We start from the raw sequence: 144179 nt of genomic DNA on the forward strand, positions 1-144179 counted from the left end.
TTGGGGGCTATTGTGCAGTTTTCTCACCAAGTAGATAGGGCTCATTCTTACTTTTTTGTTCACCGCTGGTTAGGAAATACTTCTTGGATGCAGTGTTTGGGAGAGAAGGTGGGAAACAGATGGGGTCACAAGAAAGGGGGAAAATGAAGCATGGGTTGGTGTTGTGTGTGCACGTAGAACAGAGGTCTGCTCTGCAGACAGGAGAGATGACTTGAGGAGAATCGTGGAAACACGATTTCTATGCTGCTTCTGAAGCATATTGAATAAAGGACAGTAAAGCCGTGCAGCCTCTGAAATATCATAGCAGAATAGTCTCAGATAGTTGCCCTCTCACAGCTGCACCATCAAAGGAATTACATTTAAATGTTTTGTTTGGACTCTTCCCCCTTCCCCCTCCCTTCCCAAATCCCCGAGCACTCACTCCCACACACACGGAATATATAAACCATGCAGCAAGAGTATAAGGGTCCTGTCGCGTGAGCTTTGCAATTGCAAAGAAAGAAGGTAAGAAGCTTTCGCTGTACTCCAAGTCACTTTCGTTGCAAAACTGAACGAAACTGTTTACTCGTTGACTTAACCAACTTTTTCCAGAAAGGCTTGGGCGTCCTGTGAAGCAGCGGTGCTTTGTTTGTAGAGGTCTGTTTGCTTTACCAGGCTGCCTGCAGCACGGGGAAAATGGAAGCAAAGGAGACCCCTTGTTAGACCCCGCTGGCTAAGATTGCAGTACAGCATATATCCTTGTTCTATTTTTTGTGGAGTCATCCACTTCCACCTCTTCTGGCTTTTAGCTCCGTTGCTGTTTGTGTTCTGTTAAAGAGGGTATCTTGTGTGGCCTGAGAACGACAATCGGTGGTGTGAGAATGCAGAGTGCAGAAGCGGGGAGCGCTTTGCAACATTAGGACAGAAATTACAAGACCTACCGGGTATTTCTAGTAAAAGAGAATTACGCGCGATACGTGACAGCTATTCAAGGAGAAGATGCTGGTTGCTGGAGAGGTCCTTGGGGAAGAAAGTAAATCCAGACTTACAGCCCCTTCTCCTTTGCCTGCAGTATCTCAATTAACATGCTTGCCTGCGTTGCTGCTAGTTTGCAAGTGATATGATGTGGCACGCCTGCTAGGTTAGTATATTGCCTAGCAGGGTGTAGCGTGCCTTTATTAATGTCAGATTCCTCACATTTTGGAAGGTGATCATTTTTTTTCATCACCATGGATATGTAGGACTGTGGTCAACTGTAGAATTGGCTCAAATTGTAGGTATTGTCAAGGATTTGAGTGCATTCACATATAAAACCCTTGGAGTAAGGTGGTGGCTTATATATGAGTCAGCCAGACCATTATCAGGGCTTGGCTGTGGATTAGTCCATCTCATCAGCTGAGTGGTTTATATTGATAAACAACTCAGACCTATTTTCTATTCTTTCCCATTTTGCCTGCAGAAGACAAGTGAGCTTCAAAAGGCAAAATTTACTGTGCCTAAAGAAAACAACAGCTCCTTAGTTCAGTAGTATTAATATTGCTTAAATACCTGATTTCTCCTCTTCCATGGGGTAAAGGCAGAATCGTACCAACCAGGGCCAAATAATGAGAACAGGCGTGCTTCCCCTCATCATTTACACGTACATGGCTGGAATAGCTCCATACAAGATTAGTCTGGAGTAAAGGTTCGTTCACTCTGCAGACAAAAATAATTGTTCTCAGAATAAGTCACTTATATTCTGGGACAGAGCCTAGATTCTTCTACAAAAAAGGCATTTTTGCTGTTGCTGCAATAGCAACAGCCACAAATAGATCTATCCAGAACCAGTTGCACCAGCCAAGCCTTCTTCTCTTGATTGGTGGGCAGAATGTGGGTGAAATGATAAGGAGCGCATGGGAAATTGAAAATAAAAATGATGCATTATTCCATAATTCAGAGACTTCACTTTCTGCATATGTGCCCTTTGTGCTGTCGTCTTTTCAGGGGAAAAATATTCTCATTTTCTTAAAATGCTGGTGGTCACTCAACCATGGTGAATGTTCTTGAATCTTAAGATTTATGATCACAATCCTGTTATCTGCAGTGTCAGGATGATTATCCCAGCAGTCCTATGGGATCAACCTAAAAATTGTTGGATAAGAAAATTATTTGTCAGGAATTACAGCAAGAAGATGATTTGTTCTGAATTTGAAACAGACATAGTTATTTGCAGCTGCTCTGGCTGTCCCCCCCATGTTTCCCATGCTGTCCAGACAAGATGAGATACAGGTTCTTGTTTCTTCTGTCAGCATGTGTAGGCTGACTGGAAGAAACTGTTTATATTCTCACTTATTTCTTTATTTTACAGCTGTGAGTATGCAGTAACCGCACCATATGTTAAATACAATTGAAATATATTTTATCTTCTGTGTCCAAGGATTTAATCTCTTGTGTTGGGGTGGGTATATTTAAAGGAGCAGACATAAAATACCAAGAGGTTTCTTGTGTGTAGAAATCTGAAGGAAAGTGTCTCTTCACCATCAGAAGCTTACCACTGCCTGAGTTCTGATCTCTTTAACCAAACAAAAGACAAGCCCAGTGACAACTACGCTACCCATTTCTTAAAGCCTCTGTCAACTTCTGCAACACTTTCTGAGCAAACAGAAACTGGCCTGCAGACCGGTGGAGTATGAAAGATCATGAAGTTTCCCTGGCAATAGGAGGATCACTTTTATACTTTTTAAAATAATTTCATTAAGATTCCTTCTCTAAACACCCTCTCCCCTCAACTATGCCTAGACCTCATACTAGAAAATGAATTCAGCACTCATACAAATTTGACCAGGTAGCTAGTTCAATGGACTTTGGGGGCTGAAAGATACTCACATATAAATGTTTTATAGATAACTTGTCTGATATAAGATCTGCTGCAGTACATGGAAACCTCCCACTGACTTCAAATGGCTCCTAGATTAGGTGTTTGGGAAGTCCACAAACACTGCCTGTGATAGAGAAGTAATTCAAGTTGTATTGCATCAGGTTTTCTGCATCTATCTGATTTCTTATTCTAGGCTACCGCAGTGTGTAAATTGTGCTGGGCTTCTTTTCTTGTGGACTTGCTGAATATGCTTTCTGAACACAGGGCCTTCACCAGGCACCCAGCTGGCCCGTCTGAGTGGTCATATTTGAATTCTTGCATCTATGGTTGTAATTCGATTGTCTTTAGCATCTTCCATGAACAGCCAGGGGCAAGATTAGGGTGTCTGTGAGGCATCTCACAGCAATTATCAAAAGACTTTTGGAAAGTTCTGTGAGATCTCTGGGAACTTGCTCCTTCATCCTTTGCAGTAATATTGTATTGTCAAAGAAATGCAGCAGAGCAGACTCATTTTCTGTTCATGTTGCACAACCACTTAGGACTGTGTTGTGCTGAAGGTCACAGCCACTTGAAAATTGTTTACAAAAGTCACAGTCCAACAGACTTTAAAATCTGTTAGTTGCTCTTGCATTCTTACACTCTTTACTGATCCTTCTAATCTGGCTCTAATTTATAACCACATCTGTTTTGTGGAGTGGGGTGGAAGAGTCAAATTCAACAGCTGAAACAAGGTCTACGAAATGCCCAACATCATTTAAGACCGGAGGAGATCTCAAGACGATGCCCTTGCCCAAGGTAGGATCAGCTTCACCCATCACATTGCCAGACCTCTTCCTAACCCCAGATGCATCACTGAGGTTCTGAAACCTCTCCAGGGAATCATTTCCAGTGCTTCAGTATCTTTACTATTAAGAAAACTCTTCTTAAAGATGCTCTCCTTTCATGTGGTACATTAAACCAATTACTTCTTCAATCCACCATGGGCACGGAACACTGGAAAACGCAGTAAGACCCTTACTGTGTGGGAGTTGTACTGAGACCACCAACTCATCTAACAGATGTGTCAGACAGACAACTTTGCACGTTAAGTCTGCAACCTATTTATTAACCTGCTTCTGGTGCTTTGCCCCTTGGAATATCTGTGCAGTAAATATTATACAAGGAATTGTTTTTCTTCTTTAGCCAGAGCTATGGTTCAGGTTCTTGCAAGTGTAGCAGTTCAAGAGTATTAAAGTTGGCAATGCTGCTATGATTTAACATCCATTTGTGATGCACCAGCCCCTCCCTGGGGCATCTTATCTTTTTTATGGGACAGCTTCCCTCACCCTGACCAAATGAGAAAGTGTTAAATGATGCTTAAACCAGCTTTGGGCCAATTACATGTGGCCTCTCTTCTCCAGCTTGCGTGAGAAATTTTCAAGCCTGGGAGATCTGATGCAGTTTTGTGTGAAGACTGGTGCCGCTTTGTTAATGGCAAGTGATTTGGGGGCTGTCGTGCTAAGATCCTGGCCCTTGTAAAGGGGAAAATACTCAAAAGATGGATGAAGTTATGTATGAGCAGTTTAACTCCTGCTGAAAGGGAGGACCTTGTTTTATCCTACTCTTTCCCATCTCCTTTTATCTCCAGCCAACTACATGGTCCTGCTACTTATTTTGTACCATCTCTTGTAGCTGTCAGACCCCTTTGTAAGCCAAATAACTGGTAGATCAGCCAGTTGCTTTAGCTCAGTGAAGATCACAGAAAGAGCCGGAGCCGGTGCAAAAATGGAGAAGGACCAGGAGACTGAGAGAGTGCACTGGAGATGCACCGAAGATCTTCAGGTCAGGTGGATCTGCGCCCGAAGGCAGAAGTTCTGTTACGGCAAAAGCAAATTTAACAGCTTGTCATGGTGAGGGAAAATCTTGTTCTTCTTCCTTCTGCTTCCAGCTGTGCTTTCCCTTCCTCTCCCTTGGGCCAGCTTTGGCACACATTGAATCAACTCGTTAAGCAGGCAGAAAACCACACGGGGAATAAAAAAAGTCTCTGCATCTCAAAGAGATCTGAATCAATGCAGCAAAGGGTCAATGTGAGGGAGGCGTGGGGAGAAAGGGGGAGGTTGTACCCTCAGTCCGTGCAAGTTAAAGGTGCTGCGGTATGGACAAACTGCAAGAGTCAATCCCTAGGATGAATGGATGAGTGAAATCAAGAGAGTATCCATCATCACTTGCCTCTGACCAAAGATGGAAGGAAGCTGGTTAAGAACATGAAGATAGCACGTAGCCAGTATCCTCTCTCTGCTGGATGCTAGAAAAGAAGGTAAGGACAGAAATATATTCTGAGATTTCTCTGGTACGCTCTCCTAGCTTCCAGTTATCTGTGGCTTAAAGGCTTCCTGAGTTAGAGATCATGCTTTTGTGTTTCATGGCCCTTGGCATACTTTCCTCCTGCAAATGTATTTAATCATGTCTTTGAATCCATGAAAACTTTGGCATGGTAATTTGAGATCCTTGGATGAAAAGAACCATAGTAATATAAAAACCGATCTAGCAGAAAACACCAGAATTCCTCCAGTACGCTGAAAATTTTGTGTAAACAACAGTTTCAAGTGTTTTTCCTGAATCATGTATCTGTATCTTGAAACAAAGCCAAAAAAGGTAAAAATATTCAGATATTGGTAAAATCTGTATACCTTTTGCAAACCCATTCCTTCTTTTATCTCTTCTTCCCCTGAAATAATGAGAATCTCATTATATTTACACCACCCCTACCTACGCATGCTAAGGGGTTTTGCCCCCATTAACAATGACTCTGTTTCTCTTCCTGCCTTGAATACTTGCAACGATGGAAATTTAGGAGTCGTGGCTGCTGCCAGAGGTCTACGCACGGTGGTGTGGTGCTGCTCAGGGCATGTCCCACTGGCGTAGCTCTGAAATGTCAGAACAACCCCGCAGCCACCTACACCTGGACTCCCAGTGCCTACCAATGCGGGGGAAAGACAGCTGATTTTATCAACATCAGGAAACATTTTAGCAACTTCCCTAGCCTAGACGGGGCCCCCAGAGCCAAGACATCTCAGTGTGGCCTGCTCAGCAGGTAGGTTGCTGCTGAGGAGCTTTCACTGTAGGCTTCCACTTTCCCACTCACACCTTCAAGATGGAAAATCTTCTGTGTTACTCTGTGGATAGCACTGCAGTGATTGGCACCATTTTGCAGACACTTGGCTGTCAATTTTCTTTTTGCCTCCTCTCTTCAGAAGAGTAAACACCTGGGTAATAGCCAGGTGAATTTACTAGCTGTGTGACAGCCCTGGTCTTTGGAACATGGGGGAAGCTGGCTTCAGATAAGCGACTTCTGCCTTATTTTCCTTGAATAAAACAGAATAATTTAGGTCAGCAGGGACTTAAGAAATCCATTAGGTCAAACCTCCTCCCCACTCAAAAGACAGATAGCTTCAACATTAGATCAGGTTGCTCAGGGCCTCGTCCGGTTTAGTTTTGTGTATCTACCCATGGATGGAGATATCACCATCTCTCTGGCCTCATGTTTAACCACTCTCATCGTGAAGTACTTTTTTCTTAATACATATTGGAATTTCATTGATGCAGCTTGGATCTATTGCCTCTCATCCTCTTGCTCGGCACCTGTGAGAGCAGTCGGGCTTCATGTTCTCTATAATCCTCATTAGATTTTGGCAACAGGTGATTCAGCCCTTTCCAATCACTGAAAAGAGGGCAGAGCTGTATGGCAGAAATCCTCCAGTCCCATCCGTCCCCTCTTTCCTTTTCGGGATTCTTTTCATTGAATAGTGACTTTGCTTGGGACTGTGGGGTGGTGTTCCCTGCACTTCTTTCCCTTTTTTTTGGCTCCCACTGACATCATGGTTTTTCTGGTGATCTATACTCCACCTGACTTCTTATTTAGCCCCCGTTACAGTGGTATGGAAACACTGTTATGACTTTATCATCACCTGCAGGGACACTGTTTCAGGTCTTTACTTCATGGCCAGAGCCCCTGTGTTGGGTAAGAGGCATGAGACCTCCACAATGCACGCCAGTGCAAGAGAGATTCTTATGGCAGCTGGGTATATGTTGAAGGCTCCCGGCCATTTTTTCAGTGGTTCCAGATCTCTGTTGAATGGCTGAGCTTGAGGCCAGGATTGAGGGCACAGATAGATCAGCTCTGGTGAACTCTGCTGGCATGGCACAAGAAGCTCCCGCTCCCCGCTTGTCTGCTTGTTGTGCAGAAGGTCATGGCACTTCCAGCAAAATTTGTGTGCCGACTTTCCAACCAACCTCCTGCAAAACCTGCTGCCTCAGTTCCCACCCTGTCCTTGGCAGTTTATGTGTGAAGGCACTGGGCTGTGACCCAGGACACCTCTTCCCCCTGCCTGCTCTCCAGCAGCTCTGCTGCTTGCCAGGAGCGGCTGGAGCGGGCAGCGGGGAGCAGCAGCACTTTTCAGATCTGCTGGAGCTTGTCTGCTGAAGTGGGTTTATCCGAAATCCTTCCAAGAATCCTCTCTAAAGCATTAAGATGGAGATGGATTGCTTCTCTCCTGCAAGAAAGGAAAGCAAAGTCTTGCACCAGAGACAGCAGGTTGGAGTGGAAGGCATTCGTTTCAAGTCAGGACTTGGTCCCTGCAGGCGAATGAGCAGCAGAGCTCTGCTGAGTGAGAACTCCTTGGCGTGATTTGCATTGCTCTTTTCCATATGTTCAGTAAAACCAGAGCAAACCTGTCCATGGGTGCTCCTTACTTTGGTTTAGTTTCTCACCAGATTAAAGCAAACCGATAGGAGTCTGGTTTTAATACGGTGCGGGAGCATCCATCCCTCCGCTTGCTCCGGGGTTTGTATTAATTTAATGAATTGGTTTAAATTAACATCTAGTTGAATGGGTGCAACTCTTTCATGTAGATGAGGCCTGAGGTTACTAGGTAAACAAGAGATGAGGTGAGAGGACCTTTAAATTCTTCACAGCCCAACAGAAACCTGTATGAAAGAACTGAGATATATTTTTGTCTTTATTCTCCTACCTTTTAAAAGAAACCATAAAATGGCTGGAACAACTCTTAGCAGAAAGACAGGTCCAGGGAGTGGGTGGAGAAGAATGCCAGGAGGTTACGGGTGCAACTTTTGGAGCTCATACCCAGCAGCGCCTCATCCCAAAGCCGGGGGAGCTGCCAGCAAGCTACACATGTGCAGCACATGAATGGGTGAGAAGAGGAAATGCAGGGGAAGGCTGCAGGGCTAAATCCCAATCCCATTTAAAGTCGGTGGCAAAGCTCCACCGACTAAGGTTGGCCCTTGTCCCTGAATTCATTTGTTCTGAGGGTTTGCTTGTGCAATTGTTAATCTGTGCTGATGAGCGATAATTGCTACAGGAAGGGAAAAGTGAAGAGGCGGCAGCAGCGGCAGCACAAGAGCCGTGGAATCTGTCCTGGCCCTGCCTGGACTCGGCATTTCACTGCATGGTTTCATTCTGTGCATTGCTGGAGGGGAGCATCCTCCTTGTGCCAATGCCACATCAAAGTGCAGCGTGTGGTGCAAGATTTCAGCATCCCAGGGTAGCAGACAGTAACAGCCTGAGCTGCCTGTGAAATGAACTGGGATATGGGACTGCAGCTGGACAAAGGCTCACATTCCTTTTGAAGATGTTTGGAGAAATGTAAAATCTAACCAGTCATACAGAGTGATTCAGGAAACTCTTACTGTACAGGGAAAACGCACGTGACAGTCATACATGGGTTTTACATACCGGTGCTCCCCGAGACGGTGGTTAACATCAACCCCAATTACAGACGGGGAATCTGAAGCACGGAAGAGAAAACACTTGCCCGATGTCTCACAGGAGGTTAGAGGCATGGCAGGGAGTGCTTCCCTTGTTGCACTTCTGCCTTGTACTTTATCTATAAAACAAAAATTACCTTCTGCTTTAGGCAATAAATATCTAACTAATACAGATGCTTCTTTTTAATACCACAATATAAATAAAAAAGAATTTTAACTTGCACCACAGACCAAGTTTTTTCTTCTCTGCCAGGTGTAAACAACGTGGTTCTGGGGTAGCTGGAGCACTGGGTTTTTTCCTTCCTGTTCATGTTGCAGTGGGGCATTTATAATGAGCCTTCCTAATACATCTGTTTTCAGGAATCCAATCATCTGGGAAGCATTTCAGGTAACATTTAAAGATAGTTAAAGAAACTGAAGATGAAGCATCAGTTGTCCATAGCCCTGTTAAATAATATCAGGATATAAGGGATCTTTTTTTTTTTAGAACTCTCTTGAGCTCTAGCCAGTACTGCAATTGAAATTCTCTCCTTAAAAAAGGAAATCAAGCAAGGCTGGTTATGAACACTCTGGGGAGGTTAATACTGTCTCATTTTGCTGGTCTCAGTGGCTTATATCCTTAATTTAAAGGAGATATAAATCTCATGTTTGTAAAGGAACAAACATCTCCTGTGGTCATGTTACGCTGATCCTCCTTGGTTTCTTGCCTGTTGTTCTGAAGCACCTAATGCTTACCGCTCTCAGGGGATGATCCACGAGACAAATTCAGCATGGCTCTTCAGTCTGCCTGTCAACATCCATGCCAAGGCAAGGTGATGTCCACATCAACTGAACCGACTACCTGGTGGGTCTGCAGACAGGAGATCCTATCTCACGCACCTACCTTCTCCAGCTTTATGAGCTGTTCTTCTTTCAGGCAAGCCCTGTGTTATTTCTATCAACAAATAATCATTCAGTATTTAGACAGGGCTTGAAAGACAGGTGTTTTGCACTTCAGTGAATATTTTCCCAATTTTATTGGCAAATGTCAGCAATTTTTTGTCAGCAGAGTCAAAATAGTCAAAGCCTCTCAGTGTCTCCATTGTTTGACATAAGACTATCCTTCCTTTCCTGTTACGTCTCCTGAGCTCTTAATCAGTCATCCAAGAAAGTGTTGAATCCATCAGTCTTCCGTCTGACCTACCCAAACTACAAACCCTTTCTTTCAGTTTTCCCTCTGTCTTGTGTAACATGAATTATAACTCAAATAGGATACAGTTAAGGCATTTGCAAAAATGATACCGAAGACCAGTGGTTGCAGAAATGCCCCTCTCTCGATTCAGTCCAGAGAGCCTCCTAACTTGACTTATAACTAAGTTGCCTTTCTGCAGCACCTCTTCCTGTGATCCACAATGCCCTGTAAAGGTGTTTATTTCAGAGTTTCCTCAATCATATATTAGTCCCTATAGCTAGGCGATACGAAGCCTGAATTAGCTAATTAAAATTAAGGCACAGACTAGTGACAGTGGTGGCTACCCCTGACAGTAGCTTACCAAGATATGTGCTAAATCCCTTGGAGTCTCTAAATGAAAATATGGTGTCTTTCTCTTGCATTTCTGTGACAACAGCTACATGAAATCCTGTGTCCCGTGTTATTCAGGAGATTAAACTTGGTGATTTTGGTAGCCTCAGGTCTCTGAAAGGCAGTAGAAGTCTTAAATGCAAGGTCCTCTTTCTCCCATCCTAGCATTTCATCCCCATAGGTATAAATTATGCCACTAATTTCCACCCCCCTTTCTTCCCTTTCCCATAGTAACATTTATATTACATAAATTGCAAGGGAAAATTAGTGGAAGCTTTGCAAAAGGACCTGAAAATTTAGTGTTAATGGTTATTTCTTTGGTTTGAGGCACTGAATTCAACAGTCCACTATGGAAGAAGTGTAAGTGAGTCTCCAAGGCAGGCAGTCCAATTTCTTCTACAGAAAGAAAAGCCCTGCAAAGTTTCTCATTACCTAGAGTTTGCTTCTCAGCAGGCTTTGGGCATAGCACTGAGACCCCACCAACGTTTGATGGGGAGCACAACCTCTCTGGCACTGGTTCTGTGCGCTCTCCCCAGTGTAAGTCAGAGTGATGCCTCATCCATCACTGCTGACTCTGTTTTCAAGGCTGTTTCCCAAAGTTTCTAACTACATGACTTGCTCTTTGGCCCAGGTGAAGGATGTGGGTGTAATAGGAGCTCAGCTGTCATTATCACTGGTCAGCTGTAGTCTGGTAGTGATGTTCCTCCTGGATGAGATGAAGAGATTATCCTGTATCAATCACCTCTAACTCTACCAGTTAGCTGGGTTTCCCTGTTGAGGATCCTTCTCCATCTTCAGCTGTGGTGGGCCAGTGGCATAACCTCCATGGCCTGGGAGGCAGCACAGGACAACAGCAGCTGTTTTCCACTCTCAAACCTCCGTCCCATATGTGGAATAGCTGGTGAGCTCACATCTCTTACGAATGCCTGAGACCGCATAACTTCTAATCTTGGATATCTGGTGCATTTTCTTCTGCATATCTTCCCTTCCTCCCTCCAGCCAGCCAGACTTAACATCTGGAGCTGGGTTGGGAAGACTACCAAAGGCTTAAGATTGCTCTAAACCAGACAAGTTACTGGTGCTTCCCCTTTTGTCTGAAAAAGATCCCATCTACTGTTTGCTGCAAATAGTAGGTAGCTACTTTTGGTCTCTAATGTGATTCTTCATCCAGCTTTTATTTCCAAACTGGAATGAAAATATCAGCATTGCTTTGATTTGCACCAATAATATTAGAAAGCAGCAAAAAGACTGCGCAGAACTTCTGCAATTGTTTGTGTTTTCAGACTTCTGGTTCTTCAGAGTAAACACCCAGAAGAAGTTTTTCTCATGTTCTCTCTCCCTCTCATTTCAAGCACTGAAAACGTAATTAATATATAATTAATAATATAAAAGACATAATTAAACTCTAACTCCTTATTAAACCTACAAGCTTCTGGTTTGCTCAGAAGAGATCTGCCCAGTAAAGCAAATGTACCTACACAGTATGTAGCGCACAGACTGGCAATTACACATTATGCCGAAGTGTATGTGAGTTTAAAAACATAAGTCTTTAAGGTAAGATGAATTACTTGAAATCTTTACAGTCTGTTCTTTCCTTTTTTGCTTCTTGCAGTGGTTATACACAGAATAAACATCTGCTAGATCAAGAGATTAAGACGAATGTTGAATGAGGGTTCAAGACTCCACCTATGAGTCTCTAGATTAAGTCCAGCCCAGGTGATTGAAGTCTTAATGCACACTTGAAAATGTCAAATACCCTCATCTCTTATTATTTGCAGCAGGGATCACACGTCACCTCACAGAGCTGTGATCTGTCATTTTTGCCTGCTTCCAATAAAGCTTAGTGATTTTGGTCTGGTTGATGAGGAGGCAAAGTGCACTGGACAAAAAGCCCAGTTACTTAGTGCCAGTTCGACCCTTGGGGCTGGCTGCCTTGGGAAAGGGCATAAGAAGATGGAAACTGGGTTAGGTTCCTACTGCCATAACAAGGTATGACTGCGTGGGATATCTGCTCTACTCTAATGTGGTCTCTCACTGTCCCATAATACTTCAGACTCCCAGGCTTGGTGTTTCCTGGCTTCCATCAATGAGTATGCTGCAGTTGGTTTATTTGGTTTATTTATTACTTGCTAATAAGTAAGGATTTAGAAGAATGGAACAAAGATCTGTTTATGATATTAGTGGGTAAAACGAAAGGGTGGGGCAGCAGGGGTATTTTTGAGGACAGAAAAATGAGACTGAATGGGCTTCCAACAGACGTGGAGAGTGGGACATGGAGGAAGGTGACAGTCCTTTGGAAAACTGCAAGCTGGAGAAACAGTGTGGTGCTGGCTGCAGCTGCTGGGTGTGCTTGCAGAGGTTGCCAGCCTTTTAAAAAATGGGAAAATGGTGGCGGTCTCCCTTTGGCCAAGCGTTTCTTCTTCTCTGGAAAGAGAATCGTCATTTATCAATACCGGGGAAAAGACCAAGGAGCCCGCCCTGTCACTGCTGTCCAGCCTGGTGACTCCAGCAGAGGACAGCCATGCCATCATACCTCAGCAGCATGCACTGCCTTCCAAATATCCCTTCCCTCTGTCACTATCAGACCTGCTACAGCAAAACTCCTGCTCAACATTCTCACTGCTCCCCTCTCATCCCAGTTCCTGCAGGTCAGCTTCTGAGGCAACATCCTTTTTTTTTCCTGCATGAATCTAGCAGTAGTAAGGATGGAGCCAGAGGTGGATGCAGAGAAATTCAAATCTAATGAACACTTCCACAGAATACTGAAACACTCTTTCCTCATTGTTTGACTGCCTTTCACTCCCACCTCCTCCTGCTTTTGTGCAACAGGAACTTTTTCACCAAAGGCACTGACCAAAATAAGCACTTTTCTTAGACACCTTGTTTTAAATCCTGTTATCCCAACCTGACTTGGGTTCTTCTTGCTCTTAGAGTATGTAATGCAGTAAAGTTGATCCATTCAGTTACTGAGGTATTCCTTTTATTATATACAATAGAACAATCCCGCAGTGATTTCAACGATTCCTAGTTATAAGCAAAAAAACCCCAACCCAAGAGCTCTGGATGCCAAGGTGTGCTTAGCTTCCATTTGTTTTCCAATGTGTTGTTTCCCTCTTTGGGCACCTCTTTCAAACCTTAGCTAATTCATCAAAGGGTCATCTGCCTCTGTGCGGTCAAATATTTCAGTGGACAGTGTTGTCTTCAGTCAAATGACAGCTCATTTTCAAGGTCCTCTGCAATAGTTGGAAAATACAAATCAAAATGTGAGGACCTATAGCTCCTGTGGTATCTTGCTTTGCATTGAAGTCAGAGTGTTTTTGCAGCTTCTATTCCTTTGCACACTTTATCTTTCTTACTTAGTTACAGCCAAGGGGCAAAATCAACACAATGCCCAGGTACATGCAAAGGAAGCTTATGTGATTATAGATAAAGGTTATGATCCATCTCTGGATGGATCCATCTGGATGGTTGAAGATCCTCCTTCACACAGCAGTATGCAATGCATTTGTATACTAATGGCTCTCTGTCATTTAGTAACACCATTATAAAATAATTTTTCTGTACTTTTTCATTCACCCTAGACTATTTTTCTGGCATCAGTCATTCCCTGTTGTCTTCTAACCCCCCTGTGCTCACTGCCTAAACAAAGAGAAGAGACCAAGTCTTCCATAGTGTTTCAGAGTCAGGGTTAAACCCATAACAGAGTGTATAGTATAAGTCTTTGCTACCTGGTTTGTCCTAGGAGGTGGAAATGTTCCTTTCCTTGGTAACATCTATGTTGCTAAATAAACCAGGAGGAGGTGGTATTTTCTGGCCCAAAGAAAAGTGGCACAGCCTGGCTACGTATAGTATGTCTATGGTGCTGTGGTCTTCTCCAGGCCCATGTGGTGGCCTTGTAGGCCTAAGACATCATACTTTAAGGTTCAAAGTGTCCAAAGCATTGCAATGGCTGTGCTGTATCCCATCGAGATGGTGTTTTCATAATACGAAACTGAGGGTGTGTATGTTTGGTGAGCCCTGGCGTGCAGCACGAGGAAGGGCCAGACATCCTTCAGGAAGCAAAGCTTGTTGCGATGATGCTGGAGGACCATGAAGGGAGCCAGAGCTAGCTCTGGATTGTCCATACTGCCTTTTAGGAATGCCTGCTATCCCCCAAGCCATGCCAGGCATTCCTTGGGAAGGTACTTCTGGGCACAGGCCACAGCAATACAAGGAAAGGCACTGCCAGTTTAGCAGGGTGCACAGTTACTAGTCCAGAGCTTGAGTTTGATTCAGCTCTGCAATTAAAGAGCCGATATATATTCAGTATATATATCCTTACAACAGTCAGGCAGACTGTTCATGTGGGCTGATGCACCAGTTATTTTTTGTGTTGTGGCTTTGGGTTTTCATCACGTGTAATATTTTTGTTAGTGGCACAGAATGACCCAGAGCATGTAGTGAAACTGCTCGTCTCAGGTATTATGACTTTTCTGTGGCCAGTATGTGTTGAAAGAGAGGTTTGATGGGGGATTTTTTCAGGGTTGCTAAATATCTCCAGCCGCTCTAAAAATTGCTGGAGTTGTGGGGAATGGCAGTTCTGAGGATTGGGTCTGAAGAAATTATTGTTAAGCATTCTGCTGTGCAAGGGAAGAAAAAGGGAGGGGATGGGAAAAGTGAGATAAGGTTTGTCATTTAAACCTAAAAACAGAATAGCCTCACCTTGTATCTTTAAATCTGCATCAATTATAATGCCTTGTTCACTTGCAAATTTCACTTTAAGATAAAGAATCATGCCTGGTTTGTTTGCCATTCCTACAGCCAAAGACAAGCTTCACTTACTCCCCTTTTATTTGCAATGACTAAGACCGAAAGAGCTAAATTACATTTCCTCCCCCCTATGGAAACCTGATGAACCAGTGTGAACCTGCACCTGAGAACCCCCAGGAACACGGAGGATTTGGCCACACAGATCGGACAGTTGGATGCTTAATTGCATTCTGGGCACAAAGCCTACTTGAATGTGCGTCTTTTATTAAGTGCGTGGGAGGCCAGCACAAAAATTAGACCCCATTAAGGTGCCAGAAGGAGGAGATGGTGCAAAGGCTTTGCAGTGCCTGTCTCCTCTGCGCTGGAGAGCATCAAGCTGCCCATGCCAGAAGCCCTCTGAAAAACGCACCCTGAGGGTCAACCCGGAACTCACAAGCAAGGTGCAAGGATTTGCTGGGGGGGCTGGTAGAGACTTGAATGAATAGTTATTTATGGATCTGAGAAATAGGGTTGGTGCCAGGAGAAGAAGCAGAACCAGAGCTAAGGGAAAGAGAACATGAAAGGACATGAGGGGAGCAGCAGAGCATGGGCAGAGCAGCAGGAACAGCTGAGGTGTGCTGGGAGCCTGCAAGGGAGATACTTTGATAAAGGGTCCAGACAGAGATGGGGGTGAAAACAGGATTTTGGTCAAGACAGGGAAGTGGTGAAGAACAAGGACCAGCTGGCGTAATGGGATGAGTCCAGGAAGTGAGAATTTTGTTAGATAAAAGGGTCATGATTTTTTGTTTGTTAAAAGATTAAATTAGTGGTGTGGCATTCACTCCAGATCTGTGTTTGAACTTTCCCAGGCTTTGCAAAGTAGGTGATTTGGAGCCTTTTTCTGGATGGGGGCCTCTTTACTATGCTGTGCATCTTTGCATGAATTGCTATGGATGATGAAATCATCCTTGCAGAGGGAGTAAGATCTGGGCCTCGCTCGGAAGTAAAGTAGCCACTTACGTCTTCCCCCCTCCTACCATCTTGGCCATTTAGTGAAGATGCATCGTAGTGCTGGCACACAAACGCTTGCAGCTTGCATCAGTCATGAAAAAGCACAGTGCGTTATAAAAGCAACATTTTAATATTTTGAGTATCAAGACCTTTTCAAGCACCTCCTCATTATATTTTGCAGTTGCAACCCAACTGAAGCACAATAAGCTGGTATAGTTAGTGTCCAATATATCTTACGGTGTTCACTTAGGATTTGTAACTCGGGTCTGTCCTTGCACTCTAAATCAGAACATGAGTGAAATGCATTGAATGATCCCATTAATATAAATAGCACTGAAGTTAAAAGCAGGGCTCCGTGAAAGGACTTTTGATACACTGGCTACTGTCGCCCTCGAGTCAGCAGGTGGCATTATAGAACAATCAGAAATCACCAAACCTTCGCCGCTTCCCGCTCGCAGCCCCAGACCTGAGCCTACAGGGGAATGAGCATGAAACCCGCCTGTTCAAAACACATGAAAACGCACAATGAGCAGTTGCCAATTAGGGCCGGGGCTATTGTCTGCTAAAGGTCAAGTGTTGGCCTTGCTCAAATCTTTCAACACCAGCTCCAGCGAGATTGGAATTCAATATATTTTACACAGCTGAAAACTTGCTTGGTCCTACGCAGGCTAGAGCCAGCCTTTCCTATCCCTTTCCCCCGTATTCCCCAGGCCGGCAATACGTGCTGGGAAACCTCGGGGAGGGAGGAACCTGGCTTTTTAATCTGCTACCACCTCCCTCCCTGTAGGTATTGTGGAAGAATTGAGTTGTTGGCAGGGCAGTAGAAAAGGAGGTGGTTTGGCAACATGGGCAAGGGGAGGGTGTTTGGGACTGGGTTTGTTTTACCGTCTCCCAAGAGATTTTCTTTATAACTCTGGTGGTACATGTTTTTACAGCTTACTACTTTTAGTATCTGTCACTTGAAAAGAATAGATGGTCTAGATACAGGGGAAAAAACCAAGTGCAAGCAGCAACACGTAACCAACAAAAAGAAAACTTTCCCATGAAATACCCTAGTGATACAGATGTTGCAGGGTGCTTAACGAATTGCAGGTTAGGGAAAGACTCAGACCTTCCGGCTAGCTTCTGGATCCAGAGGCTGCAGATGAGAGCCTTCAAGCTTCCTCGAGTCTGATGCCAGATAATCCATCAGTCTCGTGACCATGCCAAGACACTGTACCTTCCAGCAGCTGCAGCTGGCAAGGATCTCTTCCCAGACTCCGAACCAGAAATTAGAAGTCCGTGTTTATCTCTAGTCCCCACGTGTATTGCCTGGTGGGGTTCTTGGTGATGCAAGGGTTTGGACTTGCACAAAGGCAGAGGTGAATCCCCTCCCGCAGTTCCCAGTGTATGATGAGCTACTGATGTTGCTCCTTTTGCCCCTCCGTTTGGGGCCGGTGTTTATTAAATCGGCTGGTGACTTTGCTTCCCAGACCACTGTAATTAGTGACTGCAGTGTCCCTAAGGGCTCTGGGCTACAGTGTCCCCTTGGGAGTGCAAGTTCAACTTTTAAACCCCTGCACAAGGGCTGACCTTTGTTTCCACCAGTGGCACAATTAGGATGAGCTCAGGGTGGTCCCAGAGAGGACCTCAACCTCCCTTTAATTGCTGGTGACAACAGCCACAGGCTGGCATTGGGCATTGCCCACATAGTTCTGTAGTCACCAATGTGCTATGTGACATTGTCAGGATGTTTTCCCATGGGCATTGGCATGGAGCCGGGCCACAGCCCCAGTTACTAGTTAAACCCACGGTTGTAACGTGCTAATCCCTGAGTTTGAACAACCTGTGCTCTGCATGTGTGTGTGGTCTTGAAAACTTACCAGTCTACTTGCAAAAAAAAAAAAATTATTTATCATATTTGCCCATTTGTTGCCATGGTGATGAAGGAGTGTGGGACAAAAGAAAGACATTCCGGTTGCCCCGGGCCTGTGAACAAGCAGAATCGGAGGGAGTTGGTGAGAATGTGCTGTTAATTGTAACCAGAAACACAGTAGTCAGCCACCATCACTGCAAAGTGTTCTTCAAACCTCCTTTCATGTCCTGCCATAGCAAAATGACATCCTCTAAAAGCTGGGTGACAAAGAACACTGAGAGCTGGACTTCTACTGTACCAGGTGAGACTTGGCCTTAAGCAAACTGAAAATCTAGCCTTGCTCCCTCAAGGTATTCGTTTTCCTAACTTTATCGATAACGTGGCATGAGCAGATCTTGAACGAAATGTTATCTCAGCGCTGCCAGGACTTGCAGGGAAGCTGGAGGCGGAAGGCAGAGCTGCTAACTCCTGGAGATAACAGGTGGAATGCAATCCTCGCCGCTTTTGTCTGCCATAACTTTTCGTTAAAGCTCTCAAATGCTGCTGGACCCTTTGCCGTCCCAGCCTGCAGACCTTGCTAGATAGAGCACCTTCTTGCCAGCCTGGACAAATGCAGGCAAAAGAAATCTGAGGCATTTCACAACTTCCAGGTTCTGACAGCACTGAAAAAATGCGTAAAACCCCTATAAAACCCATTCTACCATGCATTTGTGGTGATAAGGAGGCACATTGCTGCTTCCTGGGTATGGAATATGGGCTCAGAAATTAATTGTAATTGTTGATTCTCATTCTGCACATGCACAATGTTTGGCATGAAAAGCGTCTGCATCTTCTGTAAATCCCTCTTCAATTATGTGGAAGTGATGAGTTTAATTTAAACCATGGCTGCTCCTAGCTAGCTTAAAAATAAAAGAACATAAAAATAGAACCACCCAAATCAGTCATAGTATCTTGGCCCTGTTTATGTTACATACACATTTTTATATTTGCTGCACTACAGATGGAAATCTGAAGCCCATTGTCAGAGCTACATAGTCTGTAAGGTTTCAAGAGGCTGTTGGATCCACGTGTACCTGGCTCTTCTGAAAAATTATTTTCTCTGTCTCAACCTATATTCTTCCATTTCTAAGTACCCAGAAGATGATGTAACCTCCAGATCAAGTCCATAACCATGAAAAAGCCAGTACACTTGGTTCATGGCTGTAACGATGCCTAGGCACAGTATGTTTAGAGGCAGTACTACATAGCTCTTGCGAGGTAAAATGGATTTTTCAAGAAGTGAAAGGGCAGCGGGTTAAAAATGTGCCCAAATTAAATGCGGTCTTATTGACGTAGTTTTAAATACAAAGCTGGTCAATATAAACATCACAGGATCTGGCTTCTAGTCATCAGAGATGGAAAAAAACTTATCAGATAAAGCTCTGCAAGGGCAGAATATAGTCCCTCCTAACAGAGGACTGGCTCTCATCTTTCATTGTTCTTTCTTCCATTAACTTGATCTTTGATCTCAGTTCCTGTTAGAAATAACTGTAAACAGTGATGATGTTCTAGGCCATTAACCAGATGTACAACATAGCAAGATCCCTGCCACTAACAGACCATCTGAAAAAAAGACACATACAGGAGTTATGCTTAAGAATAATACTAACATTTTTCAGGAAAGAAGACACAGCATTTTCATTTCCTGCAGGATCCGTCTGTCACAACCAAAGCAAATCAGGCTGCTGGAAATGTGGTTCACAACAGGCCTTTCAGAATCATCAGGCCCAGGCATCCACAGCCAAGCTAACATTTTATTTTAACAAGTGTTCAGCTCACCTACATGAACAATTTGGTACCCATTCCACCAGCAAGTTCTTGAAAGAAAAGGTACTTGAATAAAAGATGTTCCAGAAATGCACCTTATAACAGAATGTTGTCATGATTTTAGTTTAGCTTCGATCTACGCAGGGTTTGAACCCGTAAAGCTTCCAGCCCCATACAGGTGATATGCTGGGTAGCTCCCAGACCATTGCTAGTGCTGTGGAAAGACCGCATTCTTCCCAGAAAAGAGCGGGCTGAGCCCAGGCTGATGGTGTTCAGATAAAACTGCAAAGTGCATCTTTTAATTCATAAAGTCTTCTGCTGATCTAACTGATAAATAAACTCATATAGCCAGTATTCTTCACTGAGGAAGGAACATCAGAAAAAAGCCAACAGTTTTACTTCAAGCTTTTACAGTTTAGTAATTTTGTACAGCATGATAGGCAATATGTAAAGGCAAGATGTGTGGAACCATCAGGTTACAGACTTAAATTGTATTAAATATCCATTATTTATAGGCTTTTGCTAAAGCATTATTTAGTCCCATTCACAATCCCGAGCATTTAAAAGTTGAGTGTAAAGCCTATCACTGGAAAAATGATGCAGAGAAGATGATCTGCTTCAGATGTACTCCTAAGTACTGCTAGAGAGTTTTTATGAATAACAGACCGTAGCACTTCCTATTGTTTTATTTTTGTCCTGTTTTAGAGACTTCAGAGTGATGTCATAACAGGGGGAAACTTGTCATGGACACACATTAAAGCCTGAACACAAGGAGAAGACAGATTTGGATGCATAGATGGGTAATTCAATAAGGGGAGAAAATGCTGAATTAAAGACATTTTTAGAGTTACTCATATGCACGTCTCAGAAATTCTACCTCTGTTCAGAGAGGCACATGCTGAACTGCAATCAAATTACTATGTCCAGCTCTGCAATTTCAATCATTCATCCCATTTATAGGGGTCTTTTTGTCTTGAATTAGGTAAAATGTGAGCCCAACAGGAAATTAAGCAACCAAGCAAAATCAGGAAATTCACTCAAGTGGCTTAGCCAGTGGAATGCCACTCCTATCTTCAAACTAAAACTCCAAAGAGAAGAGGTTGAACTGCAGTCAGATTTATTTTCAAAGTGGCTAATGTGCTTTTAATTTGTACAAGGTTGGTAACCAGGAAAAAAAAACAGGCGGAGCCTTACATTGCTGTTGTGAAGTTTGCTTTTAATTTTTTTCATGTAAGGCCTTAGCATACATACATACATATATATAATTAGTTTAAAGATGCACCACTTGTAAAAAAATTAGAACAGCTATCTTGATGATGAAGTTAGAGACGCTCATTATAAATGAAGTACCTGTTGGCTTTACATTAAACATTAAAAATGAACTGAAACAAAAAACATACACTCAAAGATTGCACTTCTTCCTCAAAAAACATATTTGATGATAGCTCTCGGGGCAGAGGAGAGGGAAATTCTTTGAGCTGTTTACAGTGGCCCCTCTGCATTTGGGATCTGCAGATCTGTATGTGGAATATTTTAACTGATTTTTCTGGGATGCCAGCTACAATTTTTGATTCACAGAAAACATGCCCCCCCCAAATCCTCAAAGCAATTTCTTGCTTGAAGATGACCATTATTATTTACCGACCCAAAGTACCTAGGAACTCCAGTGATGGCCCAGGTCCCTGTTATGCTGGGCACTGCACCAACGCAGAATAAGTTGAGAGCCCTTGCCTGAAGAATTGCCAAAGGAAGGATGAGGCAAGAGGAGAGAAGCAGGCAGCCACCAGAGTTAAGGAAAAAGCGTATGTGTGTAGTGATCAGCCTGGTTAGCATCATCTTCAGCACATCACTTGCAGGCTTTGTCAAGCTTCCGTAGATCTCGGAGCAAAGTCAGAGCTTACGAGGGGATATGAGAAGAGATAACGGTATAACCTTGCAGATACCTAGAGGGAGTTTCTCCAAAGCCTGAAGACTGGCTCAGGAGAAAGCCAAGAGGTGTCCATCAGTAGCTTAATAAGAAGACAGAGGTTCCATGGCTGATCTTTATTATGGATTCTGGTGGCCCTCATTGTGTTAGATACACTGCAGTTTGAAATCACATACCTTTTTTTGAATTGTGACTGTAAATATGCATTGCCGCTTACTTAGCAATGGACTGCGCTTGGCGTTGATTTAAACTAAACCATGAGATGCTTCATTAGCTTCGAGAAGAAATCATGGAGCCTCTGTGGGTGCTAGGTTTGGGGCTGGAGGGTCTCACTGGTTCTTCCTGAACCCAGTAACTGCGTCATAGTCTTCCTGCTCAGTTCATTCTTTCTGGGAGTAAGGCTTTGTGCACAGCCTTCAAAATACTTGTAACAATCCCAGTTTGGTATTAAAATAACAGCTATAATAAAATCTCCTGTCTTTAGCCAATAGTTTCAGAGATGAGGGAGAAATTATTGCTCCCCTACTTTCCTTTTCCCAACACATAGCCAGCACTGTGTGTCATCTGTGCCTGTCCATGCGTAGCTGTATATGCTGTAATACACTTAAAACCAGTTGAGCAACTTCCAGCTGAATTTGGTAAATGTTTAGAGGCCTTTTGGGGGTTGCACACAACTTATGGAAGTAGCCAAATGAATAGAAGACACTCTACAAGTGCTCCCACTGAAGACAAAGCCACTTAATCAGCTCCTGCAGTCTTAGACAACAGAGAATACAGAAAAAATCCCAAACTTGTGAGGCTTTCACCTACCCCAACTGCAGAAAAAGAATCAGTCAGGACTTGCATCTTAGTCATTCAGCCTTGAAACACATCCAAAAGACACCAGGTTTCATTGAAACAGATTTTTTAAATTTATTACCTCAAATATTATTTCCTCCTTTCTTCAGAGGTATCCTAGATGTCTCACAGCTCGAAACACAGAACAGTTTAAGTGGGTGCTTTGAAGTGATGAGGAAACCCCTCTTTCCACAGGACTGATGGATGTCTCTTGCTCCCTTGCACGGGGTTGATTGGGGGTCAGGAAGACACTTCCCTCCCAGTCAGGGGAGCAGGGACATGAAGGTTCATTTGTCTTTTTTTATCCCCTTCCTCTACAGCCAACGGCCCGGTTGACCTCCTGAATCATTTGGGCCATCGTAAAAGCCTCAGGCAACGGCGATCACTCTTGTTTTCTGCTTGTGAAACACAGGTTAGTCTCCTGAGAACTAAAATGCTTTCGTTTAATTGAAACCATTGGGTTTAATATATGAGTATCTTTGCTAAATGTAAAGGCCTGAGGTGAGCAGAGGTCACACTAGGTGATCTTATGGTGCAGTTCATAGTGTCCGGGGGGCTCGAGGGGCAGAAGCTGCCTTTGCTTTAGTAAAAGGTAGACAGAGGTGGAATAGGCTATGAAGGGCTTTGAATGGAAAGACAAGGAGTGTGTGTTTGACAGAAAATAAAGCCAGTGGAGAGTTAGAAGGAGAAGGCTAGTGTGGCTAAAGGACGTTGCAGCAGCAGTTTGAATGGATATGAGTGAGATCAGATTGTGTTAGTCAAGGAGAAAAGTGAGAGAAAATTAAAAGTTCTATTTGAGTCACAATGGGCTCGATCAGTCAGTTTTGTATCTGGGAAGGGATTTCTAAGAGACAGGCTGTAATTTTAGTTTGAGCAGAGGAGGCAGGTCTGGGAGCATGAGTAGAAACATGGCATTTGAATTGCCTCCTGATGGGGAAATTATCTAGAAATATAAGATGTAAAAGAAAACCCTGCAATACATGAGTATACTTGATGATTATTATGCACAAATCTATGTGAAGAATTCATATTTAAAATCTTGGGTACATATCACTCTGCTCAGCTGAAATGCAAATGAAAATTAATCCTTAAATCCCTGTTTTGATTTGATGATTAAAATAGTTCCTTCTTTATCTAACCGCAGTCAATTTAGGAATGAGACTGTTGTGGTTTAGCCCCAGTCGGCAACCAAGCACGACACAGCCACTTGCTCACCCTCCCCCCTGCTGGGATGGGAGAGAGAATTGGAAGAGTAAAAGTAAGAAAACTCGTGGGTTGAGATAAGAACACTTTAATAATTGAAATATTATAATACTACTACTACTAATAATAATAATAGTAGTAGTAGTAGTAGTAGTAGTAGTAGTACTAATGAAAACAACAAGAGAGAGAAACAAAACCCAGAAAAACCAAGTGATGCAATTGCTCACCACCCACCAGCCGATGCCCAGCCAGTCCCCGAGCAGCGATCGCTGTCCCCCGCCCAAATCCCCCAGTTTCTATACTGAGCATGGCGCCGTATGGTATGGAAGAGCCCTTGGGCTAGTTTGGGTCAGTGTCCTGGCTGTGCCCCCTCCCAGCTTCTTTTGCACCTGGTAGAGCATGGGAAGCTGAAAAGTCCTTGACTAGAGTAAGCACTACTTAGCAACAACTAAAACATCAGTGTATTATCAACATTTTTCTCATACTAAATCCAAAACACAGCACTATGCCAGCTACTAGGAAGAAAATTAACTCTATTCCAGCTGAAACCAGGACAGAGACAAAGTGAAATACAGACATTACTGGTTTGCAACCACTTTGTTTTCCAGTAAAGTTTCACGTTTAAAAGATCTTTGTTTCCTGGAAACTGGTAAAATATATTAAGGCCTGACACAACGCCACGGCCCACTGCACATCTTCCACCACTTCTCAGCAGACTTTGAGACAGAATAAAAGAAAATAGTACCTATGCAGGTATAAACAATTCTTACCCTAAGAAAGTATTTATCCAGTGTGTTTTCACAGGAAAATTAATTTGTTTCTTGCTCCCTCAGATTTCTGGGTAAGTAGTAACAGAAAAGTACAGAACAGTGCTAACTACTATCTCCTTAAAACAAAAAAACCCAAACCAAAATGAAACAAACCCAACCGAAAACAAAACCAAAAAAATCCCCAACTCATAAAAAATGAGAAGCAGATGAAATGGCTCATACGGAAATTCTGTATTAAGGATGGTGAAACATAACAAGTGTGATACGTTGTGCAGAGCATGCTTTAAGTAACAGTGCTTATTAATCAAATTTATTTGTTAGGGATCTGTCTTCCCTATGGCTTGTATTGGAAATCACTAGAGGGGTTTGCAAGAGTTCTGTAAGCCCTGTCCTGGCAGAAAAAATGGGAACCTGAGAACTCAAGAAGCCCCCCTGGCTGCACCAGGATGCAGGTAACTGATGCGCCTCTGCTGTCCCTGGCTTTTTTCAGGGAGAGACAAGTTGGGGAAAAGTTCCTGGCTGAGAAAAGGCTCACTCAGGAGGTGAATAAGCCATTTGGTAAAGCAGGCAAGTGCAGGGAAGGCCTAGGAAGGAAGTGCTGCATATTGCAAAAAGAACAAGGCACTTGCAAACTTATGTAGGAAGGACTAGAAACTTGAGTAGGCAGAAGATGCTTTGGCTGAACTCTTAGCAATTTGGAGTTCTCATGAGTGGGACTGTTCCTGGGGGACTGCAGTGAAAAGCAGGACAATGCTGTACTGGCTCAGCACTCGGAGCTTGATTTGCCCTTTTTGAAATCCTGTGGCTAATTCATACCCTGAAAAACAAAGTATATCCTGGCCAGATGGCTCAGTTTAAGAAGAAGCAGGCAACTGTGTAGCTGGAATAGCAGGTAATGGAGGTGAAAGGCTGGGTGTAGGAAAAGTCGGCTGTGTACAGGGGGCATGGGATGGAGTCACCCTTCCATGAAATCCAATAAAACCTGATCTGGTCATGATTAACTCAACATTTTCAAAATCCTTTTAAGGCTTCACAAAGAACATAATGTTTAGCCAACTTGTAGTGGTATACGAGAGACCTCTGACTCTAATATCCCAGGATGTCAGCCCTCTACTTGTTTCAGATTTTGATGCTGAACACTGCTTGGCTTCTCAATTCCAGCTTATTTATTTAGCATTCCTATTGCTTTATCTCATTTATAACAAGCCCTTGAATGTAAATAAGGAAAAGTACACTATACAGAAAACTCATCCGTTTGAGCAGTCTGAGCGAGGTTTACATTAAAACCACCGATACACGCAGTTAGTGGCAGAACTTCCTCTTCTGCCCAGAACCTGTACGCTCAGCTGTGAAACTGCTAAACAGAGAGAATGGAGAAGTGTGAAAAGCATCTTTGATGAGGCTCAGCCATGCTCAAACGTCCCCTCAAAACACGCAGGGTATCACAAGACCCCCAATACCTAAGCAGTGTCTCCTGTACCTGCTTTACATCAGACTCCAAAGTCAGTCCAGTTTATTTCCTCACGTCCTTGTGTGGGGACTCCCTGGGCTGGGAGATGGAATCCACATTGCCCCCTTGCTCCTGAGGGCGACTGCAAAGTGATCCCGAGGGAAACAGGATCAGTGAAGGATTTTATTGGATCTGCAATCTTTCTGACAGGCCTTCATAAATTTGTCTTCTAAAACAGAGGCCCCTTTTCCATCATACATATTTTATGGGGAAACAAATGAATGATTGCTACAAGAAGAGAAATACCATTATTTGGGGTAAATTTACCTGAGACTTGCTATCCCAACTATCCTAACTCACTTACTTGTCTTGCTTCTATAACTCATGGTAAGAAGACCACTGTATGTAGTAAACACACTATCTTCTGGCTTACTAATGCTGTGCTAAGTAAAAAGTGATCAGTGTACACAGCAAAACACCTTTCAACCAGTTTGAAATAGTGTTGGAAATGCTCACCTGAACCTTATGAGCAGCTGTGCATGTTACAGAGTGTCTGAACTATTTTTGCACTTCATTTCTTTAACTACATCAAATAGCTGCTGGGCTCCTGATCTACAAACAGGATGAAAATAACAACAAAAAAAGAACTGAGTTGCATCGTCTCCTCTGTTTCCCTTCTTGATCTTAGGTGGTAATTTGCCTAAATTGGCAACAGCATAGTAGCAACACACACGTAGCATTAATGTCTATCTGTTGTTTCTGTGTGAGAGGCAAAGCCAGCGTGTCACTCACACCTACCTACCATGTTCTGACTAAGGAGGGGAAAACATCCCCTTTCTTGAATAACTGGATCTAGGAGCTAGGTGTTGAGATGGGATGGAAGAGGAACTGCTATTCCTTTATGGAAAACAGGTGTCAAGATGGGCCAAACTGAACATACCCATATATGAAGTGAAGACTTCTATATGCTTACTCCAGCAGTTTAGGTGTATAAAATAATCCCCAGAAGGGTACCTTAGAGCAATCATGTCATGCACCAGTTCCCTTAGGTGAAAACTTCCTCCTGAGGTTCATTCTGATTGCACCTATTTCAGCCTGTGCTTTATTGTAAAGACAGCTTTGTGTCTCTCTTTTTTTTTTTCTCTCTCTCTTTTTTTAAATTTAGAAACCTGTCTACATTCATGTCTCACTGTTTTGTTGGAAACAGATGGTCCTTCCTGGAGACACACAGTTGAGTGAACAGACACCGACCACTTTAACATGTGGTAGCATGTTTGTAATTAGATATTTAAAGTGCTAGACAATTACTATTGAACCTTGTCATGAGGGAAATTTAGGTCTGTGTTTACCAAGATCTGCATTATAAACTGGATCCCTGCCAGAGCTTTACTCTTGGGTATAAAATAAAAGACAGCTACGGTTGAATACTGAATGACCTTGATTAAAGCCACCACCTGCCCTGTCTCAGATATGATGGCTCACTCCTATCTCCCACCCCAGTCCCTTAGTTTTTGTTGACCTTTGTATGTGATTTGCCCATGTGATAAATTTTGGGATGCAACCAGCTGATCATAGGAGGTACCACCTCTGTAACATCACTAGTTTAGGGCTCCCACCTGTTTTTGGACTACAGACAGTTGAAGGCAGCTCCACCCCAACAGGAGAGCCTCAGCCATCGTCGCAATGGGAAAAAAGGTGATAAAGTTGGAGAAAAGAATGGAAAGTGATAAAAGAAATCAGGGGAGAAATCACAGGGCAGCATTACAGAAGAAGAGAAAGAAGAATTAAGAGTTATCTAATCCATAAGGTAATTTAATTACTGCAAGTTTTTAGCCTAGTTGGAAATATCCAGCCGGTGGAAGTTGAGAGCAGAAGCACTGGCTGCGGGGGGAGTGCGGCCGTAGCTGCTTTCACAGGCCTCCCCCATCGCTGCAGCCATGGCTGGAAGTAAACAGTTGCAATCGAGAGGCACTTCAGTTTCAGAAACACAAAGTTCCCTCTGGTTTTGCCTTATTTGCAGCAGAAACAGTGCAGGAGGCTGGAGGAAAGTCTTGTGGCTTAACTGAGAGAAACATTAATGTTTCAAAACTATGAAAATGCTTGAACTTGTGGGTGAAGGAAAACCAGTTTTACATCAAAATCTCACGCCTGAGCTGCTAAACTCCAGTGGAATACTTAAAATGCTTGTGAAAGATAACATTATATTATGACTTCATATTTTTTAAAAAAAGAAATTGTTAACTCTAAGTTTGAATAAGGATTTAGCAATGAAATGCTTCAGGGATAACTTCTTTTCGGTGGGGAATTCTGGTACAAAACTGATTACAGGATGGAGCCAAATCCCTGCCAAAGATATGGGTAGGACCATGAAAGCAGATGAACTACAATTTCCCATGCACCAGAATTCACAATAAGGCCAGGAGCAAAATGAGCACAACCAGAAAGTATTTCAAGAGCCAGGACTGAACTATGGGAGAAAGCTGTGTACTTTTCTCTGCGTACCTTTAATCACTTGCAAGATCTTTCTAAAGAGAGGTAGGCGTTGATCTTACAGAGAACTAGTATGTTAATTTAAATATTCATTGTATAATTTGGGAAGGGTACCTTGGAAAACTATTTGAAAAGATTTCGGCCTAAGGTTTATCAAACCAAAATAAACATGCAAAATTTTCAAGAAACTGAGTACTGTAGGGGTTGTATAGGGAATAAAAGATGAGAGGACAGCGATGAAGAACAAGCAGCAAAACGCAGTAATGCTGTTTGAAGTAAAGTTGGGTTTAAGTTATTGGTCTCTTAAGGTTAAAATTTGAAAGCCTGGAAAATAAGCAAGCTGAAGTAAGGATGTCTCAGGAACAGAGTTTTGATTTGGACTCCTCACTGCAACATTGGTGTCTATTGCAGCATTGTCTTGTAATTCAGCAAAATCTTACAGAATAAGGTAAAGTCAGCCGAAAAACTTCTGGGTCAAAGGAAAGGTGAGGGAGTGAAATACAGCTCTGTGTGCAAACACTGAAGAACAGGTTGCAGAAGGTTGAAAAAACAGATACTCGTTAAAGGGATGAGAAGAGCTTGCTAATAGTCACCACTAATAAAAAATACCTGTACCTCAGTAACTTTAGGCCTGCAGGCAACAGTAAATCAGGCTTTGGTTTCTCATGATGTTAAGGATTATGCATCCACATCAAGCAGTCTCTGCCCTGACAAGTGTACAATCTAATTGTTGTCCAAACACATCCCACTTCCTCACTACGACTGACTCATAACTGCTTTTGAAAAACTCCCATAGGAACATTTCTTGCAGAGTAAGAAGCAGATGTCGGTTGTTTCTTTTTTTTTTTTTTTTTCCCCCCTGGCCTCCATTTTGAGGGACAAAAGAAGATGGCACCAGTTCGGGCGCACGCGGGGCCCGTGCGGGAGATGGAGCTGAGGTGTTGCCAGCAGGTTGCCGGGGCAGCTGCCAGCTGAGGGAAGCACGGAGGAGCAGGCAAGCAGAGGGCACTGTAAGCACACCGTTACCCAGCGCACAGCGGCACGTCTGCGGAGGCAGCTGGGAAGAACCAGCTCCCGGGAAGGTAACTTAAGCAGCCGGCGCTGGGTAGGGCAAGCCACGGCGACGGCTGCCGGGGGAAACCCCGGGGGCCGCTCCCGCTCCCTCTGGGACTGCCACAGCCCCGGGTGCCCGCACCTCGGCCGTTCTGTGGAGAGGCGCTGCCAGGCCGGGGGCAACCGGCCGGGCCAGGCCTTGGCGGGGGTGTCCCGCAGGCTGACCAGGCCCCAACCCCAGCGGGCAGCCTTCACTGGCAGGCTGGGGCCCCGCTCGGGGCGAGGGGCAGCCCCCACACCGGCCCGGGCCCGGGCCCCAGCCCCGCCCCGGAGGAGGCGGCGGAGGCGGAGCCGCCGGTGATTCCCGCCCTCCTGAGGTGCCCCCCCCCTCCCGGCGGCAGTGCGCACGCGCAGCCCGCCCGCCGCCGCGCCCCGCCCGCTGCGCCACGCGCGCGCCCGCCTTCCTCTTGCGGCTCCATCCGGGGACGCGATGACGTAATCGCTCCGCCAGGCGAGAAGCGCGGCTTCCCCCCCTCCCCACACCGCCCCCCATCCCCACGCGCGAGCCCCTCCGCGCGCTCCCGGCTAACCAATGAGCGCAGGGCGCCGCGCCGCCGCAATGCCTCCTGGGGGCTGTAGTCCCGCGCCTCCTCCCCGCCCCGCCCGGCACCACCGCTACGCCGCCCTGCCGGGAACGGGCCCGCCCTCCGCCGCCTGTGGGCCGGGCCAGCGCGCCGCGCCGCCCTATGACGGAGCGGGTCAAAGTTCGGCGAGCGGGCGGGCCAGCCAATGGGAGCAGGCGGGCGCCGGGAGGGGGCGGAGCCGGCTGTGTTTTGTTCCATCGCCGTGGAGCAGCCTGGCCCACAGGCGCAGGGCAGGCGGCCCGGGCGGGCGCAGGTACCGGTGGCCGGCGCCGCGCTGCGGTGGGGCGAGGCGGGGCGGGGGAGGCCGCGGGGGCAGCGCCCGCCGGCCGAGGGCGATCGCGGCCGGCAGGTAACGGCCGTTGAGGCGGCTCGGAGGTAGTGCCGGGCGGAGGAGAGGCGGCCGGGCCCGGACCCCTTCGCAGAGCCCGGGCGGCTGTGGGGACCGGGCAGCTCTCGGCGGGCGGGCGAGCGCCGGCCCGGGGCGGGGGGACCCCGCGGGGTGGGGGTGTCACCCCGAGGCTGTCTTTCCCTGCGGCGGCAGCCTGCTGCTGCCCCGGAGCTGTGGGCTGCTCCGCTCCGTAATCATAGAGAGAGACAGATAAATAGGGGTGGCTATTATACGTGCTATTATTGGCGTTCAGGCTGGGGGCCGCGCTCCTTCATCGCCGCTGGAGGTAAAGGTTAGCTCCCTTCGCCCTGCCGGTAGCTGGAGACTCCGTGTAGAAGCGAAACGGCGGCTGCCCGCAGCCCTGGCAGACGCAAAAAAAAAAAAAAAAAAAACCCCAAACCACCCAGAAAAACCAACCCAACCCCCCAAAAAACAACTGGTTAGCATGAATAGTTGCCGCTGGGGATGGGGCTGGGCTGGCTGCGCGGCGGTGCTGGGTCTCGCAGGGCGCAGCGGGGCTGCTGCAGGCGAGGGCTCCGGCGTGCCTGGCCGTGCCGGGGGGAGGCCGGGCGGTCGGTCCCCGGCCCCCGCGGGGCCCGGCTGGGCGCCGGCATTCCTTTGTGCCGCTGCCCCGCAGGACGCTGGTCTGCGGGCACATACCCCGGCGTTTTTGAGGCGATTCCCCCCGCTGTTGCTCAAGGGTAGAGTTACGCCAGGGTAGGTGCGCGTTCTTCCACAATAGCTGCCTTCCAGAACGATTCCTGGGTGAAAACGGTGATTGTTTTCTTCCCCCCACTCCCCTCAGCCATAAGAAAGTTGATTTCTAATTTATGGCTCGTCAGTGTAACGACCCGTTGGGCTAAAAAGTCCGAGGTGGACGAGTGAATAGGCTCTTTGTGTTATTCCGGCTTTTCTAAGGGTAGTAACATGGCTTTGTTCTGATTATTTGGCTTATTAAATGTCGTCTTGCCCACGCGAGGGTTAATGGAGATGTGTTCTTGAAATTTGGGGTTCTCTTTAAGGAGGTCGCTTTAGGTCTGGGGAGACGGAGAGGCTGGCCATTGTAGATGATCCTCTGGTTTAGCCTTGCGTCAGTCCTATCTGTACTCTTCTGGTAGAGATCTGAAAGTTAAGGTGTTTTCTCCTCAGGTAAATGATCTAGCCATCGTAACCGTTGAGAAAACAGCCGTTACAGAAATAGCGCTTTGTAGTAGCACTGCAACTTTTCGGGTTGCGGGGTTGAGAGTGGCTTGGCGAGTGAGAGCAGATAAGGCACTGGCTTTTAGTGTGCATGCCGAGTTCTAGGCCTCGGGATGAGTTGAACCAGCTGGTCAAATCTATTTTCTGGTTCACTGTGCTTACATTAAAATTAGCTCCTGAGAACAGTTATTACAGCCTTTACTGTTACATTGCCTCCCATTCATATGCCTGACTGCTAGAAAATATTTTCGTCAAAGCCATTTTTGGCAAGAATCCGTAAGTCTGTGTATCTTGTGGCAAGCTGAAATGTTTCTGGATGTGTTTTAATTGTGAATAGTCTGTTTGCTTCGAGTCGGGCTTATGAAATCTGGAGTACAACGTTTGCTGAATAGCAAAAACTTTCCTAATGAAGCATGTGACTTGGTCTGGTTTTATTGGAGATGCAGTGTATGTGATGAAGCCCAGATAGCTTGTATCTTTACAGTTATTGTGCTTCTGAAAATGCCTGGAAGAATTTTTGTACTCGGAGGCAGGAGATCTGTACGTTTTGGGAGCTAAAACATCTATTCCAAGTAGTTCCACGTAAGCTGGTGGAACTCATAACCAGAAAATGGGTTTACTACTCATGTATTTTGAATTTCTGGGAAATCCTACTCATTAAAATATGTCTCTTGTTTTTAATAATCCCTACTTTTTTGTCAGTAACAAGATTCTACTCTTCATCATATGGAAGTACATGCTGCCTGTTGGACATAGACTTAAAATTCTGATCTGCAAGATCATCCCCCTAATGATACCCTTGCAGGATGTTCCATGCTGCGGTAATCTGGCTGGCCTCTAGCGGCCTTTACCTGCCAGTGTGTAACCCATAGTTATTGTCTCTAACTTGAGCATTAAAGATGATTAAATAATTGTAAAGGGATATTTTAAATTTGGTGTAGTTAAACTTCCTTACTTCTTGAAAAGTTGTTTTTCCTGCAGGCTACTGTGATTCAGAAGAATGAGGAGACTGAAAGAAGAAATATTATTTGTATTTGTAACCATTGTGTTAAGCTTTGGAAGTTTAGTATATGGCATAAAACTAAATTTGTGAAAATACCCTGGGCAAATAAACTGAAAGCTTAACGTTACTATGATGGCAGCAATTTATCGCACGGATTGCTTTATTTTAGAAAGGCATGAAGGATTTATTCTTTCCTATAGGAATTCCTTGAGAGTCTGGTAGCCATTACTGTAGCTCCCCTTTTGAGTTCCTTCTCCTATTCCCTTCCCTGTTCTTTCTCCCCCTTCCTCTGTTGCCTCCCCCCAATCTACATTCCTTTGTGTTAGCAGTGATGATGGCAGTTCTAGTCACCTCCTGTGGTTTGATAGATTATTCCCTTTAGAAACGTGGTGTACTTAAAACTTTCCAAACATGATTCTTTCCTTGCTCCTATACTTTTTTTTTGAGGCTGGTTTTGAGTTTTGTTCTAAGAATTGGTCCTTTCAGGTTCTGCTTTGAGTTTTCTTAAATAGTAATAAGAAGTCTCGTTAAACCTTTAGTGGAAAATATTAGTATTTATATTGTGATTTACATTTCTTTTTGTGTATTTTGGAGGTCATAATATAAGCAGAAATTTTTCCTTTTGGCAACAGTGAATTTCCCTCTCCCCTGCAAGCCCACAAGTTTTCTGCTTCTTTTAGCTTGCTTTAAACTTCCATTTTTCTTTCTATAAAATAAACTGGTTGGACTATTTTTAGATGACTACATTCTTGAGATCTGATATTCATGTAAGAATGGTCTTGCAGGTAAATGTTCATAGAACCTTGTCTTTAGTCTTACACCATCTACATATAAACTTAAATTTTGAAAGATATTATAGTTGAACATGCAAGAGATTCCTGTCCGTTATGGAAGTAGCTGTAACTTTTATTCTAGCTACTGTAAGTAACATAAGCTTACTGGGGGGAGTAAACTACACACAGAAACCTGTGAAGGGCTTTATGAGCACTCCTGAAGGAAGGGTTAATGAGCAGAAGGTAGCCCTGTTCATTAATTCTAGGGAAGAAATGCATGGCTAGGAAAACAGCTACTTGAACTCGGTGTACTGTAGTGGCTGATATTTTCTTAGTGGGTAAGTTGTTTTAATCTGTTGACTGTGTATACCTAAGAGGTAGCCATTTCTCTTGACAACTTGTTTTTTGGTATGTCATGAAGTTTGTGTGGTTACAAGATCTTAGCTGACAGTGAAGTATTGCAATCCAGTGATGAAAGAGAGTCTGTATATAAAAAAAAAAAGTGTGCTTTGTTGGTTTCTCTTAACTGTAAACACTCTACTAGGGGATTGAGACAGTCATATTTTCAGAAAATGGTTTTCTTTCAAGATTTTCTGTCCCCCTCAAAAGGAGGCCTGTAAAAAAAAAAAGCATATTTTTAACTCCTTTCTAGACTGTTTTACAAATTTTTCTATGATGATCCAACTAGGTCTTGCAGTACTGTCGAGTATAGAAAAACCTGAAATCAAGGTAACTGTCAACTCTAATATTGCTGTTTCTACATTTTGTGTTGTTATGGCTTTTCTGCTCAGTCAGTTTGGGAAACAATGTTATCAACAAGCTGGCAAGAAACTCCTCAGCTAACTTCTAATGTTTTGTAGTGGGCAGAAATAACTTCTGAAGGCTGTGTTACTGCTAATTTTTAGGTTGAGGGAAGTAGGCAGGGTTGTTACTAAATGCATTATCTGGGTTACGGCTCTCAATTTACTGATTGGTATTTTTTTAAGCAAGCAGTTGAATATCATGCTTTAGAAAATATGAAATGTTTCAATTGAGAGACATACTGAGTTATAAAACCAAAACTGATATAACTGACTTTCCGCTGTTTGAACTTGATTATATTTTAGTGAAACACAGGCCATCACTTAAGTTTTGCTTGTTGGGTGTTAATGGTAAGATCAAGGGTTCTGACTACCTGATGTTAGTATCGTTGCTCTAAATTTGGTATGACAGCCTTGGTTTAAGTTCCTGTGAAAATGAAACTCGAGTATAGTTAAGTACAGGGAAGAATATTTTCAATGATATATCAAATTGCGGGTCTAGAGCTCTGGACATGCTCACAGTGCCTGTGATGGCAATTGCTGTTCAATGTGTGTAAGTCTGTCTGTATAGATAGAGCTGAGAGTGTGAAATCAGACCATATTTTGCCTAGAGCTGTCATTAGAAGTGTCATTTGCAAAACTGACTCGGTATACTAAGACCTACATGTGATTGTGGGAAAAGCATTTGAGATGGAAGAAAGCTGTTTCTGCATTTGCTGAGCTTTAAAATCGGAACCCAGGTGGTACAGGAAATAGTTGAAGAAGTAACTGCAGCACCACTGTCTATACCTCTGCTTTTGTGCTTTAGACTGAGAACTGTGATGCTGGAAGACAGGATCTGAATTCCTCTTTTTCTGAAGAATACTTGTCTCTCCTTAACACCCCACTCCACCCCCCCCCATCCAGCCAGCCTCGGCAGCTGGCTTGTTGTTTATTTGTTAATGCACCTAAGTTTTCTGGGTTTATGAAAGATCACACTTATAATTTGGCAATTTCTACACTGAAGTTAAGGTGGGTTAACTTTACAAATGAACAAAAACCTTTACTGTCCTAATAAGACCTCATACAACAAGGCTGTGGCTTCTCCTCTACAGTCGCCTCCCCTTGAGCCATGAATGGGAATAATAGGAACTTCTGTTGGTGTCATATTAACTTTAGGTCTCTAATTTGCATCTCAAATAACATTGTGAACAACATTAATGCCTTTGAGGGGTTTGGGAGGTATTTTAATTTGTAGGGTAAATCTGTTTTTTAACCTAATTGGGCAGTTCAAATTATTATTGCAGCATGTTTAATTTTTGCTCTGTGCAGTTTGTGATGATGTCAGTGGCACTAAATCATTCCTTCAGTGCTGTCCGCATGCATTATGTTTCACCTTCTTAATTGTGGCTTTAGATTTTGTAGTAGTAAAGTATTCCTCCATTTCATACAGTTTCTGCTGGATACTGTGTGATGTTTGTGTTCTTTATTCTACTCTCCAAAGCTTGCTTATAGGGAAAATTTTTGTTTTGAAGGTACTGCTTCCTTTAAGACCCCCTGCTTTCCCAGTGAAAAATGCACTTGTCTGTCTTCCTTCAAGGTTTCTGTTGATTTGACCTCTTTTGTTTTTAGAGGGATGAAAACTTACATTTAAGAAAGGATGCAAGTGGCAAAGCTGTATGGCATTATCAGGTGTGACAGATTATGAATCAACATAGAGTTGCAGAAATGTGCTTGAGGCTGGATGGGTCTGGATCCTCTGGGTTCTGGCTCTTGCAGCTCAGCATTTCTTAGTCAACATGTAGATGGCCACTGAGGTTGCAGGTGGTTTTTGTGTCATGGCATGAACCAGCTTTGTTTTCATAAAATAGGAGACTTCTGCTTTATGGGCTATTTGAGGGTGTGGGTTTTTTTAAGTGATGGTCTCTATTTAGGTACCTAGGATCTATTTGTATGGCTGTATAGTTTTTTGATGAACTGATGGAGTTACAGTCCTAGTTTAAAAAAAAAAAAAGGAAGTTTTTTGCTCAATTATCCCAGTCCAATAGTAGTGGCAAATAATTATTCATTATGTCCTATTTGGAATGGAGTGTAGTGGCGTGTAAGCATGCCTCAGGACTACTGCTGTGCTCCAGAGGATAATTTGATGCAGTATTTAGTAAGTGAGGAGGAGAGAGGAGTAAGGAAAACAGCATTCAATAACTACTTACTTGAATTGGCTAAAATATGGGATATATTTCCTCTAGTGGAAAAGGAGTGGGTACCTAGGACCTCATCTTTTAATTTTTTAAAAGTGATGAAATGGAACAACAAAGTTGAAACTTGATGAATTTGAGAAGTGTGAGTAACTGGGAGGCTAAGCTGAGGTGCTGTTGCCTGCTCTAAGGGGCTACCAAAGGTTAAGATTTAATAGCGGAATTGCTGGTTAGAAGAAGATACTGCTGGTGCTGGAACATGTGTGAAGCTTAGCCTGCTCGCTTCTCAGTATGTGTGGTAGTCCACTTGAGCTGGGCTGTATGTGTGCTTGCTTACCTCATCTCCCATTAGTGCTTCATCCTGACCAGACCTGTCTCATTCAATTTTTGGATAAGAAATTGCTGAATTCCTGGAGAGTAAAGATGGACTGTTCCTGCTCTCTTATTTTATGTTTCACAAACCAGAAGGAAGGCATTTAAACAAAGCAGACAAGTACCTGGATAAATATGTGTGGTACCAAAACTATTAAAGAAGATGAAAAAGGATAGTATGTTGTCTCTAACTGTTGTATGCTGCTTAGGTGTCCTATTTGTTCTTGAACTCTTAGAGTTAATTCTTCCCCGGTTTCGTGACTTTAGATTTCACAGTTTAAATGTGAACATGTAACTTCTCAGCCACAGACTTCCTCTGACTGGCTGTAACTAATGCTGTCTGCTTCAACTCCCCATCTGTAAAATCCTGGGTGTATTAGATGTTATTTTGGAGCATTTGGTTTGTGTGCAGCATTTTCCATCCTCAGGAAGTCCTAACCAAGCCTAATGCTATAGTTGTAGTAAAAGGTGTGTGCATACATTTGTGTTGGTGCTTTGCGATGCTGCATCACTGAAAGCTGTTCTAGGTTGTTAGAAGCCTAAGCATGCAAGTCTTTCTGAGGTAGTAGGCTTCTTGTTTCTGTTGGTCAGGAGAAAGGTACAACAGGATACTGCAATATTGCTGAAATTTACATCCTGATATGGGACATTATTGGAGTTGATTTATTTCTGCATGAACAAAGTATGAGGCAGGTGTGACTTTTCTTTTGCTGACAGGATTTGCATGGTCAGGTTGTTTTACTGAAGTTTTAATTTGAAAATCAAAGTAACTTCTAGTGCATTCAGACTAAACAAACACCAAAGAGGAATAAGCAAAGACATTACAGTGGCTTGAAATTGAGCTAGTCATTTAAAAAAAAGTAGGGCTGAAAAAGGTGTGGGCTGGTTGTGAGAGTCCCCTGCCCCATACTAATATTACAGGTCTAATGTGATTGGTAAAAGAAGCTTGAGTAGCTCTACTTTCTTGTCAGTCCAGCTCTTCATTGTCCTCAGCATTAAAACTTGTTCTGAATATTGAACTAGACATCTTCCTTTTTGCAGGTCAAGCTTATTGCCTAATTCCCTGGGCATGAGGGACAGCTATTCTTTCCCCTGTAGTAAGTAATGTTTTTAAAAATATTTGAACTATTCCATGTCATATTGCTGTTTCCTTATGTCTTGCCCTCCCCCCTGCAGCCTTGTGATACTTTCGGCCTAAATAAAACTAGTGTATTCAGTTCTTCGCAAGAGGTCATGTTTTTTCAGCTCTAATCATTCTTGTTCTCTCTAGTTCACATTGGTCTTCGAGTGTGGTGCTTAAAGCCCAACTTTATACTTTGAGGCTTTCCTGTACTGAGTGGAGTAAAAAGACTGTTTCATGTGCCCTGGAGCTGATATTCCTGTTTATGCATTCCTATACATTTGACTTTCTTACAACAGCTTAACATTTGTTTCAAGGTCAGCTTGTTGATCCAACCTAGCCCACAGCTTTCTTCTGAAGAACTCACCTTCCTGTATGCTCAGTTAATCCTGCCTGAGTATAACTTTCAGAACTGAATTGTGTCCTGTTTCTTTCAGAAATAGTTTTCTGATTTGTCAGTTAAGCAGAATTTTAATGCTGTCTTGCAGTTCTTCCTGTCTTTCTCCTACTTGTAACATGCCTACTCTGCCAGCAACAGAAGATGGGAAACAAAGAAATGGGTGAACTGAGCTGGGTTCCTGTTTGGTGTGTTCTCCTGTGCACCACTGATAACTGCCCTCTGGGTATGGTTATCCACTAAGTATTGCTTTCACTATACAGCCTTTGCTTGCTTGCCAACAGCAGAAGTCTTTAAACCTAGGTGTATGACCTCAGTAGGTTCTCTCTTGTTCCTAAACCCTGTTACTCGGTCAAAGTGAACCTGCTGGGTGCTACTCACCTCCTTGTTGCCTTCTAGTGCTCACAAAAGCTTCCTCCCCTCCCCTGGGATTCTACTGGACTGTGGGGAATTGGAGACCAGTCACATGAATTTTGACCTTTTTCTGAAGGCAGATGTGGAATGAAGGCAGGCCTAGCTTCAGAAACTTTGAGATGTCCAAAACTTTTTTTTTGAAGTGTGGCCTGTTCTTGTCTGTACTCAAATATATCATATAACAGCCTAGATCTGGTACCTTGCAAATAACTCCAGGTGTTGTAGAGTGACTCTGAAGTCATCTGTAGTTAGGGTTGTTTTAAACTCTCCACTCTTGAGATGAAACTTCTCTTGCATCACAAGCTAGGCATTGAAAAATAAGCTACACTACTTGGAGCTGACTTTAGGGTATCTTTCTTGGATTTGCATTTGAAAGTATTTGTTGACATATCCATGGGTGCAGCTTTTTCTGTTTGAAATTATAGTTCTCATGATATCTCCCCTGCCCAACATGATTCACATAATGAATCTTGTGCTTTATGGAAATGGGTTTCTCTAAGCCCTGTCTCTGGGATTGTTTGACACAGTTCTGTAAATACTCTTCATTGGTGCTTCTCCAGCATATCTCCCTGTAAACTTTCAAACTGCTTTGCATCTCCACCTTCCAGTAATTTCCTTAGTCTTGTTCTAATCATTACCCTGTTTATAGTCGCTGCATATGTAGCAGTTTATTCTCATCACCCAGATATATTTGAGTAGAGTTAAAGTTTTGATGCAGTTGGCTACAACCTGGAATAATTTGTCTTCTAACCATTCTTTCCACTGTGTGCTCTGAGGAGACAGACATCTATCCTTTCAAATCATCCTGTGGTCTTAAATTGAGCAGAGGTTTAGAAAGTCTGACGATTCTTCTCTAAAGATGTTGAAAGTTTGTTAGCTGAGACTACTTCAGTGATCGCTTTTAACCCACAATGTGTTGCCAAAAAACTAAGGCAGCATCTCCTGGTCTTGAGAAGTTAAAGGCAATATGGATGGTGAAGTGCGTATTGAGTGTACCTTAGGATGTTAATACCTGTTTGTATTTTGATACACAAGATGAAGTGTAGTTGCTTATTTTTAATGCTGTGAAAAAGTAAAAGGGCTTTTTAACTTATATTTGCGTGATGCTGTATCTTAAAATAATCTTGACAGTTTGAAGAACAAATGTAGTTATTGTAAGTAGTTTCATGCTGTTATACCAAAACTTCAATTTTGCTGTGGAATAGTAGGACTGAGAAGAATTCCCCATATTATCCTTGAAGAGGTGGTGGCTGGCATGGAGTAGGGGTGTGGGTACAGTGGGGATTAATGCTGTGCTTGTTGTGTGCAGCGTTTGTGCACTCATTTGTACAGCAAGGCATATCCCGGTTCCTGCCCTCAGGTTAGATATTTGGGGAGGGATTTACTTGCTTAGCTTCTAACACCTTCAGGTGAATTAACTGTTCCAAGCTCCTTATAGTCACCAGAAACAGAGATTTTGTTGTTAGGATGCTTTTTTCAGGCTTGTTTAGTTAGGTGCATCCTGCTGTCAGTGATGCTGCTAGGCAAGCTTGGCTGTGGAAACTGCAGCTGAGGGGTGTATGGGGGAGCTGTGTGCAGACAGGCTCTTTCAAGGTGGGATAATACTTGGTTGTGGGAGGTTTTTCTGTATTAAGTGTGGTGCTCAAATTTTAGTAATACAATCAGTTGCAGAATACCATGTATCCTTGAGACTAAACTTTATAGACTGTTAAATATACAGTCTTCAACTTTGGAACTGCTTGGGGGGGACCTTCCCTTCCCCTTTTCTCAGTTGAGCACAAGATCTGAGAGGATTGAATAAAAGCAAACCTGTTTCTAAATTCTGAACCAGTTATTGAACTTAATTGTTAAATTGAGCCAAACTGAAATGAAGTAAAGGATTTTTGCACCTGCAGAAAAGGCTGCAGCTGTGAAAACCTTGTTTTTCACTTCAGTACTTCTTGGGTCCAGGTGCTCAGCCAGTGACTTCCCCTAACACAGTGGTTTGATGTTTCAGATCTTCAGCAGAAAAGATGTTACTGCTGTATGCTGACTATTGTACGCTTAACCTTTGCATGAGTGAAGATGCCAGAAACCCAGATGTAATTTCAGAGGCTTATTGTAACATGTGTTTAGATAAAGCGCACTTTTTATCAGTATTGAAAGATCATTTGAAAGATTGAGAGTTTTCAGGTGAAGAGCTGAAAGGACATGCTAGCATCTCTCTTACTGTTGACTTTTATCTGAAATCTTTACTATTTTGTCCTTCAGCTTGGTTACCAGAAGCTGATCTTGTCAGAATGCAGTCATCTGTAAAGATAATTGCCCAAGTGGGAGGACACAGATCTCCCTTCCAAACAGTCATGGTCCTGTCCTCTTGCACTGTTGTTGTCCACAGATGTTGTGTGCTTGACTTGCTAGTCAAGTGACTTACCTGCTGCCATTTAAAGCTGCTAAATTTCTGTCCCAGTAAGTGAAGATTAAAACTAAAAGCTCTCCTCCTTCCTCAGCTTTCACTTTTTACCTGGTATTTTTGCGCTCAAATAAAACTGAGTTATTCTGCCCTATACTGACTGAAGTGTGGTCCATAATACTTGTGTACTGATTGGCACCTTGTGCTCATTTGCTTCCCATACAGGAGCATGGTTTTGCATTAAGGCTTCATAGCCTGCACTGTGTGAGTAAACTTGGATTTGGAGTCATAGTGACTTCTATGAATCCACTTTGGCAAATGAATCTTTCCACAGAACTTGCTTGTAGAATTAATGACTCACTCATTAAACATCTGATAGTGTTGAGGTAGTGCACAATGAAAACACTGAGCTCTTTCATCAAGCAGATTAAGCAGAAGGGTGTCTTTCAGTATCTAAAACCAAAACAAACCCCAACAAACAGAAGAATCACACTGATGTAGTTATAATGGAGCTCACTATTTTTTTTTCTAACTTAATGTAGCTGTTGTCTTTTGCATGATATAATTTTGTTTGTCTCATGGGGTTTCTTTTAGTTCATGTGATTGTTACAAATGCCTTTCCTGAATACCTACTGCAATTGTGTACCCCTAGGTTTCTGTCTTGACCTCTAGCACCGTGTTTCCTGAATCCAGCTGTTCAGTGTGCTATTGAAGGCTGAATGCATCGACAAAGAAATTAGTTATCTTGCTTTTGGAATGGTCTAGTGAACTAGTAGGAGTTGCATAGCTCAACTGAACTAATTTTTATTGAAGTACCTTAAGTCTGGCAAGAAGGGTGTCCCTGGTGACACTTGAAGTGATACCTGAATCAAATGCTGAAAGAACACACAATGTTGACATATATACTGCTTTTGTCTTTATATTTCATTCTGTTATTTTAATGGACTTTAATTGGTGGTCCGCTCATACTTGGAGCGTTTGTGGGCTGTTACTGAGGGTTCAAGTGTAGTAGAGCAGTACATGTGTAGTGCAGATCTCTTCAGAGACTTCACAATTCAGAAACTCATGGGATGAGCAAAGCAAGTTGGAAACCAACAAATAGTTCATATCAACTTAACTGTAGTTTAGCAAAGTAAGGAGCAACAACAACAAATTCTTCAAACTAGCATTCAATTTTGGTATTTGTAGTGTAATACCTGAGACTTCTTTAACATAAAGAAAATTCTTGCTACTTGAAAGCTGTGTGGTGGTCAGGGTTTTTTCTGAATTCTAATGGGTCATGTAACTAGGTGGGTGTTGTAAAACTTGAGGTCTTTCAGTGTTCTGCCTTTTGAGATGGTGTCTTCTGCCAGATGAATCTAAGTTTCTTGAGTAACAAATTATGGATGGTCAGCCATGACTGAGAACAACTTTGGGCCATGAGAGGGAACTTGGTTGTCTGCTATGCAGTATATCTCGTATTTGTTCAATGCAATTCCGTGCTCTTCCAAGGTAGATGATATAACAGAAAACTTTAACTACTATATGCGAGCCTGCGTAGCACTTTACTCTTGCATAGTTCTTCCTGTAATTTGCTTTCGTTTTAGAAGTTTGGGTTTTATATGTAAATAGTGTATTTATAATAAACAGCTAAAACAAGGATATGTACATACCTGTGCTCATTCACAGTTACACAGTGATCTTCTGGAGAGTTATTTTGAGACGGACTGAAACTTTTCTTACCCCACTAAATTGTGCATAGTACTTTGTGTCATGAGAAGGGATTACTACTCTTAGTATGAAAAATTAGGACAGTAAGGCTCAGGGAGAAGTGTATTTAATGTTACTGTAAGCATTGAGATATATGCATATTCACAGAATACTGCTAAGCACTTGAGTTCTAAATTTAGCAGTATCTGCAGTTCACCAGCTGTACTATTTACTGAAAAATATTTGGACTACTATAGGCTCCTTGTTTTTAATTTCCGTAGTTGTACGCAAGCTGATGTTAGGGAGCAGATTACATAGCTCATTAGATCCCTGAAATGCCATGAAGTAGCATCTTAACACAAGTGTTTTTTCACCTGGCCTGGGGCCTCCCACAAGAACATTTCACACTTGGGATCATAAAAACAAACCTACTAGTTGGGCTTTTTATTTTAAACAAGCCAACCAGATGTCTGAAACTCTTCAGAATGAACCTGAAGGCAAATAGGAGGAGGTTTATTAGCTGTGTGTGTTTTGGGAGCAGGATGTATGGGAGAGATTTGTATAATCCCTCAGCTCCAAGCCCATAGGGTTTAGTAATATAACAGTATTTCAGTACTGATACTTATTTCAATCTACCATGGAGGAGCAGCATGTGTGGAGTAATCATCTTTGTCACTGCCATACAAGTTAAGGGTCAGTGCTACGTGTTTTTCAGGCTTGAGTATCTTTAAAGCTTGTATATGTGCCTGTTTGACTCTTCTCATATTTAAGGTCAAACACTAAGAGAAAGTAGGTGATACTACTGCTTATCTTTGTTTTTTTTTTTTTCCCCGGCTTCTCTTCTCTAACTGATGGAGTGAAGCAAATATCTCAGTAGTAGGGCCAGTTAATCTTAATCTTACGTGGGTTTTTTCACAAGCCTTAGAGTAAAACAAAATCTTGTGGGTTTTGTATAATCTGGATCACTTGCTTTAGTGGGGGTGCGGTAGGCTTAGGTTGGTGGTATGTATAATTCTTCGAACACTAATATTCTCTGTATAAATTATTATTTATAATGAATCTGAATTTTGTATCTTACTGGAGGCTTTGTATACTAAATAAATACTTCCATTGGTTTTCAACAGAATATTTATAAAAACAGTCTGTGGAGGTGGAAATAATTTGTGTAGGACCTGAGCTCCAAGCTTTCAGTAATATCGTAAACTGAAAGTTACAGTAATACTCCTAAGTGGTGATTGCCCGCTATGTTTTGTTCTGAACTACTTAAACAGGCAATAATTCTCAGTTTGAGCTAGCATATTATTGAAATAATGACTGTTAGCACATTTAGTTCATAATTACGGCAAAAGCAAAGGGCTGGGAGTCGTATAAAAGTCTCGGTAGACCAGACTTCCTCAGCGCTGTACAATGTAGTCTTGTGCTTTCTGCAGTAGTGCTGAGAAGAAGGAGGAAAAAGTCCAAATTGCACATTGCAGGGAGATGACTGGTCACAGGCCAACGCTGATGGCTAACTAAATGGAACTCCAAACATAGTAGATGTAAATATCCTTCAGCAAAATTAATGAAATCCTTGCCTGTCATTTAAATAGTGGTAGATCATTTTAAGAAAGAGAATGTCAGTAACAGAAGCATCTTGGAAAAGCATCTTGGTACAGGATCAGACACAAGGCACAGCTCATCTGTTGTTCTGTCTGACAAAATACTTTAGAAGATGCAGGATGATTTGTCTGTGATGTCAATGTTAGGTCTTCCTCAAGTCTGAAAGACAGGTTTAAACCTGGGAGACTGATGGGACTTCTTTCTGATACAAGCTGGCAATAACAAACACTTTAACCTCTGGCTGGGTTGAGTTCTTAACCCCAATTTTCTGTGGTGATGCATTCCCTGCTTTAATTATGTATGACCTGGAAAAAGGCTTTTGAGCTTACTTCTCCACTGCTTCTGTTGCTTCGAGAAATATACTTTATAAACTGTGACAGAGGCTTAACATCCCCACTTCCACCTTTCCTTTTGCCTTTCTGAAATGACTTTCCTCTTGGCTTAAAAACAAACCCAAACCATCTGATAGTAACTTGAGAAATAAAGCATAGTACTTTTTTACAGACAACAGTTCATCGTGTAATGGAGTAAAATCTTCCGTTTGTAATTCAAACTTTATTAAACAATTTTAGGTCTTTATTTTATTTGTGTTTCTCAGCAAGCTGGATGAATTCTGCATCTGAAGAGTGAGAAATCTGTACACCAAAGTATTACCTTTAACCCCTTTCCAGCACATCATCTGGCTGTGAATTTTGCAAACTGGAAACCACCATCTTAAGCCAGGATATTCTTTAGTTTACTTCTGGTGCTTCTGCTTGCAGGTTTTCTGTCTCACACAGGAGGCTTTGAACAAGGTCTGCTTTTTCAATCAGAAGACTCAAGAGTACTACTTGTTCCTTTTGAGTTCAAGGGATTTGCCAAAATGTCTTGCATTTTAAGTAAAACAGAGTGCAAAGGCTGTATGTGATGGTTGAGGCTTTGCTTCCCTATTATAGGAGCTCTTGCATCTGAAGTGTGGGAGATGGAGTAGAAATGAGTGTGTAGGATGCAGCCTTATTTTAGTAATGGTTTATATTTTGTCATAGCTGTCTCAGTGACCAGTTGGTGTTAGAATGATGATGCTTGAGGGTTAAAACAGTGAAATTCTGGACTCTGTAGTGATTTTCTGCATTTGAGGCAAATGGACCTAATACTTATTCTAGTCTATCTCTGGAGGCAATAACAACCCAAATCCTACTTTTTCAACCTTAGAATTGTGAAATACAGTCCTGTCTTGCACATTAACTGAGGTCTATTCTTCAGCAGACAGTTTTGAGCTCTTGATACTGCTTGTGCTTCCTGAGCCTGTGGAATATCTGAGAAACTTGACTCCAGTGGCCATCAGTTAATATAAAGGATGCCTTCTAGCGTATTTTTCTTGTCCCTTTTAGCAGTTTTGTGCTGGAGTTGTGGCAACCTTAATCCAGGCTTGAACACCTCATAATATTGAGGCTTCCTTCTAATAAAAACTGGCTTATGAAAGCACTGCATGGAGAAAGCTAAGAGATTCTGTAGCTCAAGAAATCTCTCTTTAGTCTTTAAAAGAAACTCTGAATTGCAAATGTTGGAACTAACTTACTTGGCTTCATTTTTAGTTCTAGCATATGTAGAGTGTTGTTGAGCCTTACCTTATTTTGTGTCACATCTGAACTCTTCAGGGAAAGGAACTACTATTTAAACAGGATTTGCTAGATGGTTGTGAAACAATTTGTACAGAATACAAACTAGGGTTATAAACTCTCTCTTTCTTTGTCCCTTTTGGTCAGAACCTATTGTTCTAATACACTATTTTTTTTACACTTTTTCTAGAGAACCTCAGAAGACAAAGAGGTGCTAGTTAATTGTGTATTGAGAGGATCCCTAAAGTATAAATGCTAGAAACTGAGGTGTTGCCCTCTAGTACCTATCCCCCAAAACATTGATGGATAATTCCATAGCTGCAGGAAACTTTCTAATTAAAGCTCTGCGTTTTTTTTTAGACTTAATGTGGAATTTTGGAAGGTTGCAGAATAACCAGTCTGCAGATTAGTGCTAAAAAGGATAGAGTCCAAATAATTCCCTTTAAATGCCTGCTATCGAGAGCCCTTCTGGGCTAAAAGTTATTAACAGACTTACATTACAAGGAATGCTTAGCCTCCCTGTGAACTTCTTAGCACTATGGTAAATAATGTGTAGTTTTGCAAGTAGAATGTTCTCTTTCCATTTGGAAGCTGAAATTGCAAGAAACTAGGCATTATGTAGCATTTTTCAGATGTCATACCGTATTAGTTTAACAGTTGCTAAAAAGCTGGTCTTCCAACTGAGTCTTGCTTCAAGCATAACTAGAATGGGACAGACAATGCTCTGTTAAAACTTGATCGGTTTTGTGTGATGTTTCAATTTTGAAATGCTTCTTGGATGCTGCAGAAAGTGCCAGGAGGCAAAAAATCACAACATCTTTCATCTAGAGTCTAGTAGCAAAATCATCTAGATCTGGAGTTAGTACTGCTGGGGTGATTAGCTGCTTTGGCTTGCTGAAGCAGAGATAATATTTTAAAGGACCTACTTATCTGAATTGGAATTTTGACTCTAGCTAATCCTTTTCTTCTGATGGGAGCTGGTTAAGTATGTCTTTATGGGATTGTTGGTAATAAGGGTTCCATGTAGTGCTCTGAGCAAAGAGTAGGAAATAATGTGAAGGAACAGAAAAGAGGGAGCAACCTTCTGTGTTCTCACTGGGTAATTTTAGTCCCATAGGCAGAAAAAATGGAATTGTGATTGTCAAGAAACACCTACATTTGTGTTATGGGGAAATCATCTAAAATCTTGTGATCTTTTCTTCTTTATCCAAGATGGAACTTCCAGAGACAGAGGAGAAGTTGTTAGAAGTGTTTCAAACAAATGTAAATTTTCCTAGTGAGATGAGCTGTTGCTGGAACATTTTGTCCTGCAGGATGCAGAGGAGGAGTGGGTTGGAAATGAGTCTGGCTGCCTTACTTTCTTAGAGCCAGGAAGAGATTTTTTTGAATTGGCTTTATGTTCTTCATCAGGACTCTTCATCTCTTTGAATGTAGGTTGTCAAATTGGATGAGCCTCTGACATCCTTTAATAGACTGGGGGGGTTAGGTAATCCATATTTTTAGAGGTCTTCCCCAAAAAGACCCCAGTGATGTCACAGAGAAGATACAGAATTTGACATGAGCACTTCTTTTCTTCTCTCTTCACCCTTAATTTTGGCAGAGATTTTACAAGTCATTACTACTTGTGGCTAAACTTTTGAAGAAATAAAACCATTCTTCTTTAGTAGTACTATAGAGATAGAATAACAAATCTTTTACTTTTCTGTTCTATGACACATTCTGAAGTCTGAGAACTTTAAATCAGAGATAATGGTGATACTGATTCCATCACAGTTCATTCTCCAACTGTGAGGAATGTTAGCTTTGGCTTGCATTTGGAGTTTGATTTTTTTTTTATATTCCATTTATTTTATTCCTTTTCATTAGTCTACCTTTCAGCAATAAAAATAGCTTCTCTTCCCCCCACCTCTCTCACCTCTACTCCCCAGCTTAAGGAGATCCTGGTAAGATTAAGTCTCTCCCAGGACAGAGACTGACTAACATCTTTTGTTTGCATGTTTATCTTGGATGACTCAGCTTTCTCGCTCTTCTGCTTAATCGGGCTCCATAAAGGATGGCGTGCTAAGGGAAAGATGGCCATAATCTTGTAGGACTTCATCCAACTCAGAGCTCCAAGGGCTGCTATTATTACCTCAAGGCTTGGAGGATCTTAGTGTTTGAACTTGCATGCCTGGCTCAGCTGCTGCCTGTAGAGACTTGGTGACAGTAGAGGTGTGTATCTTTGGGGTACGCTTACAGGCTGTATAGAGAGCAGAGCATGTACTCACAGTGGTAGGCAGAACTTGATTGTGCTAAGATCTATGCCGTGAGGCAGCTGAAGAAATGCAAATTCAGCAGGATACACATTGCCGTCGCAAGGATGGTCAAATGGTTCCTATTACTGAAAGTCCAGTTAGTTTGAAGTGCCAAGCAGTTTGAGAGGGATTCAGACTGATGAGCATAAAGGGCATGATAAGGAGAGACTGAAAAAGAAAGTTAGCTGTCTTTAACCAGCTCTGGAAGGAGAGCATGGTGGAAAATGTACATAAAATAAACAGCTTACCATCTCTGTGGGTGCACTAAATACATACCACAACAGAGGATCTTGAAACAGACACGTACACACACCCCCCAAAAAAACGTGAAAATGCCATGAGGAGTTTTCTGTAGTGTAAGGAACTTCCTAGGAGGTATTGAGGGCCAAAAGCTTGTAAGGCTTGAAAATATATGTTGATGAAGTTTTAAAATGGCAACAAGTGTAGCAAAGCTAGAGTGGCTCTTGAGAATCTTCTGCCTTCTAAAAGCCAATACTAATTAGCAAAGATGAGGGAAGCAATTCCTGATAGAGTATGAATAACTCAACTAGAGCGAACCAGGACTTTGGTCACTCACTTTGAGTTAAGGTGCTGAGGCTGCAGGGTTGACTTCACATCACTTTGAGCTGGTAAGTTTGACTAGTCAAAAGGAGTGTGAAATGGAAAACAGGAGCAAAACACGTTCAAACCTTGCTTTGGAAGGGGACATGTAATTCCTAATTATAGGAGAATCTGCCTGGCTCAGTGTGGGAAATGCTAATGTCAACTGGCTTTCTTGTGTGGCTTTTTTCTTTTTTATGCTGTAGTTGGACAGGCATCTCAATAAGCAGCGTTGGCATCCTACAGTGTGCCCGCACAAGCATTTGTGTCCAGTTCATGGCAAACCAGACTGGGGAACTGATCCAGCTGGAAAACAACCTTTACCAGAAACAAAAGGAAGTGGTTTTGGTTTTATCCAACTATAAAAATTCCTTGATCTAGTTCTCTGTGTAGTAGCAAAAACCACTTGTGCCGTCATACTGCTGTGGGCAACAAATAGCCAAAGAAGAAAATGTGTTGGCAGTTACGGTGGCAGCTGAGGTGTATCCAACTGCAACCTAGAATGGCTTTCATTGGTAGGTGTGGTGATGGTAACATTTTTTCCACTTCAACATTCATTATGTTGTCGTTAGCAAGAAGGACTGCCCAGTAGGAACAGATCTGTAGTGTAAAACAGTACTGACGTCCACAGCGTATGCCTAGCCCGGTGGCATGCTTTGGGCCAGCATTAGCCTTGTGCAGCATGCTGAACACCGAACGGTGGCTGCAGTGCACCTTCTGGCTTTGCTTCAGAGTGGATTACTTCTGGGCAAGACTGGTCCACGATATGAGATAAAGCACATTAAAGGAGGATGAGGAGGGAATTCACTTCCAAAGCATGCTTCTGATCTGAACTAAAACTCCTACTCTTAGGGTTTGTGCTTGGTTTTGAGAAATGGAATTTCCTGATGGAGAGGAGTGGTAGAAACTGGGAGCTGAGAGATGAAGGCTTGTCTGGCTAACATCGCTTTTTCACCTCTGTCCCATGTAGCCCTTAAATACATACTTAAAAAATACCCTTCTCAATGGAGCATGTCTCATTTAAAAAAGCGTTGTTGGTGAGTGTGAGTTGCTAAAATGAGAAGCTTCTTTTGGAATTTCCATTTTACTTGTGTTTCAGAATTGATTGGGTTGCACGCTGTCAGAAAGGGCCTGAATGGTTGCAACTCTTACCACTTTTGGTGTCTAGTAGGATTTAAGAATGTGGATAGTTGTACAATTCAGTTTGATTCTGAAAGTGCCATGCTCATGTGATTTCATTTGCCTCCCCTTTAGCCTTTCATGCAACTGAATGTATTGGTTCATTAACTAAAGACTAATATCCTTCTGTCTATTTTCTCCTCATTCTAGCTTGTATTATGCTGACTTAAAATTTCAGTGAAACACTTGAAGATTAGAAGTAAGCAAAGTATAACTACATCGTAGTTAACTGATTACAGATCAAAACCTTGTTCCTCCCCTGTCTTTGGTAGTCTTATTGGATTTGCTTTTTTCCTTGAGGAAAAAAGCACACAAATTCTTATATGGCCCTTCCAAACAGAAAAGTAATTAAACACCTGCTGAACTTTTCAGCTGTTTCTTAATAGTAGCCTCTTAGTTGTGCAAATGTTAGTCCTTAAAATGAATCTGAAAGTCTTTGTGCCAGTTACCAAGATCCTCAGCTTCAGTATATTTTCAGTCTGTATATGGACAATTTCTGACCCCAGTCAACCTGTTTTTTGACTCGTGTTCTGGATTTCTAGATCTAGTTTAAACTTCAGCAGGTTTAAAAGGGACCTTACAGTGTTTGATCGTGCTACTCTAAATACTGCTCTTTTCACACGCTCACCCTTAAACTTGCATAGCGTTTCATGAACCACACTTTGCTTTGGCAGATGCTTACATTGAGAAGGGTATATGCAACTTCTGCCAGTGAATGTATGAACTTCAACGGTTTTGATATTTGACTTGGTGTAATTTCAGAACAAGATGTAGTAAATATTTCATGTTGTTGGGTGCTTTCCTGAAAGATAAGACGCATTCAGTAAAAAGAGACCAGTGGGATCTCCAGATATCTGGGTGGCATTATTTATGGTTGAGGAGCACTTGTAAGCATCATATAGCAAATAAAAGTAGATATGAGAATGAGGCCAAAAGATGGGCAGAAATTATCATTGTGGGCAGCCCTCAGGCCCAGGGAGGCTGTTATGTAGCAGACTTCTGTGAGGGTGAAATAGTGTATGGTTAGCATATGAAAATCATATTTGAGGATGTACTCAAAGGCAAGAGGTTTAAAAGATAATCGAACATTACCATTAATACTATTAATATCTTAGTTTTAAATGGGTTTAACTTGGGTCATGGACTCAAATGGCTTTTTTTTCTTATTACTACTGGTTATTTAGACAACTGATAAGTAGCAGTGTGGAAAAGAAGCAATATTTTATGGAAATATTCATTTAAAATTACTATTTTCTGCTATTCTTTTTTTTACTGTAGACTTTAAAATCTAGCAAATGGAAATAAACTGCTTGTCCTAGCAGCATCAGTGTTCCTTCCCCAAGGCTCATGCTGCTTTGTTTACATTTGGAAATACCTGTGTGTGGATCTCTTCCCTTTTTTTAATTCCACAAGCAGTCACTGAATGTGCTTGACCAACTTAAATCATAAGCAAGAATGGTTAATACATGTCACTAATGGATCGTCAGCATGAGTTAAGATGTTTTTGTTAACGTAGGCAGGCAAAGTTATGGGAAGAGGAGTTCATTGAAGGTAGTTTGAAGAAATTACGATTAATACTAGCGTAGACTTGGTTTTGAAAATGGGAAGTGAATTTGAGAACTGTGGTGAGCCTGAAAAACTTGATGATAGAAGGAGGAAAACAAAGAAGCTGAAGTCCTGTGGTTCTGTTTCTTGAGAACTGGAAGAATGAGGTGGAGTTGAGGAAAGCACAGAGTTCCATTTGCTGTGGTAAAAATAACCACCTAAAAGACTTTTGGAAGACAGTGAGGAATGATATTGCAGCAGTTAAGGGTTACTGGTGCTGAGGGAAGAGAGAGAGGGGAAGAAATTCTGTAGAGGATGTTTAGAATAGAAAGAGGCATCCAGTGAACGTAGTGCTTTTGATTTAGATGGCAGCTCACAGAATTAAGATATCTAAGCTTCTGTCACTGATGCTTTTACATGTGTGGTAATCTGTCCTGCTTACAAGTTTAAGATCTGGTGTTTGCTGACAGGTAGCAATTATGTAACCTTTAAAAAGAGAAAACAAGGGAATATATTAAAAGTAGCTGAGAGTTTGGAAAGTGGGTATAGCATTGAGCTACCCAGTGTTCCATTCTGCTTTTTAAGAAGGGTTTAGTGATGAAACAATATGGTAGAATGTCTTAAAATGGCAAATAATGTTAAACATATGGAACAGTATGGGTAAGTATCTGCATGTTTCATATGCTGTTCTGGTAGACCTGGCTAAGACTTCAGTAGTAGTTTAAAGGAGGGAAAGCTTAAGTCTTTCCTTCTGCCTTGGATAAAAATCCTAGGTAGAATTAATTTAGTAATAGGAAACATCCAAATAATATCCTAGTCTTTACTATGTACAGGTCTCCTCTCCCTTCTGAAGTTGCGATCAGTGAAATCTCAATAGGAGTATTCTTTCGTGAATAGACAAGTAATCTGAAATGCCAGGCAATAGTGTTGTTCAGAGTGGTATACTTGCATGAGTCAATGGTCCAAACGTGAGTGCTGTTATTACAACACTAATTATGATGTACACAAGAATTTTTATGACTTTTTCCTTTTTCTGCCCTAATTTTACAGGAAATCAGACATGATACACTGACAGCATTTGGAAATAAACTTTGGCAATAAGATGGAAGCATAACTCTCAAGACTTTAAACCAAAACAGAAATGGCTCATGAGTATTGAAACACGAGACTGAAGAGTCTCCAACACTTCCGTGTGAGCAGTGGAAAAGGAACAACTACCATGGTAACACTAATAACAGAAAAGCTGCAGAACCAGAGCTTGGATGATCTGACATGTAAAACATACAATATTAATCTGGTAAGGATCTACCAAAATAACACATAATAGATGTGAAATGCAAAGTAGGTTAAAAGTAACTCAAAACTACATAATAAATGCAAGAATTTAGATCAGCCAGAATTCAGCTATTTAAGTTAGGGCTGGTTTGCAAGGTGGATGAGAGTTGCAAGGGGAAAAAGTGAAACTTCAGTGTGTGGTCCTGCTTGAAGTAATGCTTTCTTATTTCAATGACTTTTTAACCTTACGGCTTCATTGTAAATAATCGGTGAAAAGCCTATTCTTTTCACAAAATAGTGTTCTAATGACTGAAAAGAATTACTGAAAATCTCAGGGTTCCTTTTTCCCCTAACAAAAACCACAAGTACTGCTATGTGGTGAAGTTTTCTTCACTTCATATAGCCAAGTGCGTGATATCCGACAACAGCATTTACTTACAAAAAATCAGTGACCACCATGTAAGTAACTATCAGCACTGGGCAGAAGGAGAACAGGTCATCAAGTAAATACAGTTGAACTGAAAGTCAGGTTACTGACTCACAGATTGTTGTTGATGCTAGTAGATCTGTACTTTATCAGTGTGTCAGATACCTGGTGCTCTGAAAAGTTTTGTTGGGTTATTTTCTGCTGGTTTAATCTGTGGGTCTGTGGTGTGGTTCAGGCATGCTATTCAGACACTGAGGAATCTATTCTCTTCGCATTTCATATGTGAAATATTACTTACTCCAGAGTGAGTACTACAAAATAGTCTCCCATCAATTTTAGGTGCCCACCTGAGAACCCTGAGATCATATTCTTTATGTAATGCACTAGCCTTCTTTCACTGACTTTAATTGCAATGGCACCCTTCTGTAGGTCAAGATTTAGGATACCAATAGGATGCGGAAGAAAAAAAAAATTTACTAAATGTCAAAGTATTGTTCAACTCTAGTTCTGTTATTTTTTTTAAAATAAATAATGCAAGCATTGAACCTCAAGCATGTTCAGTTACTTTAACACAGTAAGATTCTGCCTTTAACTTGTACTTAAGTAGCTGAACTGCTTCCTTATTTCATGAGCCCCAACCAGGTGAAGTGTATCCTGAATGCAGTGGAGTTTGTGAACAAGCACCTGCAATTCTCATGTATGAAGTGCTTGATTCTTTGTCCAATACTTTGTCCAGTAAGGATGTCTAATAGTAGATGTTAATCAAATGGTTTTATTTTGAAAACTGTAACAGGTCCATTTAGAGTTTTTCTAATAAACTTACTTGGTTTTACTATCTTCACCTTAAATACGTGCTATTCTTGAAAGGCAGATATAAGGTCTTGGAACAATGTTAAGTCTCTTAGAAGTGCTTACTCAGCTTGCATTTATTTTGGCTAGCTTGATGAAGAACTTGGGATATGCAGTTTGTAGGAGAATCTGCTGTATTCTTGAACTGGCAAACTCATCACTTACAACTACACTCTGGGCCTAGGTGTGAGCCAATGATGACCTGTAACCAGTAGCAGTGCTTGCCTCTAAACGTGTAGCCGCATCTTGTAATTTCTAGTTTTTGAGGCACTAAAGTTTGCATAAATTTGGAAACTGAGCTGTCCTTTTACTGATAGTCACTGTAGGTTTTGGACCAGGGACTTGTAAGAGCAGAGAAGGATGTATTACTGCTTTTATATTGTGTGGAGTCTATACAGGAGTGTGTTGGCATGCTGTAATATTTTGTAGGTTGGTTGTTTTTTATTCCTGTCCTTATCTGTACTTACAATAAAGCATGAAGAAGAATGAGTGGAGTGGAAAATGGCAGATGATGTCTCATCAGTGGTTTTGTCTTCACCCTTCTGCTCCTCTCCTCCTTTAATCTATCAAGTAACTGGCTTTTTTAAATGCTTTAGTTATTGTGGAAAATGGGTTCCAAGGCTAGGAACAGGTTCTGTTTGTACACAATGGCAGCTTGAAAAAGTGTGGAAATCACAAAGTTGAGGTGTGGAAATGGAGAAGCAAATGTGAATAAAAGTGTGCAACTAGGCTGCTCCCTACTAAAAAGGATTCATGGGAGTGAATGATGACTTCTTGACTAAAACATGAACTTAGGTTACATAACAAAGTACACTTTTTCCACTAGTCAAGACAACTGCTAAATTTCAATAAGGGAAAAAGATGGCTAGTGAGGGTCTTGAATCAGCTCTAGCACACTTAGACTTTTTGGCAAGAAGCACGCAAACTTCTTGGCAAGATGTTCAGGTTAATGCTGTAGTTTCTTCTAATAGCAACAGCAATTTAGAGCATTTCTGAAATGGTCTTGCCTGCACCTTTCATTAATTGTGCTGGTTCAAAGTTCTGTGGGACCATGTGGTGAATCATCTTGTGAGCTGATTGAGGATTAAAACTAACCTTTCTTGCCCAGGTTAATGTTAACCCTTATCAGTTTAATGATAACTTTCACAGTGCATCTGCACAAGTGCTTGTCTTGGCACAAGTAGCTAAAATAGCTGGGCAAAAGTGATTCTGTAATGCAGCTCATAAAATGAGGGTTATAAAAGAAAAGAAGAATGAATAGCTCTTTCAAAGCTATTTACCTGCCAGGTAGCCAAGCTGGGCATAAAGACAACATTTATAGGACATAATACAGTGTAAGCTGTATGATGACCAAGCACCTTTCTTTACCTGTTGCTGAAGTATGTTGTAAAATACTAGCTGTAGCTTCTTTTACTGCTCTGTTAAATGACATGCTAATTTTCCAAGCTGGTGTAATGTCATTTGGCCAGTGCATGCTCAGTTATGTTGTACAGTCTTGTGCTGCACCTGCCTTCAGAAAAAACCCAAATGATTTGGTTTCCTGCTGTAGAAGCAGGAAGGTTGTCCCAAGCTTTTATCTCAAGTGGGCACTGTAACTCACAAGGTAGAATAGTATCCCTGGCTGCTTGACTCTGCCTCACAACAGTGAGATGTTCTGTGAGCATATTATGGCTTTCATGAGTTGACAGCATCATTAAATCAAATAGTTGGTCTCTATATCCTTGAACATAGATCTCTTGAATTTTAACTTAAGAGTCTTGAGGGTTTTTCTGTATGTTCTGGCTAAGCTTGTACTTTTTTTGGTATTCATGTAGAAGCTAGTATTGGTTTGTGAAGTAAAAGTGTGTGAGATGCAAGATTTCAAGGTTTGGTGTTAGAAGGAAATGTTAGCATCTCCAGACAAGCATTAGTGGAAGGAAGAAGCTCTACTATAAAGCCCTTCTGTGCATGTGGATTTTCATTACTTTTAATTTTTATGAAGCTGACTTGTGTTGAAAGTCTTAGAATTGGGCTGGCTTCCTTGGATGGAAAGCGACTAGCTGAAAGACTTGAGGGCTGAGTCTTAACATGTGACTTGACTTAATCACTTCTTCCTGTTCTGAGGAAAGGTCAAATGCTTCTCCTCACTACTTTCTATCTAGTCATATTTGGAGGATATTTGGTAGAGAGATGGAGGTCTAGCGTGGCCTGTTCAAACAATGAAAGTCACATCTGTATGGTGGTGGTTAAATTAGTACTTGAATAATAAATGCAGGCTTTCCTGTCATTTGGGAAGAATTCTGATAAATTGGAGGAATTCAAATATACTTCAAAACTGGAGAAAATGCCTTGAAATTAAAGAAATTAATTTTAAAATTACAAAGATCAAGAAGTCATTCTGAGAATGAGGAGGATAGCACAGGCTGTAAAGATCTTAATGTAATAGATTGAAATGTATGTAGAAGAGCAGCCAGAATTATTTTTGTTACAGTTGGGTTTTTGCTAGCAGACAACCCTTTTTAAATTAGTGATGTAAATTATAATTCATTGTCGGTCTTGCTTGCATACCTCTTCCATTTACTCAGTTCAAGACTAGGTGTTGTCTTAAGTGAATATTTTAACGAAAGAACAGCTGCTAAGACTCAGTAGACCAACTTAAATTTGCAGTGCTGTCCTCATTTCATACGACACAATTCCTTTTGAGCATAGTCTCTCCAAATGCACAAAAGAGGTTCTACTTTTGAACAAGCATTTCAAAATAGACCAGTTTTCTTGCATGAAGCAAACAATTCCAACCTTAGGTGAGACTTGTAGTTTCATTGTTTTGTGTCTGTCTATCTTAGTGTGCTTCCCCCCCCCCCACCCTGCTGCCCAGAAAGCTCTCAAGAGGCATCAGATCTTGGTGGCTTCTTTTAACATCTATTCAGAAAGCAGTAGTTGGAAGATGGACATGCATGACCTCTTGAGTTTCCTCTTCAGGAAAATGACCTTGTTGAATAATTTGGCCTTATTCTGAGGAAGATTTTCTTCACACAGAGAATAGTAGACTTCCCTGTCAAGGTTCTTAGCAATCGCAATCTCTTCTCAAGTATAATTGTTAAAAAAAAAAAAAAAAAAAGCAGCTCTTCATTCAGGAAGCTTCAGGTAGAGGTCATAGCATGAAGGGACTGAATGGTGGAGGGTAGAGCATAGCCAACCCAGGAGAGCTGATAAACTAGTTCAGTGCCCTGCTACAATAATAACTAGTGGGACTTCTGCCATGTGCTGTATAGATAAAAAATACAGATAAAAAGATCCTTCCTCCTATAAACACTTTACAGCCTGATAGAGTGTACTAAAGTTAGGGCATCCAAACATCATTGAAATACACTACCAGGTAGTCTTTCCAAGTATTTTTAGTTTCAGTTATAGAAAGCCAAGTATATATCATAAAGCAGAGTCTTTACTTAATCTCCCCTTAGTCACCCATTATTTCAGTGCCTTGATCTTTTACTGGAAATGGTGCAGCTTACTGTCCCTTTTCTGCCTGTGATGTGACATGTGACATTGTTAGTGAGGGGTTTTGGTCTCAATCTCTGAAGAATTACACTTTTTCATAACTTAACAGGATTCAGTAAAAACTATCACTTAGGAGAACAAGTTGTAGTTGTAATATTTCCACTTTCTTATAGAACTGAGCACTGACTTCACTAGAAGCTGATCAGAAATAGCTATAAGGATGGGGCCGCTGTCTGTGTTAGAGAAGATTGCAGTCATTCTTTGTAGTACAGATAGTCTGTGTGTATGTGATCCCACTTCTTCCATGCTCCCCTTAAAAAATGCTTTCAGTGGTGTGCAGCTTTCAAAGATGTAGTAGTTCAGTATCTACCTTCAAAAAAAGGTGGTTAAAGTGCAGAATGCCCGAGTTATTTAATTACCTGAAGAGGACCTTGTTAAAGATGCATTTGGCTGAAAACTATCTGTAAAAACTAAATATCAATCTAATAATTGCCACATGGGATTGTCGTGTGGCTTTGTTCCTTCTAAGCATCCAAGATCTTAGCCTGTGTGAATAGTCTTTTAAACATCCCTAATCATTATGTTATGATTAAGTCATCCTTTTCCATGTGCTTCAAGATACATTAGCTTTAAGACTCTTTGACATGGAATTCTGTTCCAAAAAATTATTTTCCTTAGCTATTATCTGATAGTTGAATAGGTTGGTATTGCCTTTCATTTGGGGAAAACTGGAGAGGGAGGAATTTGCCGAAAAACCTTATCTTTAAGTCCCTTTAATTTATTTGTTTTCTCCTTCAGGGACAGCTGCAGTGTAACTGTTACTGTTATTTTACTGTGCTCTTGTGTTTTATATGATACTTTAGTAGCTGTTTAGATTAAATGATTGATACTAGTTGTTTAAATATGTATACTATTTAACTGGCAACTACAGTTATGAAAAGCAAACTAGTAAAAGTGACTGCTGTACCTGCTGTCAAGTTGCAGGCTTCAGATGGTTTGAGTAGGGCTAGCTAACTGCAGATCTGATAGAGATTCAAATTTGGAGTTCTGTTTGCTTAAAGTAGCCTTTTTTAAAAAGAAGTTATAAATGCATCTGCAGATACAAATGTAAAGGAAAAATCAAATGGCTTGTCTCATATGCAACTGTTCATTAAAAAATAAGGTTAAAAATCTGATTGCTGTCCTGTCCTGTGGTCACATAGGCATTGGGGCTTCTCCCCCTGCAAAAAGGTGGCAGGATCAATAGCCCAGCTGAAGTGCATCTACACCAATGCATGTAGCATGGGCAACAAACAGGAGGAGTTGGAAGCCACTGTGCCTTAGGAAAACTATTGAGATAGTTGCCATCATGGAAATGTGGTGGGATGACTCACACAACTGGAGTGCTGTAATGATGGCTATAAACTCTTCAGAAGGGGTAGGCAAGGAAGGAGAGGTGGTGGGGTAGCCCTGTACATTAGGGAGTGTTTTGTTTGTCTAGAGCTTGATGATGGTGATGATAGGATTGGGTTTATGGGTAAGAATCAGAGGGAAGGCCAACAAGGTAGGTATCATGATGGGAGTCTGTTGTAGACCACCCAACCAGGATGAAGATGAGACGAAATATTCTATAAACAGCTGGGAGAAGTCTCACAATCGCTAGGCCTTGTTTTTGTGGGGGACTTCAACTTACCAGATGTCTGCTGGAAATACAGTACAGCAGAGAGGAAACAGTCCAGGAGGTTCCTGGAGTGTATGGAAGATAACTTCCTGACACAGCTGGTGAGTGAGCCAGCTAGGGAAGGTGCTCCACTGGACCTGTTTGCAAACAGAGAAGGACTTGTGGGTCATGTGACGGTTGGAGGTTGTCTTGGGCGCAGAGATGGTAAAATGGTAAAGTTTTTGATTGATGAAGTAAGGAGGGCGGGTAGCAGAACTGCTACCTTGGACTTCTGGAGGTCAGTCTTTGGCCTGTTTAGGAACCTGGTTGACAGAGTCCCTTGGGAGGTAGTCCTGAAGGGCAAAGGAGTCCAGGAAGGCTGGACATTCTTCAAGAAGGAAATCTTAAAGGCACAGGAACAGGTCGTCCCCATGTGCTGAAAGATGAGCCAGCAAAGAAGACGACTGGCCTGGCTGAACAGAGAGCTTTGGCTGGAACTCAGGAGGAAAAAAAAGAATGTTTATGACCATTTGGAAGAATGGGCAGGCAACTGAGGAGGACTACAGGGATGTCATGAGGTCATGCAGGGAGAAAATTAGAAGGGCCAAAGCACAACTAGAACTTAATCTGGCTCCTGCTGTAAAAGACAATAAAAACGTTTCTATAAATACATTAGCAGTAAAATAAGGGCTAAGGAATATCTCCATCCTTTCTTGGATGTGGGGGGAAACATAGTGACAAAGGATGAGGAAAAAGCTGAGGTGCTTAAAGACTGAGGCAAAGAAGGCATTAAGAGTAAGATCAGTTGTTGGCTGGGTGCCCAGTCCCCTGAGCTGGAAGACAGGGATGGGGAACAGAATGAAGCCCCCATAATCCATGGGGAAATGGTTAGTGACCTGCTACACCACTTGGACACACACAAGTCTATGGCGCTGGATGGGATCCACTCAAGGGTGCTGAGGGAGCTGGTGGAAGTGCTCACCAAGCCACTTTCTATCATTTATCAATGGTCCTGGGTCACCAGGGAGGTCCCAGTTGACTGGAGGTTAGCAAATGTGATGCCCATCTGCAAGAAGGGTTGGAAGGAGGATCCATGGAACTCCAGGCCTGTCAGTCTGACCCTAGTGCTGGGGAAGGTTATGGAGCAGATCATCTTGAGTGCCATCATGTGGCACAGACAGGACAATCGGGTGATCAGGCCCAGTCACCATGGGTTTACAAAAGGCAGGTCCCGCTTGACTAACCTGATCTCTTTCTGTGAGAACGTGACCTGCTTAGTGGATGAGGGAAAGGCTGTGGATCTTGTCTACCTAGACTGTAGTAAAGCCTTTGCCATTGTTTCCCACAGCATTCTCCTGGAGAAACCGGCTGCTCATGGCTTGGACAGGCATACTCTTTGCTGGGTGGAAAAGTGGCTGGATGGCCAGGCCCAAAGAGTTGTGGTGAATGGAGCTGGCGGCCAGTCACAAGTGGTATCCCCCAGGGCTCAGTGTTGGGGCCAGTTGTTTAATAACCTTATCAGTGATCTGGATGGGGGGATCGAATGCACCCTCAGTAAGTTTGCAGACACCACCAAGTTGGGCAGCAGTGTTGATCTGCTCGAGGGTCGGAGGGCCCTGCAGAGGGATCTGGACAGGCTCAATCGATGGGTTGAGGCCAACTGTATGAGGTTCAACAAGGCCAAGTGCCAGGTCCTGCACTTCGGTCACAACAACCCCATGCAATGCTATAGGCTTGGGGAAGAGTGGCTGGAAAGCTGCCTGGTGGAAAAGGACCTGGGGGTGTTGGTCAACAGCCAGCTGAACATGAGCCAGCAGTGTGTCCAGGTGACCCAAGAAGGCCAACAGCATCCTGGCTTGTATCAGGAATAGTGTGGCCAGCAGGAGCAGGGAGGTGATTGTGCCCCTGTACTCGGCACTGGTGAGGCCGCACCTCGAACACTGTTCAGTTTTGGGCCACTCATACAAGAGGGACATTGAGGTGCTGGAGCGTGTCCAGAGAAGGGCAGCGAAGCTGGTGAAGGGTCTGGAGCACAGGCCTTATGAGGAGTGGCTGAGGGAACTGGGGTTGTTTAGCCTGGAGAAGAGGAGGCTGAGGGGAGACCTTATCGCTCTCTACAACTCCCTGAAAGGAGGTTGTAGTGAGGTGGGTGTTGGTCTCTTCTCCCAAGAAACAAGCGATAGGATGAGAGAAAATGGCCTCAGGCTGTGTCAGGGGAGGTTCAGATTGGATATTAGGAAAAATTTCTTTCATGGAAGGTGGTGTCAAGCATTGGAACAGGCTGCCCAGGGAAGTGGTTGAGTCCCCATCCCTGGAGGTATTTAAAGGATGTGTAGATGTGGTGCTTAAGGCCATGGTTTAGTGGTGGATTTGGCAGTGTTAGGCTTACGGTTGGACTTGATGATCTTAAAGGTCTTTTCCGAGCTGAACAATTGTATGATTCTATGATCCTTTCATCTGTCCCATTATTTCCTACCTCTAAAAGAATAACACCGAGGGAGTATTACCATAGCTTACCATTGTGTCTTATATGTGGGGCTCAAGTATATAAAGTTGTCATAGCACTCTGTGTTGCTATACAGCAAGAAAGAAAAGCTTTGTAGCCCAAGGATGTTTGTTTAAAAATTGACTTTGTATCTGGAAAGGAAGTGTATGTACAATGCTATCTTCTTTGGCTATACACAAAAAACAATGTTCACATAAAGTGTGTTGCTCTCTTTTTAAAGCAATCTTCCTCTCCATCCTGAGGTGGTGGTGGTGGGGAGTAAAAATAATGGCCCTTGAGCTTTGATGGAGCCTTAAGCCATTTATTTATAACTCCTTTACAGGAGGCTGGATATCAAGCTCTGTTCTTTGTCTGAGAAATCTAGATCCTTTAAGAATGCCTTTGTAGTAATATTTTCTATGTAAAATTAGTTAATTGAAAACATTCTGCATACAAACTTGTCTTACTGTGTAGACGCTACTGATGAAGCTCAGTCATAAATTCTGAAGCCCTTTACACACAAACTTTGTTTTATGCATGGCTTTTACATTGTTTTAGTAGTGAACCATCGCCAGTAAACTGTGATTTCAAAAACTGTCAGTCTGCAAAAGATGATTTTTGGATAGGAAAGATTTTTTCAATGGCTTTTGCACCTTAAGAAATAAAAAAAAAAACATTTTGCTACATTGATTCTTTAGAAAATGTAAAATACTAGTAAAGCCTGATTTGGTCAATGTTCATTCTGGGGGCCCTTAAGAGTTTGTATATTTAATTTAGATAAAGCTATTCCAGTCTCTTAGTTTAAGATGAAGTGTTTTGCTATTTATCCTTCAGATTGAAAATGGAAACACAATTGTCAGACTGTAATTTCCTCTCCACTGAAATGAGAATTGGATCAAAGCTTTTTCATTAAGGGTGAATTACCACTCTTAATTTTGCAGTTTATTCACATGGGGTAATGCTTAAACTCTTGAAACAGTTTGAAACTTAGCAATGTATCAGAAAACATTACAAATAGTTAGATGCAGGAGGTTTTATTTAGAAAGATCAGCTGTTCAGGAATTTCTTCGAGATACCCAGCAAAACCCTGCCCTTTTAAAGACGTTGTTAAATGCTCATATAGGGAAACTGAAAACTGTATGCCATTTCCTTGAGGCGTATGCTCTTTCACACAGTTAAAACTTTTTTTTCTGATTGATTTTAGTACTCATCTGAGAAGCTGAACAAAAGTGGCAGCTTGTTCCCTTTCGAAATCAACGGTAAGTTCTTCAGAAACCTTAGCTGTGCTTTACTGAGGTAATTGGTATAGCAAGCAGCCTTTCTTTTGTAAATAAGGTGAGGGGGATGGAGCATGCTGTTGTAGAGCCTGCTGGTTTAAGCTGGTCTTTCAACAATACTGGGAATAGCTGGTTGTTAGTTTTGTACTTGTGACCTGCTTTGCATAGTAAAAGCCCTTGTAACACACTTTTTTTGGTTCAATATCTGCTCTGGTGCACAGAAGCACAGCAATGCTGTTTTTCATGCTAAACATCTCTTCAGGTTCCTCAGCTAGCAAAAAGCTCTTGCATCTTTACGCACCTTACATGCTTTGCCACACAGAATATCCAGCATGATGGAAACCATAAGCTGAAGTCCAGTGTCTTCATAAAAGTGTTATTTGCTTTTCCCCCATTGGTTCTATTAGAATAGGAATAAGCTGTATCTAGCAAAAATAAAAATGCCACTTAGTGATCTGTAAACTTTGTACTGCTTTATTAATCGATGGACTTGAAATTTTGCATGTTCTGTTGCGTCTTTAAGCGTGGAGGATTTTTATTTGCTCAGTGGCATTCCCCATAAAACGTGAATCTTGGTTTGTGTGAGGTTTCAAAGGGAAATGGTATTTTATCTTAAATACCATTGCCATGTAAAAAATTAAAACACATGTGCAACTCTTGACTTTTTTTAGTAAACTTTAAACCAACCTCCCAGCCTGGGAGAAAGCTTCCTAAGGTTTTTTAAAAATTGGGCCAGTCCAAGCTAGCAAACTGTCCTACAGTAGATGCTAGGAGTTTCAAACATATCTGGATCCCATTGTGATGGCTGTTTTACTTGCATTGAATTATGGATGGTCCCTGCCTTGAAGAGCTTACATGCTTAAGGCAAAGCACAGTATGTGGTTGTACCCATCTGAAAGAATGGAGGAGGAAGGACAGAGGAATTCTAATAAAACATGTTGTTTGAATAGGCCAGCTGTCTGCACAGTTAAATGATTTTGAGACAATAGGGTGTTCTTTAAATAAGATCCAAATAAACAGGATAATCCATGACATTCTTTGGGCATGGAACATGTACAACTATTTGGGTTTGCAACTTTTAAAGCTACTCAGCAAATCTTTTATCTGTTGATTACTCTAAAACTCAGTTTAGACAGCCAACTATAAGAATATACAAGTATTTAATGTTTAGGCTATATCTAGGTTCTTAAAATAGGCATAGGGGAAGAACTTGGTGTGTTAAATATTCTTTCTTTAAAGCTGGGATAAGTGAAACTTACTTGGCTAATTGGTTTAAATTAGCAAATTTCCTAACCAAGCATGAAGCACTGTTAACTGGCCAACAGTTTTGGTGCTTTTCAATTTGCAAATCCAAAGTCTGCTGTAGTTCTTCTTACACTTCATTGTATAATGTGGAGGAACAGCTGTAAAATGTGCAGAATGTTCTCAAAGAAATGCTTTACAAAAGAGTGAGAGGCTTCACTGGCAGACTGCTTTTAACCCAGCATTGCCACTTCAGATGAGAAGTTGTGCGCTATGGGTTATGTCTGTATTCACAGTAGAACTTGCAGGAGGTTCTTAAGGGATTCTCACTTTATTTTATGCATTGAATTAAGGGGTGGTTTTTTTTCCCTTCCACTTTGAATATGAGCAAAAAAAAAACCCCAATCTGCAGTTTGATCTAACTTTATACTGTTTCCAATTTAAAGTAAAACTTTTCACACCACAGAATGTGAATGCTCATCTCTTTGAAACTTTTCTTTAGTAAGGTATTCCTAATAGAAAAGCATAACAGCCAAATGAAGGACAGCAGTCTATGAATAGATTAGCCTGCTCTTTTATTAAAAAAAAAAAATCCCTGGTGTGTTCTCATATTACTCATTAATCCATTTTGGTTGTACTTAGGTTGTTCACTGTTACAGGTTTTAATTGTGGTATATCCTGTGCACTAGGAAGCAGGTAAGGAAGCTGTCCCTGTTGCTTGCTAAGAAACACAGTGCTGTAATCTTTCAGCATACAGGAAGAAGCATTGACAAGGTACATAAACACTGGAATGCCTGGATTGGCTCCTGAAATAATTTGGTCTTCATGTTTTTGGAATTTTCTGCCTTTTTTTTAAATGAATATGTAGCTATAGTGTGAAATTTTGATTAAGAGCTGGCTCATCCTTCTAAGCTTGAGTTCGATTCACAGTTTTACATTAGACTAGCTTTAAAACAAATAGTCTTTTTCCTTTTGCATCTTTCACCTGTATCTTTCTTTTGTTTTCAGAAGAGAGTCCTTGGAAAGCTTTAAATGGGGGTTGCCCAATCCAGACTGACACAACAAGGAATTCAGCTTACCCTTTTCCAGTGTGCCCATTCAGCACCGGCACTGCCAGTAATGGTAGTCTGCAGTGGCAGCAGGAATCTTCCAGTACGTCTATGGTGTCAGGATGGATAAGTGAATTAAACCTTAACGAAAACTCGGGTCAACCCTTGGCACCACCAACGAAACGCCATTGTAGGTCCCTCTCTGAGCCAGATGAGCTGGCTCGTTGTCGGTCACCATGGAAGCCTGGCAATTCAAAGGTTTGGACTCCTGTGTCAAAGAGACGGTGTAATAGTGGTGGTAGCGCTACCTTGCAACGCTGCAACAGTCATGGAAGTGCAACCTTACAGAGAAGCACAAGTATCAGTCTGCCACAAAACATACTGTCACTAAATAATGTCTTCACTATCACCAGCTTCAACACATCACCAGTACCCAGACCTTCCTCTGCCAGCAGTGGGTTTGTGGACAGTAGCGAGGGCAGCACAAGCTCGAGTACCCGCTGGAATTCTGGAGGCCCTTGTGACTTTAACCCAAGGCGCCGCCTCTCCCTCTCCCAGGAGCACATCACCGAGACAGGAAATCTCTTGCCTTCAGCCAACAGCACTCCCACCTCCACACCCGAGCTCAGCCGGCGTCAGGGCTTGTTGAGATGCCGCTCTCAGCCTTGCGTTCTGAATGAAAAGAAAAGCCGGCTAAAGCGCAGACGGGAGGAGGACGTACGATGGAACAGACCATCGTTAGACTTTTTTAAAATGACACGGGTGAGATTTTACTTTCCTCAGTGTGTGAAGGGAACTCTTGCAGAAAGGCTATTTCTAGATAAACTGAACTAATTTGTAGCTGTTAGCTTTGCTTGTGTTCTTGTACTGATATGTACCACCTTCAGCATGCTTCTTATAGCACTAGCAAGTATACCCTACAGCAACTTACTTGCTTTTTGCTCCTAAAGCCAAGTCTACTTGATACAGAGTACAAAGAGCTATGAAAAGATGCTTGAAGCCGAGGCCAAAGAAAAATGGCTTGTTTTTAAAATGCAAGGAAGCCATGAGAACAGTGTGCAAAGATTTCTAAGTCATCCTTGTGCAAATCTGTTTGAGCCTCGCCTTTACAGTTTTGAGTAATTCCATAAAGCTAAATAAGAGCAAGCAAACCCCTATATAAATGAATTAACTAATTAAAATGCTAATAAGCAGTCAGAAATAGTGTTCTAATACAGTAACTGTAGATGTTCCAGCTCAATGGAGAGGCGTCTTACTCCAGTTACTCAGAATTCTACTTCCCTCCTCATGTGAGAGTAAAGGTGCTGATTTAAAAACTAGTAAACTTCAGTTCATGCCTCTACTTTGCATGTAATACAAATGCATGTACACAACTCATTTTTCAAAGCTTCTGTGTCTGCAGAGGCAACTTGCTACAGTTTAAAACTCAAGATGCTCATTTAGTTTCTGTAGGTGTGAAATTGAGTCTTATGTTATGGTCAGAGAACACTTTATGCTTGTGAGAATATAACCCTACTGCCTTCAGTAGATACCAGACTTGGGAGATTTGTGTGAGTAGATCTGTTAAGAGTAGTGGGGAGGAGGCAGTTTGCAGAAGTAGTAATAAAAACGTAAGGAAAGGAAATAGTTCTGCACTGGTGTCCCTGCATTTGATGCACTGTGCAAAAGAAAAGCTGAACAGAATGGTATGCTAGCTAAAATGTCCAATCTGTGGTACCTTGGTATGAGTAGGCTTTACATAGAAATGCGTGGGGAAAAATACTAGTAAGGTATTGGAACTGAAGTATCTGCTGTGGGGTATTCAGTGAGTTAACTAGATTACGTGCACTTAGGTAAAAGTCATTATGATGGCATCTGTCCTTCTCTTACACCTTTGTGAGACAACTTACTTACAGCTTAAAGGATTTTCTTCTTTAAAAATACGGCTTTTTTGATGAAGCTGTGGAGTAGGTAATTGACAAGCCATACAGAATGATCTGTTTCCTTATTGACAAGGTTGGTAACCAGTTCTGGTCTAGATATGACTAGACACTGTTCTGAGTTTTGGTTAAGATGCAAGTTTACTAGTTAGCTAATCAGATCTTACCTGTTTTGCTGTGTTAATCACTGCTGAGATTAGTTTGCTCATCTACTCCAGAAATATTAGTGGATTTGCTTTTCAGCTGCCTGTGTGGTCTAATGCAGGTTTCTTTACTTAAACTGAACGTAACACTTAAAACCTGCTCCTTTTTTGGCTAGACTTCCTGTTTGCATTCTTCAGCTGTAGAGGTGAGATGCAGTATTTCAGACTGACAGAATAGTTTCAGTTGCTCAGCTTTTATACCTTCTAGATAATCCATATAATAGTGTGTATGGAGAAAACTTGATATAGACCATGTCTATAGAAAGGTTTTTGGCTGTTTAGATTTGCTGCTGAACTGAAGAGTATGAGACTAGTATTCAGCCAGTATGATCACTTTTTCCTGTAAGACCTATTTTGAAATGATGTTTTTGCGATAAGCCGAGTAGTTCATGCAACGAAGTTCATTCTACAGTGTCAAGGCCTGATGGCTTTTTTTGTAGCTGTTTCAGTAGAACCTTCCTATAAAGGTACTACTGTGTATTTAATCAAAGGCACAAAGTATAGTTTGGAAATACATCAGTTTCCAAACATGCTAAACATTAATGAAAACATCTGTTTAAAAACTAGGCAAGTACTGAAAACATTTGAAGTAAAAATTGAATTAAGCTTTCAAGAAATTTTGGGGTCTTTTTTTTTTTTTTTTGATGACAGCTTGCTTACCCAATTACTTTGTTAGAAGTCTTGTATTTCTTCATAGCCTACCTTCTCCCCATGCCCCAAATCCTGGCAGATGTATATGCTTTGAAACTTATATTGTGGCCTTAAACATTTCTGTTTAAACTTAAACAAAATTACTGCTGTGCAAAACATTATAAGTTAATAATACAGAAGACTTATTTTGAAGTGTATACACGGATATGTGGATGTGTCCTATATCTGCATATAGCTCAGGTGAAGATCAGGACTACGATAAGGGGAAGTTCAGTAATACCTCTCTTTCAAGTATCTTGATGTCTCCTTATTGTTTCCAAAAATACTTTTTCTGTGATTTCAAATTCACTTCTAAGTCAGTTTATGAAAGACCTATGTTGAAAACAAGTGCTATTAAGGAATTTTTTTTAAGGATAAGCTTTGCTGCAAATACTTTCATGTCCTTAAATCTTCCTAAAAAGCTAAACTTGACAAATATTGCTCAAAACCAGGTCAGTAATTAGATAATTAGTATTGATTGTGAAGAACTTAAGTCATAGTTGACCCATGTTGTGATAGATCTGAAGGTGCTGGGCAGGGGGAGTTCTTACTTTATATTGCAGTGGTATATTGGAGCTACAACTGCGTGAAGAAGGGAGTTATGGGTCTGTGGCCATTTCTGCCAGTGCTCTGGAGTCCTGAGAGGTTGGCATTGGAACACCTGCCAAAGTTGCTCAAGGTTTCTCATCTAGGAATTCTCTGAAATCAGTATTTATCAGAACTGATTTATTTACTTTAACCTGAAGCAAGTGCTGTTGTATCTGAATTAAGATCTTGAATAGCTGTGTTTGGGTGAAGCTTTAGAGGGAGAAGGAGATGAAAGGTGGTTTTTGTTTGGCTTTTTTTTTGCACTGGTGAACTGGTTTTTGCTAGTCGGGTTCTAGAAAATGTACCTGGTGGTTGCTGCTATTATAAAATATTCTAATTTGTGCCTTTATTTAAAAGAAGGAAAGAAATCAGGCAGCTTTTAACACCTTGAATTGTTTCTGTATACTTTGATTTTATTTTCTTCCGCAGACCTTCACGCTTTACTTCACTGTACTCTTCTTGTTTAGATTTTATGCCCTCTTGGAAAAGAACATGCCATATCTTCAATTCTCATGGAAAATGCTACATTAATATTCAGTAAAATGAGTAATTCACGTATGTAGAAATAGATTGAAATGATCAGGCAGGCTGCTGTACACCACTGTTTAGCTCTCATATAGCACTAAATTCTGGAAGGATCTTTTTCTGGACTTGAAGCTGAAAATACAAACTTGTGAAACTTAAGACCCAGAACATGAAGACAGCTGTAAAAACAAGTGAAAAAGATTTTAGGAATAGATAACAAATATGATAGCTGTTTTCAGCCCCTAAGGACTCAAAATTTTCTCCATTCAGTTATACATAACAGCAAGAATAGCTGTATGAGTTGTAGAACAGCAGAACACAGTATCTATACCTACTTAATATTTGTTCACAATCACCCAAATAAGAAGCTGGTTCCAGTGAAGAGTGTTGGTCTTCCTTCACTGCAGCAGGAATCTGATCACCCTGGTATTTCAAGATGACTGTGCATGGCAAAGAGTCTTTGGACTTGTGCTCTTTTGCAGCTAATAGCCTCTATTACAGAGGCTGCCACAGAGTAGGTAAAGGTGGCATTTAGACTGGCAACTGCAGTAGGAGTTTAGAAGTGTTTCTTTGCTGAAGAGTTCTTCCACCCTAGAAAACTACTGAGCTTTTTCAGATGTTCTGCTTCATGAGTTACATCAGTCGATCCTGAGGTGTGACAAGTAAAGAACAGCCAAGAGGTTGCACATGTTTTTCAGTGTGTAAGCAAGTTTCATTGTGACAGTAAGATTTAATTCTGTTTCAGATCAAACAACATGCTGTAGTTTGAAGTCTTTCTGGTGTTTAACGTTCTTGTGCTACTCTTCCCTCAATGCTGTGACATGAATTGCAAAAAAAAAAAAAAAAAATCTTGGTATCATGCTTAAAAAAAACCCCCACAAACCCACCTTCTCTAATATGTTCTCTGAAGTGGTCTTTGGTCTGTTTAAATAGTTAATACAAAATAACTGGCTTTATCCAAGTAAGTAGTAGTTTCAACTATTCAGTGCTGTGGCATCTCATGCATTAACTTCAGGCTAGGTGAGAAAGCAATTAAAAGTTTCAATGGTCTCTAAACAGTGAAGGAACTCAGGATCTGAAGTTGTGATTTCCTAGCACAGGGTGCTTCTGCCTTCTTAGAAATGCTTTAAGGCCACCTGGATTTTATACTAGTGGATTTTCTTGGTACTGAGAGAGATCCTAAGTGCCACAGCAGGTCAGGCCACACTCTGTAGCCTGGCACCCTGCCTGATGGAGAGCAGCTGCTTTGAGGCATGCAGGAACAATGAATGTGCAATGTGGTACTTCCTCCAGTGTGCATCCTGGGGGCTTCAAAGTGTGCATCAGTGGTTCAAACTCTGATAAGTACCAATAGATCTGTTTTCTGATGATAATCTGGGTTTTTTTAACCCTTTATCTTGGACCTCCACAATATTCCACAACAGTTTAACTTCTGTAAACTCTGTTCATCATCACCTTCTCAAAACACCTGAATGCTTGATTCATTTTCTTTCTTGGAGTTTAAGGTCTTGAACCAGCAAAACAGTTGGATAACTTCAATCCTTAAAGTAAGTTGAGCTTAAATTCTATCTGCTTTGTGATTATTGATTTTATGCTTCAGGTCACAGCGACGTAGTGGTTTTGTGGATCTACATAGCAAGGAGGGCTTGTCACAGAAGATAGCATCTGAGTCGTAAAGACTTGTTAACTCTGGCCAAAACAGCAAGACTAGTATCACTTATGTGCAAGGATAAGCAGAAGGACTAGTTGATAGTGATTTCTACAGCTGTTTAAAAAGGCACACAAAGTAGGGATGAACAGTGGGGGTGCATAAGCTTCCATGATGGGTGTGATGAGGAAGCAGTATTTTATGAAGGGCAGAACATGAGTGCTGCTGCTGAATGTAGATCAGATGACTGCTACTTTTCCTGCAGACACTTTCTTAGTAACTCCTGATCTCTCTTCAGGAATATCTGCATCCACTTCCTTGAATTTTACTTTGTGTGGCCCAGTTTGCAGAAGCCAATGTGAATAGATACAAGAGTGAGATGTGAGAGTAATTATTTCATGTAAGTATCTAAACCAGGGTAACAAACTTGTGGTTGCTATCTGAGAACTATTAGGCATTCCTTTTGTTTTGTTGCTCTTTGAGGTCACTGTAATGCTCAGTATGCAGACAGGCAGATGACTTAGCCATACTGTGGCCTTACTAAGTTCAAGCAAAATAAGTTCTGAAGCATTCTCCTTGATTATTTGAATTCTTGGTGTCTAGAAAATTTCCAGGTACTCCCTGTTAGGCATAGTTACAGTAGATTTGTTCACTTTGATTATGCTACACAAAGTAGATCAATGTTCCCGTGCTGCACAAACAGTGTCACTGCTGTAAGTAGAACTCAAGCATGGATGTAGAAAAGACAGTGTTGTACACAAGTAGTGTGGTGAAGTAGCTGCTTACTTGTGTTAGGCTTTCTCCCAGCCTGCTGTTTTAGCATGTGCAAGATGATAAAGTGATATCAAGAGTCCCTTACAATGCTAGCAGGGTAACCTGTGAGTCAAGCCTGGACTGGCTAAAGTAGGTTAAGTAATGGCTCGTGAAGTTCATTGAGATTGTGTTCTCTAAATAGTAAGCACGTTGCTTTAAATAGTTCGAGATGCTTATGTAAAGCTTGTCTCTTATAGCCTCCTGTCAAAATGGGAACAAACAGGTTATTTGGGGTAGATGTATTTTCTGCTTGTGGATACAGTTAAGTCAGCAAAGGCTGTTCTGCCTAGTACAGTACACTTGTGTAGTGTGATTTGGGGAAGGTATTTAATACAACTGCAAGTCTTAATCACTTAAGCTCTTGTGGTACTCTTGCAAGAAGATGTAGTACAGCATCTCTTGGTCAGAATATCGGCCTGATTTTTTTCTACATGTGGATGACGCTTTGCAATTTGGTGATGCATTGATGTGCACTGCTGCTTCTCAGATAAAATAGATGGTAGATGTCCTTGCACTGTATGGGGGTATCTTCTGCTTCAGGGTGCCCTTGATGCCCATGGCTTTTGGAATATGGTTTGTGGAAAATACAATACAGATGAGCTCTGTGTAGTGAAGGATTGGACTGGGATTGATTGGGATCAATAAAATTGTAGCAAATGTAAATATGCAACACAGTTAATTTACTAGTAGTTTCCCATTGTATAACATTAAGAACCAAAAAGAACAGCTGTGGATGAAGCAATTGAGCCAGGGACAGAATTTTGGTTCTTGTTTGAAAATTTAATACCTACTCCTAGGGGAGCCTTTAACTTCACATTTGAAAAATAAAGCTAATCCTGGCCTACCTTTGCTTTGAAAAACAGTTCTGGGGCGTTTTTTTTTTTTCTTCCCATGGTAGTCATTTCTATAAGTGATCATAAGCCAAGAAACCAAAAGATAATGATTTGTATTTCAAAAGGCACGAAATAATTTAAGCTCAGTGGTCAATGGTCTTGTTCAGAGGAAGGGAGCTGGCTATCAAAATTGTCCAGCTAAGTAAATCAGTGGATTAAATCCACTTTGGGTAATTCTAGGTATAAACTTAATTTATAGCTGAAAAGGAATAGCAGTGGACCTCAAGGAAAATGTTTCAACTGTTTGCCTATACAATGTACTTCTAAATGCAAGAGGCCAAAGGCTTCAGCATTTCTGGAGTTTGTTTTTTTTCTTTAAGGGCAACCTTATGAATTGGGGGACAAATGCCTGAATGGAAATGGATACACTAAGGTACTTACTTGTAGGTTTTCTAAACTTCAGAAGAGTGAAAATAAACTACTGCTATGCCTGCAGGATTTTGAATAAGGGAATGCAAGTCAACTTTGATCGGCTAGAGGTTGGTCAAGCTATTTATTCATTGCAAATGAGTTTAGAAGCTAGAGAACTGCTAAGGTTGGGAAGACTGTCTCTTTGGAGAGAAGCAGGGGTGTGGAAGGTTGGAATAGTTTCCTCAGACGCCTACTCTCCTGTGGCCTTTATAAAAGGGAGAGACTTTTTGAGCAAACTTCAGTGATGGCCAGTGATAATCCCAGCACCACTGTCATGGGTGAAACAGCACAGATATTCTTGAACTCTTTGCACCTGTCTCTGGATAACAGATGTCTGGTAAACTTCCAAGTATTTTGACTTGGATTGTAGGTTAAGCTGGCTTCTTCAAAGTTGAGCAATATGCATCTACTATGTAGTGATTATGCCTCCCATATCCTCAAATTAAATGAAAAATAACGTACGGTAGTTTGAATTGAAATTTGTGTGGGTGACTATTTACATTTGGCTTACTATCAATCTATAAAAACCAATTGTGGAAATTATGGGTGAGGAAGGATGTTTTAAATCATCCTGTCTAATTCTCTGTTGATGTACGATTACTTCCCACAATATATATTTTTCTAGTATTTGGTCCACTGCAGCCTTTTAAATGCCTCCAGGGATGTGGTTTCCTTAGCAGATAAAGAGCCTTTTGTGGGAAACAAAGGCAGTTTTGCTTAAGCTGTAAAATACATTCAAACTCACTTAAGATAGTGGCATGTATTTTTGGATCTCTTTCCTACTGTCATGATAACAGGTAATATTTTATGGAAATAAAACTTTAAGCTTACTGGTCCTCTGGTTAATGAAAACATGTGAGTGCTTTCAGTCTCTCTCTGAAAGCAACTGCTGCTGGAGTGGGATAGCAGATATTAAGTATGGTGTGTAGAGACTAGGTGTCTGTGTCCAGTTATTTTTTTCTGTTTTGTGAAAATGTTACGAACGATTGTGCTTTTTGCCTGGAATATTTTTTCATGAGAGTTAGAAGAATTACACATGAGCAGTAGTTGTTGCTGTAAGAAATAATAGTCAAGGACTTACAGCTTCTTGCAGAGCTTTCTGAGGACTTGAGTAGGACTAGCTAAAGTGTTCAGCTAGATCTCCATTTCCAGTCTAATCATTTAAATTATTCCTTTCACTAATAGTCTCTTAATAATTTAAAGCTGTTCAAAGTACTCCAGTAAAATAGATTAAGTGAAATGAATATCTTGTAGAAAGTGATAAACCTCTTCAGTCATCTTAAGTTTTATATACTCTTCTTTGTGAAGTGTTACGCAGATGCTGCTTCCTGTGTTGAAGTTCATGTTTAAAAAAAAATCAACTGCTGTTTTCAAAACTTAAAAAAGAAAAAAAAAATGCCTTAACCTGTATTGCATCAGAACAAAAAGCCTGTGTTCCTGTAATATGCAGTGAAGATGTATATAACTAATAAATGGACTTAAACTCCAAACATATTTAAAAAACCAAAACCAAACCAACACAACTTTGTTCTGTTATAAATCAGTAGGGGGAGCTTATACAGGGAGGTGTTTAGTTCATATGGTGCTTACCTTCTCAAACAAGATTCCCCAGGTGGAATGAGCAGTAACTTGACACAGAAAAGCCAGTGCTAATTTCTGACTTGAGGAAATCAAGCCATTCCCTCTGCTAGCTCTGTACGTCCACTTGGGGTGTGATATGTTGGGTCTGTTGAACTAGGAATTTGTTCTTGTATTTCAATTCATGTAGTTTAAATATACTGTACCTGTTAGCATTCTTCTAAACTAATTAATCATGTGTAGCATCTAGTGCTTGTCTCTTGCTGTGTCCATTGTTTGGGCAGGAACTTGCTTGAATAGCAATAGTATTTTCAGGGAGGTATTAAACTATTTTTATAGAGTATGCATTGTGGCATAAGTAGTTCACTTAAGTTTAAAGACAGCTTTTTAACCTTGCTAGAAATCTGTATTTTCCACTGGGCTTTATGTTACTATCTGACAGTCAGTTATGAGTTTGGATTTCGTCACTTCAGTCATAATTGTATGGCTCTTTCATCCTTCTAAACGTAAATAGATGAACACATCTGCTGCATGAAAGTAATGTAGGAAGTCTCTAAATTTTTCTATTTCAGGAGTGACTTTGTTAAGGTAACATTAGTTAAAAGGCTTATCTATGATTACATAGTTCTTGTTAACACTGTTGTGTTTGAAAACTGATGTTTGTTTTCTATAAGCAAGGTTACCCCCATCCCTTCCCAGATAGTTTTTAATATGCAGTGCTTGAAAATATTGATTTATTTTTTAAATCTGGGTATTATGATTAATAACTAACAAAACAATGTAACAACACTTAAGTTTTAACTTCATTTACTAAGTTTAGGCACTGTACCAGGTGAAATAAGAATTAGTCTTGCACAAAGAGCTGAGGCTTTCACCAAAATGTGTGTAGTAGCGTTGCCTAAAGACAACCTTTATGCCATGACTAATTTTAAAGGGCAGGTTGGGGAGCAGATGTTGGGAGCTTTTACTGCTGATGGGGAGGTGCAGAGACTTCGGTGTGGTTTTTAGTTCTTTAGTGTGCTGTGATGAATTCTTGTGGAAGTGAGAAAGAGTCTAGGTTCCTAAAATGAAGTAAGATATTGGTTTATATCATTCTTTTGCGGGGGGAGGTAAGCACTGTGTAAACGTTTCCAAAACTTGGCTCTAAGAAAGGCAGGTCAGGTTTATAACTTAACTTGACAATGAATCTCATAAGGCTTAGGATACCAGATGGTGCTATGGTGTATAGCTACTGAACTGACTTCTCTGAGCTTTTAATGTAAAAATTGTGGGTTTTATCCAAGTGCATAAGTAATGTGTAACTCAGCTCAAAATGGGGAAAAAATGCTGTGGATTTGATTCAGAGACACTGTCCTGTGGAATTAACTTTCCTTTTGAACAGTTTATTTGAACCTTTGGGCTTGCAATACGTGTAGTTGATTGTGTAAGCTGTAAGGGTTTCCTGGCAGAACAATGCTAACTTAAGAGTCCAGTTATTACAAAAGCAAGATGTAGGAGACTGTTTAGTGGCAGACTGGGTTGGTGAGTTTGGATCCTGTTTGCTTGATGATACATGTTGAGTCCAACAAATTAAGCTGGGAAGGATGCCTGACTTCCAGTGTTTTTAGCATTTCTATTTTTTCTTAGGAAAAAACCCCATTTTTTCACGAAGTAAAACCACCTCTGATAGCAATTAGTGTTTGTTATATCAATTTCTTGAACTTTACAGTTCAGGTAGTTACACAGTTCAATACAGCTGAAAAAAGAGCATGCTTAAATACAAATTGAGATGTTGAAACTGTACTTCTTGTCAACTTTCTCCAAATTCTTTTTGAATCTGGGATATAATTGAGAATGATACTCTCTCCTGCCCTGTTCAACAAAGTACTTACTGGGAACTTGAGTTCACTTTTTCCAAAAAGTTATATAGAGAAAAACTGTGGTTTTAACTTGTTCTGAATTGCAGGTCCTCCTTCATCACTTGCTTTAGGTTTTTCTTCTGTTTATGTGTCTTGTTATGTAGATGAATATGTGCTAACTTTCATTCTTCTCACATCTGCTCTTGTGTAATTTTAAGTCTGGGTTCTCCAAACACTTGAATTCTTACGTTGGTATTTTAATGATGTTCTTAGCAATTGCCAGTGTGTAAGGCATTGGTGATAATGTATTATCTTCTCTAAAGCTGTGCTTTCCTGTGATCATCCTGTAGCATGTTAGTGTTGTGCGGTCATTTAATCTGCTTTGAAATTATGGGGTTTTGGTTATAGAAACCACTTTAGTATTTGTTTTTCCCCTTCCTCACTCCCCTCCCGTTGCCACCCCTGTGGTTTGAGTTTTGTATGAGGAGGACTCAGAGGAAGGGAAGCTGAATTCCTTTTCCTTGTTTTCCTCTTTCAAATACAATGGTGATTACAATGTCTGTATGAAACAGGCATTATATTTTGGTAATAATGTTTTGTCTCAAAGCAAGTGAGTCATCTTCTGACTGCCAAGCTTCTGAATATGACAGTCCTTAAGAACTTTCCATATGAGGAAGCAATAACAGATTTGTGGAATGGCTAATGAGTAATAGATAATTAGTGTCCTGCTAAGCTTTAGTGTCTGACAGGTATTTAGCCTTTTTGTGGGATGGTGTAGAAAAACATCTTCTACCTGGTTTAGAATTTGATCTGATATATGAAGGCTTAAATGCCAACTTTTTATATCGTGGTACAAATGCAATGTGACTTGCTCTCACAGGGTTACCTGTTGGGGATTTTTTTGTTAACTTAGTTCTTGTGGGTTTATTCTAGGGCAACAGAATTAAAGTTTAATCTATTAAAAAATAATTATTGTAATAATTTGGGAGACAAGCGGTATATTTTTGCCTGTATTGGTGTGCATGTAACACTAGCTTCATCGGTGATTTAGATGAGCAGGAGAAGTATGCTTGATACATTGAAGATTATTTTAAACTTGAAGTAGAGCTAGGGTCACCTAAATATTTTTGAGATAACAACTTTAGCTTTAGCTTAGTTTAAGGGTATTACAAATAATTAGTTCGGCAAGCTGGAAGTTTCCAGTTGGCGGTACTGGGCTTCTTTTGAGTAGCCTGGGGTGCTTAATCATCAGGACTCACACTTTCTGGGAGAGTCTTGACTATAGCTCTTAATGGCTCTTGAACATGAGTGGTCTTCTGAATCCCTGCTATTTCAGTGCATCTGCTGTTGTTCATGTGTGGTTCTGTGGTTGCTATAAAACTAGTAAAATTCTTTGGTAGTCTTCTGTTACCAATGAAGGCGTTTTGATACCAAGGCTGTTAATTTTGGTATTTTTTTTCCAAGGAACAGCTGTTTTGAGAAAGAAAGCCTTTCAAAATAGGTGTGTAGGTGTCTTAGAGCAGGAGGACTTTTCCGAAGAGAGCTCTAGGGTACATCTGAGGCTTGTTACATAGTCTTAGGCTTATGGGATTAAGTGTCGATATCAGTGATAGGCAGGAAGAGCAGATGCTGTCCCAATATTTTCAGCCTCTACCAGGCTTGAATTTGAATTTGCTCTTCATTTTTCTAATCCTGTTATAATAAACAGGCCCAGTTAATTGAGACTTGTTCTACTGTGGTGTCAGTAGAAATAGTTGAGGACAAATCTGCAGTTTGCCAAGATGTTTTGAGATACAAGTCTTGAATTTGATGCTTTTACCTCTTCCTGCCACAAACAAGATGAATTGCCTAGATATAGCTTAAAAAAAAAAAAGCAGAGGGTAGAAATTCCTGTCCATCTAGGGCTGCATTTTGGATGCATCGGAGCTTGGATAATCCAGATCTTGTGTAATTCCCTCCTTCATTATGAGAAAAAGCTCGTTTACCTATAGCTCTAACTGCTAATTAATGAAGTCCTTGATTTGTTAAAAATAGCTTTTTAGGTTGAGCAATATTAGAGGGGAATTTTTTTCCAATCTTAAATGATCTTGCTGTCAAGAACAGATTTAAGTTTTCCATACTGAAATGTAACTGATAACTATGTTCCAAACCAGAGTTGTACAGGTCATAAAGTTTGTTAAGAAGTGGCCTTGTGGTTTTTTCTAACCACAGCAGAGCATTTTCTTGACCTAGTTATTTTTCAAAGACAGATTACTGTTTTTTCTTACCTTGAACATTGTTGCCTGAAGGGGTTAGTCTGATGGTTTGACACATGGTTTGGAAAGCCTCTAGTATTTGCCTCTGCCATTGAATCTGGACACTATTCTGCCCAGCTGTGTTGTAAAAAATAAAAAAGTCATAAAGTGTAGGTACTTGAACTTGAAAAGCTCCTTCAGTAACAGGCCTTGAGAAAGCAAACCTTTCTGTAGGCATGTAAGGCTCTTCTAGGATAAATCTTACATGGAACAAACCTAAAGTATGGAATGGTTCTACTGGGAATCAACATTTTTGTCAGATGGCAGTTCAGCATCCTTACAAAATACATGTCTGTGTGTATTGGGAATTGGCAAGCCAGCATGATGTCTCCTGACTAATTCCACATGGTATAAAAACTTTTTTCCTCAAGTGTTGCCAGCTTCTTTCCTCATTACTGGATCTGTGTATGTGCCTGCATGTGCTTATGTTTTATAAGGAAGTTATGGACTATTATTTGCTGCTGTAAGTTCTCCTTCCTTTGGAGGGAGGACAGGAGAAGTGAATGTTGGAAGCAGGAGTAATTCTTCTTATATTAGTGTGTGAGACCAGGGCATGTGCTGAATTAAGTAGTTTACACAGCTTGCTACTCTTCAGGTTCTGCTTCTTCTATATTACTGTTCTGCAAGTCCCTTTTGGCTTTGCTCTGAGTTATCTCTGCTGCTCTGCCTTGCTGCTTTCTGTTTGGGGATTTTTCAAGTTCTTTGGTCTGGTGTCAAAATCCTGTTCAGATACCGTTGTAGAGAATAACTGTCCAGAAAACAGCTGTGCCTCCTGGTGTTGAGCATGGCTAAATCCTGCTCTGTTTTCATCAGGGCAGTAAGATATATCCTGTACCTTCTACCAGAAAGTTCCAGTAGTATTGAGTTGTCCTTGGTCCTCTTCTGTGTGGTAGCATGACCAACAGATGGTAGTATCTGCAGTTCCTATATAAGTACACTGAGCTGATCTTGGGCTACCGTAGAAGCTGCCTCATGTAAGTTACTGAAATGTTCCCTGCCTGACTAGTTAGGCTTGGGATCTAGTGACCCTGGCATTTGCCAGGTAGCTCAGGTGTAGCCATAGCATGTTTGAGGGCCAGGCCTGAGAGAAGAAGCCATGTGAACTCCCTCAGCATTCCCACCCACAAGTCCCTCCTGGACACTACTGTTGTAACAAGAGAGTCTCCTTCCAGTGTCCAAACTGGCTCAAATGTGATCATCTTTATTGAAAGAGCACTCATTATGGCTTGTACTTGTATTTTTCAGTAAACCTATTTCCACAATGACTGTGGTTTTGAATCTTTAACATTACCATATTAAACTGTAATCCACTTAACGTGGTTCTGACTTTTTCTGTCTGAGTGCCTATTCTGAAAACTACAAAGATCTTTGGGGAGCTGTGATACAAGTATTGCAAGTAGGGTGTATGGCACAGTCAGCAACCAGCTGATGGTGACTAAAGGGTAAAAGAACTTCCCAAAAGTTCTGTTCCCAAAGAGAATTTGGGAATATCTTCTTTCTTTACCACTGTCAGCAGTTTAACAATCTGGATGTTAGTGCCTTAAAGCTATGGGTTAAAAAAAGCATGCTTTTGTACTTCAGCAGAGGTTGCTGGCATTTGGGGGGGGAAGGAAGGAATCTGCCCTCTGCAGCCTTTTCAGTTTATACTCTAGGTCTATGAATAGCTCTCAATGCCTGTCTCTTCCAATTATTATTTCCCCAAGCAGCACTATTTGTAAAAAATCATGTTCTTGAGGCAGCCTTTGGTTTCATATGTCTTTTTAAGCATAAATAGTATCTCTTCTTTAGGTACAAGTCAACTGATACATGCTGGATCTTCTACCTTGGCAGCTCCTCACACATCTGTGAAATAACTTCGGTTCAGACTCTTGTACTACAGAGTAGTGAAAAAGCAGTTGCCACTCATGCAAAGCAAAAATCAATGAACTGCCACATTCACTCCAACTAGCAGTGGCAATTTGAGGTGTTTTTCTGTCTGTGTCAGAGCACCACAGTAACTTGTGGGAGTAGCAGGAACTGTGACCTAAATAGGAAGGTGCTACAAATATATTGTCTGCAGAGCATAGCAAGTGACAGGTTTGGGACACTTTGAATTTTTCCTCTGTTTAAAAAAAAAGGCCTTTTTTGCTTTGATATCTTATGGGAAATATTGCAGACAGTACTGCTTACCTGCTTCAGCTGCTGTCATACTCAGTATTTTTTTTTTCCTCTGTTGTGGTAAAATCCTACCCTTCTTAGGAAATAGACTTCGTATTGTGCCTTCCATGAGGGATCATTTGATCTGTATCCATTCAGAGTGGGGCTCCAGTCCAGTTTTGTGATGATAATACAGTTTGTAATGCATATTAGTAGTTCTACCTTTAAGTTACAGCAGAAATAACTTGATCCTTGAAGTTCATGCTTGGAAACTGTAAAACCAAGGATTACAGAAAAGGAACTGAAAAGGAATGGCAGGATGTTGAAATGCATTTTTAGTGAACATTTGTATTTGCAATAACCTCTAATCTCTAAGAACAAACCTCAGTGGAACTGTTAGCAAACTGTGAATACTGTTGTTAACTCCCTCTGCATTAAAACTCCTTCCCCTTCTACACATCAATTCCAGATCAGTCATATTTAAATTTTCATGTGATTCATACCTGCTTTGATTCCCCTTGCCCTGCTCCATCTGAAAAGGCTTCATGTACATAGAGTAAGGACTTCTTTTCCTAACAAGTAAGGTAAAGGGCTTGAGTATCACTGATTTTTTTTAAGTGTTTTTTAAAAAAATGAGATTGTAGTGTCTGGGTTTTTTACTTCTCCAATTTAAATTTTGGGCATTAGAAGCCTGAAAACCCATAGGCAAGATATTCTGGACTGTTTTTCAGAGTTGAGTATGCATGAATGACTACTAGTGATGTCTTTTCTCTACTTGTATTTTCTGGTTTTAATGTGCATTTTGTTTCCTTTAGGAAGCTTGTTGATCAACTAACTGCACTAGTTCTTAGTTACTTCATTTAAGTTAGTAGTTTCCTCTTGCTGTACTCCGTGCAGTTGAAGAGAACCTGGGACAGGTTCCTTTTATAAATGTTACCATTCGTATTTTTTCTCAAAAGAAGTCTTGCCTACAAGTGCTAGTCTGTCACAAAGGCTATTTAAATGTCGGTTCCTTGTTATTTTACTGTATTTAAGATACAGTGCTCAGAATATTTTATTTTGTACTGGGCTGCTTTCACCCTTCACTGACCAACTTGTGTTCAAAATACTTTTTCGTGATGTATTTAAATACATTCTGAGATTTATGATAAGCTTGTTCTTGTGTAACACTCCCCACCACACTAGTTTCTCTTCCGCAACCTTTTTGGTTAGACTTAAATACTGTAGAAACATCAAAATTGCCCAAAAGTAATAGCTGACAGATGTATAGCCAAACTTAATAAATCTGTTGTTGAAAGAGATTACACAGGTTTCTAGGCTTCAGTTTACTGCAAAAGCCAAGTGAATAAAGCAGAACTTGATGTGGTTTTGTTTTTTTCCTTTGATTAGCATGTGAACACTAGCTAACATGGGTTTTAACTGAAGCTGGATTTTACCATGCGTTCCCAACATGGTTGGTTTCTATTAAAAAATTGTCGAAGAATAAGCTTGTAAGAGCAATCCTGTGAATTTATTTGTGGCTGGTTATGTTGCTTGTCCTTATGTGAACGTGTTCTCCAGAGCTGGTTCCTTAGCTCTTCCTTTCTAGTTGATCCCCCTACTGTGTGCACGCTTAGAGAACAGTTATTGCGGATTGTCCTTTTTCCCAGGCTAAGTAAACCAGGCTCTTCTGAAGTAGCCTTTCTGTGAACCTTTCTTACCTTAGACTCTTTTCTTGAAACACTACAATTTTTTTTCTGCTTTGACTTTGTTCTGTCTCCTTTTACGGCTGTACTGTGCTGGTGACTGCAGTCACTTGTTTTTCTTGTCCTGCTCTGACCCTTCCAACTGATTAATTCCTCATGATGTAGTTTGATAGTGTGACCTTGTGCTTTTCTATAAATGTGCCCATGATATCATTTCAGTCCAGTTCTTGAATATTCCAGCTTTCCCTTATGTGGCTGATGCCACTTGACTAGTGAACTGTGTTAGTATAATGTTCTCTTCTGGGCATTTTTTTTCCCTTTAACCAGTCTTCAGATGCATTGTCTTTAGACAGCCACCTCCATCCCTGTGCAGTTGTTCTGTATGGTGATTAGGTCTCACTTCTGTATGAGGTTCTTGGTATTACTGCACTACGTCTGGCAACACTAATGTATGAGGGTTTAGCTGGCCATTGAGGTAGATAGCATAAGAGAGTTGAGAGCAGGTTTGTGTGCCGTACTTGAGGTAAACATTCCATTGCTGTTAAGTACAAAAAACTAAAGAGCTATGGTTCTTATAAAACTATCTGATCATGATGACCACTGGATGGATGTTGAGGAGAATGTTTAAGAAACAATTATTCTCCTCTGGACTTGTTTTTCTACATACTTTTGTAGAGTAAGCAGTGGAGGTTCAAGCAGCTCAAGCTTGTTTCTGGTAGGGTTTTTAATACAGACTAGATCTTGACTACTTATGCCAAGCGCTATGTCATAGCGTGGTTTTGAACTAACCCTTTTCCTTTTGGGATAAGGCGTAACTTCCAAGACTAGTTGTGTCATGCTGTTGTTATGGGCTCCCTTGGACTGAAGTCTGGTCATCTAGCTGCCTTGCCTATCTTGCTTATGGAAAAGTGTTCTAATCTGCTTTGATTATGTCAACAAGGGTAAGTAGAATATGTTAAGAGTTGCAATTAATTGCTGTGCTGAGCAGGGTGTGTGATCTCTTCAGTTCTAAGGGGCTGAAGATGTGCCAGGGTTGAGGTTTTTCTCTGGAACCATATTCTGGTTTAGGTCTGTTTCTTTAGACAGCAGAAAAGAGCATGTGCAAGAAAACGGAACTAATACTGGTAATGCAGAGGCATGTTCTAGTACTGGCAGTTCAGAGGCATTTTAAAACTTTTTCAAGTCTCCACCCAAGAAACTTCCTGTGAGATCAGTACACACAGAAGATAAGGAGGTCCTAAATTTTAGATGGATTAGTACTCATATTTTGTGGGGTTTTTGATGTTCAGAAAGACTTTTTAAATTCAGTGTGGTATATAAACATACTAGGGAAAATAACTTGCTTCACTCTTCTATCTGTAAGACTACTTTAGTATAAATGGCTGCTGTGGATTTTTGGTGAAAGAATAAAATTGGTTTACAATAACGCAGCTGCAGTCCTGATGTGAAATGAGTTTTTGTTGCTAAAATTGCGAGAGTGAAGACTTGTATGTGTGTGGGGATTTCCATTTTAAAACGAATGCTTTAAGTTTGCAAAAAGCAAGGGGACTCTAGTATTTTAGAAGAATCATCTGGGAGTTGACAGTATCAAGGAGGCCACTAAACTTTGGGGGCTGTCTTGGTGTGGTGGAAGGGGGAGAGCGGCTGGAAGGACACCCAGTGCTAGTGTGCAGTCCGTTGGTTGGGATTTTTGAGTGTTTCTGGAATCCGTGTGGGGATTTCCCAGTAATCAAGTGGTCAGATGAATGAGGTTCTTTCTGTGCATTTTGAAGCAAAGGATTAAATTATTTTTCTTAAATTATGAAAGTTCTTTATGTGTGCTGTTTTTGGCACTTGGCATCTAGCCAGGGTCAAACCCCCCCCAATGGCAGAAGTCAATATGGTCGTTTTCAGGCAAGTCTGTATGAAAGAAAATGAAGAGGAGTAAATGAGGCTAAAGTTCTTTTAAATCTTGCTAGTTGCTTCCTATCTAGATGTTGGGAATTGTCCACCTTTCTGTGCAAGCAGTGACCAAAAAATGAGTTATTTTAGTATGCTTTTCTTTAGGCCCTGGAGTCTTGGGTGTTCTTAGTTCTTGAATAATTCTCTAATCTGATTCCTTTTTATGTATGTGTAGCAGAAGGAGCTGGTTTCAGAATTGCTCTTCAGAGATCAAGAGTAAAGGTATTTGTTTGAGGTGAAAAATACTGCTTGTATTTGGGCGATACAGGATGAAGACTCGTGTTGTTTTGGTACCAGGAGGTATTGCAGGTTTTTTCTAGGTGACTACCTGTTGTCATGGTTATAGTTTCTCTGCACTATTCCCAGTATTGGAGATCACACCGTAGATTTTGAGGTTACTTTGCCATGTGAACGCATCTGCTATGTTGTGTATCTGACTTTCAGGAAAATACTTTGATCAGGCATCACCTGTCTAGTTTAAATATGCAATTAAATAGTTCAAGTAAATATTTGCATTAACTAGCAAATAAGATGGTACCTTGGAGATCAGGTCTGTTGTAATAACATAGTGATGGAGAACAAAATGCAGCTCCTGAACAGGAGTTCTTAACTCTGAAATGCAGTAGAAGGTAGTCTGAGATGAAATACCTTCTAGTATAAGTCATCAACAGGATAGATAGTAGATGTGTCTTTCTGTGTTAAGCTTAATTTTGCTAGGTCGAAAGATATATCTTGCTGACAGTGTATTTTTTATAAACCTGTAATGACTTAACGGGTACTTTTGACTTTTAACAGTAAAGCTGCAAAAATGTGAAGAGCTTCTCTTAGCCCAAGCTTTTTGGAGTCTCAACTGCAGCACCCTGCATGGAACATAAGCCTAGGTAGCTTTTCATTAGGTTTTTTTAAGTTGCAATACTGGTATATGACACACTTCATCCACCTAACAGCCTTTTTTAATAATCTTGAACTTGCAGTAATTAAAAAAAAAAAATTAACTTATTCAGTGCCCTTTGAAATGACTGTTCCATCAATCTGGACGTTTGCTTAATAGTCCTTCCAGTTTTTTAACTGCATTCACATAGCTTTGTGAAAACAGCAAAGACATCCTCAGTTCTTAAGATGGAACTGTTTCTGCTTGCTACAGCTGCATGCTAAGCAGCCAACACTGGAGTTCTTTGTGCTGATAACTTTGTTATTAATGTGGCAAGTTTGTAAACTTCAAGCAAATGTCTAAGTACTAAAGTGCTCAAATTATGTGTAGAAACTGATAAACTGATCTAAACTAAAACATAATTTCAATGCAAAGTTTGTTAAATGTAACTAAATTATTTTAGAGCTAATCTTCTTGCCAGTTCATTTTATTTTTTTGGTCAAAAATCCTTTCATCTGGGCATTTTAAAGAAGGATGATGGGGAAAGCAAAAGTGCAGAATACTTCAGAAACTGGGACAGAGGGGAGGATCAATTTATTTCACTTTTTGCAACTTCTTGGACAAATTTGTCTTCCTCTGACCTGGTACTGTTGCTTCCAGCTGCATGAAAGCCAGCAAACTCGTCTGAACTGAACCTGTGCTTAATTGCATTGTGCTTAATTATTGCAAGGTATACAAGACAATTTGACAAAGGATATCTTTAGACTGTCAAACATCTTTTCTTGTAGTAGGGAAACACCCTCTGGTTTTAATTTGCAAGCAGCACTAACATTCTTTCAAACAAATGATTTTGCAGTATCACCAAAGGAAACTTGGTCTTTAAAAATACTTTTTCCCCTAACCATACCATCAGTTTCACAACCCATTATTTTAAGTGGACAAGCTGTAGCAAGGCCCCACGTATATACGAATGAGTTGAGGCTTGCCTATGTAGCACAGTTACCAAGTGGGAAGGGTGTGAGTTTGGAAGGACAATGACTATTGCAGAATAGCTGAATGCAGACACTCTTCTCTTAGTGCCTTTTTGCAGTTTGACCATTTTGATCAGTTCTTCCTCTGTAGGTGCAAACCCTTACTAGTGTCCATTTGCCTCTAAAAATGGAGAAGGAGCATGTCTTAGTATCTCGGGGGGTGCAAAAAAAGGGCCTTTTGGTCACATCAGTAGAATGTTTGAAAGTGAAATATCTCTAGCACAAAGGTGGATCTGTCTTCATGATGCAATGGGATAAAACGTTGAGTTATATTTTGGAGGCCTGTTGAAAATTGTTAACTTTCAGTATTTGCAGTACCCTAGTGCTCCAGGTATCATTACATAATTTGCCTTGATCAGAAATATGAAAGTGTTGAAATTTTACGTGTGGAATTTTTCGTGTGTAACTGCCTATATCAGTAAAAAGGATTAGCTTTTATTTTATTTCATTTCCAAAAGGACATGATGCTTCTTGCACAGGATTGGATTCAGTGCAGTAGGAAAAGAACATGTCAGTGCAAGGGGCAGGAGGAATGGTAGGTCTCACACTTCAGTAGATGCTCAGGTCTGCATCAGTACTGGGGCCTGGCTCAGTGCGTCCCCTCTTCTGAATGTTCTAGCATGTCACTGAAGTCACTGGTATCTGCTGTGGGTCATGGGTGTGAGTCTCTTAGTCTCTTCTCCTTCCACCTTGTCCTTACCCAGGAAGGATGTGTGTAGCAGGAGGCTCCAATATCACACTCATCAATATTTGTTTCTAGCTTCTGACCTGCTAAAGAAACCGCCTTGCCTCAGCCTAGCCTGAATAATAAAACTAGAAGGCATGCAGCCTATGCAGTCCCTTTTCTTATGCAAGAGGTAGACTAGTTTGTCACAACTTAAACTCCATACCTGATTGCTTGGGCCACCAAATACGCTTAGACATTTTATGAACCCAGAATTTAATAAAGAGCTTTTAAGACCAAGAGTCGAGCAAGTTAAGACCTGCAAAGGTACTGTCCTTCTGGGAAAGGGTTTTGCAGATTCCAGGTATTCTTCAGGCTAGGTTGTTGATACTGTATGAAGCTGATTTTTTTTTTTTTCTTTGTCTAGTTATATTTTAACTATCTCAGCTTTCAGTTCTGTTTTAAGTTGATCAGTATGCACTTTGACTGTCTTCTAGACTAATGCACGTTAACAGTAAGAAGCAGGAAAACTTTGATCTTTGCAATATTCGAACAAGAATACTGTGGCATAAATTGTTTATCAGGAGTAAAATTTTTCTGAACTTCAGCTAATGCTGGGCAACTCCACTTCAGCTAGTGTGTTAAAACTTGTCTTTTAAAAAGGTGCATGTTATAAGGGTACTCAGATTGAAATAGTAGGTTAAAAAAAAATTAAGTGATATGAAGTAATGTTATGATGTGCAAGTAGTATGAAAGATCTTATTTAAGATCTTATAACGTGTATGACAGGTGCCTTGTGGCTTAACTGTCATGTCCTATTTTGTAGAGTTTCAAGGCTACTCATAACTGCTGTAGTATGTGCTCAGAGTGGCAGAAGTTGGATGTGCTTGAAGCGTAGTCAACATAAAGCCTTGCTGGAAATTATTCATTAGTGCACAATAATAAAATTGGTCCAGAGGCTGAGACTCCCCATGTGCTCTAAATCTTTAAAATGTAAACTTAGTGTGGGGTTTTTTTTCCCCTTCCTTCCTTTCAGCTTTTAATTAGAGTTTACTTTTGCATAATAGCTTGCCTGAGCAGGTTTTTTTTGATGTTATTCACTGTTTTAAGTAGTTTTAAGGATACTTACCTGAATCAAAATATGGAGTCCCAAGATTTCGAAATGATTGTATACTGCTGTAAGTGCTCAATGCATAGTGTTCATTGTGTTAAGCATTTAAAAATATTATTTGGATAGGGTAGCCCTTGTAACTTGCATGTATCACTATAGAACCAGAAATCATTTTAAGCTGAATTTCCAAGGCTTGTTTAAATGGCATGTCCCAGAGCAAAAAACCTTGCTTTTTTTAATCTTGTAAAGCTCATGTAGTTGGCACAGGAAGGTGTGTTTTCAGGGCATGCAAGTGTGCAGTTGGGTTGGTAAATGGCTCTTAAGCTTGTTAAACTTAAGTACTTTGTACTTGTGTACTAGGTCAGGTGAGTAGGAATGGATTAATGGGATTTAATATGATACAGAAATACTTAACTTTGCAGTGGAGCGTGTTTAACTTCTAGGCTCACCTCAAATTTCTAACTAAAGAATATATACACTCTATCTTGAAAAATACTATCTTCTGCTACTCATATTCTAAAATAGCTGAATTTCTTCTGCTGTCACCTCTCCTAGGGAGAGGACACACCTCCTGGAGAGTTCAAATAACTGTGTAAAGAAGTAAGAATTTTCTGTCCTCTCTGTTACTGAGCCCAAGCTACTTTAACTGCAGAAAGCGTAGACCCTGGGTAGTTAAGTAGTGATTAATGATCTTAAGTGGCTTGAATATACTGGAAAGAACTTAATTGATCCCCATCTTTTGAGGAGCTGTTAAGTTCTTCATTAAGATCCAAACTATTTGATTGCTACCTTATCCCTGAAAAAAAATAGTTCCAAATTCAGGTTAGCTTAGTTCTTCACTGTGGTGTTTGAGCTCTTCAGGAGGTGTTTTCTCCCTGGAAGAGTGGACAGCGGAAAGAATTCAGCTGTTTTAAGATACATGAACTCCTCAAACCAACAAGGTTACCTGGATGTCAAGTGTAATGTCTTTGTTGCATCTTGTAGTGATGCAGTCGAATTCAAAAGGAATTTGATTAAACTTTAGGGTACATTTATATCTAGTAGGAATGTCATACTCTTGATTGTTGAAGGGGGGTAGGAAAAATCCTTATGTAAATGCATACTTGCAATACCTGAAGTATACATCCACATCTTAAATCTTAAAAACTAAAAGCTTTGAATCCCGCCTTTAGCTTGAGTAGAGTGTAATAGAAACTTGTTCAAATGGCTTCTGAACATTTCTAGTGGACATAAGCCAGCATGTTCTTGTGAAAATACAGCAGTTGTAGAAAATGGTGCACTATTTGAAACAGTCAAGGAAGTTTGCATGCATGTCATGTTCCTAGCAGAAGCATTTTATCAAGGGTGATACCGCTCCAAATTAGGAGTTAACACTGAACAAGTGAATGTAAGTGACCTTGTAGGCTAGTATTGGTATATTTGTTTTAACTAGCTTCAGGAGACAGTGATTTGTCTGTGGCTGTTTAAAGAGCACATGTATATTTTTATATATGTTCTTAATATATATTATTCTTTATATATCTAAATATCTTATATAAAAAGGCTTTTCTGTACCTTTTCCCCTGTGCTCTGCTTTTGGAGGCCTTGATATGGAAGCATGTTAAACATGTGATCATCATGAGGACTAAAGTAATACTGTTCAAAATGCGAAGTAGCAGTAACAAGTTTATTGAGATTAAAAAATATTTCTATTGTATGACCCTTTTTTAAAAGTCACATTCTTAGTTAAAACTACCTTGATGCTTTTGGAGCATTGTTTTTAAAATCAAGGGTTGAAGATAAACTCAGACTTCACTTACAGATTATTAGCTACCTAACTAGGATAAATTGCAAATTTCCTAATGGTTTCTGGTTTTTGCCAATGTATAATTTGATACAGCTAGAACCAGATGTAGATCACTTTAACATAGACATGCTATGTAAGAATATTGTTTGAGAAAGGGTTTCAGCACTGGAGTTGTGGATCACAATTGCTTAGACCCCTTCCAGGTACTGGGGTGGAGGGGAGAGATCACTGTATGGATTAGGAAATAAATGGAGTTGGTACAGACCCTTCTGACTTGCCACAGTTCCCTTCGCTGGCATCCAGCCATCTCTCAAATGGGTATGGACTTGAGAATTAATCGCAAAGTCCTTTCTTTGTGATCACTGATTTTTCAGGACAGATAACTGTCGTCTTTCCATTGCCATCTGGCGTGTAAGGGAAGGGTGGATGGGCAAATGCTAACAAGCCTTATCCTGGCTCTTTTTGCCATCATCTTCTCTAGTTGCTTTCTGAGACTCGAATTCATGTGTCCCTATAGTCCTGACTTAATGTATAATCATACTAAATATGTATATGTGCTGGCTAATAATGTGTAAACTTTGTAAAAGGAATAAGGTAGGTTACACCTTCGAAATCTGTGTAAAAGTGCGTGTTTATGTGTGAGACTGATACTGAGTGCAAACAAGTGAGCATCCTTGCCCATATGAAAGCTAGATGCTTTGGTACAATGCTTGCAACAAGCTGCGTTTTGAAGGCTTCCAGATCCTGTGATTACATTCCTGGTTAATCACCAGTATTAATTTGTTCTCATGTTGTAATGTATTTGCAGGTTATGCAACAGCCTTAGGGAATTGAACTACAAGTTGCAAGCTTAGTTTTTACTCTTAAACATACTTGGCAATAGCTCTTAAATTTACTGCAACAGTTACTGTAGACGTTGGCTTTTGTCCGTGTGCTTTATATGGCCACTGAAAGTACTGCAGACTTTGATCCTCTCCTTTGAACGGTTTTTATTGAACTCCTCTCAGTTGAGGCGGACTGTCCTTTGAAATGTGTCCTGTCAAAGTAGCACAGATTTGGAGCTTTTCCCCTTGAGAGGGGCAGTTGGTAGCAGCCACTGAGCTCTGTCTGGCAGATGGGGCGCAGCGGTTGCTGCTAGGGCGTATGGAGATGCTTCTCACCAGGAGCAGACTTCAGCATCCTGGGAATGGCCTGACTCTGTATCACCTAGCCAAGTAGCCCTTCCATCTACCTGGCAGTTTGTACTTGCTGCTAGAAGTGCTGTGCCCTGTTTTCTGCATCAAAAGAAGTGGTGAAGTGGAAGGAAGCATCCCAAGGGCTGCTGGCTGGACAGCACTGTTATATTTCCTTCACACTCTAAAATTGTCACATAATGCCACTGCCAAATGAACGTTACAGTAATCAATAATATTGATTGCTTGAAAGTTTCAAAGTCGTCAGGACTCTTTGTTGGAATCCATTATAATGGCTGTATGTTTGTCTGTTGTGCATTTGTGGAATGTAATTTTGACCCATGTGCCTACATGCTGGGATTTATTCTTGGGTTTTGTTCCATGTCTTCTACTTCCCAGGAATGCTTGACTTGCGCTGCAAGCCCTAGTAAACCAGCTTGCAGCCCTTACTGCTGCTGCCCTTTGCAAAGAGTAAGAACATCATGAGCTCATACTTAAGATGAGTTTTCTGTCTTGCTCTAAAGCAAATTTTCTTAACCTGACACAATTAACAGTAAAGCTTTCAAATATTTGTGCTACTATTTTGGGTAGAAGGGAACCTTTTGTGAGTCAGGAGGACAAGATGAATGTATTGCTGCTATCAAGTGTGTTTCTGAGAACTTAATCTGTATGTGAGTACCCAAAGCCTTGCTTCCCTCAGAGTTCAAGGAACCGGCAACCCCTTCACTCAGTCTCTCTTGTCATGCTGCAGAGGCCGTCAGTGTTGTGTCCCATACTAAAAGCAGAATATAAATGTAAGCTTGAAGAGGGAATTTGAGGTTTGGGGGAGCTTTTGACTGGGTGGCAGCTGCAGCTTGAAACACCTCATCTTGCAGATGCAAGGTGCCTGCAGCAGCTGCTTACGATTTGTATGTCTCCCCCTCTAACAGCAGCCTGGCCTGGCAGAATGTACTTGTGACAAAATATCTATGGGTTTGATGAGGGTGAAACTTGGCAACTGTTGCCCAGAAAAGCACTGCCAGGAGTGCGAACACTTTTCAGATGGCTTAGTGCAGTTAATGATCAGTTGTTTCTTTGCAGATAGTAACCTTCTTTGTGTGAAATGCATTGCCCCTTGCATTAAAAAAATCTGTTCAGTTTTGTAGCTGAAGACAACATATACTGTTGCATCAGCCCTAGACTGTTCTTAGTAAGCAATTTTGACTTCCAAAACCTGATTAGGAGGATTGCCGCACAGTCAATATTCAGCATGATCCTTACTTGCACTTTGGTTTAGGCTCTGTGGATTCTTTTAAATGGACAAGGAAGAGGGAACTGGGTAAAAGTATGTTCTTGCCTAAGCAAGGGAACAAATGAGAAAAACAGATGGTGCTAAAAATAGTTTATTACCAAGGTCTAAATATGGCTCTGATTTTTTTCCTTATAAATAATGCAGCTATAAATCCTGCTAGATATCAATAATACTGAATTAATTCCAAACTGCTGAGTGTTACGGGACCTTTTGGCAGCTTTCCAAGCTTGGTGTTGCCCTTCATTCATGGGATCAACATTTAATTCCTTAACGGGGGAAACCTGAAGAATTCATCCTCTTTGAATGGAAACGTAGATGCAGGGAGCTTGAATGAGTAGCTACAGGCTCAGGCATCCCATTGCAGTGGAAGGGGAGACGTGCTTGATGAGTTCCTGCTAGGTCGCAGCCAGGATGAATCTCCTCCTTTCTTTGCCGCAACGCATGAACAATCAAAGGCTCCTTTTTTATCTATTGTTGCCATGGAGGGCGTCCATTTAAAGTTCAAATTCCAGCAGGCTTGGGAAGAAGGAAAGGAGATAGGAGTGGGCTGGGCAGGGAGATGATAGGCAAGCATCAAAAGTGAGCTGAAGACAAGCCAGTACTTTGTCCTGTGACAGGACAGACCGGGCTGGGGGTACTTGGTTTTGAATGGGTGCCTGGAAGTTTTTTGGAGTAGCGAATGAAATGCTACTGAGGTAGCAGGCACAGAGAGCATCTGGTGCTTTGCTTTCTTTGCATCAGCAGAGTGGGTCACAATGTGAAATTAGGCCTGAAATGGCATTTAATGAAGTGAGCCCTTGTGCTGGAGGTTCCCTGTACTCTGACAGCAAGGGAGTAGAAGCCTTGAGGATAGTGAAGGAAAGGAAATCTCATTAAGGATAGAGGTGTCCCCCCCCCTCTTTTGTAAATGGCATTCTGTAACAAATGTCTTGCAAATAGCTGGAGCTTCTCAGAGCTGGTCAGCACTGTGTTGCTTTGTCAGACCTGAAACTGGCTTTGTATGTTTATGGTACTTTTCTGTAAGCGGTGTACTAATAAGAGGAGGCGGCGGCAGCTTAATACCTACTGCAGATTTGCTTTTCCTTTCTGGCAAGTTCCTGTATGTACAAGTAAGTATTCGTTGTTGAAAGAGCTAATGAGTACCAGACCAGCTGCATTTGACATTATGAGAAAAGGGGCCATCTATTAACTCACAAGCCAGGTTTCAGCCAGCTGTGGATATTTTCTTTTTTAATTATTACTTAGCCTGTCATAAAACTGGATTATGCTAAAATTATTGGTGACGTTGTTCAGAATACAATACAATATTGAGTTAAGAGCTATGGTTCAGTGTTATATATAGGGTACTTACAGTTAATGTGCCTAAGCTGCACCAGAGGGTTTAAAGAGAGGTGAGAGCACTTTTCTCAGGTTTTGCCATCTGGGTTTTGGCAGGTGGCAGGGGAGTAGGTTTTTTTTCCTTGCTCTAAATTGCAAGAGATGGTGGCTAACAGATGAGTTGAGTAGTGTTTAATCATTGATATGGGGACTTTTTTCAGATATCTTGGCAAAAAATGAAATACCGAACTAATTTTTTAAAACTGATTTGAAAATGAGTTGTATGTCTTTGAGTTTAACTTAGAATAATGGCGGGGGGGGGGGGGGGTGTCTTAATATTCAGTATTCTTTTAATAACATGGCAATCAAATAGATGAGTGCATTTTTATACTACCTGATTGGAAGAACTCTTTTCATTCTGAAACTAGGCCTTGGTGTTCCATACTCCAAATACTATCTGTTGTGAAAATTCCCTTGCTTTGACAGTCATTTGCTGACTTGATGCATCATCTTCTGAAAGAGACCTAAACTGAACTGATTCACCTGAGGTTTTTCTCTACAGAGAGGTTTATTGAAATCACTTTGGGAAGTCTTAAGTTGAACTGTCACTTTGTCTTTTGTTAGTCTTGCATTGCAGAGATCAGTACCTGCTGCATGTATATACTGCTGCATGGGTGTGATAAAAGCAAAACAAGATGTCTCCAGCATGTGGAAATGAACAGATTTAGATTTATCTACATCAGTTGGAGATGTCAATTTGTTCTTCCATTAGGATGGGAAATATTGACTTGTTTACATGCTCTTTGTCAAGTATATACAAACTGAAGAGATGTTTGTGTGGGGTTTTTTAAGTTGCTGTTAGAAGCAACTTTTAATGGAGTACAGTTATAAGCAGATGTCTTCTGTGTAAGTGATCTGGGGGGTGCTTGTTTGGTGTTAAGGTTAGCTGCAGATAATCAAATGGCTGATCTGTTCATATATGTGAAAATACTCAGTTCTTTATATGCTGACAATGACATGTGCATCTGCAGTAAAACTTAAGTATTACCAGAAATTGAATTTTAAATAAATGAGACTGCTGATGAGTTTTCTGATTTCAGTTTTCATTATAGTAGTAACCATGTGACTAAAACTTAAAAGGCTTTTCTGGTATGCTAGAAGCTTGCAAGTTGTGGTAGTACAAACAAATTTGACTCTTTAAAATGAAGTGTGTGTAATACTTGAATGTATAGCTTTGTCATGCAGACTCTGATTTTATTACAAAATAGAGGAAAACTGAAGTGAAGTACAGTGAGAAGTAGAGCTCAGTTTTAGTGTTACAGTGCTTTAGGATTTTGAATGTTGACTCTGTCTTAAACAGAAGTTGCTTACGCTTGGTTTCTCTTCTGACTTGGTATGGTGTATTTTAAAACATCTATTGTTGTTTTTCAGTGCAGCCAAAGTATAAAGGACCACATATGTGGTTTCCTGACTTAACTTTTTTTTAAAAAAAACATATTGAGCATCAACTGGTAAAGTGTTGTCAGCTTTGGGATTTGAACCAATAAACAAACTCGTCCAAATCATATCTATGAAACAGAAGTTTTGGCACAAGTTGACTCAGCATTAAAAAAAATCTATAGCAGGCTTGCCACTTGATATTGAGAGCACTTCCTGAGCCACCCAGTTTCAGAAATGTTCAGAGTGGTCCAAAAATCAGATACTAAACTACAAAAATGCAGTACATGTATTAGAGATTGAAGGTGAACAGTGCTAATTCTGTTCTTTCTAAACAAATGTGTTGTGTTCAACTTAACTTGTCTCTGGAAATAATTAGTGGCAAGAGTCCACCTACAGCTTGAATTCTCCTACAGGAATTTGTTGTTAAATTGTGGGGTTTTTGCATCAAGTTGAGCAAAAGACTCCTCAGAGCACTTGTACTTTGTCCGCATGTGTATATAACCATGCGTGCCTGTGTGCACTCGTGTAACAAGATCTAAAGGCTTTGTTTTGGACAAGTATTTCTGTAGTAAAAAATTGGTCTGAAGAACAGGGAACTGTTCTCAAGCTGAGGTCGTGTTTCCCTTTTCTTTCCCATCCCCCTTCCCTGGCAGAAGTGAACTTTATGGCCCAATTACAGAATCCCTTAAAATGCTAGTTATGATGGAGTGCCAGCATAACCCAATAATATAGGTGAGGCTGACATCTGTCAGTAACTAATGAGGGTAGCCTTAGAATCAGGATTTGGAGTTTACTTCTCTAATTTCTTATAATTTTGACCCATTGTAACAACTTAATATTGACCTGCGTATAAAAAAAAAAACACTCTAGAAGTTTAAGAGAACTTGGTACATGGGTGTACTCTGCAAAAATCAGTGCATATGTGATTCAGTTGTGAAAGTAATTGTTTGCAGCTCACAGCAATGTCATGAAGGAATAAGACCTTGGCTAAACTGCTCAGGAATAGAAGTTCTCTATAAAAATAGATGACACATAAATGGCAGGAAATGAAGCCAGTATGGTCATGTTTTGAAGCCACAAGGGTCAAATCCTGTCCTGTGTTACATTGGTGCATAATCTGTCAACCTAAACCCTGTTACTTGAGAACAGAGTTTGGCATGGTAAAGTGAACTTCAAAATGTGACTGATATTAGGAGTTTTGTGGAAGCACAGCTACAGCTTTTTCTCTTCTTGTTTGAATGCATTTAGTTAGAAAACTAGAAACCTAGTAAGACTCCTGGGTTTGGAGGTTACTTTTTTGTTTGTTGTTTCAGAGCTGATTGTAATATGCAAGTCTGTTAATTCCCCTGTCAGAGGAATAATATATTAGAAGGCTTTGGCTACCCAGGATGATCTCTTTTGTTTTGGATCCTGAATGCTGAATACTGAGAGATGATTACTGCAAGCAATCATATTCTTGTTAAACAATTTTCTTGTGCTGTTCAGGGACATCAACATTTTGAGCAACTGTGAAGTAGTTAGTATATGGCTGTGTGAAGGGATGTGCGTGTAGCTCATGTTAGTGAGTGTGCTTCCTTATTTCCCGGTTTGAAAGGCAGAAAACTAGATGCATCTTTCTAAAATCTGGATGAATTAGACATTATTTAAACCAACTCTCTATAAAATAATTTTTTCATATTATTAATGAAGCTGGTACTTATGCACTTAACTTGCTTCTTGGTTCCAGAGCCTGGTTTCTTTTCTGAAAAGAAAGGTAAAAGTTCCTGAATTAGAAAAGACGGAACAGCCCTGGCAAAACATGAATCATTTCTGCTGGGAGAGAACATGTGCTTACATTGTTTCCCTCTCTGCCCTTCTACTACAAAACCAGATGTGTTCATCATCCCTGTATGAACACAAATGATGCAGCTGTTCGTCACACCATCACTCATTAATGCAGTTGGCTGATGGGAATTTGCCAGACTGAAGCCTCTCAAGCACAGTAGAGGCCCAACTCCACATTGTCCAGCTCTTCGGTTTATCCATAAGGTGGATAAATCCACTATCCATATTAGAGATGTGCTTAGGGGCAAGAGGAAGTGGGAAGATAACTAGATGAAGGTGTGCAAAGACAGTTGTTTCTCTTAAGGCAGAGTAATTGCTTTGGTCCTGCAAGAGACCCCAGACTGCAGCTGCTGCCTAAGCAAGGACAGAGCTATAGTGAACCCAGCTTTCAGGCCACTCTTCCTGCTGTTTCAGTGCCCTTTTGAGTCTTCTCTCTGTGGTGCTTCTTGCCCTTTGAGGAAACCTCTGTTCTAATGTACCAGCGCATTTCAGATGAATGCTGCTGCTGTATCTAGTAGTTGTCTTGTTTGGCTTAATCATCTTTTTCCCTGGCCAAAGTCTTGTACTGTATTACTCAGCTGCACAAAGCAAATGTCATTATGTTCCACTTTGATGCTATGTTGATTATCAGCCAGCTCAGAACAGGTAAATCTACTGTGTGAGCCTCTTCTGGTTTAGTTAATCGAATAATTCATAGCATGTGTGGGTATTTATGCTTGCTGAACTGGTACTAAGAATAGTTGAAACTTTTTTCCTTAATTACATGCAGGTGAAATAGGTAGGCCTGATGTTTGTAGAATGTAATTCCACATTCTCATAATAAGAGATTGTATGATTTATACTTACTGAAGCAGGAAAGATAAAAGGCTGCAGTTCACAGATCCGCCAAACTAGAAGATGTAAGATGCCAACATCTTACTTAAAATTCCATGCTGTAAACTTTTTAAAATGTAGTTTAATGTTGCCCTGGGTTTTATATAAGGGCAAATTGCCATATATGTTCACCCCGTTAATATTAGTATTGGTGTTGAATCATATTCTTGACTGTATTGCATTAAGTACTGCAATAACTCACTTAGTTTCCAATTTGTCTTTAAAAACAAAGTTAACCCCTGTGATGAATGGTCCTGGACTTGTGAAACTGCTAAACCGTAGCACCTGAGTTTCCTCTAAGTGTATGTTAGCTCTGTCCTAAACTGCCTTGATCTGACCAAAATTTAACTTAGAAAGGAATGACTAAAAAGCAGTAGTAGTGCTTTGTCTGCTTCAATTCAGTTTAGAGAAACATCTACAGACTGACAAACTTTTCTTTAATCTGCTGAAATGCCTTAGTTTCTTATGTTACTTAATGTTGGAACTTAATTGAGCACATGTGCATGCTAAGCACACGGTGGGGTGAACTAATAGCTCTGAGGGGGCCTGTGGGTTTTCTCCTCAGTTGTTTAGATGATCTTTGGGAACCACTACAAGGAGAAGATGTGGAGAGGATATTTAGTTTGAATGTGAAATTTTATTTCATATGTGGAGTGCCTATCGTGAATAACTTTTATGTCTGACTTTGGGGCAAGGGGGGAAGCAGGTGTTCAGGTTGAACTTAATCCGTGGTGGCTGGAATCCCCGCTGTATTGGGGAACTGCCATGCCTGTGTGACTTCACACGTGGCTTTTTGGAGTTTGGTGTGATAGCAATGATTTTAATTGAATCTTAGAAAGTTTCCTAGCTAAATGAGTAGGCTGCTGTACAGGTCTGAAGACTGCAGTGCCTGATCTCCCCACTAGTGTGGGTGACCAACGTGCGTGGACTGCAGCGGTGCTCAGGCAGAGAACTGGACCCCCAAACCACCCCAGCCTTTGTGCATTTTGTTTTTCTCATTTGTAGACTTTAACTATTCCAATGGTTTGTCTGTTATCTTGTGATGAAGAGCCTTATATTAGACGAATTCAGCATTTCACTTAAATAGTCCGATTTCATTAAGCCGTAATATTTTTTCAACTAATAGCACTAAACAAAAAAGCCAAATTAAATCACAAGTTCTTACAGCTCATAAACAAAACTTATAAGGATACTGTGGCACAATTTAGAATACAAACATAAAAATCTGGGCCAATAAATAGATCAACTCTCATGGTAGACTACACCAGAAAACTGCATGCTTAAATCTAGAACAGTCTGGCTAGTGGAAGATGAAAGCCTGTTACTTCATGATGCTGTTTAGCATCTGATGTGAAAGGAGTTGATGTCAGTTATGTCTCTTCCTGGGCACCTACATCTAAAAAATTAAAGTAACCTTTGAAGATACAGCAGAGACAAAGTAGTGAACAACTTTCATTTCAAGTCATAGCCATATTGCTGCATGTCAGATTGTATTGATTTTTAGCTAGGTCTTTGGCTTTGCAAATAGAATTTACCTTACTTGACTACCAGAACTGCAGCAGTAATTTTATCTCCAATGTAAGGAATGGTTATTATAGTGAAGTGTCTCATTACGTGGCAAAATGGTAAAGGTCATTTGCTCTTTTTCATTCATATCCAGTATTCCATGTTTTTTCTGCTTTCTAGTTATAGATAGTGAAATAAGCATTGCATTTTTGAATATAAAAATACATGTCAGATTTCCAGGAAAATGAGGAATAACTGCAGAGCTACAGAAAGTGAACAGCATGTTTGGTTCCCAGAGCGAATTTGATCAGAGACTACATTTTGCCCATAAAGGTGTCAGGTATTTTCTAGGGATTTGATTCTGTTTCCACAAAATACATATAGAAATGTTTTTGCTAACTACTTGGTTTGTCGCGCAATGCAAGAAAAAGACTTCTCTTTTGGTTTATTTCAAATGCGTAGTTTAAAAATCTGCAATGGTTTTTGACCCAAAGTATTTTTTTTAGACACTTGAATTAAAAACTTAACATATTTCTATACATTTGACTTCTTATTTGAGCAGGGAGAAATTCTTTCCCAGTTAACTTTGTTTTTTAACTTTTAGAGTGTATTAGCAAGCCTCAAGCACATAACATTATGAAGAATACTGTATTGTTTTCCTCCTGTCAGCACTACTTCATACCGAGGAAGCAGTATTTCTTCTCAACTGCAAGCTTCTTAAAGCCAAGGTTAGCTGAAGTGTTCACAAAATGCTCAGTGCTCTTCAAGACAGAAGTCAGAGTCAAAAGGCAAGAGCTTTACGACACAGAAAGGTTAATAGTGTGTTACATAAACACAGCGTTTTTCTGCTGTTTTTCACAGGGATTAGGACTGTGATGGGATATTTTTTTAATGTATATAATCAGCTGAGATTTCAATGGTTTACAGTAAACACTGTACATGTCTCCAACTTGAATTGCCACAGGTAATGATATTAATGCAAGTAATTAGATGCATGAACTGAAAATTCAGTTTACAGGGAGGGACACTGTTCACATCTATTTGTGGTAGGATGTGATGTTGGTCAGGCGATGGTATGTTCAGAAGGCACTTTTCAACATGATTCAATGAGCTGCTTGGGATCAGTCTTTTGTGACAGTTTGTTCTTAATTTAAAGTCCTTCCTTCAGTCTCCCTCTTAGCTTCATTAAATGAAGTCTCTTCAACGTAACAAATTTGTGCCGCGGTTGGACTTCATTTTTGCTGAGGCTAAACTATAACCTCTTTGGGGATAGGTTAGTGTCTGGGATATGAACACATCATGCTGTGTGGTGCTTCTGATCTAAAACTTAACTGTGGTATGAGTTGCTAACAGTAAAGGCATTTGGTTTTGAGCCAGTCTGACTAATCTATAAGAAACATAAGTCCAGGAAGTGAAATAAGGACCTGTGAAGCCCTCAAAGGGAAATGCAGCCTATCTAACTTGCTTCTTCCCCATCTCCATCAACTGGCTAGGTACAGGGAAGCAACAGAAAAAGCCATGTGTTGCTCCATGCTGAGGCTGCCTCTTCAGTGTTTGATGCTTGGATTGGTTGCCGATATTCCCGAATCTCCTCCTCATGAGGACCACTGCGTTACCCACATCTTTCATATCCCTGGGTAGAAACCTTAACAGTCAAGAAACCCTATGTATTGGTATATCTTAAAGCAGCACCTCCTGTGTTGTGCAGTCATAGGCAAAAGTCTCAGGATGGGACAGAAAGCCAGCCAGGTAACTAGTCTTAATTAGTCTGAATTCCCTCTCTTCCTAAGCCTATGGCTTCAGGGAGCAGCCCATCTGTTGTGATGACTAGTGCTGAGAGGCAGTAGGATGGGCTTAGGGCTTTTGGTAGTTCCAGGCTTCCTCTGCTCCTTTCTTTGTGCCAGCTGCTGCAGCTGCACCTCTTCAGAGCAGCTGTATCTTCCACCCCATTCAAAACTGAGGGGGAAAATGGGTGGACTCGGTGTATCGTGGGGGCATGGGGAAGAAGCATGAGAACTGCTGCTCCCATTATACACTAGGTTTTCATGCACATAAATGACTTATTTTTCCCTTGGCTACTGTAGCAAATGCTGTAGTTTTGTTAGTAAAACAAAAACAACCTTTTTATTGCTTTTTATATTTGGAAAGTGATGTATTATGGGTTTCTGAACTGGAGGTTTAGTAAAGAGTACAGACATTAGCTTCTTTTCAAGCTACTCTGGGCCTTTCTTGTTTGCTTTGTATGGCAAGGGTCTAGAGAGATTTCTTTTATTTCCTTCCCTGCCATTGTTTTCGGTACAAAGTTTTTTTCTTAATATTCAGACATTTTATCGCCTCACTTCTTTTAAAACTCTGAGTTTCTTTTTTTCTTTTTTTTTTTTCCATCACACAAAAGAATACTTTTAGCTGATTGAGTTCTATCCATTGCCAACTGTGGACTCTTTTGTCTTGTTAGTCCAGCATCCTTTATAAAATGAGGACCATTGAGCAAGTACTCACAGGCTCCCCACTGAGCACAATTGTGCTTGAAAGGTGTGGTACTGTACCAGTGTAACATGTAAAGCTGCAGTTTAGAGGGCTTGAATGCATTGCAATTTCTACCTTTTGCTTTGTGAAAGAAGTGGGATTGTGCTGTGAGATAATAAATCCACCTATTTTTAGGTCTGTGGGGTTGTGACAAGTGGGTGAACAAAGAACCAGTTGAATGCACTTGCTGTTGTGTTGAAACCGGCTAAAAGTTCCCATTCAAGTGGTTTCAGTGCAGTACAGCTAACAGGCAATTTTCCATTTATGTACACAAACCTTCTAGAAAGACAGCTGTGTGGTTGGATTAATTTCTAGCAGTAAATTGAATAAAAGATATTTTGAAGGGGGACTTGGGAATTCCTTTCTAAAACATTGAAAGCAGAACTTTCAAAGCTTTCCTTTATTTGGTCCCTTTCCTTCCCAGTGCGTACTGTAAGATTTAAAGAACTGAAAATATTGTCCCCTATATGGAGATACACAACAGGAAACGTGTTCTTTTTCAAAGCAATGAGATAGAATTAGGATTAAAATATCCTTTAACACTAATTCAAAAAATATACTGTTTTGCTTTTAAGTAAATATGAGAGAAATTCACACCTCTTAGTCATAAAAAGGAGCTCGAATGTTTGTATTTGAATAAGCTGTAAGTGAGCTATATAGAAATGTTTTGAAAACAAGGATGTATTTTATACCAAAATTGTTTTCATAGGGGAGTGAAATTTGGAAGTAGAAGGCTTTTTAGTCATGCAACGTTATCAGTTTTGTTGATACTAGTCATGTGCAAAATTGGATGTGGGTTTCCTCCTGACAGAACTATGGTCAACAGTCATGTTTTTTCTGAAAGTTGATCTTTGGATGCAGGTTTGAGTTGCATAAATCAACTGCTAAATAGGGTCTTTTTTGTGTCTGTCCAAGCAAACTAGATTATCCATTATAGATCCTTCTGGCCTGAAACCTGTGACATGTTAGCTAATCATCTAATGTATATTATAAGATATGAAAGTTGTTTGAGCAAGAGAAGAGCTGTGTGCAATACAGGCATAACAAACCTCTGATCAGTAGTGAAGTGTGTCGCACTGCCGTGTTTTCATGTGGTGCAGGCTTGGGGAATACCACTGCGGTGTCTTAGCTGTGGAGAGATACCAACGATGGTGAACCACCATCCCATACCAGTACTGCTGTTCACTCCTCAGCCTAGTTGTGCTATGATTGAACTCCAAAACTCAAGTGTGTTGCTTTTACCTTTACCTGAGCATTCCCTCAAACTTTCTGTGTAGATTTGATGTAGGGATGTCCAAGGAACTGTATGAACTTGCAGAGTGGCAGCGGGCTTGTCTGCAAGATGTTCCATATGTAACATCGACCCTAAGGGGTCAGGGAAATCACTTGACATCAGTGAGGTTTCCTCGCTCTCCTCTCCTTCATCCAGCTGTATACAGGCAAGGCTGACTAATTTAGATTTCTTCTGCATTTGTGAAGTTTTGTTTAAAAACCACCCAAAGATACTGGTAAGCTGCTTATGTGGCTGCTGATGTGCAGTGGAGAAGTAGAAAGATTATCCAGTGCTCTAGAAGAGCATCTGGAATATAGCATACTTGGAATGTTGCAATGTTCCTATTTCATGTGAATATGTCAATAAATCTAAAACACTTAAGACAAATTGGGGGAGGCAGCTGAAAATGGGTGTGAAAGTTGGTCTTGTTCCCTGTGGATCTACTTGTAATAAAACAGTTGCCATGCATATGTGAGACTGGAGCCACTTAACCAGTAAGATATTGAAAGCCACCACAACTTTATTCTCCTGGCTCTTGCCACCTCTGAGAGGAGCCCTGGCTATTTCACTCTCCTCTGACTGCGTGCTTGTATGAGGCAGAATTTAGAAGTTTCTCACTTATTAAAATCTGACTATAATCTATATAGCCCTGTTTTCCTTAAATGCTGCTTTTGGATTCTAGACAAGGATCCCTTACAGTTACATGAGGAGCTTAGACATTTTATTCCTTTATGTCAGGGACAGAGGTAGCACATTTACTGACGTTTTCTTTTCTTTTTCCTTTGTCTAAATAAAGGTGAGTGCTCCTCTGGTTTTAGTACTCCTCATAAACTGAGTTCTCAAATTCCTGAACTTGTGTTCAAATGGTACTCAAATACAAGACAAACTAAGTTGACTGTGGACTAAGATGCTTCCAGTAGAAGCTTGGTTTTCTCCTGTTTTGAGGTTACCCAGATGTGCCATTTGCCTTGCAGTCTCTTGCTGTCTCTGAGGTGAGGCCGGAGGGCTTATTGTCCAGCATGCTTGGGAACTTCAAGAAATTAATTGTTGACTAGGCTGCAGTGCAGCTGTCTGACCTAAATGCTGATGTTACCCAATGCTATGCTGTGGATTTGCCAAAAAGCTAACACATCAAACTGGGCGTCTGTTGTTCCTCATTTAGTTGACTAAAGCTACGTTTTTGAATCTTTCTGCATAAAAAAGGGGACTGGTAGTTTTTTTGTCACTAATGGGAGTCTACATAGGCTAAATATCTGTGCAGAACCAGATTGCGTAGTAAGTAAATACTGCTCTTCCTTTTTCTTTTTTCCACGTATGTGGCACTCTTATTTTTTTTGAGTCCATACTCTCCATCCATTCAAAAATTTAACGAATTTCTGCTCCTCCTGTACAGTCATGGTTAATATATTTGTGGTTTTTTTTAATTGCAGACTTTAAAAAATTCCAAAAGTCTTTGCTCCCTTGACTATGAAGATGATGATGATGACACACAAATGAAGACAATTGTGTCATCCCCATGTGACTCAAATGATCTTATGAACATCATCACCCCTGGTTCCAGTCCGATGAAAGAACAGTTGGATGAAGTAAGGCACCATGGGTCATGCCAAGGTAGCTTCAAAACAAGGGATTATAAGAAAGCAGCTGCAGTATGTGAAAGCGATGAGGACACAAGTGATTGTGAGAGCACCGAAGAAGGCATCTTTCCTCTAGACTGTGGGGACCTGGACCTAGAGCAGATTGAAAACAACTGAGACTCAAAGTTGTGTGCTAGAATAAGAGTTGTTCTAAATTAAAATGATAGAGGATTACCTTTGCCATGCATAATCCATGTCCCTGAATCTCTGTATTGCCTATCTTGGGCCTGTGTTAGAAGAAATGTTTCAGGTGGGGGAAAAACGTGAACCATTGTTACCTGTTTAGTCTATTGATCAATATGTGGATGACAACAAAAAAGTAGGAGGTTAAATGTTATTTTGAACATTAAGGAATAATTTTGATTAAAAATTTCCTAACAGATATTTTGCATTTTTATGGCTTTTACAGTTCTGGAGAAAAAGCATCTCTATTTTGAAACGAATTTTCAGAAGGGCATTCTATAAAACTAAATCTGTCTACAGTGATTCTGGTGCGGGTATATGTTGCTGTTGTTAAAGAGCTTAATGTGAAAAGTGAATTGCATAACAAAATTGGTAATAAACTTTCGGATAGAACTCTTAAATATCTGGTTGACAACTGGTCCAAAATACTTAACTGCCATCTTTGACAGTGTCTGGTTAAAAAAAAAAAAAACTTCATAACATGTACAAATGTTCTTTTCATACATTCAGGACTTTTTGATCAAAATATGGTAGTGACCTTAAAAGGTTAACATTTTCCATGATTTTACTACTTGAATTGTTTTCTAGCCTGAAGCAGTGCTAATTTAGGTGGGATAAAACTGCAAGTAGCTGCCCACCTTCTTGGTCATTATGTTTTCTGTGGTTCAAAAGAATGTACAACAAGAGCACTTGAACTTTTAGACAGGGACTTTGTAATGATCAATTCCCCAGGAGGTGATCCCTTCAGCAATACTAGAAGGAAAATAGTCCTTGAATTAAATAAAATGACATTTTGCTTTGCACTTGTCTGCTTATGAATTTTTACTAGTGGAAAATGCGTAGTCTGTGGCAGATTCTGTAATATGGTACTTATGTGCAGAATTGGGTGGAGGGGGAGGGCAGATTTCTGGTCATCTGAAAAGAAAGTGAAGTCAAGTTAGTCTGGGGAGCTGGGCAATAACTCATGCTGGATCCCAAAAGTCTATCTTGGTGATTACATACGCTGTAATCATCTCAAATGTAATACTGTATTCATTGCAGACTATTGCAACACATACTTGTTTTGCTAGTTCAGCTACAATAAGGATTTTCCTGAAAAAAGGGGAAATTAGTCTCAAAATAGTTTAAAATTGGATAGAAATGGGGAAGCTTAGATTATGGCATTTCAGTGCATCATGTTAGTCGGCTTAAGTGAGCCAACTCCTACTGTAACTTGTGCCATAAAACCAAAAGACAGCAACATATAGAATAGAATAGAATCATAGAATAGAATCATCTAGGTTGGAAAAGACCTTTAAGATCATCCAGTCCAACCATTAACCTACACTACCAAGCCCACTCTAGACTAATCAAGGGTAGACCAGACTAAACCATATCCCGAAGTGCCACATCTACCCATTTTTTAAACGCCTCCAGGGATGGGGACTCCACCACCTCTCTGGGCAGCCTGTTCCAATGCCTGACCACCCTTTCCGTAAAGAAATTTTTCCTAATTTCCAGTCTAAACCTCCCCTGGCGCAGCTTAAGCCCATTTCCTCTTGTCCTATCGCTAGCTACTTGGGAGAAGAGACCAACACCCACCTCACTACAACCTCCTTTCAGGTATTTTAAGTCAGCTAATGGAATGTGATTCAAATAAGAAATAAATATCTTGAGGCATATGATAAAGGCTGTGGCAAGTTATGACACAGTCTCCAGTCTTGTGATTAGGGTCAGCCTTTGATCATAAAGACAACTGGCCTGATAATCAGACAACTGATTACTGAACCAGCTGACATAACTCAGTATCTATACAAAATTTTTAAAGTTTGGGTAGCCAGTAAGAAGTTCTGAACTTTTTTTCTTGCTTATATGACTCCTACTGCATATACAACTGTGAGTGGCAATGATCTGTGATATTGATACTGGTATACATGCGTAGTAATGTGCAAGAACGCTGAAAAGACTTGTTGGGTTCTTGATATGTTAATATATATTGTGTGGGAGAAAGTGAAGCTGCCCACTGTTGACAAAAATCATTCTCCTTTTTCAGAGTAGTAAATAAAGGAGTTGCTGTTGGAGCACAGACTTCAGTTCCTTCAGAAGCTCCTGTTAACTGTGTGCGTCTCACCCCATAGGTATTTGCTCTGGTGTAGCTCAGGGCATACAGGTGCTGGCATACACATGCACAAAGCTATTTGAAATAATTGTATGCAACTGAGGATCACTATTCTTGCTACTGCCTCAAGAAATAGCTACTTCAAGAAGCAGCAAGTGAGGTACAGCCAGTTCCCCTCGTGGGTAGATGGGAAATGCTCTGTAGCGCAGTGATCAGTCATCATGGCTAATGGAACAACCCAGCTCCCTCCTGGACTGCAATTACTAGTTGCAGAACTACACTTCTCTCTGTGTATTCTTCTTAATTGAGCAATAGAGGTAAGTAAAATTGAATCAACTTTAATGCAGGATTGTAGCAAAGGCCAATAGTACAACTGGGATCACTTAAAAGCTAATTTACCGATTTGAAAGCACTCTAGTTAAAAGTGTAATGGCATGCAATGAGAAAGTTAATGTGGCAATCCATTTGGCTCTTCCTCCCCCAAGGAAGACAAGCTCCTGGAAGAAGTAAAAGAAGAAAATACCTCAGAGGGCATGAATAAAAGGAGGCAAGATGTGCTTTGTCAAGTTTAAAAAACCCAAACAAACAAAAACAAAACCCCCAAGAACTGAAGCTATTAATAAGACAGTGATAAAGCAAAGGCAAGAGTAGAAGACCAGACAAGACTTACTCTAGCTTTGAAATATGGTCTGGCTGTGATCTCAGTGAGTTGACTTCTCTAGCCTCAAAGGCAAGGTTCTCCAGTTCCCTTCTGTAGGTGTGCTGTTTTCAGTCAACACAAAGCCACCTTCCCACCCATGCGCTTAGGGTAGGAAGGGGTTTCCCAAGTGAAGGTACAGATACATTTGCTTACGGTAACACAGGACTCGGTCTCCTGGTAAGCCAGCTGTTAAAACTCTCAATAGCCCTTTCATGGACACAAACAGAAAGGAGTGGTTTTAGATACTGAAGAACAAGTTTCATGGAAGTAGGAAGTAGTAATTATCTAGTTTAGGCTCTTATTAGTGGGTGAGGAAAATAAGTAGTTGAACAGCTGTGTAGGAACACTGGAAAATGAAGAAATCTGCTGGAAGGAATCTGTGCGCTTCATCTGCAGATGCTAATGTAATCCCCCATGAGAACCAGGAGTAAAAGAAATTATTGGATAAAACTTACTTCAGATGGGGCAGGCTTTGGCTTTGCATCACACACAAGATCTGAAGTCCTACTCCAAAAGAAATTCACGGATGATGAATATGGACCTTTGTTGCACTTGATTATACGATAAAATCTGTGGTGGCTGTTGGGCAAATACAGAAGGTGGTTTGCAAAAAGGGAAAGCATGGTTTCAGAGATTGAATTGTATTTGGTAGTGGGCTGAGCTAGGCTGTAAGCAGCTCTGGTCAGGGAGTGGTTTCCTTCCATCTTGCACCCAGTGTCAGAACGGAAGACTATTGCATGGGGTTGTGGGGGTTGCTCTAGGTCACTTATCTTTCATTTTTATTAGCAACCTGGATAACAAAGTCGTATGCATGTTAAATTTACAGTCAACAGGAAGCTGGACAGATGTGAAAGATAAGATAGCATTAGAATTCAAAATAGTCTTGGCAACTTGTAGAAATGGTTGTGACAGGGAGGAGATGGCAGGGAAAGACAAGATCCTTTTCAGCAAGGCTCTAAACTTGGGGTTAAACAACTGCACAAACTCAGAGTCAGGCCAGCTAGTTAGCATTATTTCAGATAAGGAATCTGGCAGTTTGTCCTGCTGGTGGTAGAAAAGCAAACTTCAGGCCAAGGTTCACAAATAGCAATATATTTGGTGAGATTCCCAATAATCCTGTGCTTCACAGGAGCACCTCTAAGTATGCAACTTGACTAGAGAGTCCAGTGGAGAGTGGCATGGCTGATATCTTGAAAATGTGGGAAAATGCTCTTGTGAGGATGCACTGAAAGAACTGAGCTTGCAATTATATGGTAGACCGGGCTTAAATTGCAGTTAGGATGAGCGATAGTTTCTTCTAAGGCCAAATATAGAAAAATAAGGATAGGGAATCACTGAACAGACGTGAGGAGAGATGGTGGTAGCTCTTCCACAAAAGGAGATCTGTTAAGAACAAGCATCTGTCAGGAGCAATAACTATATTTTGGCTTGCTTTGGGGCAGGGGAAAAGGCTGGCTGACTTCCCACAGTCCTTTCCTGTCCTATTTTCCTTTGGATCTGTGCGACTTGCATCTCCAAGCAAGCCTAAAAGTTACAAGGTAAGTAACTGCTGGAGGAAGAGGAGCTGAGAATAACGTGGCAAGGAAAGCACTCTGGAGCAGAGGTAGGAGCTGCCAGTGCATGGCTCAACTGTAATCTATAGATCCTGTTCAGAGTTGACATTTGCTAGAATATAGGCCCCTACATTGCAAGCTTGGGCTAAATCATCTTTCTGAAAAACATAATTATGTATTTGTCTGTATCCAAGTCCATTCTGGTGGGGTGCTGCCTGGTGAATTTACATTCACTTTCAAATTGCAGATGAAGATGCGGATTGTCTGTTGGTGTAGAGCTAGCCTCTGCAGAACCTCTGACAACACACGGGTTTGTTGGAAAGTACTCATTGGTGGTTGGCAGATGCCAGAACAATTTTTCTCAATCTGTTCACTGTGTTTATTTTGCAAACTATATGGTGTTTGTTTTTAAAAGTACCAGAGCGCAGATCTGTGTGCTTGCACAGTGGGCTTCCACAGCAGGGCTCGTCCTCTCATTGGAAATCATCCCGTGGTGCTCAGCAGCCCACCTGGAATGTTTCCTTCAAGGCCTTGTCCTTAAAAGAGGTGAGCTGGCTGGGTTGGTGGCATGTGTAGTGTGAGCTCACCCTGCAAAGGACCTGGTCCAGCAGCTGTGGGCAGCCGCTTCCGCCGCATCTCCACGTGCCTTTTCCTCAGCGTTATAATAAAAGGACCAGCATCAAATAGTTGGGATCTGGGACCCTGCTGCTGTGGCTGCTTGTCCTTGGACCCCTTGGTGGAGCTTGTTAGCTGTTCAACGCGCACAAAACACAGTTTTAGAGCAGCATTGCTACCATATGCTTAGCAGCACATTCTGATGTGTTTTCAAAGTGAGTTTTGACATCGGTTGTTTTGGAGTTTGTGTGTGATTAACATCATCCGAGTTACTGCTCCCACCACCATCTGGTCAGCACAATAGTCGTTCGGCGCTTTTACTATCTGCAGCTTCTCGGACCCATCCGGCAGTACTGCCTTTATGGGGTTTTGCTATTGCAAAGTGACTTTGAGATCTATGCTGCGAGTGATTTGAGCTGGGGACGTATTCCATGAACTCTATGGAAACAACTTTAAAACTTCCTTAGAGCAACATTTCACTTCTTAAACTCTTTACTCAAACCATAAGATTAAATGTTTCATGATGTTTCAGTCTGGGCAAAGAGCCGTGGTGTCGCCATTCAGGTAAGCTCATCTGATGTGAGTGATGATGTGAATTTAAAGTGAGGGCTATTCTGTTGGGTACTCAAAACTTGTGTCCCACTTTCCAGAACAGACTTGGCTGAACTCCTCCCTGCAGCAGCATGGAGTGAGAACGTATTCCCAGAGCACTCAGCTATGGACTGCGGTGACGTTCAACTGTCCCAGCTCCCTTCTCTTTTTTTTTTTTTTTTTTTTCCTTTGCTCTTCCCTGCTTCATCTTACAGCTACTCTATGTCAGGTGGGGGATTGAGACACTGAATGGGTTTCTGGAAGTGTCAGAGCTGTGGCTCATGGCTGGGTAGCTACAGCAAGGGAAAGGTCAGCGCTGTAGCCCTTACTTGTGCTGTGTGCAGTAGCAATGGGATTGCTCATCAAAAGACAGGGCTGCGCACATCTCGGAGAAGCAGATATTCCTCAAAATCCGTTCTCGTAATTCTCAGGCAGAAGAGGGAGATCTTGGAAAAGAGAGACAGAGGATGGCCCTGTACTGTGCAGCTTTTGCTTTTTGCAGCTAATGAGGCTTCGGTCCAGCACACGACAACCTGATTTTGCTGTGTGACCCCGCTTCATCCTCCCAACAGCTTTTTCCATGCACTGAATAAGACGTGTTCCCATGGAGGACGGAGCATGTCGTTACATGAGTGGAGAATCTTGCATAATGCAGAAAGGTGCATGAGAGCAAATTACAACTATGTAGGCAGCCTTGCATCTGCTATTTGCTAATTCTGAGGGACTTCACAATTTTCATCTCCCTTTAACACAGTTTTATATACATTGTGTGATACAACTCCTCCACTGGAAAAAGATATGAAACAAAGATATGAAAACATACTAATTCTCCAGATTTGGTCATCAGCATTGTCATGATCTTAAGACCCACATCAAAGTAATTCACTGTGTAAGCTAACAGCCTACTACTTCGTTTATTGTCTGATAATGTGAATCTACCAGAGGGAAAATAAGGTGCTGCGTGTTTTGCAGATGTCTTCATAGCTTTTTACTTACCAAGAAAGCAATGTCTGTGCCTAGGGAGCATGGGTTTTACTCTGGATTTTTTAAGTCTGGCTATTACAAGATGATCTAGTTCTGGTTTTCCCCTCAAGCTTGTTAGCATCCTTAATGCCTCCCCATCCCCATCAAGCCGTTCTGTCCCCCATGCTGCTCAGTTACATCCATCGTCCTCTCTCAGTTTGGAAAATCATGTCCAGAGCTGGTTTGTCAGAAGGGTTTGGGTGGTGCATGCGTTATCTGGGCAGCAGCGGGGAGCTGGGGCGGCAGGCGCATGCCCAGCGCATATGAAATATTTACAGAGTTGAGCTGCTGAAGTCTGAAATCTCAAAGAAGAGTTTACAAACTGGTGTGTTTTTCCAGCCCTTAAAGCAAGGTCAAAATTGAATGAAGTTTTGCAGGAATCACAAATGCTGATTTGTGACGCTAGCTTTGTAACCCTGACATTTATAGGATGCTAAGGCTTCTTAGCTAGATGGCTGGTGGTTTGTTTTGGTTTTTGAATTGAGCAAAGCATAGTATTTTTTTTTCCTTATCTTTGTATGAAGACTGCTGGACCAATTTAGCCTTTTTGGTTTTTTTAACAAATGGAAGGAATCAACCCAAAGCAAATACCTGACACGGAAGAACTTCAGCCTGAACACCTTTAAGCCATTGGAAACAAGTCTAAAATCAGGATCTCTTACTGGAAAATGTTGGGTGACCTGATCTTGGAGCTCTTCTCCATCATGTAGGGCAGGGTGAGTGTGCCTGACTTGTCTGTCTAACATGAATGTTCTGCTTTCAAATGTCGTTATATTGGAGTCTGTCTAGGGCAAATGAGAAAATGGGGACAGAAACAAAGAGGGGAAAAAAACAGAAATCAGCAGAAAGAGAAATTTGAATTTTAAAAAAATCTAATATAGGAGATCATTATTTAAAGGCATTTCTGTCAGTCTACCTTAGTCAGGGCTAGTGGGAATGGCTGGGCTAGTCTTTAGGCACCAGCCTGTTTCAGTTCTTGCCAAGAAAAGTTTCCTAAAGCCATTGCTTTTCAGGAAAAGAATGTGATTTTAGCCCATAAGCAGGAAAGGACTGGGGCTGTAAGTCTTGTTTGTGCATACACAAAGCTATCTAGACCGTGAACTCCTGAAGATGTGTATCTTTCTTGCATAGTGAGAGCTGTTCAGAATGGTAGCAGTGACCCTAGAGGCTCTCAGAGAGGAAAAGAATGACTCCTAAATGTAATTTTTTTTTCGGCTAGCTAATTTGTCTAATGCTGCATTTTCACACACTCCAGTATTCAGAGTTACACCTATTCCTAAATCCACTTGCAAACGGTAACATCCAACCTCATTTCCACACATTCCTTTAAACTTCCCTTGCACTAAGGGCTCTGCCCTGATGATCTGTTTCCATTTTCTTTTCTTGGGCGCTTGTATACCCGAGCAAACTGAATTGCTGGAGAGGGGCTGAGCCGGGAGCACCTCGAGTGCCGCTACTGCTCCCCAGCACAAGAGATGCCCGGCTAGGGGGAAAAGCTTGAATATGCAAGCAGAGCGAGCCAGACGTGGGGACAAAAGGGTGATATAATCCATTTTGCGAATGGCCAGCTGTTCAGCTGCGGGACTGCCCCGTTCCCGCCATGGATAGTTATGCAAATGGAGGGGGGGCACAGGAAGGCAGCTGGGCCACCGGCCGAAGCGGTAAGCTGGCCTTTGTAACGTGGGCTTGCTCGTTAGCTGGGCCGTTGCGTGTCCCCGCGATGCTTTGGGATGGGGCTTGCCATTTGCCGGCTGAAACTTTACCTTCAGCCTGCAATGGAGCATGCACAAAAGCTCCAAGTCATTTAAGGGAGGAGGGGAAATGCTGGATCCCCAAGGTCAGTGCAAATGGCCTTTGTAAGGGAGTCTGAGTAACTCCTCCTGCCCACAGCCCTGCTCCTCCTTCCCTCCTGCCCTCATCTCTTCAGTGCAGTGAGGAAGGTTTTGTCTGAAACCGGGCACAGAGGTATAAAAAATTGTGATGTTTCAACAAGCAGCCAAGCTCCAGCACAGCCGACTGACTAGTACCACATTGTTGGCCCCCACTTTAAGCCCCCTGATGATGCACTGGGGTTCATAGGGTGCCTGTCCTTATTGCCCTGGTGTCAGATTTGTTCTGCAACAGGGTGGAAAGCTCCAGGTTCACACCTTGTTTGGGAGAGAACTTGGTGGGTCACAATGCAGCTGATGTCAGCTGGCTTCAGCCCAGCTCCTGTGGCGGGTGTAGGGGTTTCCAGCATGGGGCGGCTGCATCCCACTGCTGGGCTATGAAATGGGGTCTCAGGTTTGGAGATGCACGTTGGGGAGCAAGGGCTGGGTGCCCCCAGCCAGGGAGTGGGGCAGCCCCAGGTATCGGGCACCTCTCTGGGGATGGGATGGGACATCAGGCTGCACGTCTGTCCTGGCTCCATGGTGCCCATGGTGGGGAGGGCTGTGGCAGAGCTGCAATCTGGCACCCTACAGCATTGCTGGGGCATGAACCGATGGCCCTGGGCTGGGCTGAAACAGGGGCAGGAAGCCCCACAGACCTTTTACAAAGGGCATCTGCCCCCTCCCTCCCTGTTCCCAGAGCTTTCTCAGCCATGCAGGGCTGAGGGGCAGGAGGGCAGCAGGAGTGAACCCTATGAAACGAGGGCGCAGGGAGGAGCACAGGGTGCTGTGGTAGGAGACCGGGCAAGAGCGGTGCACCGCTACGTGCTGGCACGGGTGCCTGCAAGAGCAGCGCTTGTAACCCAGCGATCATCCTGATCTTCCTTTAACCCGGTCTGTTGGGCTCTGGCCCTGCTGTGGGCTTGCTGGCTCCCTGCCAGTTGTTGTGGAGATGTTGGCTGAGTTTCTCCTCCTTTGCCAAACATGCATCGGTGCCTGGGAGCACTCCCCTTTGAAGGCAATGGCAAAAGCTACCCGGAGGTGCACACTGTGGGTGGATGTGCTGCACTGGCACCTCTCACCTTGCCACTGCACGTGCAAAACACATGACTCCCGTAAAAGCCATTCCTGGAAAGCATACCATGCATCTCCATGGCCATCAAAACCCCAATGTGCAGTGCTATGGGTGGCCCAAGGGTGCGAGGCAGGGATGCTCTGCCCTCAGTGCAGCCGGGGCTACAGTCACATGGATTCCCTGCATCCTTCCACCTGGACAGAGGTGGGAACGGAGCTGGAAAAGATATGAACAATAATTCATCTAGCTGAAGGCTGAGCACCATTTCAGGGGCTGGGACTTCAGGCAGTGTTGAAATCCACCCCTGCAAAGTCTGAACTGCAATTAGTCATGTAAATTGTCAGGCTCTTGAATGTTTAACTGCATTGTTCAGAGAGGGAGAGTCAGGAGGGACCGACAGGCAGTGGGGGTTCATGGGGAGCTGGGGGGAAGCTACTCATCACGGTGAGATGTTTGGGGGGGAGGAAGGTTGTCTTGGACAGGCAGGTTGGCAGACGGGTTTCCAAAGCCAAAGGAGAACAGTGAATCATGGATAAAATGAACGGAAGAGAGTTACCCTTTAAGACGTTGAACCAGGTTTGAGTGGTGCAACCCATGAAGGAATTTACTGTGCTTGGCAGCAGTATTGGCTGTGTGTAGCAACACTCTTAAGTGTGCAGCGGTTGTTATTCTCCCATATTCTTCCCATCCTAAACGCCTGAGTAACTTGATGGATCTACTGGATCCTCTCAGCCCTCTCCTGTCTATGCCCTGGAGCCGCTGCTGGGGAGAAATCCCATCGTTACCTGAAGGGAGGAGGTCTTTTCCCCAGAAAGATCCCTTTTGAAGGTCTTTGAAACCTGAATCATTCTCCATTTCTCATTCTCGCACAAGAACAAGGTGTTTCTATTGATGTTAATTCTTGCAAATAGCTTTTACTGTCTAATTTTAATGCCTTTTACAAGTAGTCCATCTAAAAATGTAACTGATTCCTATGGAGATAGTCCAGGCTACTGGGAAAATAACGTGCCTTCCTAGAATGTCTTTACTGTCTGGTAGAAGTTGTTGAATGTTTTTAGCAAAATCTATTTAGAATCACAATTAGTTCTCTTTTTTTTCCTCTCCTTTGTAAGTGAAATGGAAGGTCTAACACGTGGAGAAATCCAGCATTTCACTAATGAGGTTAAGCGATTAGATGAAGAAAATTCATTACCATAATATGTCCTGGCCTAGACACTCCATGCAGCAGACTGCGCTTTCCAGGCTGGGAGAAATTCAGCCTCCTGGCCACCATTTTTTGCAACAGGGACAGAAATATCCTTATTTTACCGACAATGGGACTGCCAGGATGATTGTGGGCTGTGGGTGGCAAGGGAAGACCTCTTCCAAGAAGCTGTGCTTTCCTGATTACACCTGCTCAGACACTACAATACAAATACACACAATTTCCACTACTTTCTTGTACGCTCTGGGGTCTGTGCTCAAGTCCTGTGCTTGATCTAATCATTGGGACTATACCTTGAAACTGATGAGGGAGCCTGCAGTGGAGCTGGGGACGGACACAGGGATGCTCCAGTCTACCTCCCACATTGCCCCTCTGCTGCGCAGTCCTGGAGGGCTGGTCTTCAGGGCTTTTAACATCAGACGTGCTCTCTCACCTGGTTTTCCCAGCAGGACCCATGTGCTAAAACACTCTTTGCATCTTGCTTGCAGCTACTTTCTATAACTGTAACACAATGCACCCCGAATGGATTTTTCTGCACCACTTTGTAGCCTGGTTAATTTTTTGATTTTCCCGCTCCTGCTGGAGGCTGGCAAGGTCTGTCTCCTTTATGCCTGCTCAGCTTCAGCCTCAGCCAGGCACGGATTTCGGTTGAAGTGGTTTAACGAACATCAGCGCTGGCCTCATTGTGCTGCATTGTTTTTGTGGGTGCCTGCACCTTTCAAGCGAGCTCCAATTAGAAGAGGCGGGGGGAGAAGAGAGGGAAAGAAAGCAAGTAAACAGAGGCAAAATGATTCAGCTTTCAGCAAATCTGCAGCCTGTTTATCAGACAGATGGAGCCACGTAGTGGATGGCTTTGCTGCAGCCTGGCCCCTGAGCAGGTGGGTATTTTGGAAACGATGAGCAGTTTGCCCCTCTAATTCGCGGCCGCGCAGCTTACCCCGGACATATGTTGATTACAACTTGACTCGGCTCCTGCTGTTGCAGGAATCGGAACAGGTTCTCCCCTCCCCACTGGCTTTAAAAAGAAATTGCTGGAATAAAAACAAAGAGAAAAAGTTACAGACACTTGTTGCATTGGAGTGGGAAGGACAAATGAGGGTTCAGAACCACCCGGGCACAATTTCACTTAAGTACTAATTGCTGAGTGCCTTTCATTAAGAGACCATCGTGGTTGTCCCAGCAGCATTTTGAACATATATGCAGATGGGCAGATGGCCCTTTGCTGTTGTACAGGCAGACGCATCTAGTGTTACAGATGGATTATTATGTTGATTCATTGCTAAAAGAAAAACTTATCTCACAATAGGGCATTCGTTTGAGCACAGTTCCTTCTCGAGCTTATGTTTCTCCTCAGTTTGAAAACGAAGTTTTCAATCAGCAAGGCTAGTGTTTCCCCTTCTGTGCTGCAAAAACAGAAAGAAAAACAGTGTAAGAGCCTGTCTAAGTGTAAAATGGTCCTTTTTGAGAATCTAGAAGATGCTTTATAACTTCAACTGCTGCTGGGCAGGGAGGGGACCTTTGGTAAGTGGTGTTTTCTCTTCAGCTGTCTCACCCTTGCTGGGCTGTGATTCATAGGTTGAGTCCTCCATCACTGCGTTAGGAGGAAGAGCTAGGATAGATGCATCATGTTGTCCTCACGGAAGAGGAATCAGTCTGAAGCTCAAGGTAACTTGCCCGGAAGATGATATTTTAGCCTCAAGCACCAGCATGACTTCGATTGGTAGATATCCAACGCGTGCTCCACTGTTACGGTGGGATGAACATGGTACTTCCACAATGAACATGGAGATGTGTTTGTAAAGACTGCATGGTATCTTGCCTAGTTATTTTAAAGGATAAGTTGTGCAATGGGGGGGAGGGGGAGAGCAGAGGCAATGTGAGGCCTGCCCTGTCCCAGGTCCAAGAGGAACAAGACAAGGAAGCAGGTGGATGGTTGGACTGTGGCAGATCATGGCTCTCCTTGGGCTGGTGCCAAAACCAGCTTCTGGCTGCTCCCATGGTGATCTTCCTGGGTTGCACATTTTGTCACAGTCTTGTCAAAGGTAATTCTTTTCCCCAGGACATCCTCCATGGGACACTGGAGCTGTGGGGGGAGGAGAGTCAAGTAGCAGCCTCTAGAGTCACTTGTCACCAGCTGCGTTGCAGTTGTGACAAGAATAGCGCTCTTTTTTCACCCTGTTTCCAAAAAAAAAAGGAGGGAGGGACAAGAAATCTCATTTTCTGCTTGACCCTGATATCTTGATGCTGAATTTGCATCCATTAGAGAAACTCATCTCCTGCTCCTTATCTACCCAGCCTTTGTAACTTGGTGTTGTCACCCTAAGCAGAGCTCTACCACAGGTTTGGCCAACAAGAGAAAAGTAAACAGAAGACGAACTCATGAAATCTGCAGCTACATCTGCTGCAAACAAAGTTATTCTAAAGCTGGCTGGCATTGCACGCTTCAATAACAAAGCAGCAGCACAAGGTCCCAAAAAGAAGAACGGAAATTGCCCTGCAGCTGTGATAGGTGCTACTGCAGTTGTGTAACTCTCCAGTCACAGTCTGACCTGAGATCACACCTTTTCTCTCCCTCCTTTACAAGGTGCAGTTTAACACACCCACTGCCCAAGGAGGTCTGGGGAGTTAAAAATCCTCTGATCAATGGTGTTTCTCCAAATAAAGGGAGAAGTTGTATGCCAAATGCTGAAAATGAACCTCAAGTGATGGCTTAGGTTTACCAGCTGTTACCTGGGCAGGCGTGCCTTCAGCCCAGGCTTGATGCAGGATTTCTGGGTTTCAGATGTGTCTGGACAGTTGTTAAACATCCGAGTGTCTGGTTCACAGCTTGCCCCAATGATAGCTGCTCAAGGTTTCGGTCCTAACAGTCCCCTCCAGTACCTGTGCATGGGGCTTTGTGGTGCTCTGTAGGGATGGGAGCTGCTGGGGACTCCAACATATGATGAAGGCCTGCAGATAAGGGACATCTCCCATAAATAAGCAGAACACTTATCTGTGGTTGCAGAACAGACAACCATGGAAGCCAGCAGAATTTAGGATAGACACACATATAAAATACTGGGAAAAAATGGTTGCATAACATGAAGTAATGTTACACAACGCTGGGATAGGATATGGTCCTTAAAACAGAAAATGACATTTTGGTTTTAGTTTCTGAATGACATCGACTGGCATTATGCGACAGTTGTTCTATCTGTAGAACAGGGGAGCTGATATTTACGTATGTCCCCAGGATGTGAATCATCAATTAATATTTGCAAGGCAGTTGGAGGACTTTGGATGAGTGGCTTTGCAGGTACAGAGATATGCGTTACAGTTCCCTCACCATCAGATGACACAGCAGCAAGTGCCTCCACGTGCCTGCTCACAACCACACGTGCCCACGAACAGCTTTCCTAAAAGAATGGTGTGGTTTCAAATGTGAAAGAAACACAATTCATTGCTAATTAGTTAACCTTACCCTAAAATGCCTTACACCTCTGAGACTTTGTGGTCATGCTACGGGTACATTCATCATATTCAAAGAAAGAAATGGGCTTTGCACTGGTCATATGAGGCCAGCCTGGATGACTGCTGTGGATCTTCTTGGCCTCGGTTTCAGTGAATCTGTGCATCGTAGCAGAGCATGAAAATGTATTTGCTTAAATATGCCAGCTTTATCTAACAGCACTAACTTTGGTGGTCCCCACCTCCTCCAGCTGTCTGATGCTACCAGTGTGACGTTATTTCCCAGGCTCTGTGGGAGGCTGTAAAGAGGAGTGACTGTCAGCATGGGAAGCTGTTTGGGGCAAGGTTTGGTAGAAGGTCTCTGCCTTCAGCAGCTCCTGCTGTGACTTCTATGACCTGACTTTTCAAAAGGCCTCTAAGTTCTGGGGAAAAAACAGGCCATTTATTTGCTGTGTCTAAATGAGATTTGAACTAATCTTTGAAAATCTGCCCCAAATATTTCTTCTATAATTAAAAAAAATGGAAAAATTCTAGTTCTTAGAGTTATAATTGTCAAGGAAATGCTAGTGTCTTTGTTATCTGAGGCATAGCCCTTGAGACTTCTCACGTCTGTATTTTGCTGAGAGGCAGTATCTTCCCATATGGCTCAGGAAAACAAGGCAGTCAAAGCAAAGACTGAGGGAATCGTAGGATAGCAGTGATAACATCTTCTGTAGAGTTTACAGTGATCTCATTGCTTTGTGCTGTCATTTAGTTGACTGTTTTTTGAAAAAGATAGAGTGAATAAATCAGGATTTGAGGGAGCAAACAAGCAGCCCATCAGTTTGAGGAAAAAGGCAAGAAACCCAGCTCTTGCTAGGAGCTTGTTCAGTGCTTTCGCTGTAGGAAGGAGACCCTCAGCTCTCTGCAAAGGACAGGCTTGAGCTGGCAACAAGCCGGGATGTCTCTGTGAAGGTGGGAGAGAACATGAGCATTGGGGCTTCGCTGCCTTTGAAACCACCTTTGCGTGAGCAAGAATGGGAGCTTTCCTGCAGAAAAGACAGGTCGGTGTTTCACAGAGAGAGCTGATGAGAGCAAGTGGTTTGCAGCTAAACTAGGAGATGAGTGGGTGTCTAAATTGCCTTGTACGTATCCAGGTCAGGATGCGAAAAGGGGAGATATTTTCTCCTCTGCTGCCTGTAAGATCCAGAAGCAGCATCTGCAAAGCAGCAGTTATGTTCATGTTTGGTAGGGTCCCATCACCTTTTTCTCTAGGTGATTCACATCATCTATAGCCTCCGTCCTCCTTTCCTCCTTGCAGAATCCCAGTTTCCAAGCTGTCGGCCCCACTGCATAAAGGAAGATGCTGGCTCAGCGTGTTAAGACCATGCCGAACATTTATTATATACAATAAAAAAAGTAAAGGTGAAATGTGCAGCCCAGGGCTCCCAGTTCTTTCTTGTGTGCTCCTGGGAATGGAATTTTTGTCCATTGGGCTTGAGCTGCTCTAAAAAGCACAGAACAAAAGCTGATCTTAAAAGTGATCCGCAAAGGAATAAATGGCAGGCTCACTCTTTGTTATTCATGTATGGTGCTCAAAGAGCACTTGAAATGGTTGGAATTTTCTGCTGAACATTTTCTTTTTTTAATTCTGCTTGGGTTTTGGGGGGGTTTGGGTATTTGTTTTAGCAGTGGCCCAGGCATATGTCCTTCCTAAAAAACATTATGGCTGGCTGGGAAACCCATACATTAATGACGTCAGGGGACACATGTGAGTGAAATGCGTGGAAATGGGAAAAGCTGGGTGGTTGGGGGGTTGATATTCTCCAAGAGGCAGCCTGGCCTTTGTCTCTTACTTAATTTTATTCCTGCCTGCCTTGTGCTCTGTGCCACACGATTTACGCACTGAATCATGCTCAGCAGCCGTATTCACAAGCTGGCATAAATTTATTTTCGTCTGCTGGCCAATTACACCAACTGCCTCAACTGTTGTTTATTTTCTTCTGTTGCATCCTCTTGAGTTACTGTTAACAGTGTCCCTTTTGAGTAGAGATGGACTTTTTGGCACGGCAGCCTGTCGGCCTGCCAAACTAATGGACCATATCTGTTATCTAACTAGTTGTAAAGGCTCCAGTTTCAGGACAGCTTGCAGTTGCTGTGGCCACCTGTAGTGCATTGGCAGGGGTGGAGACCACTGCCCCTGTGCGACGTGTCACCCCAGCTCAAGAGTGTGCTTTGGCACCGACCTGCCCTTGGGGGGACACTTATGGGCTTTGCCTTGGAGAACAACTGCCCTTCTGTGGCTGGGAGTCTCACCTCTCCGGGGCTGGGTGGCACGAGTCCGGCATGCCAGAGGAGCCTTGCTGCCCACGCAGGGGACCAGGAGCTCCCCTGCACACAGCTGCTCTGGAGGCTGCTCCTCCAGAGAGGGACCTGATCATGGGGAGGCTGCAGAAGGGAAGAGCCCTGCAAGGCGACAGCCCCTGGACTCCCAGTGCTGGGGAAGAGGTTAAATTAAATGAGGAATTAAACAGCCTGAAAAACAGAATATGGAAAGGATGTCTTTCATGCAGTGCAACTGTAACTCTGTCCCATTTTGAGTAGCACCTTTGTGTACCAGTGGTGTCAGCAAGGGTGGGGTCCTACCTTTGAAGGATGCTTTGGGTGCACAGCAGTTGGACCCTCTAGGATCTCCGCCGATTCCTTCTCTTACCTTTGTAGGACATGCTGGGTTTTGGCCAACAAAAGCTATTTGTGCCTTGCCTACATGAAAACCTGTGGCCAGCTCCACTTAAATCTCCCCTGGATTGCAAAACACTCTAGCCCTCCGAAAATGGCTCTGTCGCTTTACGGTCTCTCTGGTCCCATTTGCTCCGTTTGCTGTGGGTTGTTTACTGTCTGCCTTGGAGACTCGTCTGGGAATTGGAAAGCTGAGCCGTCTCCTTTCTTTCCCAACAGCCAGGGTGTCCCTGTGCCAGCAGACAGAGCAGGGTGCTGGAGGACTACAGCCTCCCTGAGCCACAGCTAGAGCAAAGGGGCACTGCACTCAGACCACGTGCCAATGCTGGACCTGGGAGGGGGCTTCAGACCACAGCTTGCACTTGCAGGGCTGGCATTTGGGAGAAAAACGCGGTCTTGCTGGTCAACAGAGCACCTTTGAACTGTGTTTGCTCACCCACGCACTCCTTGTTGTACCTGGGGATGGTTTGCATGCTCACCTTTTATGCTAGGGGCCTCAGGAGGCCTTTTCCCAGTCATGGCAATGAACATGTTTTAGTGATCATTTTGAACAGAAGGGTCCTTGGCAGGGTAAGTGTCCCCCAGCTTTGCCTGGAGAAAAGCCTTTGCTTCTCTTATGGGTCATGGTTGTTGCTGAAACTGTGGGAGCGAGGCAAGGGCTGGTCCTCAGGGTCTTGACTCTCCAGGTTCATGCAGCAGCAGCAGCAGCTTTGCTGGTAAGCAGGGAGATAGGGTCTGTGCCATGGCCCATTTCAGTTTCCTTTGGGCAAAATCTTTTTTTTTTTACCTTCTTCTCCCAACGCAAGCTATTTGACCTTTTGTTCCTCACCCTGAGGTCCCTGTCAAGAGCACTGGTGCACAGGTGCAAGTTGTCTGTGCATCATCCTTTGCAGTGCCATTGGTGGATCAAATCCTGACCTGCACCTGTAGAGAAGGAACAGCTTTGCACTTTCTCCCAGATTTCCTGCCATACCCTGAGAGAGAGGGAGGAAAGACATAAAGTTTGGTGGCCAGGTCCTCTCCTCTCCAAAGGCTCTTGGCTTTTCCCTTCCAGGTGGGCAGCCCAGATAGGTCCTACCTAGGGCACTGATGATGGTTGTGGCTGTTTCCCCACCAGCTCTGCCCAGTGTCTGGGGTTACAGTGACAGGAGACAGCGGAGCTGCTCCAAGAGGGGTTCATTGCTGGATGGTGGTGCCGTGGCCTCTCACTCTGTGGGGGGACACAGTCCAGCTCGAGGGGGGGAAGTGTTACTCAAGCCCTGTGTCTTGCATGGGGTAGTGCTGCTGACAGGGTGAGGACGAGAGGAAATGGGCTTAAGCTGCGCCAGGGGAGGTTTAGGTTGGAAATTAGGAAAAATTTCTTTATGGAAAGGGTGGTCAAGAATTGGAACGGGCTGCCCAGAGAGGTGGTGGAGTCCCCATCCCTGGAAGTGTTCAAAAAACGGGTAGATGTGGCACTTTGGGACATGGTTTAGTCTAGTCTACCCTTGATTGGCTTAGAGTAGACTTGGTAGTGTAGGTTAATGGTTGGACTGGATGATCTTAAAGGTCTTTTCCAACCTAAACGATTCTATGATTCTATGTGGACCTTGGTGGCCGGTTGGGCTGGCATCCTCTGCGCTGAGTGAGGGGGGACCATGTTCCCCAAAGAACTTCATTGTGCCAGGCCTGGAGGGCAGGGTGGGGAGACACTATGGGCACGTGACTTGGCTAACATGTGGATCTCCTCGCAGAACCACGAGATCCCTGCACATGCTCCAAAGTCTGCACTTGTGCTCATAAGCCAAGCTATCACAAGCAGATTTGCCTATTTTGAGGGCAGATTCGCTCTTGTGTTTGCAAACCAAGGTTTGGCTCATATTAAAAAAAGATCTAAACTCAGAACCCTACACGCATGCCTTTGCTGCAGGAACAAGGGCTCTGCATGTGCCACAGCAAATGCTACTTCCTTGCAAATGCAATTTGGACAGGGAAAAGTCTTCCCATAACTACTTGACAGCACGCCTGAGGTTTGTAGGCTAAAAGAGTTCACACATGAGCACGACAAGCAAACTCAGCAGCCTTGAGGTGTGAAATCTTTGTTCCCTTTGAGTCACTTTCACAAGAAACCCTGTGTGATCCCGTGGCAAGACAGCCTCATTTCTAGGTGTGCTGTTGACTCCACAACATCCATGGCTCCACCAGACCGGTGGGTTCCCTGCAACCTTTTAAGTGCCACGGTTTCAATGTGCATTTGCCTTCACTTTGAGGGCTGTGACAAAAAGCAGTGCTCTGCACACCTCCTTCGAGAGGTTTTGTTTTCTGCTCTCCAGCGAGTGGCAGGACATACAGGCAAAGACGGGCCTCGCGTTGCCAAGTTTGGAGTCATTTCCTCCTCCCAAGTGCTCGAGGCTGTCTGGAGCAGAGGTTGTACTTGAGGCTCATCTGTAGCCCTCAGCAAACTTTTCATAAACAGGAAAGAGAGCCGGGGAGGATGACAAGACAGAAATCAGTCCTGCTCTTATCTTTTGTTCTTCCCCTCCCCTTTTGTCTTAAAACTAACAATGCATCGCCTGATTTGTTGCGCTGAGAGCTGCCAGATGGAAGTAAAACTCCTTCCCCAAAGAGCGCGTGGCGGTCCTCAGCAAGGCCTGCGGCATGCAGCCGGCCACCGGGCCATGGCCAAACCCTGTTTGCAGCTGAGGAAATGCCACCTACCGGACCCACTCCCTGATTGCAGCTGACATGCTTGCAAAATTATTGTGTGTAAGAGAGGAAAGTAGGTACAACCGCAGCCGCTGCCTGGGGGGCAGGGGTGGTACCACGATGCTCAAGACCTTACCACAGCAAGTTTAGCAGAAATTAATTAGGGGTGGAGGGTCCTAAAGGTGCTAGCAAGGGACAAGAACCTTCGGCTTTGTGGCTGGGGCATGTTCTCTTTCCCAGGCTTTCCAGCCTGGAGGAGCAGAAGGAACCCTACCAGAGGGTTAGACAGCATGCAGGGCATTATCTCAGCCCTGTGTCACTTTTTGTTTTGTTTCCTTCCGTAATGCCACTGCTGTGAAGGGGAGGGAAACCTTTTGTTTATCAGTTGTTCTCTCCAGCTTTTCACAGCAGCCACCCCCCCATGTTGCTGGCAGCCTCCCCGAGTGCCAGAAGGCAGTCAGAAAATCCTCCCTTGTGCTAATGAGGCTTGTCCTGCTCTGAGGGGGCAAGGGGACAGGGGCTCCATGACAGAAAGCAGCTCTCTTAAAGTATATCCCTTCAAAATCGAAGAAGAGGGCTGGTCCTCTCTTGCATGATCTGTTCCTGGCCCTTTTCTGTCCACTGAAAATACAGACAGATGAGGAAATGAGTGGTGTGATGCCGTTTGTCCTGGAGACAGGAGGCATGGTCTAACAATGAGAATACCCAACTGGAGCAAGAAGTAGGAGCCAGGTCTCTGCTGAATGCCCAAATTGCCAAGTTCCATTTCTCTCCACCTGGCATCTTTCTAGCCCCACGAGTCTTTCCTGTGTGGCTACCTGTTGGGCCAACCTCAACAGGACATGCCTTGACCAGCAGTGCCAGTACCCATGTGTTCAACACACCTTCCTGCAACATGGGGATTTGCAGCTTTTCCAGGTGGAGGAGGAATTCTGCTTTCTCATGTCCTGGGCAAGCTCCTGCCGGTGGACAGTACCACACAATGCAGCTTCTGTCAGCTTTTTTCAGGTACAGTAATGCCTCAGCTGACTTTCTGTAACTCACCTTCGTCACTTGGGGCTGCACTCACAGAGGATCCTGACTCCTCTTTGGCAGCTAGAGTACCCTTGAAACCATCATGGGAGTTTCCTTCCAAGACTCCTTCCTTCCACTTCTCCCCAGGACCCCAAAGGAGTGTGTGAGGATTTGGATGTGTTACACGTCTGCAAGGCACTTGGCTGTAGCAAGCCACGTCGTGAGGTTGTTATACACTGTGTGTACCTCAGTGGGAGTGAGGTGGTTAGTGACTAACTTGTAAAACTGCTCGGTGCATGGGTGAACTGAGTAGGTGTTTTCAGAAACAGCTGTGCCAGTTTCCCCTGTCAGGATGGGCTTGGGTGCTGGCCAACTTTCCTGTCACTCTCTCTGTTTGCAAAGCTTTGTGGGGTTGAGTTTTGGTTTCTGAAACCCATCAGGCACTACTGAAACTCAAAAGTGGCATTGCTTGGTTTTGCAGGACTCTGTACTGGTGTTTTGTTATTCTGTAAGATGCTAAAGTCATAGTACTACTGCCAAGAAGCTCCAATGTGTGACTTACACATTGATTATACCAGGAGGAGAAGCCCAAATCCATTCCAGTGATGCTCATCATAGCAAGAGCTCAAGGCTCTGTACATAGTGTCTGGAAAACTGGGTTCGAGTATGAGTGAGAGCTACTAATTTGACTGTTTTGGCATCCTAGCTTTTAATGTCTTACATCATAAATCTTCCGGTGCTAACACTTTGTATGAAAGACTTTCTAGGAAGGACTGTCCACAAAATATGAATTTGTTCAGCTGTCACAAAAACATCTGGCAGTTTAGGTCCCTGCCTCTTACAGCATTGTGTGGCCGAGACCTGGAGAAAGCTCTTTGTGATCCAAGGGGCAGACTGCTTTTTCCTCACTGGACTCATTGCCTGGGAACAGTAACAGGCGAGTCAGATTTTGTGCACCAGCCCCAATTTGGCACATACAATACAGTGTCCTGCCCACTGCTCTTGGTGCTCAGACCTTGTCCTCCAGGCTGTTGAACCTGTCACATCCCTAACACTGATAATTCTGGAGAGAGTGGAGACTTCTAGAATGATTTGTTCCCTTACAAAACTGGAAATAGGAGTTTCCACCCACTGATCCTATTTATAAGTAAATAGTAACGGCATTAAACTGGAATCCCTGCCGCTCCTGATGTCACTCAAAGACTACATGATTGTTATAGTCCCATCATGGGGCCTGCGGGTGTGAAAGACGCAGCTTGTTTTGAACCGTTTCTTCTTTTATTCTTATCACACCCGATCACCTGTGAGTCAGAGGTCTGTCTCCTGCTTTCTTTCCTTCTCTCAGCCTACCTCTGCAGACTAAAATCGGGGGTTTCTGGTAGACCTTGTCACATATATGTAATTTGGCCATCTCAAAATGAAATACCTATATGGCCTCAGGCTGCTAATTGCCCTGTCCTCAGCACATTATAGGTGGAATCTGGATGCACCGGTATGAATTGTGAATAGTCATGCTTTTTGCAAGGGCCAGGGGAAATTAAATCTATAGATGGAGAAGCCTATTTCTGGTGTCATTGCATCGCGGGACGCATCCCTCTATCAGCTCTTTTCAAGCTGAAAAGTTGATGCTGTCCCTGGGCATGCAGATGCTGCTCCGTCTCTGATCAGTGTTGGCTTCGACATTACCTTTTGTAGTTTTGCTATTGTGAAATATCTACCAGGGCCGTTAAAAATTTCCAAAATTTGAGGGTGTGCAATGGACTCTCTATTTTGTTCTCTGCCCTTTTTTTGATAATTCGTATCACTCTTTTTTTCAAAGCTACTGAGTTGGAATTTTCAGACAATTATTCACAATTACTTCAGTCCTTTTCCTATGTATGGCTAGGATGATTTCTCCCATGTACATTAATCTGTGCTTATTGACACTGACTTTTAACTGTGGTTTCATTGCCTGGTTACTCAGTGTCATGAGATCCTCCCACAATTACTCACATTCAGGCTTAGATCTGAAAACCCTGGGTAACATTTATTACTTGACCATTGGTCATTTCATTGCTCATCCCTTTTCCAGGTCACTATGATTGCACTAAGCAGCTGAAATTCCCGCACAAGTTACAAGGTGTTGAGGGACTTTCCAGAAACTCTTCTTCTATTACATATGTCAGAATGTGCATATATACAAAAAATATACACACATACGTACATACACATATGTATGTGTGCATATGTATCATTATTTATGCCTACTTTTAATTTCCTGTGTTTTAATTTGATGTGAGTTCATGATAATCCATGACAATAATTTCTTTAGAGCCTTTACCAGCTGTCAATGCTTTTTGAAACTCAAGTGCAGTGAATGAACCAGACTGCTCTGGCCCTCATGTCTGGCAATCCTTCAAAAACGTCTAATAGCTTTTTGAGGTATGACTTACCTTTGCAAAAGCTATGTTGACTTCCATTGATTGATTGATACATTGATCTATCTATTTACAGAATCATAGACACACTGGCTGAAAGGGACCTCTGGAGGTCTCTAGTCCAACCTCCCATTCAAAGCAGGGCTGTTGCCAACAGTAAGTCAGGCCAGCTCAGCCTTTGTCTGGCCAAGTTTTGAAAACCTCCAAGGGTGGAATTTCTACACCCTCTCCAGTTACAGGTCCCAAGCTGCCTGTCTGAGCCTCCTGAGCTGCAACTTAGAAACCTCTTCTGCTACCCTTTATTACTGTCCCTTGCTCTACCCTCTACCACTGGCAAGAAGAGTTTGGTTCCATTGTTTATTGCTCTTCTTCCAGTAGTTTGAGTTTGGGGACCCTCCATCCTTGAAGAAACTCAAAACTAGAGCAGGAAGCTCTGAAGATGACTGTATTTCAAGCAGGGGTTGGAGTAGGGGTCTCCAGAGGTCCCTTCCAACCTAAATTATTCCATGATTTTGCAATTAGGCTGGACTCTAATAGTAGGTTTCTCCTCAAGGGACATCAGTCCAAGGTGACATATTAGGAGGTGTCATCTACTAAAGCACAATTCTGGAATTCCAGATATTGTTTGGAAATTTTCCAGGCAAGGATACTTGAGAATCCTTGGCATGTTGGAGCAATGTGAACAAAACAGTACAGGAAGTGTGTTTCAAGCATTTCCTCCATGTGTTCAGTTGGTGTTTCTGGGATGTGTCTGTTTTGAGAAAGCGGCTGTAAATTGATATTCTGCCACTCCCTTCTCTCGGGTTGTCAGTCCATTTTTGGATCCAGTGCTTGTTATAATAAAATGGTAACTGGAAAACAAAGCTCGTGTCAGCCCTTACCAGCAAGGCATTCTCTTGAAGTTAAAGGGCTGGAAGGCAGCATGGTAGGAGCAGTGAATCCTATCAGAGCCAGCAACAAAACACTTAATTGCTGAAATAATTCAGCATCTGCTCAGAGAAAGAACTATCCATATGAAAGACACTGATCTGTCATAGACTTTAAGGCTGGAAGGGATTATGATGATCTTTCAGTCTGACCTTCTACATGATTCAGACCATAAGATATATCATTTTGCATCATAGAATCATAGAATGCTTTGGGTTGGAAGGGACCTTTAGAGATCATCCAGCCCAACCCCCCTGCAGTGAGCAGGGACAGCTTTAACCAGACCAGGTTGCTCAGAGCCCCGTCCAACCTGACCTTGAATGTTTCCAGGGATGGGGCCTCCACCACCTCTCTGGGCAACCTGTTCCAGTGCTTCACCACCCTCTTTGTAAAAAATTTCTTCCTTATACCTAGTCTAAATCTATTTTTCTTGAGTTTAAATCCATTACTCCTTGTCCTGTCACAACAGGCCTTACTAAAAATATTGTCCCCATCCTTCCTGTAGGCCCCCTTTAAGTACTGAAAGGCCACAATAAGGTCTCCTCGCAGCCTTCTCCTCTCCAGGCTGAACAACCCCAACTCTCTCAGCCTGGCCTCGTAGGAGAGGTGCTCAGATCATTTTTGTGGCCCTCCTCTGGACCCGCTCCAACAGGTCCATGTCCTTCTTGTGCTGAGGGCCCCAGAGCTGGACACAGTACTGCAGGTGAGGTCTCACCAGAGCAGAGTAGAGCGACAGAATCACCTCCCTTGACCTGCTGGCCATGCTTCTTTTGATGCATCTCAGGATACGGTTGGCTTTCTGGGCTGCAAGCACATATTGTTGGCTCATGTCCAGCTCTTCATCTACCAGTACCCCCAAGTCCTTCTCCGCAGGGCTGCTCTCAATCCCTTCATCCCCCAGCCTGTACTGATATCGGGGGTTGCCCCGTCCCAGGTGCAGGACCTTGCACTTGGCCTTGTTGAACCTCATGAGGTTCACACAGGCCCACTTCTCGAGCTTGTCCAGGTCCCTTTGGATGATATCTCGTCCTTCTGGTGTGTCGACCACACCACTCAGCTTGGTGTTGTCTGCAAACTTGCTGAGCATGCACTCAATCCCACTGTCTATGTCATTGATGAAGATCTTAAACAGCACTGGTCCCAGTACGGACCCCTGAGGGACTCCACTTGTCATCCGTCTCCATTTGGACATCGAGCCGTTGACCACTAGGCTCTGGATGCGACCATCCAGCCAATTCCTTATCCATCGAACAGTCTACCCATCAAATCCATATCTCCCCAATTTAGGAGAAGGATCTTGTGGGGGACTGTGTCAAACGCTTTACAGAAATCCAAGTAGATGACACCCATTGCTTTTCCCTTGTCCACTGATGCAGTCACTCCTCCATAGAAAGCCACTAAGTTGGTCAGGCAGGACTTACCCTTGATGAATCTGTGCTGGCTGTCTTGAATCACCTCCCTGTCTTCCATGTGCTTGAGCATAGTTTCTAGGAGGATCTGTTCCATGATCTTCCCAGGCACAGAGGTGAGGCTGACAGGTCAGAAGTTCCCAGGGTCCTCCTTTCTTCCCTTTTTAAAAAGGGGCACAACATTCCCCTTTTTCCAGTCAGCAGGGACTTCACCTGACTGCCATGACTTTTCAAATATCATGGAGAGTGGCTTGGCAACTACATCAGCCAATTCCCTCAGGACTCTGGGATGCATCTCATCAGGTCCCATAGACTTGTGTACATTCAGATTCCTCAGGTGGTCTCAAACCTGATCTTCCCTTACAGTGGGAGGGGCTTTACCCCCCTGGCCCCCATCTTGCGGTCCATCGACTCAGGAGGGGTGAGAGAGGTTGCCTGTGAAGACTGAGGCAAAGAAGTTGTTGAGTACCTCAGCCTTCTCCTCGTCTGATGATACTAGGTTGCCATTCTTGTTCACCAGGGGGGGTACGCTTTCTTTAACCTTCCTTTTCTGGCTCACATACCTGTAGAAGCCCTTCTTGTTATTCTTTACATCCCTTGCCAAATTCAGCTCCAGCTGTGCCTTGGCCTTCCTGAGCCCTCACTACACAGCCGGGCAGCTTCCCTGTACTCTTTCCAGGACACCTGTCCCTGCTTCCACTGCCTGTGCAGTTCCCTCTTACTCTTTAGTCTGACCAGCATAGCTTCCCAGTGAGCATGAAAAAGGCATCCACTCTTGACTGAAGGACCCCATTTTGGGAGATCGTGGTAAGGGTATCCTCACAGCTGGGAAAAATACTGTCTCTTTCAGTGCTTTATTTCAGCTTTCACCCACTGGGTTTTGTGGTGGTGGCTTTTCTTCTGGATTAAGCATTCTTCTGCTGTCAGGGAAGGTTTAGCTTCCAAGAACAATTTTCTTTCTTACCTTTTTCAATACCTTCAGTAGGACCCAGAAGAACTATTTCTGGCTGGGTTGTAGACGTTTCAGATAACCTTGATCTTAACTTGTTTTTGCTAAGAGTGACCATCTGTAAAACAGAGATAATACTGCTTCCCTCCCTCTCACAGGTATTATCTGGAAAGAAGAAAAAGACCATTAGAATTTCTCAAATGCTATAGTGGGAGGCAAATATTAAGTCAGTCAGAGATCAGAGGCTGGATATTGCATTCCAAAATGTGGTTTAGTGCAGCAATCTTATCTACTGGAAACCAAGTCCTCTGATATTGCTAGAAGATATGGGCCACATTTTCATATGGTTAGTTGTATTCTGAATCAAAAGACATAAGCTGAAAACATTTGGGTACAGCAATAATTGGATACACATGAAAGAGAGAAGGTATTTGGGGACAGTAGGGTTTAATTGTTTCCCTTGTAAAGGACTTTGGGATAAGGCAATGTAGACCTTGTTAAGATTATTTCTCATAGGAAAAGACTTATAAAGATATAAAAACAGAAGCTGGTCTATTTGAGTCCGTTCATCTGTTTACTCTAGATGGGGCTTTTACTTGTAATGGAGCCAGTGGTCTCAGCTATCAGCCACACCATTTACAGTCAAAGGCTAGACCAAAATAGCTCCCAGGTCCTGATTTTCTATTTTTGTCAATGATCTACTTAAATGCTGACTACATCCCATTTAGGACACTCAGATCAATCTAACTGGCTAAGCATCAGTTAGCTGCACAGTAGTGAAGGAGTGGATCACCTCTCTATATTTAAAATGAATGTATGTGTGATGTCCTTGTGGTGGATGGCTACAGGCAGGCCTGGCACGGCCAAGTGCAGAGTCATGGCTGAGGACTGGGGAAGGTGCTCCACCTCAGTACGAGGCTGGTGTCTCCCACACTGTTGCTCTGTGGTGCTCAAGACACAAGGTGCTATGTAGGGATGAGTCAAGAAAGTGGATGCTCTCCCCCCATTGCCTCCCATACTGGGGTCAGCTTGTCTGCTGAGAGGTCACTGGGGCTGAATTCAGATTTCCTGGTGATGGGAATGACTCAGTGGTGTGGGAGTGCTCTCAGCCACCTGTCAGGGAACAGGTCTCTGCTCTTAGCTCAGCTGTGACTCTCTCCTGAAGGCCCAAGGAAGTTCTCCCTGTTGTCCACCATTTTCTGTTATTCATAAGTGATGTAGATGGCTTTATTTATCTAGTGCCCCAAAAACATGTGGTGCTGTGCTGGCATTTGGGCTTGAGCAACAGCCCAGAAATCCATCCATACTTTCATACGCAGGGACTGAAAGACTAATGCAATTGACTCTCTCTGCTACCCTGTTAACAAGTTACGATAAGCAGAGCTCTCTCCAAGTCTGTATGACAGAAATAATTTATTCTTTGTAGAAGAAACAGATATTGAACAGCAATCTGAACCTTCTTCCAGATTATTCTGGAGTGAAGGCTTCGGTCATGTGCCTTGTGTAGCTGCTCTAGATCATTTGCAGGTTCACAAAGAGTGGTCCAGCATTAGCCTGCTAAGCAGAAATGCAGCAGAGGTTAGGCCCAGCTATCAGAGCGATTACTCTGCACACTTGCCTGTGTAATGCCAAAGAGTCTCACCTTCTGATTTTCAAATCCTGGATACCACACAGGAGAAGATTTTTGAAAATCCCTCTCACCTTGTTGTTTATGAGACTACCTAGACTCTAAAGAAATCAAATGAAAAATGAAATTTCCTCTCTTCTCTATCTATTTTTAAATGTAAGCAGCTAAAACAGATGAATCCTGGGATGGAGTCATCCGTGGGGAAAGGATTGGACCAGATGCATGCTTGGGAGCTGTTGGGCACATCAGGGGGATTGTGCTCAGTGGCACTGGGTGCTCACAGCCTTGGCTTTGTTTAGAGAGCATGTGCAGTCCGTATGGGGTTACTTAAAAAAAAAAATAAGAACAAAACCCAACATCACAGGACCAGACACAAGAAAGTCCTGGTAGCTGGCCACGGCTTCCAGGTCAGGCCATAACTGACCCTGGCAAAACCAACCAGTTCCTTAACATTGTTAGGTATTACCCCAAGTCATAGCCCAGGTCTCTTCTGGGGTAGTAATTATAAAAACTGCTTTGGAAAGGTCATATGTAGGTAGAATTGGTTGTTGTTGGGGTTTTATTTTACTTTTTTTTCTTTTTCTTCTTTTTCTTTTTCTAATAATTTCTTTACCAGTGAGAAAAGTTTTGTAAATTGTTATTTCCTTTCAGAAATTTTTGAAGAAAGAAGAGAAGGGCCTGGCATTTTCTCACCCACCCATCTTGGATTTCATTCAGAAATGCTGTGATCATGACAATTTTGGCTTTGACAAATGGGAAGCTTTTGGATGCCAGTGTGGAATATAGGTGTCTTTTGTCTCTTCCTTCTGCTGAGGACATGCCCTATGTTTTTTTTGCTAATGGTGTTGTTCCTGTTTTGGGCTTTTCTGGTATCCTATTAGCAATATACCACAGAATGTTTTAACTAACAGTGTTAGTTACAGGCAATATGCAAACATATTGTTTCTCAGGCTCCTAAAAGCTCTGCTTCTAATACATGACAAAAGAAATATATTAGATGGATAATAACCCCCAATCCATGCTGTATGCAAACTAAACCCCAGGTGCTTACTTTACAGCAGTAACTTTCCTGGTGTTACCCTACACGTCATTCCAATGGCATTAGTGCAGTTGAAAAGGAATGGAAATTTCAGTTTTATTTGATTATATGATATGGGGAAAACTCGTGTGGCATCACCGGTTCGAATTTAATAGCACAGGCTGGGTTGATGGGGTGTTTCATTGCTCTTTACTGACCTGCCATGCAGTGGAGGACACAGGAACTCTGAGCAGGCGTTTGCTCCATCTTTCCTCTCTCAGAGAAAGGAAAAGCATTTGCCAAGGTGATCTGCTCTCAGAAAAAATTGTGTTTGTGAAGTTAGCCTCTCTTTGGGAACAACTTCTGTTCAAATGCAACCCTTATTTTTAGTGGAGATGGTATGTTGCTGCATGTTACGTGAGAGCTGGACAACATGCAGATCCTTATGCTTCCTGGGGATGCTGGGTGCACCTCATCAGCAACTTTATTGCATTTTTCTGTCCTTTCCCATGCAGTGGTGGCTGGGTGCCCCTGGCATCCAGCCTGCCCCTGAGGTCATGGGATGTTCTGGAGCATTGGGTGGTCACCAGGTGAACAGGCTGCAAATAAATAAATAAATAAATTCCTGGAGGGTGTATCGGGTTCAGGTCGCCTTCTGTGACAGGGAAGAGCACGGCATGCAGAATGGACAGGAACAGATTTTGTTTAAATTTAGCAGTGGTGTTGTGGTTGGAAAAGGCTGATGAGAACTTGGCACCTAAATCCTCACCTCATACTGCTCCCCCCAGCAGGGCTGTCAGCCTCCAGACAGAGCACTGCTGGTGCATAGCCTGGGCAAGCACCCTTTAAATAACCTATTGCCTTCTGTGGACTGTTTTGCTGAGCCATTCTGGTTTCTTAGCATCCACAACAGACTTTAGGTGCCAGCGCTCCGGCATGTGGAGGGGTCTCAGTCCCACACCAGGAGCAGGTGGACCATGAACTGGTGTGAGCCTTCCCGTCAGGCCACCATCACCTGCATTTTTGGGTATGTGCCATGACCCCTCTCCCACCCCATGGTCCAGGAAGGAGTTGCATCTGGTTGGGCTGATCTCCCATCTCTTGAAGCCAATCCCTCCAGGTACCACAAGGCCACTCTGCGATGCACAGGAGCCGGTCCCACCTTCCTCTTCTCCTCGATCTCTCTCAGCCCTCTCCCTGCATGGGGCAGGTGGGATCTGGGCTTGTTGTTGCCAGCTGTTCATCATCTCAGCACCATTTCTAGTCTTGTCTCTCCCATGCCAAGCCCCACCATTTATCTTTCTAGGATGTGATACCTCCAAGCTGCCCTAGTGCAACCTTAGGTCAGGGGACATTGGCACAAGATTTTGGCATCTGGCAACCCCCAGTGCACCATGACTACCTCCTTAAATGGATCCTGTGCAGGTCTGTGAACTTTCTTAACTCAGATCAAGTAAGGGAGCCCACTGGCAACTGTGGCTGCCATCAGCTTCCTGTCTGTAGGGAAATTGTGGATTCCCCCAAGTTGGTGTTTTGCCAGAAAGTTACAGGGGAAATGATATTCCTTTCCCCAAAACTAGGAGAGTGCAATTCTCATTTACAGGTCCTGCTAGGCAGCTGGGAAGCCAGCAAAGAGAAAAACCTTATGCCCTATCCATCCTTCCCACCCCAAAGGAAATATCCTTGTGCATTTTCTTATGCTGGCACATCATAAAGACCAATGCTGTCATGTTTTCTAGCCGCACCTTGAGCCTCTGACTTTACTCCATGAAGATGCCAGTGCTGTCCCTGTCACCACCGTCTGGTGCTGTGAGCCTGCTGAACATGGCTGGTGTCCCCATTGCTGGGCCGGGGACAGGGCTATCCGCTTCGTGTAGCCCTACAGAAACACATGCTGGCTCCAGTGGAAACGAGCAGTGGATTTCACTGGGAAGGAGTGCTGCAGACTCTGTCAGCTCATCATGGCTCTTTTCAATGGTGCTATGTTTGCTTTATTTTGGGTGGCAGAGTTAATGACCCCTTAAATGAGTATTTACAGCTGCCTTTTTTTCAGCTTAATTGGAAAAAAAAAGAAGTCTTTTCAAAAAGTTGAGTGCCCCTGTTTCGTGAAGCAACAACCTGGCTTTTTCCCCCTGCCCTTCCTGATTACATCCACCAGGCTAAACGGTTTTTTTTCTACCCTCAGGATTCAATTGCAGAGTGTGTTAAGCACTCTGAAGAAAGAACCCCCACTCAGTGTTCATGCTGCTTAGCTCAGGTCAGCGGGGTTTGTGATAGAGATGGAGTTTGAGTGCCCTTAGTTCTGCAGGTATCTTTGGACCCTCTTCCAGGGATGGAAGCAGAAAGTTTGGGCTCTTCTTTCTGTGCTAAAATGAAATCAAAATGGTGCACTGAAAAATCCAGAGGAGCTTCTGGACAGAAGATTTCAGAAGCCTAATGCTGAAAATATGAAGGTTTAGGCCAGTGTTTTTCTGCACGCTGCAATGGCCAGGAACTGTGTCCCCACTGAGGCTGTAGGACTGAACACCAGTAAACTGTGTATTATAGGGGTTGGGGGCAGCTGGGGATGTTGCTACACTCACATTTTAAGGCCCTTTTCCATAACCTCCTCCTTGCACAAGTGACTAGCCCAGGCTGCCTGGGGAAAGACCTATGTCAACGCACACTTATTGACAAATGAAAGCCCCCTGCACTGAGATTAGGAGGAACTTTCTGGTCGTGGGAACCATTAGACAAAGATATATGAGCCTCCCCATCCTGCCCTGGCCGTGACCCCAGCTCTAGTGTCAGTCCTGCAGTGTGCAGCCGTGACTGGGGCAGCTCGTGACTCCTCTTGGCCATGGAGCTCGGAGCGCATAAAGGCGAAATGTGAGGATGGAGCTCCAGAGGCAACCTTGACTTCTAGGGTGGCCCTGACGAACATCAGGTGGACAAAGCTGTTGGAGCATCCTCATGCCATGCATCTGTCGGGGAGCAGCATCAGAGTGCAGTGCCTTGGCACGGTGGGGAACGGCGTCGAGAGCTGTTGGCCACCAGGAAGGGGACAAAGAAAAGGCGACTGTCTTTCTGAAACAGAGCGTGTTGCAGCTGCCTGTGGAGCTGCCTTGCAAAGTGATGGGGTACGTGTGTGTGTGGAGAAAAAACTATCGAAAATAATAGCATAATTGGCTGGCTGGCAGGCTAAAACTTCAGCAGAGGCTGTGATTATACTTGTCACTATCTGTTAACCTTCAAAACAGGTGGTGTGCATTTGAAGTGCCAAAAGGGTGCTCAGGCTGCAATCTGTATGTGCGCAGACTGCAGACTGCAGTGATAGGAGCAGGAGCTGGGGGAAGGGCTGGGGGGCTTGCCAAATGGACACAGGCACAGAAAAGGGACGGTCCCAGGCAGGCAGTCCGTGTGATGCAAATGGACTTGGCTGGCTTGAAAGGGGGAGTACCTGCCGGCGCTGCTGGGACCGAGCAGGACGTGTCCTCGGCTGATGGCACAGTGCTCCAGTGAGGACCCTAGGGAAGGGTCTCCTCTTTTGTACGCTGATTTAACTGTTGAAGAGTTTGGGCCAGGTTTATTAAAGTTCTCAGGTTACTGAAATTCAGCTGGAGGAACCTTGACTCCTGCCAAGATCCTGAATTTTTACTTGGTTTTAGGAATTAGGACTATAATGCTTTGTTGCACTCTCTGTCCAGCTCAGCTTTTTTTAATATATTTGGGGTTTGTTTCCTTTTTATAAAAGCCATAAAAACTGTTAAAATTGTGGTTTTAATATTTTTTGGGGGAAAAAAAATTAGAATGCAGTATTTCAGTGGGGAAAAAAAAAAAAAAAAGTACTTTCTTTTTTCTTCCAGGAAGTATTTACATTATCAAACATTGTGACAAGTGTCTTGGGATCTTGCAAGGCTGAATTGTTAAGTAAGTCAACAAGCGAGGTAACACTTGTCATGTGTGGAAGGTGAGTGAACAACGTTCAAATGGGAAGATTAGGTACAGCTCTGAAGAATACTTAAAGAATCTGAAATAAAAGGCTTTGAAGAAAAATGTCAGGGGTGAAGATCAGAAGATAGTAAGGTGCTAATAATTGGCAATTCACATGGCTTGCAAAGCAAAGACTGTCAATGCACTTAAAAATCTCCTCATCTTGTCTAACTAAATGTAATTAGCTTTAAAATCCAAACTCAAACTGGGATGAAAATGTGCTTATACCGCATGTATGAACAAGAGAATCTTGTGTCTGAGTTCCACTGTGAGATTCCTTTTAATGCAATCCATGTCAGGTTATCTGATTGCTTTTTCAAATTAGTATACACCTGTATCATGCCCTTGTCCCAAATGAGAACAGCTGAGAACATGTCTCATCCGGACGTGCGTGACAGTCATCAAGCAGAAATAAGTGATTGTTGACGCACTAACAGGTTTTCTCTAATTGTTGATGAAACTCCAGAGGCGGTATTTTTTTCTCCCCCCTAGTGTTTATTAAACAGATGTTGGTTTGGGTGTGAAGTTGGCAGGTGTGGAAAACATATTTCTATCATCAGAGGTGATGCTGCAGGCTATTGTCTTGGTTTGGGGTCTTTTTTTTAACATGTATTCTGGAATATTGCAAATCATGATGTGGTAATGAAGTACCTATAAACAGTCATTTGGCAGCATATCTTGGTTATCGGAGATGTGATGCAAATGTGTCTTCATACCTTAGGCATTCTCATTCCGTGCACCTCCCACCCTGTTCCTGCAAGCAGGGGAGTTTACTCCGAAGGTTATGGCTTAGGGTGACCTGAGCAAAATTGCTGGTCATTTCTTAGCTCTCTGCTGCAAGGCAGAGATGGCTCTAGTTTGTCTGACTGGGGAGGACAGTCTTGGTACAAGGGATTTGCATCCCCTGCAAGCCTGGCTCAGATGCAGTGTTATTTTCTGGGTGGAGCTGGAAGGGCACACACAGCATTTGGCAGAAAGCTGTCATTTTCCTTCCTTTGAAAGAGTCAACAGGCACATCCAGAAGTGAGGAAGGATAAATTCTCCAAGAGAACAAAAAGCAGAGAGGAATCAATGCAAAGCTTTGGTTTGTACTTATTCTTGAAAACAGGCGTGGTGTTTGCAAAAATCTGGGGGTAGCTGCTCCCTTCAGACGTCATGCATTAAGAGAACAGAGCCGTGAAGCAGAGAAGTTTCCATCAAGTTGAGGAACAATGGGGTCTTTGAAAGAACATTTGCTTGAAAGCAGTAAGCAACGCCTTCTCTATGGTCTTAAGGAGAAATTTTATTACAGAGAGAAACATACTGAAAAATTTCCTTGGAAAAGAGAGCACTGTTTTCCTGCTGCAAAGTGTTGGATAATTTTCTCTGAAAAATTAGATGTTAAAGGGGTTTGTGTGGGATTCAACCTGCTGATCAAAGTGGGTGTCTTCTTCAGGCAAATAACTCTCCAGTTTTCACTGACTGCGTTGGCTGCGTTTCCACTGACCGCAGTGGAAATTTGGACACCTCACTACGCTCCTGTGTCCTAATGTGGGATTTCAATCCCACCCCTCGAGTCACAGACAATTTTAAAGCAGGTGTGATGGTTTGGAGATTGAAAGTGAGTTTAGTCTCCATATGGTAAAAGGGCTGTTGGAAAATGCAGAAATAACTGCACAAAGCAACTGGCAGTGTGAACCCCAGTCATTCCCTGAACTTGGTAACCTGCTGTTGCATGCTCCATCTGGGAGTGGTGAGCATGTGCTGGGATTATTTCTGAAAGTTCAGGACAAAAAGGGAATTTGTCTCTTCACCTCAAGGAATTTGATGTGCCTTATTTCAGCAAAAAAAATGACAGATTTGAAAAAAAGTGCTTCAGTTATTTACAGAGACCATGCTTCAAGCCTGTTCTGACTTGGGTAGAAATTAAGCAGGATCTCTCTCTTCTACTTCTTTCACAAATACTTTATTTCTTTATATTGGAGGTTAATTACTGAAGTGTGTGTAAAAATAGAGGGGAGAAGAGTATCTCCTATCAGCTATGGGTTTCTGCAGCTGTTCTGGATTGCACTGCTTCAAAGCTTTATACCATTGCTAAAACATGATACTAACAAAAAAATATTACTGCATCTCCACAACTAACCAAAAATTTACAGATTACAGCTGGTAATTTTCAAGGAAAAATTATATCAAATTGTACCAGCCCTAATTAGGACATTCTTCATCCTTCTAAGTTTGATAACAAATGTTTTTTCAAGGAATGTAAGTCTGAATTTTGTGTCACGTTGTCCTAACCCCCAAATATTTCTTACCTGGGGGATAAAGTGAATATTTTGCATCTTTTCTGGAGATGAGAACAAGTGAGAGCAACGGGTCCTGTCTGTCTCTGTCTTTTGCAGTGATTATATTAGCAACTTTTAGAAGCTCTGTTTTCTATAAATTCTTGCAAAATGTTATTATTTAGAGTACCTGCTTGAATTCTTTAGCAGTTAAATCTTGTATTGAATTTTCTGTTATTACCACCCTCAGTAAGTGTCAGGCTGACAGACTTATGCGTATTTGATCATTTCCTTTACCATGTCCAAGCACTGCCATAATATTTGCTTTCTCTCAAGTTTCTGCCACTTCTGGACCTGCGTTACTAAAATCAGCATCCAGAGGAGCTTCCTAACCTGCTCTTTTAGTAATCGTGGTGGAAGGTACCTGGTTGTACTGATATTACAAAGTTACTTTAGTAGTGACTGGCTTACAACAGTATTGATTTGGCTAGAGTGGAAAATATTAATCCTTTCCTTATGATAAGAACACAACATCTGGTCTTCTCTTGGGCAAGGAATGGATGTATTTGTTAAACACTTCTGACTTTCTGCATTATTACTGACTATTCTGATGCTCTTGCTATTCATGGGCTTATAGTATTGGTAGGGTTACTCTTGGTCCCAATGGACTCAAACATCTGCTTCCTATTGCCTTTTTCTTTGGCCATATGTATTTCCTTGTGTCCCTTTGCTTCCTTACTAATTTTATATATCTCCAGGATGTATTTTCAGTGTTTACAACATCTATCTTCTAAACATCCATCATTCATCTTTATTATTGCTCATTTTGCATCTGTTTCTATCCTAGATTGTTTTTTGAACCATGCTTTCTTAATTAGAGTTTTAGTTCATTTTTGTTGTTGTTATTTGGTTCTTTTTACATCAGGCTAAATAATTTTAAACTATTCATTACAGGCATCACATTTAGTCTTCAGTCCTTCCTTACAGCTGACTTGTACTTGATTCAGCTTTGTGAAACTGGCTGTCTTGAAATAACATGTGTTTTTAACTGGCTTAGACAGGAATCAAATATAATCACTTCCACCTTAGTTACCGTTAACTTTTACTTCTTGGTTATAAAACTGTCATCCGTGATATGTAGAAATTCCACAGAAGACAGTACTGCTAGCACTAGATTTTGATATATATCATCCAGAGTGAGGTTTCCCATGACATTCCTGCACCCGTGGTAGATAAACAGTGTTGGAGCTGCCCCATCTCATTTTGTGGGTGGTTTAGCATTTTGGGGCAGGCAGCTATTATAACCTCATTTTGTACTTTACCCACCTGGACATGATCCTTAAGCAGTCAAAGTCATTTGCTTCTGAGCCATCACTGCTACAGAAGAAATTAGTGCCAGCCTTGGTCTCCTTTGCACACCTGATGCTCCTCTGGAAGGTTACAGTCAGTGCCCTCACTCCACTCACAAAAGTACGTATTTTGTCTGGATTTCATTAGCACAAATCAATCAAAAATAACAATTTCACAATTAATTTTGAGAAGTATTTCACACATGTTGATAAGCATTTTAAATTGTTCTTCAAGGGTTATAGTTTTGAACTTAAAGTCTGAGTTTCCCTGTCCCCAAAACAACATTTTGTTCTCCCACCAGCTTTAGTTATAACACCTATAAAATGCCTTATCTTTTAATTTCAGTTTTCTTTTAAAAATTGTGAATGAGGGAAATAAAAGTCCATTGCTTTCATAAGGCTACTTTCTGAACTGTGCTCTTGCAGACCTCAAAGAAAAAACATGGTAAAGAGGGAAGCAATGATAAGAACTTCAGAGGCTAAGTCATCATCGATGTGACTTCTGTGCTCATCAGCAAAGACAAGAAAAAACTCTCTCTGTAATCAGAAAAATCATACTAAGAAATTCAAGTGATCCCGAACAGGACACATCCTTTTGCATTCTGCTTTTAGTTATTTGTAAACCCAGGTTTTCACCATCTTTTTGGGTTCAGCAGACTTCACATGGAAGAATTCCCAGCATTACAGTGTCAATTTTCAGTATTCAAAACTGCTGGTCCAGAAGGGAATACATGGGAGAGCGGGGACATCCTTGTGGGTAGGAGGCCCCATGGAGACATTGCTGTCCTCAGGGTGGTATCTCCCAAGTAGCATGCCCAGCACAGGGGCTAAATGTGTCTGAAAGACAAATACTGACCTCTGACAGAGTTTGAAGAAATCCATGTGGGTGTTTCCCCACATGAAATTGAAATGGACATAAGTCCTAGACTATTTCATCAGCTAAGAAACTGTTGACTGAAGCCTAGCATGAGCCAAGTACCTGCCTGCGCAGTGTTTCAAAGAATTAGTCATGTCTTCAGATGTGGAGCCTGCTAGTTAGTTTAATTACTGTCTTTTTTTTTTTTTCCTTTCAGTAGCTAAATGGATCCAGTGACAATGAATCTTATTTCATTTTGTAATAGATGAAAGAGAAGCAGGCTTCAAAACAGATAATGTATTTCTCCTAGCTCGTCTGGAGACTGAAGAGCCATAATTCTGATTGATCAGATATGGTCTGCTTCAGAGAGGCACCAGATGTGATCCAGATTTTAAATAGATGCTGCTACTGTCAAAATGCATTCGCTCCCTCCTGGTATACAAAGTGAGGTCCATCTGTCTGGAGTTGTGCACTTTTTTTTAGTGGTAATAACAGTTAACATCAACAATAAGCTTTGTCTCATTAGTATCACATAATCCCTACTACCAAGTCCCCAGTTTCTGGTCCCCATATTATCTGCCACAGAAAAAATAAAGACCACAGCAGGAGCTAAGAAGGTCAGTGCATTCTCAGGGTAATCAGCTGTAGTAAATTCAATTCTGACAAGACAAGGCTTGCAAATGTCTGGGGAATTAAGGGATCATCTATAATTTCATATGTTGAGTGGGAAAGTGTCCTTCCAAACATTTATTAATTACAGATGAGGATGCATATGGTGGTCATCCTTGGAGAGATTTCTTCTGAAGCAAAGCAAGAAAAATAGATTTAACTGTTTGTTGCTTCTTCCTAAAGAAAAAACTACTGATCTAAGCAATTGGCCTTGCAATAGTTTCAGTCAGTATTCTTTCTCTCCCAATTTTTATTGCTCTGTCTTAGCAACTGATGCCTGTCACCCTTTATGAAGATTTTTGCATAGAAGTTTCCTTTCCCACTGTAATCAATGGGGAAGCCTTCCCTTGGCTTTAGTCTGGCTCAGTGCCATCTCTCCAGGGTTTGCAGTCCTTAAGAAGTAACAAGTAAAGAACAACAGACAAAGAGCTTTGCATTTAGAATTGAACCTTTCACTTGAAGATCTTGGAGCACTTTAGAAACCTTAATTACTCCTCTTTGGGGTCTGTATTGTCCTTTCTGTTTTACAGATGGGGAGATTAAAGCACAGGGAGGTTAGAAGCTAACGTTTTCCAACTTGGGCAACTGAAGGTAAGCGTTTACATCCACACCTTTTTTCCTCCAGAGGAAGTCCTCAACACTTTCAAACTCATTTTTGCACCCTTTTTTTGAAAGTGTGGGCTATGAGCTTACCCAAGAGCTCACCAAAGTTCAATGGAATTGCTGACAAGGCCATTAAATTGTCTTAAAAAGAAGAGATTCAAAGTGTGTGGCTTGTTTATTTCCCTTAGTGGAACCAAGGCTGAGGAGGAGAAATGAACACTAAATCCATCAGGGGGCTAAATATGCAGGGAGGAAAAGAGCTGTTTAAGTCAGAGAATAAACCTGCCATGAGAACAGATTCATCTCAATTAATCACTGGAACTGGAAATTAGGAGGAGGTTTGTAACCATCAGAGGAGTGAGATCTGGTGACAAATGTGGAGTTTGGGGTAAATGATGTCACTCAGGTTGAGATGGAGTTGGATCAGAGTCCAGGAGGGATGAAGGGGTGCTGTACCGGCACCTCCAAGGGACTGGATTTGGTGGTCCAGCGTGTCTTTCCCAATGCTGTGTTCATAGCATTGCCAACCAGTTTCCTAACTCCTGGACACACATAAATGCCGAGACAAACTGGTCTTCCTCCCTGCAGGGGCCCCTGGGTATTTCTTGTTTAGGATTTAGGTCACTTGGGTAAGAAAATGCTATTGCTGCTGCAGGAAGAAAATTAGTACCTGGTG

At 42.2% G+C, this 144179-nt stretch overlaps 1 protein-coding gene across 2 annotated transcripts; it reads left to right on the forward strand.

The window, feature by feature from the left end:
- Positions 1-30151: 30151 nt before the first annotated feature.
- FAM53A (family with sequence similarity 53 member A) lies at positions 30152-105661 on the forward strand. 2 transcript variants are annotated; one of them, XM_075709235.1, is made up of 5 exons: positions 30152-30187; positions 52522-52768; positions 62828-62882; positions 65151-65953; positions 104469-105661. In XM_075709235.1, exons 2-5 carry the CDS (start codon positions 52691-52693, stop codon positions 104790-104792), a joined length of 1260 nt encoding a protein of 419 aa, XP_075565350.1. In that variant the 5' UTR covers positions 30152-30187; positions 52522-52690; the 3' UTR covers positions 104793-105661. The 2 variants fall into 2 exon arrangements, with proteins under 2 accessions (XP_075565350.1, XP_075565351.1); XM_075709236.1 differs by lacking the exon at positions 30152-30187 and adding an exon at positions 37718-37741.
- Positions 105662-144179: the final 38518 nt, after the last annotated feature.

Source organism: Pelecanus crispus, chromosome 4 (assembly GCF_030463565.1).
Source record: "Pelecanus crispus isolate bPelCri1 chromosome 4, bPelCri1.pri, whole genome shotgun sequence".
NCBI lineage: Eukaryota > Metazoa > Chordata > Aves > Pelecaniformes > Pelecanidae > Pelecanus > Pelecanus crispus.

What these genes read in the sequence shown, in the direction of transcription:
- FAM53A (XM_075709235.1), top strand. Translation starts at nt 52,691, where the DNA reads ATGGTAACACTAATAACAGAAAAGCTGCAGAACCAGAGCTTGGATGAT. An exon ending in AAACATACAATATTAATCTG is followed by an intron (nt 52,769 to 62,827) that starts GTAAGGATCTAC and finishes GATTGATTTTAG; the next exon opens with TACTCATCTGAGAAGCTGAA. An exon ending in GTTCCCTTTCGAAATCAACG is followed by an intron (nt 62,883 to 65,150) that starts GTAAGTTCTTCA and finishes TTTTGTTTTCAG; the next exon opens with AAGAGAGTCCTTGGAAAGCT.